Source organism: Lathamus discolor, chromosome 2, assembly GCF_037157495.1.
Source record: "Lathamus discolor isolate bLatDis1 chromosome 2, bLatDis1.hap1, whole genome shotgun sequence".
NCBI classification, from domain to species: Eukaryota; Metazoa; Chordata; class Aves; order Psittaciformes; family Psittacidae; genus Lathamus; species Lathamus discolor.
In genome coordinates this window covers 122,057,470-122,192,482 of record NC_088885.1, presented here as the reverse complement: position 1 = coordinate 122,192,482, position 135,013 = coordinate 122,057,470, and the positions used below count along the sequence as shown (strand labels likewise).

Sequence of the window (135,013 nt, the reverse complement as noted above, 5' to 3'; positions counted from 1 at the left end):
TTTTGTGTTGGGGGCCCCAGAGCTGAGCACAGTACTGCAGGTGGGGACTCATGAGAGCACACTTACTGGCTGGAGTGGCTGGAATTCCTTAGTGCTGTCCTTCAGGTTCTCTCCTGCTGACCTGTGATCTCTCTCCAGCCTTTGGGCATCTAATGCTGTCACTGGCATCAAGCTGTTAGAAGAGGGATGGATTGAGGTTTTCCTCCCTGCCTCTGAAGGACAGTAATATTTATTGATTCTCCAGAAGACCTGATTTATAAGCAGGAGTAGCAGATGCAATAAGTATACTACTGACACTGGAGAAGAAAAACTGAAAAACAGTCTGTTGGCAAAAGGCTACAACTGAACAGCAGAAGACATGTTCCCAGCAGAACAGTAATGAGGGGTTAAGAATTTTGCTTTCCTGCTTCAAACAGTTTGCTCATATGGTCTAACTTAGCAGCTGCCTCTGATCTTTCTTTGTCCTTGTGCTTGGGGTATTGTCACCCTAGTATTTGGCAGCCCTTGTTAAGTAATATTCTTTTATTTGAACCATGCAAAATGACTACTGGAACATGCCAGGACGAGAAGGTAGGCTTAGGGTACACATGCTGGATAGGCATGCAATCAGACAGCCCCAGCTCCCTGAGCTGCCCTCTGCAATAAGAGGGGTCACAAAATATACTTCTTGTGCACTGAAAACCAGATGAAAGGTTTGCAGTGAAGGTTGCTGAGAAGGTGAAGACCTTTCTTAGCACAGTCATGTGGGGCCTGTTAACTCCACTTCTAGCCTTTGCAATACACCTGTATGCCGTATGAGCGCCAGCTGGGCAGGTAGTACTGGTGGTGGTGGGTTCTGTAGTTTAAGCCTTTTCTTCCAAGTCAAAAGCTGTTGGGCTTTTAAAGCCTTCACTCTGATTTCCAGAAAAGAGAAAGAGCCATTTGCTCTTGGTGATAGATCATGAGCTAGAATCATAGTAAAAAAGTGTACTGAAGCTGCTGTGTATGTTCCTGGCTTCTGGGTGGCCAAAATTTGGTGGGAACTCAATGGGGAGACTAACTTAAAAAAAAGCAACTCCACAAACTATATAGCTCTCTCTTTTAGTTTTATCTCTAAGGAAGAGTAAATGCAACAAAATTAATGTACTAAGGTTTGTGCCACAGTTGAAACTCAGGCACTGTAAAAAAGAAAGTACTACATTACAGTACCATGATCACAAAGAAACTCTCCTGTCTTTTCTTGCTTGTGTCCTACCCTGCAGGATACTGTGTTTATGTTGGCTAATCTACCATTAAAAATTCTTTTGTGATGGATTAAGTACTATCTTCCTGCTTGGAAGGGTAATGCACTTGCACTGCTTTTCAATGTTATGTGTTATTAGCATACAGGAAAAGATTTCAGTTAAGTCTCCTTCCTCCTTTGCTGCTTGTTGAGGACCTGTTCAGGTAATTCTTAGCCTCCTGCTGCCTCTGTTTCCCCTTCAGTGCACCAGGGACACCTGCCTGCTACTGCTATGCAAGCAGCATAGTGTGCACACGAGGTAGTGTGTTGGCTGAAAGCTAGGTTACCCAAGCAAGTCTACAAGACTTGGAGCCAAGTTGGAGTCACCCAGTACAGTAATAAAGATTAAACTGGAACTTCACCAGCTCAAGGGAATATAATCTCCAATACCAGCAAATTGAGTTCTGGTTAAGTGCGCTGAACGAGTCAAGGCACCTTTTTGATGCTCATGTTATATGAGACCAAGTTTATAATGTTGATCTGTATCAAATCAGGATGTGTGACCTCTTTTGTGTGATGTGGGCTCTCAACTATAATGTATACCTTCATTATCTCAAGTGCAGGATAACTGTAACCCATGTTTGCTGTCAAGTCACAACTAAAAACTACTGTGAACTGAAGGTGACTTGAAATGCAGCCATGCAATTATTTAGTAACGTGTCATGCAAGGAGCACAGTGCATTACACCAATTGCTTTGGGAGTGCACTTATCACCAGCAAGAACAAAGGTGAAATTCATATCCTCTGTTTTGACCTCTGTCTCCTGAAGTGGCCCAGGACGAACCTACCTGAAGGGATATTTATTTCTCTGTGCTGTGTGCTACAGTTGTGATTACAAGTACTGGAGTTGGGGGCCAGCTTAAGTTTGAATAGGTTTGAGATGTGGACTATGTATATAAGCACCTGTCACTTCTGCATTTTTTTTCCAAGAGGCTGTTCTTTGTAAGCAGAGGAAGGAGTATTATCATGATTCATACATTTAAGCAGGGTACATGATTATATTAATCTCGTTTGACTTTCTGCACAGCAGTGTTCCCTCTACATTTCCCTGTAATTCCAGCGTGATGAACGTACGTACACATGTATGGGATCAGACCAGAATACATGTTTTGCAGTCCCACCCAACCTCAAAGTAAGAACTTCAAGTGATTTGGAATTTACTGCGTCCTCTGATAAGCTGTTCAAATCATCACTTTTTACCCTGGATGGGTTTGTTTTGTCAATGCTTTATGGGCAGGTATGTTGCCTGCTCCAAAATTTCTTTTAAAATTTGATTGTTATTAATATTTGTGAAGCATACAGGATTTTATAAAAAGAGAACTTCACTCAGCTACCAGAACTAGATGAACAGAATATTTGAGATAGTATTTTTAAGCAGTTTTGTGGGTACAATTTGATTATTGTGACTGGGTTTTCTTTCATACTTCTGTGGCCTTAATTCTTTCCTAAGCTATTGTAAGTATTTCAGTCACTTTGTGTAATGAAGTTAAATTATGGAAAAACTCATTGTATAGCTTAAATATTCATAAAATATCGTGTAAGGAAACTGTTGCTATTACTCCTGAAATGAATCGGAAATAAAAATTGTGCTCCTTTAGAGCATTAAAAAGTACTCCACTAGGTGGAGAACTTGCATTAGGTATGCCACTAAAAATGTTAGCACTAACTGAAATCATTGTCTCTGCTGCAAAAATTAAACTCCTAATAATGGAATAGGTTTTGTATCATACTTTCCTCTTATCATTTCTGGTGAAGAGCACTTTTATATTTGTAGCGTAGAAATTCTGGGAGGTCGTAGAACACGATATTAATTTATGTTTAAAAATTAATAAAAGGATTAACATATTTCTTGATACATTAGCTGAAGAAGTTTATTTCAGTAGTTATCAACTTTTCTGTGAAATGTACTCATTTAGAACATTTTTCTTCACCATCCAGCTCATTCTAATGAGGTGCTGACAATGCAGACTGTCTACGGGTAGAAGCAGAGACAAATCTTTGCCAAAAAGAGAAATTTATTTTTAAAAAATCCTATTTAACTGGATCCCAGTTAATCGCAAGCTAAGGAAATGTTATATTTCATTACTTTTGCTGGTTCTGTCAACATGGCCAATATTAGGTTACCAAGTTCCTCAGAACTAGCAAGAGGATAAGTGCTGACAAAAGGGAATAGTTTAATATGGCTTTTTTCTGTTGTCATAGGTCTCAGTCATTAAGTAGAATTAGGACTGGGCTTAACTTTGGAGCTTCTGCAGATTCAGAATTCTGTAGCATTGCAGTATTCTAGAGGTCCCATATAGGTGGGAGGAGAATAAAGAAAATGGGGCCAGTTTTTCTTAATCTGCTGGGATTAATCTGTAGAGACAAATCTGCCAGCAATGTGCAGTCTGCACGTGTGGCTGCTGGAAATAATTAAGAAGTGGTATGTGGTTTGTGTAAGAGTCAGTGTAAAGCTTCTAGGACCCACATGTCCAGAAGGGGACAGTTCAGAAAGGGCCACTGCTTGTTTGGGTGTGCTAACTTGAAGCTTCAAGGTACATTTTGAGTTGGGGAGTGAAGAATGAGGAAGACGACAGAAAGGGGTAAATGCTCTGTATCTGTCTTTACCATGTACATGCGTTTCATTAATGCACGTTTTATAACTGGGATTTGGGAATTCAAGTCTTCCAGGTGTTTGTTCGTGTCTTTATTATGGTAGTCTGGCAGAGTTAGGAAGAGGGCGGGTGATGACAGGGTAGAAGGTTGGCTGCACTCTTTTATTATGCTCTTAACTCTGTGAATAATTGAAGTCAAACATAGGGTTTGGAACTGCGTTTCCAAGACTCCAGTTTATAATGTATTCTTCATGGTTTGCAGAGTTCAAAAGACAAGATAACAGGTGTTGGTAAAAGCAAATGCTATGTATTGTTCGGGTGCATACCAGGTTACAGCTAAGATTAGGGCTAGTGGTGGGCTACATACTAAGTTAAGGCTCTAAATTGCTTTAAATTTAGGACTTAGGTTTGGTTTCATGTTAAGAGGCATCCTGTCCTATCAACACATTCCTTCCTAAGAGCCCAGATCTTTGCTATAGATTGTATTATCACTAAAGTGTTGGAAGTGGGCAGGTTTTGGAAAGGATCAGCTTTCTGTGTTGTCATATAGAAGCTAGATGTATACAGCTGTACTGGCTATGGTTAGTGTTAGGAATTGTGAATCTAAAGTTTACTGTTCCGAGTTTACGGGTGGTTTCCCTAGGGGCTAGGGAAGTGCAAAGATGATGTGTTTCTCTATAGGAATATGCTTTTCTTTCACCTTTATTACAGTGCTCACTGCTGGTGTTGATGTTGATATTAGGATTGGAACTAAGGTTAAAGTTTTGGGCTTAATGCTTAAAGGAACATCTTTATTTTTTTTTGCATTCTAGACGGTCTATTTAACAAATAGAGAAAACAGTTGTTTGGGCAAATGTTTTATGTTCTCATTTACTTCTGGGCTTCCTTCAATTCATTCATATAATTAAATTTTGCATCAGGCTTTGCACTCTGTATAATTTACAAAGATGGAAAGAATTAATATTTATTAATATTTATTTATAGTAATCATTACTGTGAAATAATAGCTTTCAGAAATTATTTAATAACACAGGGAAGAACACTAGAAAGGATTCCTGCTAATAATTAAGTTTAGGTTCAGGGTTGGAAGTAAATTTATAGCTTAGAAATCTGGTGCTTCATAACTACAGCATATTCTCCTCTTATGTAAGGTCCACCCATGTTTAGAAAGGGCAATTTCTTAAAGATATTACTGGAACTGGGGGCCATATCTAATGAAACATAAGACTGAATTTAAGGCCGGAGTTATCATTTAGAAGCCCAGTATTTGAAGGGACAGGTTTGTTATGGTACTTTGTAGGGCCTTTTGGGGTAGAAAAAGGGAACTGATCATTTAAGGGCAGCATATTATTTTCTTCCCTGCCGTGAATTAAAGTCAGGGAATTATTTCACCCAAAGGTACATCCAGGTCCAGTTGGTAATTTCCTGGGATCCACGGGAGACTGCAGTTTTCTTTAGTCCAGAGAACACTGAGCTGGCTATCACAAAGCCTGGGCACAAGAAGGTCTCTCTGCAAGGTACTGAAGGCAAGCAGAGTTTTTAATAAACTTTTTAAAAATTATATTGTGTCTGGTTGAATCACTTTGAGTTTCCTGGGTATAAACCCAAAGGATTCTGTTTTCTAAGGAAAACTGACTTATTTGAGTTTTAAAGTCTTTTTGGTCTTCTTTGTGGGCGTTAATCAGTTCAGGAAAAAGACCTAGTTCAGCCTATCCCAAGATCTGGTAAATGCAGATTGCTTCTCAGAAACCTAGATCACAGCTTCTGACTTCTGCATTGTACCAGTTTTGCACCTTCTGGTTTGGTGATAACGAAATACAGTGTTTCAGCCTTTCCTTTTAGCTTTTTGAGAAAACATATCCTGTTTGTTTTCATAAGTGCTTAGAAGTGTTTAAATGAGGCACATGTCAGTGTACCAAATTAACATGGTAGGCATAAGGAGTGCTATTGTATTTATATCTTGCAAATCACCTCCACCTCCTTATCTGCTTTTCAAAAGAATAGTCTGTCTAGAATTATCATTTAATGAAACAGTAGCTAACAACTGCTGGTGTGGTTTTGGTTTTGTTTTGTTTTTTTTTTTTTTATGGTACAGCCTTGAAAAGGATTAATGGATCAGGAAAGCAAAACAGCCTCTAATTTCAACACAGGTACAAAGGGTTTATTAGTGTCTTTGCCATGTTGAGAGTTGTTCGGTTCATTTTCTAGCTCTGTGTTCCCTGTGTGAGAGTATTCTTGACTATTCTTCACTGCAGGTTTTGCTCTGCCAGCTCTTGTGACCATTGTAACAGCCTATGTGTTCCAGTACAGGTAATGCTACAAGAGGCTGACATACTCTCAAACGTTATGTGATGGGAAGAGAACAGAAAATAATTTTCTTTTGGTTGTGCTTCAAAGCAAGAGAAGTGAGAGCCAGCCTGAAAAACTGCTCCTGTTTTCAGATCCCTGTATGGAAACATTCCAGATAGCTGGCTACTCTGGGTAATTGTTTTCCATTTAACTGAGGTAGAAACAAGAGATCTGTGGCCAAGATGTCCACAGTCAGAGATAAAATCATGGGACACAAAGTGCAGGTGTAATGACCGAGATCTTTGTTTTAAAGTGTGACATCTGTGGAACAAGTGAAAATTCAGAAAGAGGAAGGTTGTGCACTCCTTCCTCTTGCCACAAAGCAGAGGTGTAAAAAGTGACCTCAACAACACCAATGCACAACACAATGAAATGTATAAGAAAAATCACTGTCGTTTGGAAGGTGAAAGCTGTGGTTTATGTTCAGCAGACAGCAGATGCAAGCATCTTTTACCTTAACTTGTAAATTTGAACACATTTTCAAGCTGGCATTCTTTGCTTATTTTGAAATTGGTTAAGAGTCTGCATGACTTACTCTTTGTAAGGGAAATACTGATTTTTAGTCCAGAAGTGCTTCAGCAGCTCCATCTTTTAATGAATACAAGAATATTTCTGCAAGTCCCAGAAGTATTGCTTCTCCAGGAAAATATTTTAACATTCCAGTTTCACACTGGTGTTATTAAATCCCATTTGATCAGTCAGATTAGTAATTCAGAATAAAGAGTGAGAGGAAGAAATTCTATTTCCTCTTATTCTCTGTTCATGCATCCATTGTCAGTTAAAGATTTTTCAGGGATCTTTTCCATGTGGAGGAATGAACAGTTAAGCAATCATACTGTGTATAGGGTCAGGTGTGCAAGAGTAAGGTTTATGGGAGCCACTCATCAGCACACGGTGATAACAAGAAATCCCATGAGCATAGGCCTCATTCCTTAAAAAACTAAAGCTCTCTCTGTCCTGAAATAAGATGCCCTTTCTCAGAATTCCCTAAAGCAGGAGAGAAGCAGGTCCAGTACAACTCATTCACTGTTGTGAAACACTCACTGCCGTATACAGACTTGTTCCTCAGTCTTTGGAGGTGGCAGTGCAGGGAGAGTTGAGTGTGGGGGTTTTATAATTTCTCCTGGTGAAACTTTTGTGCACTGTATGAAGTAATTGAGTGGACTTAGACTGTTCAGATCTCTCCAGTCTTTGAACTCCTCTTGAATCACTATATGCAGAGTAGAGACAGTTTAAGACAAGTAATTGAGAGAATTTCACTCTAGTTCATTTGAGACAGTGATAATATATTCCCTTGGGAAGTGGGCAATGTAGTTTAAGTCAACCTGAGATTTAACCTTGAGTGTTATATGTCCTGGAGAAGTGATACAACCTCTGATTTTTTAATAACTGATGAAGACATTGAAAGGTAAGGACAAAAGATGCAGTAATTTTTTTCTTATTTTTGTAGAAGAAACAGCTTTTTTTTTTTACTATTATTATTTTTGTCTAGGAGCACCAGACACACATGGCCTCACAAGGAGAAAGGCAGTGGTACTCCCATCGTTTAGGAATTGCCTTTAAGGACATAAATAATTTTGGGTGTGCCTTAGACATTTTATTGGCAAAGATTAGATATCTGGAAACTTCAGGTCTTTCAAGGAGCTGCTGGGAGAAGGCTTTAGGTAGGTGACTTTTGCGTTCAGTGTGAAAATCCTTTACTCTAATCTTTGTATGAATCTAGCTTTATATTCCTGTCCTTGCTCTCATGCTTCTGATTGCTAAGTGAGAAAAGCCCTAAAGACTGAGAACACTCTCTTTCCATAATCGCAGGGTGAAATCCCAGGCAAATGGCAAGGCACCAGTTGACTTCAGTGATGCCAGGAATTCACATATGGTTAAAAGATAACTGGTTTTGTTCTTATTGTGCGTCTTTCCCCTTTGTTCATGAGCACTGGCAGTGAAACTAACATAATGAGACTTACAGAGCTTCCCTGGACAATATTATTAAAAAAAGAAAAAGGAAGCTGTCTAATATATCTAATAATAACTGAATGATAGCAAACTAGTCACATGGTTGTCTTTGTCAGCAGGGAATGTATGTAGTGACTAAAGGGTGGGTAGCTTCCCATCTTATATTCCTATGAAATATGCAAAGTACTGCACAGCAAATGATGGCAGAAAATATGCATGTCCATGTCAACAAGATAAGTAACCTTTCATTAGTATAATTCTGAAATAGTTAACTACAATTCCAAGTTAATACTTGAGAAGCAGTTAATGAAAGATTTCTTTTCTAGCCATTACCGGTCTGTATTTACACACAAAACCCCCTCATTTTATGGGAAAACCCGTATATCAGATGGTTTTATAACCTAATAATATTGTATTTAGTCCAATTCAGTCTAAACGTTTTCCCAGACTTTTATCTGCAAAAAAATTCGTGTTCTTCAACCAGAAAAAAATGTTTGTGCCACTACTCACTTTTGCTCTCACTCCTTCAGCTATCTTGGAATTAAGCATTGCGACTGCTATGACTAATACTTCATGTTTTCTACTTGTTCTTTTTCAGATGATAGTGCCAGGATTTGCTGCTCTCATTTGTTATTACGTCTCTTACACTACCCCCTTGTTTGGTTCCTAATTAAAACGTAACTGCTATGACCAAATTATTCTGGCCAGTTAGAACACAGAGCATATAGTAAAAATTTTAGCATCTACGTATCTTATGGGATATTTTAAACTACAGTTTTACTTCAAATTAGCTGATTATAAATTAACTCAATGTATTTATTAGTTTTGTGAAATTGTTCTACATATGGCATGCATATTTGTTTGGCTACAGGCACTTCTCTGCTATTAAACCCAAATTGGTTGTTGTTTTGGGCAAATGCTTGTGTAATGTCCAAAGTGTTCTTCACACCAGAGTTAACAAGTAAGTAATTGATTTACAAATTACCCTAAAATCTGTCTACTTTGGATAGTTCTCTCAGTTTATATTGCAGAATAGCTCAAATGTGGCCCTTTATTAGAGAATGCATTGGCTGTTGTGTTGGACTCTGTGTTGCCTTCTTTTTCTTTTGTTTCCTTACTCCCTCACTTAGTAATGCACTTTACAGGAGATACTCATGAAAAAGGCATTTGAATCTGTGCTGTCACAATGATCAAGATTTTGATGCTGGATTTGGTTAAATTCACAGTTGCCATCCTTATAAAAAAGCTACACTTGCTTAGAAAATTTAATTAAAAACATCTTTGCCCTTTGCTATTTTTTTCAGTGAACACAGCATCTGCTTACATCTTCAACAACACTGATAAATTCTAATTGCATCCCTTCTACTGTTTTTACTTGAATGGTCACCCCTCTCTAGTTTTGCTGTGTAATACTTTTTCAACATTGAATTGCACTTACATGTACATTGTATTTGCAGTCAACATTTCCCTTTTCTCTGTAATTTCATATATTTCAGTTAGAAATGTTAGAATACCCATCCATTGCAAAACACTCCATTTTATCTATGTGACAGTATCTCTTGCAGGCACTGCTATTGAGATCCTGTGTGTTGTCCTTCCCTGGTGTCATTTCTCTCCAGCAATGAGCAGGGCTTTCCTGAGGTCAGGAGAGGAAACGGGTGTGCCTTTAAAGACCCTTTTTGTCTTCCTGTAGAGGTCACCTCCTGCAAGGTGATAAGAGCTTGTGGTTGTTGCTATTGTTATACAGGACAGCTCTGATTCTGAGCAGAAAAGTGTCTAGTCAAGATATAGAATTCAAGGGCCTTTGTGCTGCTCCTCCCCCTGCCTCGAGGCACTGTGTGCCAAAGTCTGTTCTCAGCACAGACTGGAATCTTTTACACAGATCCAATTATATGTAAATGTGTGGGCCTCAGTTTCATAAATGGGATTCCAAACTGCTGCTAAAACCTTGCATGCTGAAATGTTAATATTTCATAATTAAGAATATTACACAGAAATTATGTTGTTATGTTATGTGTAATTTTTCCCATTCATCAAATTTTAGATTGTGTTCTGCATTATTGTTTGGATGCATTTAAGTGTTTTTCATCCAACTTTGTTGAATAATTACTTATCTGTCATCTGTTAACATCTGCTTGATAGCTAAACAGCCAAGTCCTGGCATCATAGCTAGGGATATTTACTAGTATGCTGCTGTTGCTTTCACATTCATTGTTTGTTCTGTAATGGCCCTTAAACATTTCCCATGCATATTTGGGTTAGAATGATTCTTTACGTAATGCCTTAGAGGAAAACAAGGTTCTTCTAATAGCAATTAAAATTAGCAATGATATTAGGCTAAGAATTTAAAATCATATCTCACTCCTGTGCAAATTCCCTTTTATCATTAAAAAAAAAAATCAATTTCCAACAATGTTGTACACCTCATGCATAATGCAGAGCTTCAGTGATTTACTTCTTGTTTTGGCACAGGCACACTTGAATGATATAAGAGCTAATTTTGTTTTTCTGCTTTAATAGCTTGTATTGTCTGCATAATGAACCCTGTCTGAGCTTCATCAGGAGAGTTACACTGTTCATAGACTTCTGTTAGTGAAAAATTTTCTGCTGGTGTTCCAAGAAGTTTATCTTGTCTGCAGTCTGAAAGAAGACAATTGCTCACACAAGTATGCAAGTATAGGGAAGAGACAAATGTAAAGTTGGGTTTTCTTGTTAAGGTGGTTGCTACCAAGTGGATGCAGGTAACAGAGGTGTGGAACAAAGTTGTGGAATCGCTAATGGCATTGAAAGATGTTCCCAGCCATGCTACACATCTTCATGAATGACATTGTGATGTTTCCATTGGATCAGAGGAGGAATGATGCTATATTTGGAGATATGCTCAAAGAAGAAGAGTTTTTTTGTAGCCACAAGTAGAATTATAGAATAGTTTGGGTTGGAAAGGACCTTAAGATCATCTAGTTCCAACCCCCTTCCATGGGCAAGGAAACCTCCCACTAAACCATATCACCCAAGGCTCTGTCCAACCTGGACTTGAACACTGCCAGGGATGGAGCACTTACCACTTCTTTGGGCAACCGATTCCAGTGCCTTACCACCCTAACAGGAAAGAACTTCCTCCCTATATCCAATCTAAACTTCCCCAGTTTAAGTTTTAACCCGTTACCCCTTGTCCTGTCACTACAATCCCTGATGAAGAGTCCTTCCCCAGCATCCTTATAGGCCCACTTCAAGTACTGGAAGGCTGCTATGAGGTCTCCACGCAGCCTTCTCTTCTCCAGGCTGAACAGCCCCAACTTTCTCAGACTATCTTCATACGGGAGGTGCTCCAGTCCCCTGATCATCCTCGTGGCCCTCCTCTGGACTTGTTCCAGCAGTTCCATGTCCTTTTTATGCTGAGGACACCAGAACTGCACACAATACTCCAGGTGAGGTCTCACAAGAGCAGAGTAGAGGGGCAGGATCACCTCCTTCGACCTGCTGGTCATGCTGCTTTTGATGCAGCCCAGGATATGGTTGGCTTTCTGGGCTGTGAGCGCACACTGAAGCCGGCATCGACCAGCACCCCCAAGTCCTTCTCTGCAGGGCCGCTCTGAATCTCTTCTCTGCCTAACCTGTAGCTGTGCCTGGGATTGCTCCGACCCAGGTGTAGGACCTTGCACTTGTCATGGTTGAACTTGATAAGGTTGGCATTGGCCCACCTCACAAGCGTGTCAAGGTCCCTCTGGATGGCATCCCTTCCCTCCAGCGTATCAACCGGACCACACAGCTTGATGTCATCTGCAAATTTGCTGAGGGCGCACTCAATCCCACTGTCCATGTCAGCGATGAAGATGTTAAACAAGACCGGTCCCAACACCGATCCCTGAGGGACACCACTCGTTACTGGTCTCCAGCTGGACACTGAGCCATTGACCACAACTCTTTGTGTGCGGCCATCCAGCCAGCTCTTTATCCACCAAGTGGTCCACCTATCAAATTGATGTCTCTCCAATTTAGAGACAAAGATGTCGTGTGGGACAGTGTCAAACGCTTTGCACAAGTCCAGGTAGAGGACATCAACTGCTCTACCCCTGTCCATCAGTTCTGTAGCCCCATCATAGAAGGCCACCAAATTGGTCAGGCAGGATTTCCCCTTAGTGAAGCCATGCTGGCTGTCACCAAGCACCTTGTTGTTTTTCATGTGCCTTAGCATGCCTTCCAGGAGAATCTGCTCCAAGATTTTACCAGGCACAGAGGTGGGACTGACTGCTCTGTAATTCCCCAGGTCATCCATTTTCCCCTTCTTGAAAATGGGGGTTATATTTCCCTTTTTCCAGTCATCGGGAACTTCACCTGACTGCCATGAGTTTTCAAATACGATGGCCAGTGGCTTAGCAACTTCATTCGCCAGCTCCTTCAGGACCCGAGGATGGATTGTATCAGGTCCCACGGACTTGTGTACGTTCAGGTAAAGTAGAACATTTTAGTTTCTTCTTTCTTTTAATTTTAGCAAACGATGGCAAAGAAATACCAGATAGGTCAAGACTTTGAGGTATCTGGACTTTTGCCATGTTTGACCATTTGGAAGTATTCCAGAAACTGAGATCCTTTAAATTTCCTCTACAAAGAAACAGTTCAAATCAAGAAATTAATGAGGAAGCTAGAAGTTTGTATATCCTTCCCTCTCACTGTTCATCATAAAGTAAATAAGGCAAATGAGGGTAAAGCAAGACTTATTAATATAGGCAAAGGAATAGTAAAGATCCTAGAAGAAAGAATGAAAACGAGTAAGTCACAGCTGAAAATCAATAGGGCGACTGGAAGGCAGCTGAAGTAGAAGGCTGTTGAGGAAGAGGCACTAGGCAGTGAGGAAAGATGGAAGTGCTCGTGTATTCATGCAGTCCAACATAAATTCACGAGAGGGAGGCTAGTATGTTTTTGTTTGCCAGTTATCTTCAGCTAGGTAAGATTTATAAGCATCTATGATAAATCATTATATGTTCAACATATAAAATCTAGCATAAAATAAATATCCTTTACATAGAAATCCTTTGTAAGATTAGCAAGTGGATCAGGGTCTAGGAAAATTATTTTTGTAGTAAGAAAAAATGGGTAAGTAAGTTCATACCTCTGCCTGCCTGGATTCAAACTGGGTGTTTAAATCCTAAATTTACAGTGAAACAGAGTTACAGAAAATAAAAGTCAGTGTTGAACACACATGCTTTGCTTCACACAGTTGTGTTTCCATAAAACAGAGGTTTTTCAGCTGGGCTACGCAGGTAGAAAAACAAGTTAAAACTCTCTGTGTAGTCATTTCACTCTTAGAGATGGGATTCCTAGAAGCTAAATTGTAGTGAATACCAGAAAAGAAAGTGTTCTCCAGGGACTCACAGACACTCAAATACAGCTTGCAAAAGCTGAAGGGCATCTTGAGTGGTGAGGTAAAGCTAAGCTTCTACCCTTTCTGAAAAATGACAAGGGAACTGATATAGATGAAGTGATGCCAAACAGTGTTGAGGTGTTTTCTGTAAATCTCTAACAACTGTATCTAGCTAAGCAGGTTTCAGCTATGAGACTTGGGAAAACAAAACAACATGAAGAGAAAGGAAAATTGGCCAATGATATTCCTGCTGTTCATGCACTTCTGGTTAGAGTCATTCATGGGTCTCCATCCCAAGCACTCGGTATGAATAAACACCAATCAGATGCACTTTGGAGAATTTTTGTAGGAACTGAGAGTGATGGTATTGCTTTGTGCAGAGACATCTTGATGAGGCCTCTGTCAGAGACTAGATGAAATACACTGGGCTAAGTTCCAGCATGACAATTCCAGTACTTTAAGCCTGTATTCTTTCTACTACTGGTAGGTAGTTGTTTCTGTTTAAAATAGCACTGTTTGTCTTACAGATTCTGGAGATAGGTAGCAAAAAATGGAGCAGTTCAAGTTAAGAGGACAAAGACTTGTTCCTTTGCTTTTATTCAGGCAAAGTCTGGATAAGACAGAGGGATTTTGCTTGCATGAAAAGTACTTTTTGCATTAAGCTAAAGTTAGAAAAGCAATGAACAGCAATAGGGTACAAATAAATAATGCAAGTAAGTAATATTAAGGTAAAATATATCTTCCTTTACAGTTTGCATATTTCTTAGCCTGGTGAGGAATAGAAATATCAGAGAACTCCAATTATTCAGGTGACCTGGACAATCAAAACAAACATCACCCTAAAGAAACGGCCTGAAGAAATAAGAGCTTTTTGCTTTCTCAGCAGTCAGGGCACTGTACATCAGTGCCCATTGGTGGAAGAACTGAAATTGCAGCTATACTTACGTGAATTCTGGGACTGGAGGAAAATGTTTTTCATGCACCCTTAACTTTAGAAATTGCTCCTGGCCTTAATCCCAGATTATTTTTCCCCTCAGGGCATGCTGGAAAGCTTCTCTCCTATTTTACTCCTTTTTGGGAATTGGAGGAAGGGATGGAAAGCAGGAATGAAGTATGGGTTGGTCTTTGTGTGATGATTACTGGCCATGAGATGAAGGGGATGTCGAAGAATGTGTCGTTTAGGATATCTAAAATGATAGACTTTGTTAATATTAATTTCTAGAAACAAGAACAAAAAATATATTTGAAAGAGATATCTTAAAGGAAATTACGCTACTTTGAGGATATATTCCCTTGACTAATCTTTCAGTGAAGTTATGGCAGATGATACTGCCTCACCCTGAAGTGCAGTGTGGAAATGGTTTCAATGTAGAAACACAATAGCAAAAAAAATCTCTTTTCCCAGATCTTGCCAACATCACACAGAAACCGTACACTTTTCTCTGCTTTAGCAAAACAGAGCTTGTTTGTTATAGTGTGTGAGCCTTTGATATACATTAGCTAAAGAAAGTACAGCAACTAAAACACGAGTCACAGCAGGCTGTGGTAATAAAGTCACGTTATCCCTTGGTGATGTGGAAGAGAAGTGGTGCAACTGGCACTCAGGGGATTCAGTTTACTATTTACTATGTCTTTGTTGGCATGCAAAGGCAGTAGGTCATAAAACAAGCTGGCACTCTTCGATAGAAGGAGAATTAAGTTCTAATATAGAGTTACTTGTCCAGGCTTGCAAAACCCCCAAGTATCCTGTAAAATTTGTTGAATATATATTTTGGATATGTTCTGTTCTTCTTCATAATAGCATCACTGTCATGCCTCTTGGTATGACTTAAGAAGTGTGCTCATGATGTACATGGTTTAATAAATAGTCTCAGAAAACATTCCCATAAATATTCCTGTTCAGTTAGTGAAGACATAAATGAACAACATAAAAAAATATATGTCAAATATTATATTAAATATTATATATACTTCTAAAAGTTCAATGTAAGGAACTGTAATAAACCTAGGACCACCTTCAAACAGCTTAACCTCCAATTATGTTTTTGAGCATCAGTACTCTCTATTAACAAGGTGTCTCTGAAGGTCTCGGGTTGGCCAATAGGAGACAACAGGCCTAAGGATTTGGGTAAAATTAAGGTCAAATCAACAAATCTATAAAGCATATTTCAGAAAATGTTTTAAAAAGTAAATCCAATTGCGGTGCAGCTACAGCTCAGCAGATTATGTGCCCTGTGCTTCACTATGAGAAAGTCATCTGAAGAGCAAACATTTTTGTTCAGAGGAGAAGGTAAGCAAAAGGAAATATATATATTCTAAGGCTTTTGGGAAGCCTGTCTTGAATATCTCCTTTTTTTTTAAAGATCAAAATACTGTTTTAAGATTTTGGGCTAAGACTTTTTTATTACCTCATTAAAATAAGAAAAAAAATAGTAGTTAAAAGATAAGTCAGATGTTTGGTTTAAAAGCTATCATAACAAAATATTTAGACCTTTCAAAATAAGGAATTTCATTAAAAAGTATAATATGAAAGTAAAATATTGTGACCTTTTTATTCTCCCCAGTCAGTCCCTGTTTCTGGTTGAATTTATTAGCTGATTTTATCCAAAGTTCTATAGTTCCAGTCCCCCCATAGTTCATTTACTTTACACAAAAGCTTACTTGCCCAGCTCTGAGGCCAGCCTTAAATCTCACCTCTTTTGTAACTGCTCCTTGGAAACAGACCAAATTTCTAAAGCTTGCAAGACTCACAGAGGCTGGTTTGGTAAAAGAATTTGTTCTCAAGACTCGTATTTTTCTTTTTCTTTCAGAGAAAAAATATTGGTGCTGTAATTCCCAGTCAGTGGTGTACAGACGGTGATAGCTGGGGGTACAGTTACTATGTTATAATAACATAACATTTAATATCCTGGCCTTTGTTGGAGGAGTTTCTGAAACATTTTGTTCAATATCAATTTGTGTTTTGCACCAGCAAAATGAAGAGAGAGATTTTGTGGAATAGGATTAGGTTTTCCAAAGACACTAATTATCTTTTGGGTGTGGTAGTGAAAACATAATGCATGAAAGGGGGCCTACATTTTTTGGCTCTTTCAGAAAGTGAGAAGATGTCTGTTCGAAGTGTTTGTGGAGAGTAGTGATGAGCGGTGTTCCCTAGGGGTTGGTATGGGGTTAGTATGGAGCTGTTTAACATGTCGCTGACATGGACAGTGGGATTGAGTGCGCCCTCAGCAAGTTTGCCGATGACACCAAGCTGTGTGGTCCGGTTGATATGCTGGAGGGAAGGGATGCCATCCAGAGGGACCTTGACACGCTTGTGAGGTGGGCCAATGCCAACCTTATGAAGTTCAACCATGACAAGTGCAAGGTCCTACACCTGGGTCGGCGCAATCCCATGCACAAATACAGGCTGATTAGAGAATGGATTGAGAGCATCCCTGCGGAGAAGGACTTGGGGGTGCTGGTCGATGAGAAAATGAACATGGGCCGGCTTCAGTGTGTGCTCGCAGCCCAGAAAGCCAACCGTATCCTGGGCTGCATCAAAAGGAGTGTGACCAGCAGGTCGAAGGAGCTGATCCTGCCCCTCTACTCTGCTCTTGTGAGACCCCACCTGCAGTACTGTGTTCAGCTCACCAGCACAAGAGGGACATGGACCTGTTAAAGCAAGTCCAGAGGAGGGCAGCGAAGATGCTCAGAAGGCTGGGGCACCTCTCCTCTAAAGAGGCTGAGAGGGTTCATATTGTTCAGCCTGAAGAAGAGAAGGCTCAGAGGAGATGGTACAGCAGCTTCCAGTACCTAAAGTGGCCCTGCAGAAAAGTTGGAGATGGCATGTAGTGATAGGAGAAATGACAATGGCTTTAAGCTGAAAGAAGGTAGATTTAGATTAGATATTAAGAAGTTCTTTACGGTGAGGGTGGTGAGGCACTAGAACAGGTTGCCCTGATAAGTGTGCTTCTGTGTTAGCGAGATCTTGGCTCAGTTTCCCTGTATATACTTGGGCATCAGTTTCCCTGTATATACTTGGGCATTTCCATGCAGCCAGTACATAGAAGTGAAAGCAGGTGATCTTATTGCCATTCTTTTATCTGGATTCTCCAAAACACAGAGAGGAGGCAAAGCAAAACAATGCTATAGAAGTTTTCAGGGATATGTTCAATCAGTGCATCCCTAAGATGCTTTCGAGTCTCCCCCTCCTCTCTGCTATCAGTCAAAGTAGCTGGATTATGTGAGCTATTTTGGCTGTATGTGCAGAACTATGGGATGCTTTACATTTGATTAGATTATTAGAAAAAGTCTTCTACCATCTTTTTCAGACTGATACAAATAACGTTTGATTCTAAACTAACTGAAAGTGAGTTAGTGGCAGGGGTACTATGCTGAAATGTCACTGCAGCAATCCTCACAGAAGTATGAATTAAAAGCCTTTCAAACACTAGGATCCAAGTCCCAGAGCTACATCATTTAAAAGCTGTTCCTCCTGAAGCCCACTATGAAGTACTTAAAACATAGAAACTGAATGGTAGTTGAACTAAGCACTGACAGTCCGAAGTAAATGAAAATAATCAAAAGAAGCAGTATGGTGTACAGTACAGTTTATAGAAAGTCAGAGAAAAATAGGTGAGGATTCAATGTATATGCTAAATATATACATTGGTGACTATTTAACATCTCGTGTCTGTCATGTATTTCCTTTATTTACTGTGAAAGCTAGAAAGGAAAATGATCATAAAATATTTAAGAGTCAGTGTAAATGGAAGAAATGTTTTCCCAAGATAATGGACTCCTCCGGCTATTAGGCAATGAAGCAAAGTAGAAACATTTATTTTCCAGGCAGAAGGCACTGCTTCTGAGATAAATTTCTATGATAATGAACACAGAGCAAGCATACAATATAATTAATCCAAAGGTATCTGATTCTGCATGGAACGAGCAGTGATGGCTGTTCCTTGTGGCCCGATTCTGCCCAGCCTGCTGTTGTGCTCAAGCCCAGCTTCTCATGCAGAGCCTGCCAGGGCTATGTATGCTCCCACAGAGGTACCGTGTTCAGCAGCGGATTAACTCCTGGAGACCGATGCTGCCTGAAAACTTGCATTTCCTTTCTAACAGAAGTGATGTTTGTTGCATGGGGGTGGGGGCAGGCTTTGACTTACAGCTTTTTACTGCAGAAGAGTCTATGTTTCCTTTAAATAAAAGCCTTTGCAATGAAGAAATGTCTAACCCCTCTTTTCCAATGATTTTTATAGGTGACATTGCTTTTCCCCACAGATGTATATCTATGCAACAGCTGTCTACCTGCCCGTTTGCCTTAGATGTTTCTTCCTTCAAACACAACTGCAGGCAGGTTTTAAAACCCAATCCTTATGCACCTCTTGTGCTTTATTCTGGGCACAAATTAGCACTTTGCTTTCCTGCTGACTTCTCCCAGCTTGGGTCTCAGCACGTTGTGGTCTCAGGTTTAACTTATTTTTGATGGTGCAGACCATTTGAAAATCTCCCTGACTTCCCTACCTTTACTTAAGGATACATCCTCAAACGCATTAGGTTATAAGGCACAAAGAGAAGAAGTGCTCAACTCAGTAAACTAATGAGGTTACTCAAGAAAGAAGCCTGGTGTAGAGCAAGCAGTGTCATGTTCCTCTGCAGTATTACCTCATGTTCTTTCTGGGAGCTTACGAAAAAGAACCTGTAGATCCAGAACCTGACAGATCAACATCCAGTGTAAGTAAGTACTGCAATTTAACTAAGTTGTCTCGAAATTAAGGTACAATCCATATGCCCAGACACTCTCATTTCAGAATTGAAAGTGCATCTTAACATTGTTCTAGCAAAGCATATAGTTAAGTAAATCTGTGGAAACAAGAACGTGGAAACTTAAGCCTTTTCCATTAATCTTTACATTAATATTTAACAATAGAGTGAAAATAAAATAACAGACTTCTCGGTGCTTCCTCTTTCTTTAGTATTTGTTCAACGTTTTGAACATTCCTGTTATGAACTATCGTATTTAAATGTCATCTCTGGCTAGCTGGCTTTTTGTTTGTTTGTTTCAACATCCGAACATGTATTTCTTTATCAATTTCTTTATCAATACCGCCTTGGCAGTAATTCACTTCTATTCTTTCAGGAAATCACTAGAAAGTATCCAAAGTCAAATAAAAAAGTAAATACAACCTGGTGATACTTGTAAAATCATTCAGGATAAACTTCAGGAACTCAGAATTAAATAAAAGTCTTTTTTACCCTGGGCACTAGCTCCTTTGCTTGGGCAGATCAGGCTCAGTGTTCCAAAGTTCCCCTTGTGATTTGAAATACATATACTTGATGCTTGGACTATTTGATCTTAAAATGTCACTGAGGCTATTTGTGCTGGGTCATGTAACTTTAAACAAAGCATTTTAAACTCTTCTCCATTCTTTCTTCTTATCTGGGAGGTGGATTGCTTTGCCACTGCTTACTGTAAAACCAACATCACTACTTTCTTAAATTGATACTATTTTCCACTTAAAAACAATTGATATTGTGGATATGTATGTAGTAATAGTAGTAATAAACACTGCTAGACTGCCCAGAAGTGCCTTTAGCGCTTAACATTTTCATCACCATTGCTCTGTCTTATGGCCACAGTTAGTAAATACAGAAATAATGGGGGACTCCACTACATCTTTGTGTTCCACTTTTGCGTTTCACAGCTATCATTCAGTTTATGTTAAAACATTTCATGACAATAACAAGACTCTGGCATTAGCTTATGCAGCTTCAGGAGTCAACTTTTCAGTATTTTATAGCCAGGTTTGTTTATCTTACTGGCTATACTGATTCAATCTTACTGGCAATGTGAAGATTTGTAAGAGTACTCATATGGCAGATGCAGATACATGACCAGGCTTTGCTGCCAGCTGGAAGTATTGGGTAGCAGTGCTGGAGAAAGAGCTGGGGTAGCTGCATGCAAGCCACATCAAGACTTGAAGAAGTGTGTGATAAATTCCATTTACAGGTACTGGATGAGAAATCTGTACCACACTGCTATTCATAGCATGGGTTTACTACCTTCGGTCTTGCTGAAGTTGGGGTGAGAGTGCTGTTATGCAATTGCATTTGGCACAGAGATTGAAACATTCAGGGGCATAAAGCCAAAACAAAAATATCCCTGTCTAGCTGAGGGCAACAAAAACAGTTTGGGAAAAGACAAACATTCTGGGAAACCAATGGAGTCTAATGTAAGGCATGTTGCAATGGTAAAGCGCATGCTGTGCTTTCCTTAAAAATCAGGTATTTATATTTGATTGTCCAATTTGGACTTTTTACTTAAATTTGAACCTGTGTTTTGAGTACTTTCCCATCATTTACAACTTATCCCTTTTAAACACAATAATGTGTCTCAGCCCTAGGTGAAACCAACTTTCTGAGACAACTTGGCTGAAAATCAGAGGTGTATGAAAACACGTATTTGGTTAGATTATGATTACTATCTGTACAACTGAGAACTCAGTGAATTAAAGATCATTACATAAGTAAGGGGAAAGAAAAGGTTGCCATGTGTATTTTATATACATTTAAGAAAATGAAATCTAAACTACACGTGAGGCCACTGGAGGTGAACCTTGTGATCTGAACTAATTTACAGGAAGCTCAGGAAAAGAAATGGAGTCACTCTATTGGAGTTACCCTATTGGAGTCACTCCTACCTGTTGTTTCAAAATTTCTACATATTTAGATAGGAAAAAAAAAACCCAAGGAAAAATTAGTATCAATTCAGTTCTTGCAAATGTATTATTTTAATGAACTACACTGTATTTCAAAAGTGTGTACTGTGCAGGCTGGTAACATCTGCACAAGGAAGAACAGAAGTTTTAAACATCCATTACAGTGCCAGGATAGAGCTTCCTTTCCTGAGGGGCACATAGGATGGCCAGCAAAGGTCCCTCCAGACAACTGAAGAAACGCTGCTCTGCAGTTCCTTATGATTCCGTGTAATTTCTTCTGTATTACTATGGTTAATGATTATCATTTCCATGGTGCCCGGGAGGCCTAAGCAAGGATGAGAACCCTATTCTGTACCTTCAAATAGACATTTGGAAAGACAACTCATGTTCCAGAGAACTTGACAAAAGGAGATTGTTTGAAAGATGGCTAAGGTTGTTTTCAATACTGGTGGGTGAACATACTCAAATATGCCCTCATAAACACACAATTATTCAACTCAAACAGGTGTTTTCCAGGCAAATAAAGAAACATGTATATTCATATCAATATAGGGAGCCATGGTCTGTCTCCTGCTTCTGAAAATTTGGCTTTTTGTACATGGAAGTAGAAAACAACAGCTGTGAAGGAGGGAATTTGGAGTACAAATGAACACCAGACCCAGCTGTAGATTTGCATTCCCTGACATCTGGTGCTGAGGAGACACTGGGGGATTCTATGACAGCATGAGATTTTATGCATCTGTCCGCTAAATCTAGCATTTCTCTTTGGGGCATTCGCATGGATGAGGTTGATCTCAGAATGATGTTTAAAGCCAGAACAAAATAAAAGCAGAGGATTGTATCTGATTTGGACTCTCAGTTTGTATGCAGAGCTGGCAGGTTGCATGATGCTTGCCTCGAATTGGGATCGCACATCTGTTCTGCAACAATTTGCAAGGTAGCTTCCACAGAACACCAGCATGTTTGTTTTCAGAAGTACTGTGGCTTGGGGTTCCACTGAAGCCTTTTGGCTCATAACATAACAGGATAAGAGTGTATGTGCATGTGTGTATGTGGGGAATTCAATTAAAAGAGAAAGAGCACTAGTTTTAAAAAGGGATTTTCAATACTTAACACAAGTTTATTGGAATATCACAGTAAACACTGATACTCAAGGAAAAGAAGGGTTGTGCCCATATGACACAGTCTTTTGAACTAAAATAATTCTGCCCTTACCTTTGTAATTTTACCTCATTCCAGTACAGCTGATTTTTGAGATGAGAAATTCTTGTGCCTTATGCCAAGACAGTTTGTATCATCATAGTTAACATGCAAAGAGAGGAACAAGAGTTTGAGTACCAAAGATATTATCTTTATACATTGTAAATCCTCATGTGCTCTCTTAGGATTATCACTGTGTATTGCTGAACACTATACATTGTAAAACATCATTGCCAAATGAGATCAGATCACCAATTCAGGTAATTTTATTTTAACCTGCACAGTAACAACGTCATTTTAAAGAAGGGAGCTACTTAATTTGATTTTAACTGAATTCTTCTTTCTATGCCACCAGGATGAACAGAGACACATGAAAGCATGTAACCTCTCTTCCTCGTAACCCTGGATAATCAAGGGTGGGTGTAGGCTGAGGCCGGATGAGATGCTGTGAAGTCTGTGGCTGTGACCTTTCCACCTCAGACATCTGAGAGCACACACTGTGCAGCAGGCAGTGCTCATGAAGACTGCCCTTGCCTGATGAACTCATGCTTCACAGTCCCTGCTATGGTATGTTGCATAATCCAGGATGATGTAAAAATGATTGGCAGTGCAGAAGATGAAATAACCTTTCCTCCTTCCTTCCTCTTCCTCTCAGGCTCCTTGAATTGCTTTTGGTTTAGGATGACCTTTTTCCAAGTGATTCCTTCACCAAGAGGAATGCAAAGAGCCTTTTACAGCTGCTAGTTGTAGACTACGTATCTGGGCTCCTGAGATATCCACCAACTGGACCGTTTTTATGGTGTTGGCCAGTCCCTATTATCTGCATACACTAATCAGATTTTAGCCATTTTCAGATACAGTGATTTAACAAGGTTTTGTGTTAGATTTTTTTTTTAAATTAAAATTGCTATCACGCTTTTGACATGAATACATGGAGAAGTACCCCGAATGGCTTTGGCCGCCAGTTGTCTCTTTGCAAAGTCATCTTTGTGCTACACCTGGTGGCAAATGTCTCTGTAATACGGATCCCAAGTCCTTTGATTACAAATTATTAGCCCAGGAAGGATAAAAAGCAACTAAAGCTCTTAAATGTAACTTATTAGTGACAGCTATAAATGTACATATTACTTACTAGTACATATTACTTTAGCAGGAAGACACAGGTGGAATTTTAGCAGAAGGAAGCAGGCTTGGTTGACAACTTGTGGCTGAAAAGTGGTAAAACCCAATATAATGAAAAATTCTCTGTTGGTTATAAATCAGGCATGGGAGAAACATGCTCCCTTGAGATGAACTGCCAAGTTTTTGCCCTGGATATAGATGCAGTTTCTTAAGGACAGAATGTATTTACAGCTTGTAACATAGCTAGTATTATTAATAATGCCTCTCAACAAGGAAATAATAGATATTTTTGTTTATATTAGAAAGTGTTGGTATGTCTGTGTGTTGTGTGTGTGTAGCCATGCACGTGAACGTAGCCCTTGCATGTAACACACAAGCTGAATGTAACCATGGTAGGTGGTATTCAAGTCATGTAATTATTTAAGTCCAGGCTCACACCAACATGCAAGCCACAGGGAGTGCACCCATCAACCTTTCTAAAACTGGAGCAGTAGATTACAACACTGACATGCCTAAGCAAGGGACCGACACGAACCTTGTGCTAGATTTAAATCATTCCACGCAGTCTGTTTTGAATTTCCAAATGTGCTGTATTGTTCTAATGAGTTAATTCCTTTGGTGTCCGCTTCCTCCTGTCAGCTGCTTTTGAAAAATAAATCATGCACTGTTATCTAGCCTTGTCCATCCTGTTAACAGTTTAGGAAATGCAGCTAAGGATTATCTGGAGTTTTCTATGGCAGAGGTTGACCTGCACCAATGGGCCAATGATCAATCACATCTGGAACGAGTTACAAACTGTAAGCTGCTTATTCATTTTATTTACTGTCTGCAGGGTACTATTTAAAAATGTTTTCCACCATTCATGCAGAGGGTTAAAAACAAAAGTGTGATCTCAAGAATCTTCTAAAAAATGTCCATTTTGGTGCATAAATGTAATCCGTCCAACAAACGTGGATATACCAATATGCTACAAATCCCACATTTACCAGCAGCACATTAGAAGTCTTCTCTACTCCCTTCGAGTTTGTTTGTAGCAATTAAATTGACAATACCACGATGATTTGCATGTGTTTTCACAGTGCTGGTGCTAGGGTAGGTGTGGAGGAGGGATGGATGTAGTGCTTCCACCCCACAGCGTCTGCCAGCGCTGAACTCACGAAAGAGCATTGTCCAGAAGGAGCCTGGGTTACCCAGGTTACACTGCCCTTGCTCGGCTCCACAGCCCAGACTTCACCTTCAATTTGCCAAGACCTGTCCCCTGCTTCCCAATATGATGTTAAAGATGGCAGTACCTGTATCCTCTAATTCACACTGGTGAGAGGCACTGCTGTTCACTGGTCCTGCCTGAGTTCAGGAAACAGAGCTAGCTTGGGTGCCTCCGATTCCTGCTTATGAGCTGGAAAACCTCCCATGAGCAACAGCTCCTGTCTATTGATCTATTACCTGGCAGCAGTAGCCTTCCTGGCTCTTTCCAATCTCTCCATCACTTCCAGAAACTCCTATTTTTTTCTTTATACATCTTCCTCAGTTTCCTATCAAGAATCCCAAATCTGCTATCCTGTGGTTATTCCAGCAACTAATTTTTAGAGAAGCCTCGATGTTTTTGATTCCTGTTGTTCTGGTTGTGTTGCCTGTGTCAGCTGTTTGCACCACGCTGTGTGCTAACCCCTCTGTGGCACACAGTATGGTGTTAATCGTGCCCATACTCTCCCTTCTCTCTAACCACAATTAGATCATCTCAAAATATCTGTACTGCTCAGAAGCTCTAGATCTGACGTGAGGGTTCATAGATTAATTTAGCACAACTAGTTTACCTTGGGATTTAAACAAGCTACCAATTTAACAGCCCTGAATCTTTCTGGCTGTCCCTGTGCTGAAGTCCTATGCTTCCCATAGGATTTGCGGGAATAAAGAGTATAAAAAAAGAAAAAGCAGCATGAAATTCTTAGCCTTTCAGCCCTTCATTTCCCTGTGACTTTCAGACAGTTCTGACTTGCACGCTGGAGAGATTCAGAGTTATTTTCTTTAATGAGAAACAGATTGGATGCCCAGGTTTTCACTGATCTCAGTGCAGCGGAAGTTCACCTCTCTGAAGAGTCCCCAAAGAGTCTAACGCACAGTGCCAGGCATAGTCAGGACCTTGTACTTGAGTCTGCTTTCTCCTGCATACCTCAGCAGGTGGTGGAAAGACCTCTTCATTTTTCCTTGTTATGCTTTTAAGTGTTGCAAATGGTTTTGACCCTACTTTAACTTAAACCACAGAAGTGGAGCCCTGAGATGCCCTTTAATCCTGAACTGAGAGCTGAGTGGGAGGACGGGCTGCTTACATGAGAGTGGGGAAATCCGTTCTCCGAGAAGGAATTCTCCACAGCCACATGTGGCATTGCCTGAACACACTCCTCAGCAGCTCTGCGGTAACACACAAGCCCGAGCTGGGCCAAACAACTTGCACCCTGAGCACATCTGAATTTCCACTTTTCCAAAGTGTTCTGCAGTGAGTGTAAAAACCGCTTCCTTAGAGGTGCTGCTGACTCTCGGATGGCCCCGTGTGCCTTGGGTGGGCTGCATGTGCTGGTGTCCACGGGTAGCTCATGTTTTCCTTGGTGTTGAAGAGCTGCAGCTGCACAACTGCAAGTTACTCCAGGGGGAAATGGGCCACAGTTTGATTGTTGTAAATAGCCTCCCAAACCCAAGACTTATGAAAGAAACTGTTGTCAATGCTTTTCCTTTAATTCTATCCTTAATTTTACAACTTAGTTAAGTTTTAACAAAAGCAGCAAAATGTCCTCTGTTCTCTGTTACATAAACTGGTGCAGTCCCACTGAAGTCTGTGCAATTGCATCCAATACACTGCCAGAGAAATGGGCCCATGAAAGGAAGTGAAGCCTTGATAAAGCTCTACTTTCAACATGAACATTCATTTTCCTTATTGCCTGTACCGAAGATCATTTTCTCTAGTCAGAACTCCAACTGTAATTTTTACTATCAAGAATATTGCTTTTAAATAGAAAAATAAAAAGTAAACTATGATAATTTTCAATAAGTATACCACTATAGCCTTAATTTTCAAAGAAAAACATTGCCAAACTCAATTTCAGATAACATTCTATTATGTGCAAACCACTGTTGATATAATAACTTCTATTTTAGGTTGCTAGCAAAAAGAAGAACAATGTGACCCATTTAAAAACTGGCTCACAGAAAAATACTAGCAAGCCATTTGCCATTTATATTTAATTTTGCTGATAAACACCATTTGATAGAAACATTTATTTGGTACAAAACTAACAGTAGCATAGGACATTTTACCATGACATACGCCCTTTGCAATGGTACTGAGGAATGGACTTTCAGTTTATTGCCAATTGTTTGGAAAAGCAATGAAAAAGGGAAAATGCTCACCTTTGAATTCATCAGTGATGGAGCCTGCATTCCTTGAAATCTCCAATTAATGAACAAATCACACTTATGCAACTGGGGTGCTGCAATGGCTGGATACAATGGGAAGGACAGGATGGGACAGTGAAGAGAGGAGGTTGCCATATATTTGAGAGAGAAGTAGGGATGCATGGAGCTCTGCCGTGAGCCAACTGAGAGCTTATGGGGAGCAGGGGAGGCTCCTGAGGACTGGAAGAAAGCAAATGTCACTCCTTTCTTCAAGAAGGAACTACAGGCTGGTCAGCCTCACCTCATTCCCTGGGGAAGGAATGGAACAAGTAATCATGGATACCATTGCAAACACATGAAGTACAAGAGGTGATGAGGAGTGTCAGCATAGATCTAGGAAGGACAAGTCATTCTTGACCAACCTGGTAGCCTTCTAATACAAAGTGACTAGTCTGGTGCAGGAGGGGAGAGCAGTGGATATTGTTTATCTAGAATTTAGCAAGGTTTTTGGTACTGTTTGCCACAACATCCTCACTGGCAAATTGATGAAGTACAGGTTAGATGAGAGGACAGTGAGTTGGGCTGAAAACTGCCTCAGCTGTGGGGCTGAAAGGACTGTGATCAGCAACACAATGTCCATTTGGAGACTGCTCATCAGAGGTGTACAGTGGGGATTGATACAGGGGCCAGCATGCTCTAACATCTTCATAAATTACCTGGACAGTGGGACAGAGTGCACCCTCGGCAGATTTGCAGATGATACAAAACTGGGAGGAGTGGCTACTTCACCAAATATGGCTGGAGAAATGGGCTGACAGCAACCTCACGAAGTTCAAAAAAGTGAAATCCCAAGTCATGGCACTAGAAGGGAACAGCTCCAGGTACAGTGGAAGCTGTGGGGTCAACCAGCTGGAAAGCAGCTTTAATAAAAATGATTGTTCACAAAGCTGAACATGCGCCAGGATGCTGTGTCTTGTTCTGGGCTCCCCAGTCCAAGAGAGCTGTAGAGCTACCGGAGAAAGTCCAACACAGGGCCATGAAGATGATTCAGGGATTGGAGCACCTCTCCTGTAAGAAAAGTCTGAGAGAGCTGGGACTGCTCAGCCTGAAGAAGATCAGGTTCAGGGGGATGTCATCAACGTGTACAAATACCTAATGGAGGTGAGTAAAGAAGATGGAGCCACGTTCTTTTCTGTGGTGTGCAATGACAGGACCAGAGACAATGGGGCAAATGAGATACAGGAAATGACACTTAAACATAAGAAAAGATGTTTCTTACTCCGGCGGTGAAACACTGGCACAGGTTGCCCAGAGAGGTGGTGGAGTCTGCATCCTTGGAGATATTTAAAACCCAACGGGGAACTGCCTTGAGCAACCTCCTTTAGCTGACCCTGCATTTGGAAAAGATGATCTCTAGAGCTGCCTTCCAACCTCAGCCATCCTGTGAAATCATTGTTTATATAATAAAACAAGAAGTGCTGTCTCTATAAGAAGCTCCATGTTATCGACATGGATTCAATTGTGCTTTTTTTTGTTGTTAGTAAGTTCTATTAGAAAGAATTAACATATCAACCTGCGGGGTGTAGGTGCACACAGGATCCTGACATCCAGAGAGACAGCAGGGACCTTTGGATACCTGATTCTTGTGTGGATGGGGGAATGCTTTGCTGCTCCTCACCAGCTGCAGTCCATAGAGGCTGGGCTGTCCCATCCCCAGGTAAGGAGCACAGTGAGCATCACGACCTTGGTCCATCCACTATGCTGGAGAGGAGGAGTGAGCTGCTGGTGGGGAGCAGCTGACTGTGCTGGCACAGTGGCAGCTGGGAAGCCCTTCTCTCAAGGACAGCCTGCATCCTACTTTCCAGACCTTTCGTGCTGATCCTGCAAAGCACAAAGGGAATAGAGCAGGGCTGGGAATAAGTGTGAAAAAATATCTCCCCCGTCCTCTTAGGTTCTGAACAGAAGGAATATGTAACAGCGTGACTTTTGCACCAATTCCACACAGATAAAAATGCTTCTGAAAGCAGTTTTTTGGTTGTTCAGGAAAACTCATTTTCTTCCCAGGTTTGAATTAGACAGGGTCATTTTATTTTTTCCTGCAGCTCCCTATTAATGTGATGGTTATTATCATCAATGAATTATTTTGAACACCAAGCATATGGAACAAACTATACTTTTTTTACCTCTTTTTTTTTAACATCATCCTTTTAATAGTAAGTTTTGGCCTGCATTTTTTAATAATTGAGGAACCACCGCTTACTCTATTTAGGATTAATGCATTCATGAGTCTTATTTTCAGTGGCTGTGAGGGAAAAAACCCCAGCATTTTAAAGCAAATCTAGGTAGTTGATATCTTCTCTAATGCATTTTTAATGTCTGAGCCATGGCAGGGACCAGAAAAGCATTCTGTGCTCTGTAATATCTTTTGACAACAAAAATAATTTAAAGAACGTAAGATAAAAACGGAATATATGGAAGAGGGAAAGGTACAGCCATGCCATCAGTCTCCAGTTAGCTAATTTTATCGGTATTTCCAGCATACGATAAATGAATATGGTAATTGGTGGGGGGATGAGCATGTTGTGATATTAATAAGAATGTAATTCCATAAGAAACTGTCTTGTGATTTATAGCTAATAACGTTACTGAAATGAGGCTAATGAAGGCAATCAATCCTATATAATATTTTTTGGTAAATCTGATTCTCAAAGCATTTCTGATAGAAAAAGGGCAGATTTGTCCCAGCAATCCCTGCTGACATGAGAAGTCCCACTGAAATCAGTCAGCAAGCAGTCTGGGGAGTAGATAAAGCTCTGTGGATGCACTTTTGTTCTGCCTTGCTTCTGTAGTTACTCTCTCAAGACAAAGTCCTTAGAGCCACGTTTTCTGTAAGAAAACTGCTACAGTGGATCTGGAGTGCAGTTACAGATCTTACCGGTGTACTAATAAACCCCAGCTGCTATCAAAGTTACCTGAGGTCTTGCTGACATGGGTACTGATTGCTAAAGCTTTTGTTGTGCTCTCCAAGTCTTCGCAGACCTGTGGGTGTTTGTGCAATTAGCTGGTCTGCACTGCATCCCACACTGCTGGGTTTCACTGGTATTAGTGCTGGAGTAAACTAAGTTAAGACAGGCTTCATAGTACTTTCCTATTCTGTAGGAACACAATGGACTGGAATTTATCTCCACTTCTTACTGTCATCTTTTCCCAGTCCAGCCTACCGTCATCTAAGTAACCAAAATCCAGCTTCAGTGAGATTTGGCAGATCCCTGAAAACCTCAAGATGGACACTTTTTCCCTTTTTTGTTTTCCTTGCCTGTTTTATTACCTATTTGCCTGGGAAGGGACAATGTTATTTAGAATATGTATCTTCATAGCATTTGGAAGAGCACCTATTTCTTCAGAGAAACGGACATTTAAGAAATACTGGAAGTACTTTTACTTTGCTTTGCTTCATGCACAGAGCTCACAGTTCTCCTAATGAAGGAATGTCTATAATGAAATTACTGATCTTGTGAATAATTCTGTGGATGTTAATGTGCATACCCCCATTCTTTCTTGGTAGACTGTGAAGAGAAGCTCCCCTACATATTTAGCTCCTCAAGCCCAACACCTTCCTCTCGGGGATTCTGGAAATGGGCATTCTAGCAGAAGTCGTTGTCTCTGGCACCAAGCACATTCAAGTCAATGGCAACGACCTTTTGATGTTAGTGAGGCAGGATAAGATCTTTTGAAAACCAGCCAGTGCTCACATTGTATCTCAAGAACCTCGTATCTGATTTAACACTTTATACATCCACCTCAACCAAATACACGAATAGGGACAGATACGGTACAGCAAAGGAGTTATGACAGTGAACAAAACGATGTGACTATAAAATCGGATTAAAGGTATGGTGCAATGAACAAGATCATACCATTTTCCTGGATCTCTGTTCCAAGCAGCTGCTGAGTGTAGCAGCATGAAGCACAGGAGGTTGTGGGCAAAATGTATTTGAAGTATCAGATGTTAGGAATAGCTGAGCTTTTATCTCAGCTTGGTTAAACAGTCTGAGATATGACAGACTGGAGAAACAACAGCAAACAAGGGAATGGCTACTGGTTTCAAAAGAACAACTGTTGATTATGTTTTGTCAGAAAACAAAAGATTTTAGCTAGAATCCTGACTGATTGTTTCTGTTTGAGGTTACTTATGAAAACCACTTACCACAGAGCAGATTAAATCCTAGCACTGTTATGTTGTCATCACTATAAATTCATTAATGTTTCAGTAACTGTTCTAATACCATTAGACTGCCCCACATCACATGTGTTGTGTCTGTGAATGCTCCCTTTGTCTCCCTGCTTAGAATGGAAGGTGAAAGGCACTGGAATTGAACTGATTTTTCAAGCCAAGAATCTTTGCAATCATAAATAAAGTAAGTCCCTTCAGCTTAACATTCATTGCCGCCTTTTTCTTTCAGAAACAGATGTCAGCACAAGGAGAAAGCAGGTACAGAGCACCTCTTTCAGCTGCTTTTGAAGGAAAACAGGAAGTGAATAAGTCGCAGGGAGATGTGTTGTATGTATCCTTAGAAAAGCATTTATAATTTCTTGGTACATTTCTGCTAATGAGGGTGTGAGATGCCAGCTCCCTGGAAGTTACAGCAGGCATTGCTGCACTCTCACCAACTCTGATGGATGTGTTTTGCATGGGAATATAATTTAAACATGAGAATGTGAGGAATGATTTATTAAATTACCAGAGAAACTACTTAGGAAACAAAGCCTAATACCAGATAAAATGTCTGCCTCAGTTGAGTGCTATTAGAACTACCAAAGTTCTTATAAACTGGAAACCCCAAATGGATGCTGTCTGTACACTGCAGCACTGTCTGAATCTCTGTATAAATACCCTAAAGTAGTTGTAAAATATTATCATTTCTGACAAAGTGTCCTAACTCCTGAACGTAATGAAGGCTGCAATCTTCTTGATGCCAATCAAATTACTGCTGTTAAAGTGAACAACAATATAATCTGGGAGCATGTTATGTTTGGGGGTGTAGTGAGAATGTGAATACTGCCATTTTCCCCCCAGGCAATCCAACTGTCACACAAAGCATTGCCATTTTAGAATGGGGGAAGATCAGACCCAATATGATCCATAGTCTCTACAAGATGTTAGGTTGAGGTGAGTAGAAAGGAATGAACAGTGCCATAGCCTCTCTCCCCTTTCTTTCTACATCTATCAAGCAAAGCTTGTTTGATGTGGGTGGAAACAGCTATTCTTTGTAAAGAGCTGGCACAATTTGCCCTCATTAGCAGAGCATGTCCACTTTAATTTGCCAGTCTTGTAGCACCTCATTTTAAACACCATGCTGCAGGGGTTTTGTAGAGTGTTAGGGATTTTAACTATGAAAGAAGTTTTTCTTGTAAACTCCTGCAGCTTCCTGGCCTTGATGCACTGCATTGCCTGGCATAGGTTTCACTTTCCCCAGGACACTGAAAAAGCACTAACCCTCTTGTCACAGGACAATTTGCTTCCATGCCCTACACTAGCAAAGAAGCTCTGCGATAAACAAGCTTTTAATTTTGTATTTCCGCACACTTTTAGTTTGTAATTTGCAACTTGACAAAGCTGTGTGTCAGTGACTGTGCCAAAGGCTCAGCCCCGATCAGAGACACTAAAAGAAGTGTGAGGGTAGAGGATAAAGCGCTCACTGGAAGCTAACAGAAGAATTGTACTTCTAGAAGCTTTGTAGATGCTTTCATTTAGTGCCATCAGTCTTATTGCTGCAGGCCTTCTACTTACTGCTAATGTAGACAGTCCAGGAAAAGTCCCAAGAACCTACAAATGATGCCTTTCAACCCAAAAAGTATCTTCTGCCTCCCTGAGTTCCAAGAAGGGGTCTGCCAAAGTGAGAAACGTGCAGGGACTCACGAGGAGCAAACCCTTTCATATGACAAGGTCTCTCTGGAATGAATTGTGGCTTAATCAAAGTATATATGTAGCCAAATCTCATGGAGCATCAGATTTTCAGCAAAAAGCCCTGCTGGCTCCTTCAGTGTGATGCCAGCCCAAGCGTGCCAGGTAGAATAGCTGGAGCTGGGCCATCTTCTTGCATGAGGGGAATACGTGGTGCTTGAATGACAGCTTTTCAGTGCCAAAATGAGACTTTAAGTGCTAAGCAGGAGTAATAATAATAGAATGAAGCAGAGTTTCAGTTCACTATGAGAAATACTGACCCACAGCTGGGAGCCAAACCCAAGCAATTTCAGAGGAAGTGCTCACAGGCAGTTGAGCAGTTTGGGAAGCAGCACAGCAACATAGATAGCAGAGGACTGTTTCTGCTTACCTGACAGTTGTCTTATTCCCCGAAACCTTTACAATAATCCCTAAGTACTGCACTGTCTCCTGGAGCTCTTCCTCTGCCTGTTTTCCAGATGAAGAGAGGCTGAGCTTATCTGCTTTGCTAATGCAGATACAACAGAGCACACTATGCTACTGACTCCCTTCCTGTGGAACAAACATTAGGAAGCAGCTGAAGAGATATTTAAGACTCCCATGTTTCAGTGTAAACCAGAAAATGCCTGTTCTCAAGACTCTTAAACAGGAGGGTGGAGATTGTGAAATACAAAATCTATAGGAAAAAAAAACCCACAAAAAAAGTCATCAAAGTCATCTTTTCAGTGAAGAAGTCTTCTCTGATGCCTTCTTTCCCTACTTCTTTAAATAAATCTGCTGTATATGGATATGTTGTGAGACACTGATAAAATATTACAGCCACTGGCTAACTTACTGCATGGTGATCTGGGGCACTTGGGGCAAAGATTTCATATTCGGTCTGTGAAAGGGTTTTTATTTTTAATGGCAGCTGTTTGAAGTTGTTCAGTGGCTTGGAAGCTTACCAGTCCCTTTGCACTTCTGAGTCTGAATATTTCTGTGCCCATGTAAAATCTCAGGTTTAGAGACTGTGGGTACAAAGCTAAACTCCTTTAGTGATTCTTTTTACAACACGCCTAATCTAAGGCAGGTATTACTACATTATTGTTGATGATATTATCACCCTGGAAGAATACTAACTCGAGAAATCAGTGTTCCATGTTCCTACCCCAAACATTTTAATTTGTAATTAATTTTTTTAAAATTTAAAGTTTAAAGATGCAATCAGTTCCATCTTCCTAGTTATATACACTGAAGCATGATTAATGAATGGTAAAATCGAAATCCAAATGGAGACATCTCCTGTTCCTACGTTTCAATTGAATAATTTTGAATTGCAAAAGGATGTGAGCTGAGTCCTTCTAGCAGCATTACAGTCTTATCTTACACTGCCCTCTATGATTTAATGCCTGGTCTCCCTGTAAATACTTGCTCCTTCCTAATTATCTGCAGCTGACCACTGGACTTCGAAACTGCAAACTGCTTCCTATATCTTTTGCTTCCTGCTGTATACACTTTGAAATCATATAGTTTGTTTTCTATTGCTAAGATTACAAGTGACATGACTTAAGAGGGAAAACGCAGAAAAAAATGGAATGAAAATAGGGAGCTCTTTAATGGCTATAAAATGTGACAAAAAGTGTCACAAACCTGCAACTGAAAAAGAAAGAGCAGCTGTACTTAAAATCTAGTGCTGATTCAGGGTGAATAGAAAAAGTAATTGCAGATTAAACTTGTAATATGTGGATAAAGGAGTAAACAAACATTGATATGAAGTAGAAATTTTGGACTATAAAAATATTGATGAACACTTCAGGGAAAAATCATTAACTGGGTTTCCCACAAATAAGTAACAACTTTTAAACTACACGAGTAATAAAGAAACCCACTGTCAATTACTGGCCATGACTGTGCATTTGCTAATGATGATAAAGAAAAAAATATTAATAAATATTTTGAGGTTTCCATGTTTGGAGAGGAGTCTCATCTGCTTACATCATTTCTGGGTAAAGCATTTGGCAGTTTATTAATATATAAACGCCATTGCACAATATCACAAAACTTAGAATTTTAAAATCTGTTTTATACCTATGTACTCACACCCTTGAGTTCTATGAGAATTGGCTGAACAGATCTTCAGTCTCTTCTGTAAATTTTTAACAGAAAATCCAGGATTTAAAGATCTTTAACATTATGTAAATATTAAAGAAAAAAAAGAGAGAAAGGAGATGATCTAGGTAATTGCATCTGGTTAGCCTGAAAACAGTTCCAGGAAAAATACTGATATGGGATTACAGTCATAAAAGCTTGATGGAGAGGAATATAATTAATGCTAGTGTCAATAGTTTTACTGAAAGTATATCTTGTCAAACAAACATATATAATTAGATTACAGATTTTTATGAGGCAGACGATTTACTGATGTACAAATTCTGGTTAAAATTGAACACTAGAACTCACTGAAATGAATGGCATTTGAAGTCAACTAAATGTAAGACGATAATGCAGGCTGTGTCCACATTCTGTAGACTGGCTCCTGGATACCCTGACTCAGAAAGAAGATTTAATGTTTGTACTAAACCACAGCAGAACAAGAGCCCCAATGTCTGATTCAGTAGCAAAAAAAGACTAACGGGAATTGTCTGTGTGCAGATAAAAAAGAAATGAGTGAGAACACAGAGGTGAAAATGAGCTACACAGCTGGTGTCTGTATTTTGAATGTGGAAAATGGAAAAATGTGCAGAAAAAAGCTAAAAACAAGATAACCTGGTCTTTACCCTCTAGTAAGCGTTAATGAGCTTCTCTTCTTTAGACCACAGAGATGACCAGACTAAAGTGAGTGATTACATTAGAGAGAAAAGACAAAACAATAAAGGCTCCTGTGTCATGGCAAACAGGCATAATGTGAACCAGTGGCTGGAAGTTAAAGCCAGATAAATTCAAATTAGAATTGGGAACCCATTAGTTAACACTGAAGGGGATTAACCACTGGAACAAACTGTCAAAATAATGATCCTTCATTTCTTGATGCCTTCAGGTCATGCATTTCTGGAAAATGAGCTGTGGAGAAACACAAGTTTTTATTTATTGACAGTGAAATAATTAACACATGAGTAAAATCATAGAATAGTTAGGCTTGGAAAGTACCTTAAGATCATCTAGTTCCAACCCCCCCGCCATGGGTAGGGACGCCTCACACTAGACCATGTTGCCTGAGGCTCTGTCCAACATCTACCACTTCTTCGGGCAACCTATTCCAGTGCCTCATCACCCTTACAGGAAAGAACTTCCTCCTTATATCCAATCTAAACTTCCCCTGTTTAAGTTTTAACCCATTATCCCTTGTCCTGTCACTACAGTCCCTAATGAAGAGTCCCTCCCCAGCATCCTTATAGGCCCACTTCAAGTACTGGAAGGCTGCTATGAGGTCTCCACGCAGCCTTCTCTTCTCCAGGCTGAACAGCCCCAACTTCCTCAGCCTATCTTCATACGGGAGGTGCTCCAGTCCCCTGATCATCCTCGTGGCCCTCCTCTGGACTTGTTCCAACAGTTCCATGTCCTTTCTATGTTGAGGAGACCAGAACTGCACACAATACTCCAGGTGAGGTCTCACAAGAGCAGAGTGAGGGGCAGGATCACCTCTTTCGACCTACTGGTCACGCTCCTTTTGATGCAGCCCAGGATATGGTTGGCTTTCTGGGCTGCGAGCGCACACTGAAGCCAGCTCATGTTCATTTTCTCATTGACCAACACCCCCAGGTCTTTCTTCACAGGAGTAACTGTGTGAAATATAATAGCTTGTGGTATAGGAAGCCAGACTGCACTCTGAACGTGTGATTTTATAGCTTTATGAGCACGGGGCACGTGAGCGCTTGGTGGATGTTTACATACTGATAAGGAAAACTTAGTAGAATGAATAAAGAACTGGCTGTCCTTTCACCACCATTTTACAGACTCAAATGTGTTGTTATTCCCTTGCCACTGATCTGTGCTTCCCATTTATCAAGAGCTTCCCAGATGAAAAGCCAACACCTGCTTGTGGTCTTCTAGCGAAAAACTGCTGAGGCTCATTATTTAGCTCATTCTCACCTTTTATGTTAAACAGTAGAAGACATTACGTCTTTCCCAGTTTCAGTGCTTCTTTCTTAAGCATTTAATTTGCAAGAAGTGGATTTAACATCTATCAGTTCCACTGACAGCCACTTAATTTCAACAGGTATTACATGAAACTCAATCCTTCAAATGTTAAAGATCTGAAATTATTACGGCTAGGTAAATAAATATCATCTCCTTATTGCAGATTTTTCTCTGAGCTTCCCATCTTCTTCCTTGAATTTGGGTCTGGGTGTATCTTTAGTTCTGCTTCCTGCCTAAAAAATTAAAGAAATATTTACATAGGATTTTTGCCATGTCAGGGCTCTTGATTATCACTTGCATTCTGTGTTTCAGAGACAACCTATTTCATCCTTTATCTCTCTTTTCCTTTTAGCTTACTAGGGGAAAAGAATGTCACTTCCCTTCTACTCTTCTATTGTCTGCAGGATTTCACTTTACTTTTGTACTTACTTTACTTCATCAGCAATTCCTGTTGCCTTTGCTACTTTTTTATAGTTCTTCAGAGATTTTTTTCCCAGTGCTAGTACTTGTTAAGGCAAAGAAAAGCTCCAGGAGACTACACAAGATTATTCTTCAATTTTCACTGGACTATTCTCTATTTTTTTAGTGTGCCCTTAGTTACACTGCATTTTTTATTAATGAACCACTTCCCTTTTGACTGTGGTATTTTTGTCCTTAGACATGGCTTTCCATTTCTTGGGTTTTCTTTAAAGAACTTCAAGCTATCCTGTTGTAGTGTCCTCTAGCTGTATGTGTGAATTCTTGTGGGCACCCATAATAGTGCTGGTTTACATACTTGAACACTGGAAGAATACATGCCAATATGCCCATCAGCTTAGAAATGTTAGCATGGTCCCCCTTTTTTTCCCCTTCATCTCTTGTGCACTCTTACAGATGCAATTTTGCACTTAAGAGTTCTGTATCTACTGTAGAAAAACTTGTGCTCACACTTTCAGATCAATGTGTCGATCTTTTAATTCCTCCCCCAAATATATATATTGTAAAGTGAAGCATGTGAAGTGTGAACCTGCTCTCCTATTTGTGCAAGAAGCACAAATTTACACTTGCAGACCATAAACCACACAAGGCCACTGAAACCACCGTTTAGTATGGATGTAAAGGGAAATTGGGATCCAGCTGACATATTTTGCAGTGTTTGCAGGATGGCATTTACCAATGTAAACCTCACTTGCAAACATACGGCCCTCTTAACTGTAAATGGTTTCTCTCTACTATAAATGGCCCCTTTACTGAAACTGGTCTCTCTTTACCATCTCATTTTGGACTATTTATACTCTCAACCATGCATTTCCTTTTTGTAACACATTACTTCAGCTGCAGAAAAAAAAAAAGATAGGCAAATAATGTTATTCCAGGAATACTGGAATATTATTCCTTGTAAAGAACTAGTTCATTTTAAAATGTGCAGAAAGATTCTCAATTTTGTTACTTAGAAGCTTGTGTTTTAATGGCCTAATTCAGAAACTTCCTGCTTACACTTCTAAATCTGGAAAAGAATCAAACTTATTTGAGAGAGTAACCTGCCAAGAAATAAAGACAGAAACTGGACCACGTGCGAGATGATTGCTGGCCAACCTTAGTCCAACACAGGAAGCAAAATAGAAAGCCCTCTTCGCTGGGAAAGCTAGATGCTCCTGATCCTTTCAGTTGCCTATGTTGCTATATGGACATTGCCTTTTCTTCCAGGACACCTTGGCAAGACCTTAGATCTGGTTTAGAGAAGCATAAATGGATTCTAAATTGCCCCAAATAGAATACTCTAATACCCCACAGATTATTTCTCTCCTTTTCATAATAAGTCCTGCATGCCTTTAACTACTCTGTGCTAGCAGGAAGGTAATCAAGTGAGTAAGAAAGAAAATACGATCATCTCACAGTCTGCATTTCTCATCCCTCTAAGAAATAACTCTTAGTTCTGTGGCCTGCAAAGAGTCCTGCAGGTCAAAACGTATAGTTTGTAATTCTTGTAATCCTTCTTTTCTTTTTCCTACAGATATCTTAGCAACCTGTACAGTTGCCTGCATTGGAATCTTCCTTCCAGATTGGTAAAAGCAATAAATACAGTCATTGAAATGTAACCTCTTAAAAAGAAGTTGCTAGTCATTAATGACAACTTACATATGCAAATTTCAGAGTGTCTGGATGCAGAATTTTGGTTCAGGCCAGTATACACATTTTAAGGTATTTAGGGAAGGTATAATGTCTTTTGAAAAAAAATCAGTAACTGTATCAAAAATATTAATAATTACATCTAGACATAGGAAATACAAGAATAGTTGTTTGCAATCTCACCAGGATTAATATTATACCAAACATGCTTCAAAAAGCCATTTCTCATTTGACAAAAGGGAATATCAGAGTCTCTGCTGCCTCTGAACTACACCTCCTCTGAGTTCAAAGAGGAACTGTTAAACTTTGGATCTGTGCCTGGACTTTTTTTCCTGGTATCATGAAAGGATGTGACTACTAATCCCAATTAAACAAGAAGTCAGCATGTTCCACAGAATTAAAGGCTGAACTGCGATTGAGGAGACAGGTGATCTGCTCCTGCTTTTACTCGTGAGGTGCCATGCCACTTACAAAGGTCATGTTGGCTGGGCTTCTCCTACTTTTCACCCATCAATCTGATAATAGCTTTTTCAGTATAATGATAATTTTTCAGTATTAATTAATGATAATTTTTCAGTATATTGAGCCAAGGTAGCAAACACCACAAGCAATGCATTTTTACAGAATAAAGAGTGTATTTACATGTACTATAGTTATGTATTTAATATCTTTTCATAATAAAGCCAACTACTGGGAGCTCCTACACAAACATAAACTTTAGATGTCTGGTATTAAAGTTGCTAAAGATTGATATAAAGTCAGTTTAAGAGAGAGATGGAACACAGAATGGCTGGCATAAACCATGTGATCCCCCTGAAGACCACACTTAATTAAAGAAGAAAGGACTGTAAAATGGATGTGGATGCCTTGGGACAACTGTATCAGGTAACATAATGCTGCAACAGTGAGTGTTTCTCGGTAACTGCACAGTACATCAGTATGTGTCAAAGGGCAGTGCATAGGGCACTGTCAGTCTACTACACATAGGAAGAAGACCAGCCTGACGCAGTACAACACTTTCAAGAGTACCTACATCATTAAAGGAGACAAAATCCCACTGATCTTAAACAAGCCTTAGATCATGCCACGGTCTCCATCTGATTGTCTCAATCCTTTTACTTGAAGCTGGGTCCATAAATGAATGAGTTGGTTTGTATAGAGATTGGTCAGGTCAATATCCACATTTGCTGTTGGAGTTAAATGTGAGGGCTCTGTCCTGTGCTCCATTTCATTGTGAAGACATACCCTTGAACTCCTTTGTTACTTACACACTTCACCATTAAAGGTGTAGGAATCTTCAGTGGAATATAATCTGCTGATTAGATCATACTATGCCTGACAGAAGCGATGGAAAAAAATAGGATATTTGCACAGAAAACAACTCAGCAGACATATGGGAATAAAGAAATGGCAGCCATTCATCAAGACTTTACCTGCTATGCCTAATTTTGCAGAGAGGTATGGAAAGAATTGAAAGGTTAAAAGGAAGGGCAACAAGTATAAGTAGCTTAGTTCTTCAGTTCAGTAATGAATGGAAGCTATGAAAATTATGGAAAGATGTGAAAAGTATTTATTGCAAAACAGGAACTCGCAGGTCTGATAATGTTGCCCCTCATAAGGATGAAATTCTAGAACAGATGTCCCACAGGAAAGCTACTGCAGGAAAGGACTTAATAGAGGGCATGAATGAAGTACTATGCTTCAAGGAGTACAGGAATGAACCCAGCCTCCTAGGACTGTTGTTTTTCAAAATGTGACACTCTGTTTGAAGATGAAAATTAATTTCCAGTCAGATGGACCAGAATCAGTTATGATTTAGGGGAATGTTTGTTTTTTCCCCATGTGGTTGAGCAATGATTCAAACGGACTGACATTAATAGAAACAACTAGTGTGTATTTAAGAAGCAATTAGAGGACAGAACTTAACCAATAAACCCAGTTTGGTATGGGAGACGGGTATGCATATGCAACATGATATCTCATGTGACTAAAATTCATGTTCAAAAATATGACTTTTCTGTTTGTACTGATGTCAGGTGATCATTATATGAGGAAATATGCCTATTTGCTTTTTTGCCTCAATAAGCTGCACCACTGTTATAGTTTGTTTGGGTAGTGCATATTCCTTTCAGTCATCAGTTGCGAAGATCATAAGTAATGGTCCTGCAGAAGGAAACCTGTTACTGTTCTGATCTTAAAAAAAAACAACCCCGTACATTCTACTTCTTTTGTCCTATTTTCTTTTCACCTTGCACACAGCTCATGAGCCAGTACTCTCCTGTTCCATTAATGATGTTCCAGCTAAGTCCTTCCTCTCCTTCTGTCTCACTTTCACAGTGGTAGTAATTTCTGCTCCCATGTCAACACTACATCTTGTGTATTCTGCAGGAGAAGCTGAAGCCACACTCCTGGACATGGCCTAAATGAAGGGGTCACAGTAAAAACTGTGGAGGCCATAACTCTTCTTCAGAACAGAAGCGACAGAGCTGAACTCCCTCGCTTACTTAGTGGGTCCCTTATCCTCACTGAGGGCCTCCATCCCTCTATAGAAGGGGCAGAGTTCTAAGGCGTGACGAGGAACCTCAGAACTGCAGAATGGCTGAGATTGGAAGGTATGTCTGGAGATCACCTTGTTCAAATCCCCTGCTCACGCAGGGCCACCCAGAGCAAGTTCCCCAGGACCGTGTTTAGGTGAGTGTCTCCTGGTCTGGAGACTCTACCACATCCTGGGGCAACCAGTGCCAGTGCTCAGAGGGAACTTCCCATGTTTCAGCTTGTGCTGTCACTGGGCGCACAGAAAAAGACCTGGCTCCATCCTCTTTACATCTTCCCTTCAGGTATTTGTACACATTGATATGATCCCACTGAACCTGCTCTTCTCCAGGCTGAACAGTCCCAGCTTTCTCAGCCTTTCCTTGCAGGAGAGGTGCTCCAGTCCTTTAACCATCTTCATGGCCTTGTGCTGGACTCTCTCCAGTACCTCTACAGCTCTCTTGTACTGGACAGCCCGGAACTGGACAGAGCACCCCAGGTGTGGCCTCACCAGTGCTGAGCAGAGCGGCAGGATCACCTCTCTCCATCTGCTGTCATCGCTTTGCTTAATGCAGCCCGATACCATTCACCTTCTTTACAGCAAGGGCATGGCTGGCTCATGGTCAATTTAGTGCCCACCAGGTCCCACAGGCCCTTCCCTGCCAAGCTGCTTCCCAGCTGGTGGCTCCCACCCTGTACCTGTGCCTGGGCTGCTCCTCCCTAAGGGCACAGTTTTGTCCTTCCCCTCGCTTGAAGTTGCCCCCACCGGGTGTCCCCGCGGGTACAGCCCGCCCGTGCCCAGCCCGAGGGGCAGCGGGAGCTGCGGAAGTCCTCACCCGGGCGAGGGGAGCAGCCTGCAGGGGAGGCGAGGAAGACGCCGGGCGGACCGGGGAGCAGCGGCCACGGGGGACATCAGCCTGGGCTGCGGCTCCCGCGGCAGCCCGGTGCCCCCTCTACCATCCACCACCTTTACCCCTCGCCTCGCCTCGCCTCACCTCGCCGCGCCGTTGGGACAGCGACCGGCTCCCGGGGCCCGCCCGGCGCTCCTGCCCCGCCACACGACGACAGCCGCCGGCGGGGGGAGGGCCGAGGCACGGCGCGGAGCGGCGGCAGCCCGCCTCGCCCCTCGCACACACACACACGCACACACGCACACAGGGCTGCTGCAGGGCGCCTGCCCATGGCTGACAGGAGCCTGATCGAGGGCGACGAGCCCTTCCAGCGCCGGGAGGAGGCTCCGGAGTGGGGATACGAGGAAGGTGAGGAGCGGGCGGCGGCGGCGCTGCTGGGGACAAACTTTGGCCGTGGCCGCTGAAGGGGAGGAGGAGGTGGCCGTGACAGGACTTGGGTAGCGGAGCAGAGGGAGATCGGCCTCCGGCCGCCCCGAGCGGGGAAACGCCGGCCCGCAGCGGGCGGCGGGCCCGTGGCCGCCGGCGGGAGGGCAGCGCGGGGCGGCGGAGGCGCAGCGCTGGCTCCGGTGGGCAGCAGCGGGGCGGGCGGTAGGGTCCGTCTGTGCCGGAAGCCGCCGGGTGTCCCCGTTAACATCTTTCCCTTGTGCCTCAGGCGTGGAGTGGGGGCTGATTTTTCCCGATGCTAACGGGGAGTACCAGTCGCCTATTAACCTGAACTCGAGAGAAGCTAAATACGACCCCTCGCTCCTGGAAGTGCGCCTGTCACCAAACTACGTAGTATGTCGTGACTGTGAAGTGATCAACGATGGGCATTCGATTCAGATTGCCCTGAAGTCAAAATCAGGTACTGTGAAACACGGCCTTTGCTTTCCCCCTAAAGCTTGGGTTGCCTGCGCTTGTGTCCCGGAGCATGGGAACAGCAACTGCTCCCAGCAGCTCGCTCTCCATGGGCTGTGCTGGTAAGAGTGTTGCTGTTGACTTCAGTAGGAAAAGGAGCAAGCTTTGCAATGGGAGATGCAAGTTTCAGTGCCAAACTCTGGATGATGGTCAGCCAGATTGCTTCAGAGCATGCCTAGAATTTCCTCTTATAGTGGTGTCATCTAACTCACTGGCACTAACAGCTGTCTGCAGTCAGAAGCAGTCCAGACTACTGCTAAGACAGTGTGATGCCAAACTATTGTACAGCTGGAAAAATTTGGCCTTGGTCCGAAGACTGTGCAAGTTAAAAGAACTTTTTCCATCGATGTGAGTGGGTTCTGAGTACTAACTACAGAACTGGGCAGCTTAAGCTAGATACTCCAGTATTGGTGAAGAGCAAGTAGCAAAGCAGTCCTCATTCCTTAAAGGGTGTTTTTTGGCATCATTCATTGAATAAGAATCAGAAGCAAATAATAAAAGAAACAATTTATGCTTAAGTGAAATTGCAGTGTCTCATTGAGATCTTTCATCTGGGTAAACTGTTCTGTGTGAAGGAGACAGCTGTCAAGAAATTAGGGAGAAAAAAAGTCCGTTGTGCTTTCCAGCACTGTGGTAGTTCTTACCATGTGTTTGGAAGAGCATCCAACTTATTCTAACCAATCATAGCTAGTAACAGCCTTCTGGGGGCATTTAAACAGCTGAACATTGTCAAACCATGAGGCATTTGAACTTTTGTTTCCTTTGGAGATCCCAGTAGTCCTTGGAGCTACAGCTGTGCTGAGAGTGAGGGAGTCAGTTCAGTGTTACAATGAATTTTTGAAAAAGGAAGGGTTTGTTATTTTAATGGTGGTGATGCTTTATTTTACGTTTTCCTTTCTATGACAAATTCCATGTATTATTCTGCCACAGAATATTTCTTTCCATAAAATTGTACGCATTTGCAATAGGACAGAAATTTTGTTCTTCCAGTCAGTTTTGCTGCCTTCATCAGAGCTCTTTTCCCAGAGAGTAAGGTTCTCTCTGCAGGATCAGGAAGGTTCTTAAATTCTCCTGTGGAGGAAGTGAGAGTGACTGCAAACAACATGGTCATTTGCATGCCACAATGCAACTCCTTGAACCCTACCTTCCCAAGGGCAGTTTGTAACTTAGTGGGACCAACACACCAAAATGCATGTGGAAAACCATTGGAGACTTAGGAGAAGGAAGTGCTTCTTTTAAAACTTGAATGCAGTGTGATGCCAGACTGATGAGTCCTCAAATATAAGAAAATGTGAGATAGAATAAAAGTTTACGACTGAGGCATGGAATTACGATTTAGGAAATCTTGTTTTAATTTCAGCTTTTCCTTAGATTCTGTGTTCTGTAATGTCTCATTCTCCATTTGTAAACTGGGGATAGTTTTTTCATTTATTTGAGGGGGAAGACAACTTTTGTTATCCCGACCAAGAAGAGAAAAGAGTTAATAAGCTGTGTTTGACTTAGTATTGTGGCCAGTTTTCAGGGATTGCGGAAACTCCTGCAGCTTCTTTTCCTCACAGGGGATCTCTGATGACAAATCCATTTAGCCAGATTATTTTAAAGGGAACTGTTGAGCACTAAATGCTTTTGAAACTCTGTCCAATTAATGTGCAAGAGAGCCTCATCTATTGTAATGCTAACAGTCAACGAAAAACTTCTTTGTGGAAAAAATAAACTGATTAAGATACATATTAAAAACTAATTTGTCATTACTAGTGATTGATTTTATCCTTTAATTTGGGACACACAGTCCATCTGGAATTCCCAAATCCTTCTTATTATTTAATTGCAAACATTTTTGCAGGCTGCCTCTAGTTTGATCATTGTACATGTGTTATGCATTAGGTGGAAGAAGCATGACCAACTGTGTAATGGAATTGTGTACTGAAAAATAATTTAGAGAATATCCTGCTAACAAAGAACTTCCTCCTAAGCCAGCAGTGGATTGCACAGTGGATGATGGTTTCAGAACAATTTTCTACTGAGGATCAAAAATTGCTGAAAGGCAAAGTGAAGTTAAACATGTTTCAGGCATTGACAGAGATCAGGATTGGAGGAGAGGCAAAGGAGAGATAAACATGCTTCATGCGTTGACATACATTTATCGTGGGATCAGTATTATAACTTAAAACTCAGAAATAAACTGTTTGAAGCTCCTGGAGTTCCAGAACTGCATCATATAGAGAACATTTATTCTGGTTGCACCATCTCTAAGAACAGTATTTTAAAACAGAGAAAATGCTCCGTTGTCCTAAGAAATAACACTAATGAATGTCATGTTTCCTTTTATTTGTTCAGATTTCCCTAAATACTTCAGTTTGTTGTTTCCCTCAATGTTCACCAGATCTGTAGGTTTTCCCTATGGGATATAGGTACCAACAGAATACAGATGTAGCAAGTTTAATCTGGATCTATAACTACATTCATAGCTGGTTAAATTAGTTATGAAGAATTATTAAAGGAGGATTAATTGAAATATTTTACTTGTTTCTCCAATGTAGTTGCTTATGAAACCTGTAACTGATCAATTTTCTTTTAGATTTTTTATAGTTCTGTACATTTGTTTTTGTGTTTGTACAGTTGCAATATGTTTTCATTGTTAAATTATGTTTTAGTTGTATACTATGCCTTGTGCTCTAAACTAAGGCTGTTTAGTTTGTGTGTCAAAAGAACTTTATATTATGGAACTTTAATTCCCTAAAGCTGTAGGTTATGCAATTAACTAATCTGTATCACTCATCCGAGATTGTAAAAGATTCATTCAAAGTCTATGAAATGTAAGCTATAATTTAATGGATTCTGGGGAAGACTGTGACTGTTCTCAAGTAAAATCCACCCTTGACTAGAAGCCAGTATTCAGTGATTTCAGGGGGAAGTTCCCTACAGCTTGTGGAATAATATTTGGTCTGAAGCAGATTCAGAAATGCCAGGGCAAAAGGTTCCATTGATTAATTCCAGAGTAGATTTGGCCTCACAAGGTACAGTTGCTTGCTTTTACTGCTTATGGTGGAAGTCTCTATTAAAGCAAAAGTATCAAGCTACTAAATATTTTTTTGTGTGTGTATGTGTAGCAATTGTGGGCAGATGTTTTTTAAGAAATACCAGATGTTTAAAAAACTGAAGTAATAAAAACCCCAAACAAACCAAACCATGGCTGCATAGAAGCTGTTTTTAAGTAAATGAGCAATGTTGTTGCTACTGTGTGTAGGTTGATTATATTTGGATATGGAAGCATTCTGTATTTCAGAAGCTTGATAGGTGGTATATGACTGAGAACCGTTACCTACCAAAATACTGGCAGTCAGAAGTTTTCTACCAGTTTCTGTGACTGACAGCAAATACAGGTGATGGAGATTAAGCATTTGGACAAGTTGAAGGTAGTTGCCAGTTCAGTTTAGAACCTCTGCCATCTGTTTAGAGCACACAGGTACTATCTTGATAAGAGCAATAAACATATTCACTGTTCTGACTGATAAAGGTACAATGTTTTGTATTTTGTGTTATGACCAGCTGTTCTACCTCATAAAGAGTGCAGCATGACAGCAATTACACTGTTGGTTGCAACTGCCTGAATTCAGGTTCTCTACTGGCACGGTATTTTAAAAGTGAAGATACCAACCCTGTCAACTTTACTCTTCCCTTCTCTAGTACTGCTGATAATAAAGAAGCTTGCAGCAATTTCCGCATTGTATTTGGAGAATATATTCAGTGGCTTCTCTGCTTTGAAAACCAAGTTCCTTACCATTTGTTTTCTTTCCCAGTGTTAATAGGGGGACCATTACCTCGAGGACATGAGTTTGAGCTACATGATGTTCGATTTCACTGGGGGAGAGAAAATCAGCGTGGTTCGGAGCACACAGTTAATTTTAAGGCATTTCCCATGGAGGTAAGAGTGACACTGCATTGCAATACAACAGCTAAATGCAAAAGATTTTTCATTCATAACCTGAATTCCTGGTAGTTGAAAAGAGTTTCTTTTAGCTCCCCATTTTATTGCTTTGTATTTCCACAACAAAGCTATCATGCTGAGGTGTGCAGGTAAATTAGGACATGCATCTGGAATAGAATGCCTCCAGCACTCATCAGATTGTATGATTAATTGGTCATAAAGTTAACTTGCAGAATTATTAACTTCTGTCTTAATAATATTAGTGTTCTAACAAGATCTGCCGTTTCAACACTTCTGTGTCACCTTGACTAATAGCTATAGATGGGGAGAACTAGCCACTGGAAATATTTCCATGGTGAATAATAACAACCTAGGTAAATTTGGAGTAAGTGTAGAGCAATTTGTTCATGAAATAGCATTACATACCTGAAATTTGAAGATTATGGGATATTCTTGGGTATGTGTGCAGTTCTGGTGTCCTCAACATAAAAAGGACATGGAACTGTTGGAACAAGTCCAGAGGAGGGCCACGAGGATGATCAGGGGACTGGAGCACCTCCCGTATGAAGATAGGCTGAGGAAGTTGGGGCTGTTCAGCCTGGAGAAGAGAAGGCTGCGTGGAGACCTCATAGCAGCCTTCCAGTACTTGAAGTGGGCCTATAAGGATGCTGGGGAGGGACTCTTCATTAGGGACTGTAGTGACAGGACAAGGGGTAACGGGTTAAAACTTAACCAGGGGAAGTTTAGATTGGATATAGGGAGGAAATTCTTTCCTGTTAGGGTGGTGAGGCACTGGAATCGGTTGCCCAAAGAAATGGTAAGTGCTCCATCCCTGGCAGTGTTCAAGGCCAGGTTGGATGAAGCCTTGGGTGGGATGGTTTAGTGTGAGGTGTCCCTGCCCATGGCAGGGGGGTTGGAAGTAGATGATCTTGAGGTCCTTTCCAACCCTAACTATTCTATGATTCTATGTTCCATTATAACTCAATGAATTACAAAATTAGGAACATAAGCAAAGTGATAATGCAGTCTGAAAAAATTAGTCTGGTCATGAGGTGTTTGGCTCCTGGGCAATCCAGGTACCTATTTCTCCTGCCTTCCAGCAGCCATCTGTCATATTACATCACATCCCACTATCCCATTGCTTGCATTTGTCATGGAGTGGCTCGGAGTATCCCTTAGACTCTGGGCTGCGAGATCTGATACCAGCCACATTGTTTGGTGACTTTAGCTTTGCATCTTTTATTTCATTTGTTGTGCACTATTGGTTTTAAAGAAACTCAAGATTTTTTTCAGAGTTCTATGAATTATCTTTGCTTTATTTATCTGTCATAATCCCCCAGGAGCCTGAAACTCTGTTTACTTTTTCTCTGTGGTGTTCAGTGCTAGAAATTTGTTACTGTAGCATTATATTCACAGGTGCCAGACTGGAATAAAACTGCTATATGGAAAAGGATATAAAAAGTATTATAGCAGCTATTGCAGAGCTAAGTGTAAAAAGCCTGTGGACTTACACCATCAACTTAATTCTTAGGGTTGTTCAGGTGCTTTCTTTAAGAGTTGTGGGTCAGAGCCTGGTCTCTGCTGTTTGCTATTTTGCACTGATCCATCAAACCCCCCTTATATAAAATCACTCACAGGGGCTTTGCAGGTTGAATTGAGGCAGATCATGGAATCATAGGATCATTTAGGTTGGAAAACACCATTAAGATTATCAAGTCCAACTGTTAACCTAGCACTGCTAAGTCCACCACAAAACCGATGTCCACATCTGCATGTGGATCCGCTTTGCATGTTGATTTCAGCACATCATAGTAATGCAGGAGAATTACTTGAATGGGGAAGACTCATCAACAGAAGAGAAAGCAGAAGATTCATCTCTTCATCTTGGTTATCTGGCATATTATATACAACATGATTTTTATGGGCAGTAAGACCTTCAGGATACTGCAGTGTTCTCCTGAGGCAGGAAGTAGTTTGCTCATTATGAAACAGCTCTGCATAGTGCTTTTCCTCAAGGCTGATCCAGCATGTGGCGATCAAGAAGTGCTGACATAAACTGAGATCTGTACTTGGGAGTCTGTTAGGGACTCCTGTATCCTTGTTTATTAAGGATCACTTCTCAAACAGCCTTGGTGGTGTGTGGGAAGAGTCTGTTGATAATCTGTGGAAACCCCAGAACTCTACTCCAAATCAGTCCAGAGAAAAGTATACTTGACCCAGAGATGTAAAACAACAAACTTAATCAGTCATGAAGGGATTTCATTTTTCACCTACCGCAAAAGCAGCACGTCAGCTGCACAAACAGGATTCTGGCAGAGTTGAAGAACATCACCTGGCAGTGAGCAAGCTGGTGTTATCCCATCTCTTGTATCAAAGCAGCTCTCAGCTAGATTGATCTCCCAGAAGTAATTACTGAGGTAAAAATTCTGTAGCAGAAAAAACCCTGACTCATAATATCCTTTGAATACAGTGTGAATGTTTAATTTTGCAAACAGATCCTTATGCAGATTAATTCTTCTGGCAGAAAATGACAACATAGCATGCCATATCCAAGGTCAGTTGCACACAGGTGTACTGGCTGAGCCAGTTCATCGCCTTCTGGCCTGTGCTGCAAGGAAGTGCAGGGAGTTTGTTTGACAGATGAGCTGCAGTTCCTTCTGCTGTATGCACAAAGAGCTGCTATATTAAATTGTCCAAATCAAATATTATACTTGAGCAATAATAAAGCAGGTGCTTGTGACCACTGTAAATGTTTATGAAGTCTGAGACTCCAGAATGGAAGATTTTCTGTTTCCATTCCAGAGATTTCCCCATCTAGTTTTTTATTATTAGTTTTTTTTGGTGAAGAGCAATCATTTTGAGCAAGGGACCAGGAAATCTTACTTTCGTAACTTCTAAGGTTAGCATTGATTTATACATTTGTTGGAAAGCACCATATTCTGAACACATATTGGGTTTGATTTTCACTGGGTTTGTTAGTTACTGAACACAGTGATGAGTGCCTATTTTGGCTATATACAAGCAGTCTGTTGTAGTCTATGCTTTTGTCCAGTAGTAAATAAAAAATAAACTGGCAGTTGTTTGTGCACAGGTGTATGCTTAGAAATATGTTGAGCATCAAGTGCGTAAGTTTGGATCTTCTGCCAGTGGAGTAAATCTAGTAGGTTGTTTTCCTAAAAAACTAGAAATTATTTACAAAGCAAATGATAAGGATTTTCAATTCTCCTCTCTTTGTGGGAGGAACACAAGTCAAAGGCATAAGCAATATCTTGAAAACGTAAGTGCTTGGTTTAAGTGGGTACATTAACAACACAACAAACTAGGCCCAGATTGTATACTCCATTATGCTGTTAAAAACCTGGGCAGTTCTGCGTAATCCAACTTTGAGTTTGAAGAGATCTATGTGAGGTGAGTACCTAAGAATATTTATTGACTGGAGCAGCAGTCTGGTTTTTTTAGGACTGAAGACTGTAAAGCTTAATTTTATTGTATTGGACCAAACAGTTGTGGAACAGCTTCAGATTATCAGAGAATGATCTTCGTAAAGGATGAATAAAAAAAAGTGTTATTTTTCAAAGTTTGGAAGCTCACTCTTCAATTACTTCCTTAGTCTCTTCATCTTTGATACCATAACTACTTTTTGAGAAATTAGGCAATATCCTGTATTAGTTGGGTAATATCCTGTGTCTTTTAGTGCAATAATCTGTTATTTCTTTCTAGACAGCTGGGGCCTTTGCATGTGGTTAGTATATATAGGTTCATGGTGAAATGTGTTAGACTATTAAGCTTATGTAACCTCTGGAACAGCTCCTTGAAATAAGTCACACTGTCAAAAAATGTTGTTCATGTGGCTTGGAGGTTGAGTTTATTGTTATTTTTATTATTATAAGTTCAGCAAAGATGTGCTTCCACCTTCCTTGACTGAAGAAACCAGAGTGTTGACAGTAATAAGCTGGTGTTATCATTTTCACCAAAACATCTGCATTTGCAGTCATTCAGGAGGACAGGCCAAAACAATAAATAGTTATCAAAGGTAAATACTATAACATATCTTTTTAAACAAAGGAAAGCAGAGAGCTGTGCATATTGATACAATACTCCTCTTTCTCTGTTCCATTAAAACAAGAGCATGAAGGCCATTCTTGCCTTTTGGCAAGAAACTGGAAGGAGACATTTGTGCAAATTTCTCCCAAAACCTTCCTTACCAAGTACTTCTACTGTAGATAAGCAGTTTTACTTTGCCTTTTGGCATTGCTTGTGCCAAAGATTTAGCAATGGTCTTAACACTGAGAGACTCTTTCTTGCCAACAAATGGAAGAGGGTACCAAAGATTAGATTGTGCTTTACAGCACACATTTTCACAGAGAAGTAAAATCCACAGTCATACATGTGATTTACCTGAACGTGTTCTAGGTGTAAGAAAGATACGAATTGTTTGACATCAGGAAGGGGAAAATGGATTACCCAGGGAACTACAGACCAGTCAGTCCCATGTCTGTGCCTGGCAAAATCTTGGAGCAGATTCTCCTGGAAGGCATGCTAAGGCACATGAAAAACAAGGTGCCTGGTGACAGCCAGCATGGCTTCACTAAGGGGAAATCCTGCCTGACCAATTTGGTGGCCTTCTATGATGGGGCTACAGAACTGATGGACAGGGGTAGTGCAGTTGATGTCATCTACCTGGACTTGTGCAAAGCGTTTGACACTGTCCCACACGACATCCTTGTCTCTAAATTGGAGAGATATCAATTTGATGGATGGACCACTCGGTGGATAAAGAACTGTCTGGATGGCCGCACGGTAAGAGTTGTGGTCAATGGCTCAATGTCTGGCTGGAGACCAGTAACGAATGGTGTCCCTCAGGGATGGGTGTTGGGACTGATCCTGTTCAACATCTTTGTCGCTGACATGGACAGTGGGATTGAGTGTGCCCTAAACAAGTCTGCCAATGACACCAAGCTGTGTGGTTCCGTTGATAGGCTGGAGGGAAGGGATGCCACCCAGAGGGACCTTGACACGTTTGTGAGGTGGGCTGATGCCAACCTTATGAAGTTCAACCATGCCAAATGCAAGGTTCTACACCTGGGTCGGAACAATCCCAGGCACAGCTACAGGTTGGGTAGAGAAGAGATTCAGAGCAGCCCTGCAGAGAAGGACTTGGGGGTGTTGGTCGATGAGAAAATGAACATGAGCTGGCTTCAGTGTGCACTCGCAGCCCAGAAAACTAACCGTATCCTGGGCTGCATCAAAAGGAGTGTGACCAGCAGGTCGAAGGAGGTGATCCTGCCCCTCTACTCTGCTCTCGTGAGACTTCACTTGGAGTATTGTGTGCAGTTCTGGTGTCCTCAACATGAAAAGGACATGGAACTGCTGGAACAAGTCCAGAGGAGGGCCACGAGGATGATCAGGGGACTGGAGCACCTCCCGTATGAAGATAGGCTGAGGAAGTTGGGGCTGTTCAGCCTGGAGAAGAGAAGGCTGTGTGAAGGCCTCATAGCAGCCTTCCAGTATCTGAAGGGGGCCTACAAGGATGCTGGGAAGGTATTCTTCATTAGGGACTGTAGTGACAGGACAAGGAATAATGGGTTAAAACTTAAACTGGGGAAGTTTAGATTGGATATACGGAAGAAGTTCTTTCCTGTAAGGGTGGTGAGGCACTGGAGTGGGTTGCCCAGGGAAGTTGAGAATAGTCCATCCCTGGCAGTGTTCAAGGCCAGGTTGGATGAAGCCTTGGGTGGGATGGTTTAGTGTGAGGTGTCCCTGCCCATGGCAGGGGGGTTGGAACTAGATGATCTTAAGGTCCTTTCCAATCCTAGCTCTTCTATGATTCTATGATCTTTATTCTTCTCGTTCATGCCAGGATCATGGACTGGAGAAGAAGGAAGAACAAATAAATAGCTAATGAAACGCTGACTCTCTCCCTTAGCTTTAATGTATAATGGAGATAGAAGGGAATAAAATAGCAAATTACTGCTAGTAATTTTTATTGTTAACAAAGTTAAAGCAGGGGCAGCTAAAAACAGGGTCCTGCTGTACTCAATCTCTGCACAAGCACAGCATACTGTAGAGCAAGGCCAAATCATTTTACAGTCAAAAAGGAAAGACAGCAGGAGAAAGTGAACCATATGATGACATCAAGGCTGTTTTATGGAAAAAACCCCAAATGAAACCAAAAAGGTTTTCACTGCTTCTGAAGTGAAGGGAAGCAGGGAAAATTATGCCTTAAAGGCGTCTCTTCCTCTTACTTACTCAAGTGGTGGTGTGACCAAAGGCACAATCTGACTATAAGGGAACAGTCTGACCATAAGGGCCACTGCTCTGAAATAAAACTATCTGAGAAAGTAAAAAGGTTCCTTTCACTGCTTGCACTATAAGCAGGAGGATAATTCTGTGTAATCCATCCTCTTTAAAATGTAGGATTATATTAGCTGTGAACCATGTGAAAGCTCTCAGTAGAAGAGGATTGGCAGTAAATCATTCTAGTTTCCAAGATATGTAGGAACATTAAAAACTGTGTTGTTGTCTGTCCTATAGTTTTTGAGTAGAACAGGAGAAAATCTAGTTTCCTGAGGGACCAGAATCAGTTCTGTACAGTAGAAAAAGATGTTCCTTTCAGTTGTGTAATGAACAGCAGACTAATTGATTCTGTAGACTGTTTCAGAGCTACTGAAATACCTGCTGCAATGAAGTTAAATAGAATGCAACAAACATATCCTACCCTCAGTCTGATTTAAACCATTAAGTTTTCCTTTGTTCACATGAAATGGTGCCTGCCTAAGGATCTCATCTAACAGAGTTACAGCTTTAGGGCTTCAGGTTAGACTGTTAACATTACGCTTATCTACCCAAGTCTTTACAGTATTTGGTTTGGAGTTTTCTCTGAGCCTGACTCTGAAATCAGGTATCTGCACACTGTGCATCCCCTCTCTGGTCTTTCTTGTGAGGAGGTGTCACGCTTTCAACATGGAAATTTATTCTTTGCCAACTTCTAGTATTCTTTGCCAACATTGCTTAATCTTGCAGTCCGTTTTAATCAGTTCCTTATTAGTTTGTTAGAAAATTATTTGGGTTAAAAGCATAAAACGGAGTATTTGTAATTGTGATAGAAGGCCTGGGAGATTGTGTGCATGCAAACATGTCTCTGTCTTTATGAAGAGACTTCAAAACTGCAATGTGGCTGGGTAGGTGTGAATGGCAAGTAGGATTTAACCTGTAATAACAGTAATTTCTAATATATGAGCTCAGTTCTGATATCTATGGACTTTTGCCAGTAGCTTTAATGGGACTATGATACTAGTTATAAACCCTAAAAGAGAAGGTTTTAAACCAAGGGGTTTAAATCTTGTTGCCTTAGCTGATTGCACAGATTACCTGCTTGTGAAAAAAAAAAACCAACTCATTCCACTCTAGCAGCACGAGAGCTATGAATGGAGAATCTTGCTTAGGAATTTATTTTTGCATTAATTTAACAGGAGGCAAAAAGAACAGATTCCAGAAGGGTTTAAATAGCTGAGGTCTGGAATTATGCTCAGAAATTATCCAGGTTTTCTAGTGGAAAGTTAACTTGCTATTCCAAGGCTCAGACAATTTTCTAAATTTTGGGATCGTTGCAGATCAATACTGTGAGCTGTGATTGAAACAGTGTGTCTTATAAGGAAATGTCATTCATGTAATAGCTATATCCTTGACAGGTTATGAACAACAGATTAATAATAGTTTAAAGTAGGTATGTCCAGTGGACATTATCTAATTTTTGAGGACATAATTGTGGAAAACCACAGGAAAATCAGGCCAAAGTCTAAGCAGATGTTTTCAGTTTTATTTTCCAAATCTACAGTGATTTATGTAAGAATTTTTTGCACATTATGTAGATGCCATTTATGAATGTAACAATAATACTTAGCTTTACGCAGCACTGCATGGGGAACATTGGTCCAAGCACCAATCCCAGGTCTGTCAGTGAATTGTATTATGTAGGATAGTAGCCCCATATGTTCAGGTGTTTAAGAATTTTTCTTCATTTTTCTATGTACTGTACACTCTGGTCCCCAAATTGATGTGACTTCTGTTTGCTTTTCTTTGTAGTGGTCCAAAGCTAGGAGGTCTCCATCCCCTCCCAGTATACAGAGAAACAAAAAACCAGCAACAAACAAAAATTACATCATTGTAAAAGCACACATGAGGAGCATATGACTCTTGACACTGCTAGTTGCTAAGCTCTTTCAGTATATTTTTATTGTGGCTGAGGGTTAATTTGACCTAAAGAGGCACATGCAGTCTCTGAAGTGTACCTTGTTTCTAGGTAATTTGTCAGTATGAGCTTGGATTGGCCCTTGTTTTGCTCAGTCACATACAGTTTGAATTTTTTAGGGAATACATTCTATGTGTTTTGCATTATGGATTTGTGAAAGAAGGTGCAAAAATAGGCTGATGTGCTAGCACAGACATGCTTTTATCATGGCTGTCACCTGAGAAACGCTCAGTTAAGCCCTGTGGAAGAACTGTACACATCCTCAGAGGTACCAAATGAGAATTCCCTTCTGTGCAATATCTGCAATTTATTTGTTGGATCATAAAGGATGTACAAGCTGTGGGACACCAAGTTGGAGAAGAGTGGCATTAACAGTCTGTACTGAAGCTTCTTTATCCTTTTGTCTCCCTTTTATGAGTTATCTTATTAACAGTGAGTTGTGTGTGTAAAAGCTCCATGGCTCATGTGCACCTAAAACTCTTCTGAGGTGGCAGCTGCAGCAGTCTGTAACTTCTACCAGTATAGAGAATTTCAGTATTCTTTTAAGAAATAAATGGTCCAAACTACAGATGACTGAGCAGAGTTCTTCTAAGGAGAAATGTCACTGGTGGAGAGAAGTTGTGTGAAGGAAATGCAAATGAAAAGAAAATGAAGAGTGTCTCGAGGAAAGCCCTTCTCTGGGTTCCCTGTTCTATCTTACTTCAGCTCATTGGTTTAGTTCTGCCATAAGCTGCAGGCAGTTTTTGTGCTTCCCATGTAATAGACATTTTGCACAAAATTATGTTGCAGTTTTGCTGGGCTAAGACGCAATGTTCAGTCGCAGCCTGTAGTAACAGGTCTGGTGGTGAGGCAGGCAAGTGACTGAACAAAATAGGTTGTAGCAACCCCTGTCTGAGGTGGAAATAATATAGCCCTTGATACTTTTTAAAAAGATGTGAATCTTTTCAAGTCCTTGAGCAAAATTACAGCATTGCCTTCTTCTTTACTTTCTCATGCAAGTGTCTTGGTGACAGTGCTTGTACTTTTGGATATAGAGGCTGCTATCATGGCACCCCTTATTGTGAGCCCCATTCTAAACTAATATGGCTGTGTACGTTTTCTCTCTGCTGTAAGAGAAGAGCTTGTGTAATCACTTAGGAGATGGCGCTTCTGAAGAGAACCGAAACCCAGGTTTTAGTACAAGAAGATGGCTGCTCTTGTCTCTTCCTTGTGATTTTTCTTGCTGTGTGCCTTTGACACAATTTGCTTCATTTGTCCATGATTTTCTAATTTCTGCCATGATCGCTGGTGGCACTCTGCTCCTATCTTACTGAAGTTTCCTCGTGCCTTGGTTTTCCTGTTTGGTTTTTCTTAGCACTTTGCCCTAACCACTAGGCCTGACTGCTTTTCTCTCTAAGACCTGTCACTTGTGGAAGAAGCTGAGAAAGGAGATGATACCTTGTTTTCCTGTTTTCCACACTTTGTGCTTGAGTCAGGACCAGTTCCTAGGTTGGCCCTGGTGCACGAGTGAATACCCTGAGTTATAATAGCTTTCTAATGCTAAACCCAAAATTTTATGTTATTTGCTCTAATGGTGCACTCATGGCTCTTAAGAAGTAAAGGATGAATCTTGTAGATCATTTAAGAGCTGAAAACCTTTGAAGGTTTACATAAGCTTTTGCTGTCATGCCTGAGTCCTTCACAAGCACAAATAATTTAATCCTTAAAACATCAGTACAAGGGAGACAAGTTCTGTTGCAAACAAGCTGGTAGAAAACAAGTTCAAAGGGATTAAGTTGTTTAGCCATGGTCACACATGATGCCTTCTTCAGAACTGACAGAGAACTGACTCATGATTCCTAGCTGCTTGAATTCTAAGGCTTTCAGACACCGTAGTACTGAAATACCTAACTTAGGCTGTAAATCCCAGTGCAGCAATTTAACCATGAGGCTGTCTGATGCCCTAGTCTGCAGACTACAGTGTTGGTAATGAGAGGGTCTCACTGGTCGTGCCTGCCTTTTTGCTGTGCCAGCATCAAACGACATAATGAACTGAACTGGGGATCAGTTGAAGTTTGATAAAATTTAGCGAGTTTATGGAACTGTGGGGGAGGAGAAAAGTGTAACACCATTATGCAATGTGCATCCTAGCAGTTCAAGAGAAAACTGTTGGAGGTGTATAATGAAGTTTATTATTTCAATGGAAGCTTAGCCAATATTACAGGAAAAAGCCTGACAGAGTTTCCTAGAGGAGTGTAGTACGGAAGAGCAGCTGCTCACTGGAGAGCAGTCAAGATTATGGCTAAGAAGATAAAATGCAGCTGCAGATTCTCATCTTTTTAGTGACCCTTAGCTTTGAAACACAGAGGGATTCAAAACAGTTGCTAATAAAACTTAGTAAATCAGCAGTGGAGTGCTTTTTATTCTGCCTTCATTAGAGGATCTATTGTTGAAAATTAAATCAGTGATTTAAATCCTTCTACATACGGTCTGGGTTTAAATCCAAGACAACAGATTGCCGCCAACACTTTGTGGAATTGGACATGCTTATATTAAATGCTTAGTCATATAAATAACACTTCCAGAATTAAATGCTTAACCGATAGCACTTTGTGTTTTCTGTCTTCCTGATGTAATATCGCCAGCTATTTGTCAAGGGCCAGTACTTTATCCAAGCTTCACGCTTTCTAACTGTAGAGCTATAAAGGAGCTTTATATAAAAGCACAGGGAGACACACACCCACACCCACTCAGGCAGGCAAGAATCCAGAGTAAAAGCAGGCTGGAGAGTCCTGCGCTGAAGTACTTGCATTTTCCTTCCTGGCCTTCATAGTTCAAGGGAAGGAAAAAGAAAAGCTTAAATGTGTATTTGTTCCTGTCAGCAAAGGTAAGGGCATACCCAGGGCACCTCAGCCTACATGTTTGCTGGGGCCAGATGTAGTATCAGGGAACAATAACCTGCTCTGTGTGCTCCTTGCTTCATGCACTGAGCAGACACTTGGCACAGTGAAGAGTCTGACCTATGAATTTGACAGTAACAACTGTGTAGCTTTTCATTTTCTTATTGATTAGGTTATTAGCAAAAGAGACAGAAACAAGGGTATTTTGTCTTTTTCATTCCTTTTCTTAGCCTGCATACTTTTGTTACAGTTGGAAAAATGTTAAGTTTTGATTAATTCCTGTTTTCATCTCCTGTGCCTGCCGGTAGGAATAATCAGTGCCTGTGCTTTCAAATGGGAAGAAAAAATAAATACACACAAATTATGAATTACAGCATCCTCAGATTCCCCTGCACCTTTCAATGTGTTGCCAGTGGTTTTACTAAGAAACAGGCAAGCTGATGTTGCATGTCAGCAATAGGCAATCAAGGAGATATTTTGATCTTCTATTCAAGGCCTGAACAAAAAAGGTCTACAGGGGGTTTGCAAAGTTTCTGGAGACTGGTGTCCTTTATAGAAACTTAAGATAGGTAAAGACATTGGCATGGTTGTGTTACCATGAAGATAGTTTTTGCCTCCCTGTGAGTGCTGAGAACTGCTGTGGTGTTCAACTTTGTGTCATCCTTCATGTGTCCCCTTCCTGTTTCCTAGCCTTGTATATGGCTGAAATGAAGCCCCTCCCTGAAGAGTTAGTCCATCTCTGGTTAGACTAGGGACACAGGATTTGACTTGGTTTTCCTTTTTAAATTGTGTTTCAATTATTATTTTTTATTTTGTTTAAGAGCCTTTTGGCATCTTTTTCCAGAACAGAAAGAATACCACTCGAGTGGATTTTTTATGGTTCCCATAGCTTTTCTTTCTAGCTTACTATTCATAGCTGCAGCCTTCTGAGTCCTTCCATATATGTCAGTGCTTCCTGCTGCTACTTTCATTTTTTCAGTGGGCCTGTGGTTCTTTGTCTTATATGAAATGAGGCTACCGCATGTGATTAGACTGTTCAAAGGGAACACAGATTCCTACTTACTATTAGATGTTGCAATGCTTTTATTATTCTTTTCCAGTATAGCTTACCAACATAGGTGCTTCTTTAGAACAAGCAATTTGCCACAGCAGCTGTGAGAGTGTTGCCTGAGATGCTGCAAATAATTCAGTAGTTGCCCTGTTCCTTGTCTTTTCAGTGGCACACCTGAAGGTATGCCACACAATTGCCTAGGCTACTTCTGCTGTTGCTTGGCTGGCTTTTTGGAAAGAGAATAGATTTTGGAAGATGTGCATACCTTCCTTTTATGATCCAATTAAAAGAATTTATTTACTGTCAAGTTACAGTTCTGCCCTCTTTCAAAGATATTTGTGAAGAGAACACCAGTCAGCAAGTGTTCTGGACTATGATGTCCTAGTCAAGTATCTGTTCTGCATGTTTTAGGTGTGAATTTAGTTTTTGAGCTGAGACATATAGTATCGCACTGTGACTGCAAAATTGTTTAAACAGTGTCTCCAGGATACCTTGGACTCTGCTCCAACTTGATTTGTTTGTTCCTAATTTCTCTGATTTTAGATTACAGACTTCTTTGTTCAGGGAATGTCATCTTGTTCTATACAAACTTAGAGCCTCATGGTCAACCCACAGACTAGACCTGCCAGATCTTTTAACACTTTCAGTAAACTGTATCAGGCAGAAGTTCAGCAGAAGCTGGGCTTTCCCTTCTCCCACATTGCATTGATCAGCAGGTTTTTAACGCTAATGGTGTTGTCATCCGTGTTTCTTGGTGCTGCATTCAGTTGTCTCAGTGCTGAACTTAGCGCTGTGTTTAAAGATAGGCAGTTCTCCTTTTTTATTTTTTTTTTAATGGCAAAGATCTATGTATGAAATTTTGAAGGCTTAATTTCTGCTGAGATTTGGTGATATTTTGCCATCTATTCACAACAGAAGCCTTGAAAAATTCAAGTCTACAGGCATAAACCAAGTCCACTGATTAAGAGCCTAACTCCGTTGGCTGCTTCTTCATCCTTTTCTTGATTTTGCCCAGAGTTCATGATCAAGTAATTTTCTTTTATTTGCTTTTGCATTTTCAAAGGAAGCATATTGACCTTGACTGAACTGTAATGTTTAACCATGAAGGCTTTGTTAAGGTTTTATGGGGTTTTGTTTGTTTTTTTTTTTGTGGCATGGTGTATGTACACGTACTCCTGCTTCTCCTAAGACGTTTTCAAACAGCCTCTGTATCAATTCCATTAACTTTAATTTCCTAAACCTTTCCTCCAGGCTGTTAATAACTAACCTTCTTTTTTGTTAATCACTTTTCTTGAAGCTTGTGCCCTGGTCATATTCTTGGTTTGGTCCCCTTGTGAGATTTGGAACTTAATTACTGTATGTTATGGTCACTGCCAACAGCTTAGTCAATTGCTTCCTGAAACAATTCAGTGCCAAGTCAAGTATCAAGTCATAAATTCTTGTGTGCATATATAATAGCAAGACACAATTTTTCCACATTTTGTCCTCCTGTGATGTTTTTTATGAAATATTTGTGATGTTGAAATTACACATCACTATTGTACAAGTAGGCTGTGTTGCCTTCCATTATTACCAGCTGAAATCTTCAGCTTTATTTCATCCTCTCAACCCAGGAAAAAGACTTTATGCTGGCCCTAGTTAGGTAGCCAGAGTTTCCCACTTGTACTGTTCCCTTCTCAGCTTTTATGGCATATTGTGAATGAAACTGGAATATACTGATCTCTAACAAACTTGGGTGAGTTCAGGACAACAGTTCTTAGACCTACAGTCTTCAGCAAAGCAGCTCTAAAGCTGTTTTAATTTACCTTAGGGATACAGATTCATCCCTGAGATGGTGTTTATGTGGAATCAAAACAGAATTTCAGCTCCACTGTCTTTCTCAGCAGTGAGAGAAATATGGCAAAAAGAAATATGCTCAGAATTTCCAGACTTAGATGTTTTAGATGCAACTCTGGTTAAGATATGGTAATGCAATATTTCCTTATTAGTCTTCTGAAATACAGCCTATGTGAATTGAAATAAGACTTGGAATACATGAGAGCACTAACATATGTTTCATCCTTAGCTCTCTTCTTATCCCGTAATATTACTAGACTAGGCAGACTTTTCTGGAGCTTGTAATTGCTGGTTGCACAGCTAACAAGAAATAGCTGCATAACCTAGTCCTGACCAAGGAACAGAGCTTTCCAGAAGATTATTTTACACATGATGCAGAATGCATTGAAGAAAGAAGCTTTTGTAATAATTAGCTCCTTAGTAAAGAGTAAGAATATAGACAGTAGAAAAAGTACAATGGGTGATTGCGACAACAGCATAGATTCAAGCAAGCCTGATGATGATAGTATCTCAATCTGATGTACTGATAGGTTAATGTGCAGGTCTGAAGAGGAATTATTTAAAAATTACCATCTTCTATTGTGTGTAGAGCATAAACAGGAGCCAACTTAACAAAAGGATCCGCTATGTCACAACCTCTTGCAATATGGGCTATAGTTACAAATGAAGTTGAGGCAGGACCTGCACCCAGGCTGGGCAGGTGTTCCATGTGGCCTCCTTCTGCCTCAGCTGTGGGTGATTTTATCCCACAGGAGTCCCCTGTAGGGGCTGTGTTTGGTGCCAGGGAGGTCAGGAGAGGTTTTGTTGATACATTTCCCCTTGACTCCCAACTTTCTTCCCAACTGCCTGGCATAGCCAGTGGAAACACTATATATTGAACAGTGTTTTATAGGGATCCCAGTAACAAATTAGGGTTTCAGTAGTTTAGCAGCAAACATTCATAAAGAAAGCAGTAATTCTATGTGGGCTCCTTTTTATGGTACTAAGTCATTCCAGATTGTGCAGATTTATGGCAAATTTGTAACATTAAGATTATATGAGTGCATTATGGCAAATTTGTAACATTAAGATTATATAAGAGTGCAGAAACATTGGACTACAGTCCTCCTTCTCGTTTTACCATTAATCAGATATGTCATAACAAAAGATGAGCTGTGACATATTTCAGAGTGTATTTTCCTATATGGGATGAGCCTGTCTCATGTTTGCTCTGGCACTTGTGTTGACAGATGTACACTAGCATGTTGCAGTAAGGAAGAGAGCTAGCAGCAACTATCCTGACATTGAAAGAGTCAGGTAAGCATACGTGAAAGTAAGCTTAGAGGTGAAACATGGCCATTCACATATGTAGATGACTGAGAAGGTCTGAGAAAGAGGGGTCATTCAGCAGTCAATCAAGAGGCATCACTTTGGTAGTCGTGGGCAATTCATGCCTGGGCTCCTGAACAGAGTCTCCTGGGAGTGTGAAAGGGCAAAAGGCGAGGGACATAGATTGCAGCAAGAGAGATTCCTATTAGGTACAAGGAGGAAAAAACCCTTTATGATGGGGGAGCTTAGACATAGAACAGGTTACCCAGAAAAGTTGTAGAATCCCCATTGCTGGAGATGAGCAAACTTAGTCAGACAAGGCTCTGAGCAACCTGATCTCATGTTGCTTTGATCAAAGCGTGATCTCATGATGACTTTGAATTAGCAGCTAACTTTGAAGTTGGTGCTGCTGTGAATGGGGGAAGGAGGCAGTTGAACTTCAGAGGCCACTTCCAAATAAATTATCCGATCATTGTATGTTTTTATGTGTGAGCTGGGAAAAAAGTAAGATCAGCAATAGAGCTTGAAGGATCATTTTCTTCTCTTGGTGAGCTTAAGACCCTGCAGATTTCCACACAGCAAGCAATGTGGAAATAATGTACGTGTTTTTGCAACTTTTTTATTAGAGAGAAACTGGCTTTCAGAACAGCTAAATGTGCTAGGTCATATACAGTAACTGTGATTCCTGCCAGAATCTGTCATTCCAGGGACTGATTCTGTGTAAAAATCTACCATCCCAGTCCTTTTCTTTTTCACAAACATAAAAGAGATTTGTGTAGTAGAGAAAGGAATGGATTCAAGTGTAGGGTTTTCATTTGTTTATTGATTTTAAAGCCAGAATCTTAAGTCCTTACTCAGTTTTGAGAGTGTTGCTTTGAGATGGGCCCCTTATTCATGTCAGTGTCAGCTTTTCCTAAGCAAGGACATTAGGACTGGGATCAGTAGTCTTTTGGTTGAGTGGGGACTGGATGAAAATTGGAAAGATTCTCAGAATATGTTCAATGCAGAATAATCCTTCTGTGGGGTTTCATCTACTACCTGAAATAATTTCTTAATCTTTCCTGTGAAGGAGAGTCCCTCCAGCTCCCTTCACAGAACAGATCTACGTTATCAGCACTTTATTATTATTTGTCTTCATGAGTTTACAGTTTACCTGATTTTAAGGAAGTCACTGCTACAATTCTTTGATTTACAGCTAGAATATTAAAAGTCTTCAAATTATTAATTTGCCTAAGAGAAAAATTTTTTTTTTTGAATGCTCAAAGCCATTTCTCAGAGTTTTCTGATTATTTATTGTAGAAATATACTGTCTGGCATGCTGAGCCAGATATCGATAATCAGTGACAGTGTAGCTGACTCATTTTGTTTGTGTAGAACCATCATGACTACTGAGTATCAAAACATTAGCTAACAAGTTGAGCAGAGCCTCTCCTGCTCTACTGACATGTGCAGCTTGTTTGTGCTCTGAATGAAAACCACACAATGGTAAGCTGCCAACACACTGCAGCTGATTATTTAAAAACCCCCACATGGTTATGTTCATATCAGAGACTGGCACCCCTTGTGAGTATGCACTTTTTATGTAGCTGTCTCAAATCAACGTGAAACTGAAGGTTACCAGAAATATGGAGCACTAATCTAATAAGCCTCTCTTGCTACTGCTACTTGTAAGATACAGATGCATGGGTACGAAGTTGTAAATGTGCATGGCCATTATATTACATTGACAGTTTAAAGATTTGTAAAAGCACTTGAGTCTTTCTTCTGTGCACATCTGATTCCCATAAAATATTAACAAGAGTTACAGGCCATGTTGTTTGTGGACTGTACTCTCTAGAGTTCAAATTTTGTAATGTTTGTGGACTTTTTGCTCTCTTCTTTTTTAAACTGTTATCTGATGTCTTCATCTGATGTCATATTACAAACAAAACCAGAGCTAACAAAAGGCAGAACAGCTCCAGAGAACCACACAAATACACAGGATAAACTACAACCTGAAAGCAACACTTTGCTACACTCAGGCCTTACCACTTCCTTGCTAATATTTCCCTTTCTGAATCACTTTTTTGTGGTTCACCCAGCCCCCATCTGAGCTATATTTTTCCTGCTCTGTAGAAGAATTAATTTGTTTTGACTTCCATTTATTTAAGTGCACATTGACAACCATTTATTTATTTCAGTGTTCATGCATGGACTTATCAGAGAGCAAACGATGTGGAGCCTGTTAGCATGTTGTTAGGAAATATTATGGTATTAATTATTATTTTTCATTAGGTTGCTTGTCTGATTTCAGTTTGTAAATCCCTAATGACAGAACCTTTTCTTTGAATAGCTATTCCAAATACCACCTTGCTTCAGAACATGGGAATGTAATAAATCTGCTGCTGGATCAGGTCAGTGGGCCATCTGGTATGCTATCTTTAGCAGTGTTACGGATGCTGTACAGGGAGAGGGCATGAGCCTGACAACTTTTTGTTGTACTCCCTAGTCATCTACCATCATAGGACTAGGAGTGCTAGAGGCAGCACCTCTGCTGTTCTCTCTAGTGTCTGTTGTTGGACTTGTCCATAACTTGTCTAATGCTGATACTGTTTGGGACCACAGTGCTTATGGCAGCAAATTTACAATCTGCTGTGTAAAAAACAGATCACTAGTCCACTGTAATTATTGCCACCTCCAAGGAAGTAGCAAAGCATCATCTTAAACACAGACCAGAAGTCTGTTCTACCTTGGGCTTTAGCAACCCAGTACAAAATGGTGATACTTGTACCCCGGAGCCTACTATATATTTTAAGCATCCTTGAGCAGAACCTCAAAGTTACAGAAACCATTGGACCAGAAAGTGCTGCCTATTTCAGTACCTTTTTTCAGTATTTTTTTTTTATGTTGCTACATTTAGTAATACTGGTTACTAAACCTGAAATTAGTTTAGGGGAGTAGCCTTAAATACATCCCTTTTCTGTCTGTGTGGTGCTGGGTTTTTTTAGTAGACCATCCTGACCTCTGTTGAGCTGATAGAAGGGAAGGAGGCCTGGAGGGGATTCAGAGCCCTAAATATACTCTTAAAATGCATAGCTAATACTTAACTTACTCTCCCCATGTCTACTGGAGATGTGGGAGGAAGTGCTGGCCAGTAGGTATGTTCCTTGGAAAGCAGTTCCAGCCAGGGGGCTTTTTGCACTGTGCCCCCACCCCCCCCCTTTAAGCGGCAGCTCAGTATATTTTGCAGCATGTCTTCCTTTCAGGCTACTTATGCTGCTGCACAGACTAATTCTAGACCTCTTCGTGTTTTATAGTATTACACAGAGGTTTTGGTATCATTTTTCTAGCTGCTATATGGCCTTGTCATAGGAAAGTCTGTCCTCATGAGCCTGCTGCCTAGGACAGGACAGCAGTCTGTTTCTGGATGAACTGTAGTCATTGCTGGTATGGTCAGAAGCTGTTACTCATTTTCCTCTTGCTGGGGCTCAGCAGTTTGCTTTAAAAGCTTCAGGAAAAAAACCCAGTGTTGTCAGAATGACAGACATCAGATTAGACTTCACCTGCAAAGGAGTGTAACACGCTGAAAGCCACGGCAGCTTTAGCCAAGACCCGCCTGTTGACACAGTCAAAGTCATGGTCTCTTTACATTTGGCGCTCGCCCTCAGCGCTATTGTTCCAGCTACCAAAGGACAAGCTTGCTTTGACATGTCCAACCAACCGCGTCCCAGTGCCATGCTGTGCTGTTCTCGCTGCACCAAGGGCATTGCCATCCCGACTGCGAGTCTCCCTAGCTTTTCGTGTTTGCTTCTTAACGGTAAGGTTTAGGTGAGAACTGTGGGGCTCCGTGAGCCCCCTCTAGTGGATAGCTGATGGAAACGCCAGGCTAGTCTTGGGAAAATGCAGTGCTCCGGCTCTGTCTGCTCGGGGGTGGTAGTTCTGCGTTTGCTAATGTGAGCCTGGGAGGCAGAAGCCTCATTATTTGATCCTGCGATTTTGTTCCTTTAAAAGCTAAAGGCAAATCAAATGTGTAGCAAAGCTCTTTATAGCTGATAAAGTACACGACACCAAGTGAATCCATGGGCAATAGATAGCTTAGTTCTAACGGAGCATTTGTATGTCTAGAAGTTTTGTAGCTGTGGGCAAGTACATTTGTATTAGTGTTCTCATGTGCAAAGGGATTATGATATTTCTTAAGAAAAATGTTTCATGTGTTTAGCACAGCAGATACCTTTGATCAGCAGGAATGGAATTATTTGTGTGATAATTTGGAATTGAATTTGATTTACAGTATGTTAATTTAAAATTTTGTATTGACTTTTGAAATTTGAAATTGACAGTCATCAAGAGGAGTGCCCAAAATTCTCATCAGAGATTAAATAAAGAGAGAGTGATTGCTTGAGGAACTGGTCAGGCTGAGGTGCCTGACTAAACTCCTGTTGTCTGAGGGTGAATAAGCATTTCAGAGAGGCTGTAACTGTGCAGAAATGAAACACAAAATAGGAAGGCACACTATCTGTTTTAAAAACTAATTTTGCTGAAGGTGGAAAAAATGTTAGATAACAGCGTGCCATTTTAACTTCTTAGACACATGACCAAGCAAAGCACTGATCATGATTTTATAAGAGGAATTAAATCTAAGAGTTTGTATTTTTTAGCTGTTCTATCTATCTGAAACGTGCAAAAGTTGTTGGCAGATAAACTTCAAAGCAGCTGTGCTCAGGATGTTGAAGCTTTGCAATGTTATCAGACACAGCCACAGAGATTGCATTTTAGCATTAGCGCTGGAAAAACTCGTATTTGAAATGCATATTACCTCTCTGTACAGTAGATACTGCTCTCCCTCTCTCCCTCCTTCCCTCCCTCTCTCCCTCCTTCCCTCCCTCCCTCCCTCCCTTCCTTCTTTCTGCCTGCCTTAGTTTCTGCCTCTCTTCTTTTCAATGTCTCTTTCCAATTGTTCTGTCTTCCAGCGCTATTCTCAAACACCACTTCCCAAATCATGTTGTGACATCTCACCAGAAGAGACTGTGTTTACTCTCCAGTGTCTGTTGCTTGACTTGCATTTATGCATTGCCTCCTACAGGCCCTGCTACCGTGTGGGAGAAGGCAGTTGAGGGCTCATATTTTACTCTTTGGCATCCCTTTCACTGCTGTCTCTAGGGCGGTCCTCCAGCCATTTTTCTCTGCTTGACTTTCTGTATGTTTAACCTTTCCTGAAATCACTTCTCCTACTCTTACTACTGACATTTGGATGACTCATCTTGGGAGGTGATAATGTGAGACAAGTACACAGTCAAATGTGTGTTTGGACAGCCTATGTCCATAATCATACTCCTGCCTTGGAAGAGTGCTGGCTGGCTGAGAGGTAAAATCGGTGGGTTTCATCAGCTGACATCATTTCAGTACTCAAAGTGAGGAACTTGGTAAATCACCATTAACATCATTAGCATAGTTAGACTTTTGTTGTAGACATTTGGTAACACCACTTTTTCTGCAGCTGACCTTTTTTTCCCTTGGGATTCCTGATGTTTATAGTAGGAATCCAGTTATATATACATGCACAGCCATAGGCATACATATACATATACTCAAGCGTGCACACACACACGCAGAGCCTTTGGTAATTGTTAACTGCTGATGGTTTTTTTATTACAAAATATATTTCTCTATCAGTCTGTTTGCACTGCTTTGTTTTAGCTTCACCTAATGCACTGGAACTCCACACTGTACAGCAGCATTGATGAGGCAGTAGGGAAGAAGCATGGCATAGCTATTATTGCTTTGTTTGTGCAGGTAAGTTTCCTGTGTTGCGCTATTGTTTGTCTGAAGAGAATGAATTCCTTTCCATTTTATTTCATTTTTAATGATTTAATAAAATAAAACAATGTATGACTGCTGATATTTGAATGTTTGAAATATACTTCTCAGTCATGTCTTCTGTGTATGTGTATTGAAATTCCATTGTGAATTAAACAAGTAATCCTTGTTTAAATGGGATGTTTGGAGTATGTTAGTTAAGGAAGGGATGATGCATAATTGGCCATCTCTCTGTGACTCTGGCTGTAAGCAGATATCCAGTCTCCATTCCTCTGAGGACAGAATGAGGTTGTCAAGAGCCACAGATGCTTCAGTATATCTGTGATATGTTGTTCTCCATTCCTGGCCAGGCCTGCTGTTTGGGGATTGAGGAACTATACAGAGGAGGCAAGGAAAGAGGAAGAAAAAGCCTAACCCATTGGCACAGCTGAAAACCGATAGTAGTATTGTGCTTTTCCGAGCACAGGGACAAGTATGTTTCTTTACACAGAATGCATGTGAGGTGGGATGACATCACTTCTTCAGAGATGCAAGGATGATAATGTAGCAAGACTTGCCACAGACCCCAAGAAAAAGCCTGTGACAAAGGAGGCTTAGAGCTTCCTGGGGAGAAGGTGTACTGCAAGCTGGGAAGTTAGCCCCATTATCTATTTGTTATTGAAGGTGTTTCAAGGGATGTACACTATAAAGATTTTCAGTTTTAGTCTCAGACACCATCCTCCTCATAGGAAATGGCAAACGTTTTTATTTAAATGGGTTTGGAAGAAGAGGTTTAGAGTTCATGCTTAGATCAAATGGATTTTCTTTCACAGTCATATTATTAATTTGTTGTATTTCATAATGAGTTTATGAGTGCCTTTGAGCTTTACCTCTGTTTGAATTTAAAGGTACGTTGGTTACAGCTCCAACACTCAGAACTGCTAAAAATGGAAGTTAGAAAGTCTTCAGTTTTGTATCTGGAGGGCTGTGTAATAATTGCTTGTGTAAGTCACTTTCTAATTCCAGCAGAGGTAACCTTCGAATTAGTTAGAAAGTTATATATAAGTTCTTAAATAAATCTGAAACTTCAATGATACATTTTCCATTTCTGGTCTCTCACCTTCATCAGAGTTTGTAAGTATTCCAAAGGGCTTTTTCATTAGCCAAGAAAGGCATCATATAATTACAACTGACCAAGAAATAGCAGCATGTATGCTGCTTATTAAAGGAGTAGGGAGAGGAAATTCGGTGAACATTTCTTCTGTTTCAAAGGCATGGAAATGTTGTGGTTTTGCATCACAGTTCTCAAAGACATAATTTTAAGTTCAGTGAAAATGTTTTCACTGATTTAGGTGTCATTTAAGTGTAACCCTTGGTGATTCTTAATTTAGAAACAGCGTCTTTGAAGTGATTTCTGTATCTTTTATCCACGTTGAAGGTTTAAAATTGCAATTTCATTCTGAAACAAAAGAAAATCTTCTTACATTCCAAGAAAAAACAAAGTACCTTTTGTTTGACATTCGTAGTTCCCTTCCAGTGACTACTGTGCCGTTCTATTCCAAAAGAAACAAAAAATAAACAAAATTTTCAGGGTCTAGCTTTCCTACTCTCACTCTTTCCCACTTCATTCCTCACCTCAAATATGTATGTGTTGGCAAAGAAATCAAGTGGAAGGCTGTCCTCTGTCTTCCTATTTCAGCAATGTTGTTCTGAGTGTAAAAGCCAGGATCCTAGAATGGGCAATTTAGAAGCATCTGAAATCCCTGTGCAGAGTGAACAACATACATGGAAAATGAGAATCTCTTGTTTCGACAATGGGTTTCTTTTGAAAGCCCCATCTTCTGTGCGTTTGGTAAAGGCAGTGGTGTAGGCTGCCGGGATCACTGGCAGGATCCCAGAGATGCCATGAGGGAGATGGTCTGCCACACTGCACTCTGCAGGCAGGAAAAAACTCTTACAAGCTTCACCTTGGGCCAGATTTGCAACGCTGTGGGGACAAATTTGAAAAGTGTCTGTCATGTTCACTCTGTTCCTTTCTGTGTACTTCTCTGACAAAAACTGGTAAGGACAAACTGTATCCTTGGCATTTATATGCCATAATGCTGCATGATTTTGACTGCACATGGAGTATATGCTGCAAAACAGGGTTAGTCAAAACTTGCCAGTCTTAACTGTGACTTTGTCTCTTGTTCTGTGAGTTTCTGTTTCTGCTTTAGAATCATAGAATAAAGTTATTTACCTAATTTCCTTTTGACTGGTGGCTTTACAGTGCTTTAACTGCAGTTGCCATGTATCAGTGTGTTTGGTTAACGCAATGCTGTGTAGTTTGACTGAAACCAACTACAGAAGTTACTGTTCTGTCTGACCTCTGTCTTGCATTAGAGTTTCTGAAACAGCAAAATACTGCAACTCATCTCTGCTTGCTGCATTTCAGATAGGAAAAGAGCATGCAGGCCTAAAGGCTGTGACTGAAATTCTCCAGGACATCCAGTACAAGGTAAGGAATTGTCTGAAGAAATGCTTCCTTCACTGACCAGGTAGAGAGAAAGTGTGTGTGAAGCTAAGAGATGGGTTTCAAATGTGTTTGTAGTAAAGCCATGTGTGAAAAACATAATTTGGTGGCCTGCATCAGAACCTCAGCGTTTTACAGTATTCAGATAATATGCAGTCTTTGTAGTTGCTTCCTTTTCTGGTGGCCAGAAAATTTGATCTCCTATACCAGTAACTGATTGCAAATAGTACCTTTTCAGTGATTTTCATGGAGTCAGTGTGAATGTAAACACTGCAACATGCTTAGCGGACACCAGCAGCAGAATCTCCAAACCTATCTGGTTTTAATTTGTAGAGGAATAGAATAGATGAACTGAGCACCCATATTAACTTGCAGTGGGAAATCAGCAAACACAATGCCGTCTTGTCAGGTGGAGTATGTGTGGGGCTCCTGAAGGACAGATAATAAACCTAGTAGGACTGAGGAGATATGAGTGCTTTCCAGAATGTTGATGCTATCTTAAATGACCTTGGGCAAGTTACTTCCATCTCTCTGCTTCATGTCTCTGTCTGTGACATAGAAATAATCATTCTTACCTTTGATTTTAAAGGACTTTGAGATGTATTAATGAGATGTTCTGTATTGGTCTGGAGATATTAGCCATTCACCTCAGTGGATGCTGAAGTGTAGAAAAATTAGAAGCTGTTATTAGAATGGAATTGAAAATCTGTCAGTCAAATAATATATGGTAAACTTTAGTCATGATGCTTAAGATTACAAACTCATTGCTTATGAAGGTGTCAGGGAAAACAGTTAGTGTTTAGAACTCCATAGTTTCATTACTGAAATGTCAGCCAAGTAGAGGAAGGTCATGAAAGGCCTCGTCATTGTGAGTGTGTTACAATAACAATTTTCAGAGGGTCAGCATCAAATGTACTTTAGGCATACATAAAATTTTCTTGCATTAAATATGTGGAACCAGCTTTATCTTGTTAAGTGTCATCCACATCAGTCAAGGCAAAGCTCACTTTGGCCCTTGGATTTTAAACTCAGTTTGTATGGGACCCTTGATTTTCATGTAGCGAATTTCAAGTCTGGGACCTGGAAGGAGCTCAGGTGCTAAAGGCAGAAAGTTAACAAATTGTTGGGATAACCTTAGTAGTAAAGAATAAAATAGAATAAAAAACGTGTGTGTAGCTGCAAGGACAAATGCAGTGATGGTTGAATGTGGGCTAGTAATGAGGTTACTTTGCACAGGAATTCAAATCTTTTAATGTTGTAAGAGCACGCAGTGTGTTTTACCTCTCAGTTCATCATTTTAATAGAAACTAGATATGAGATTTATTTGTATTCACTTTTTCAGGGAAAGTCCAAAACAATACCCTGTTTTAATCCCAACTCTTTATTGCCAGGTAGGTGTCTTTGCTTACTTTTGTGTATGTGGATTAGTAGCTAGTTGCAGAGGCTGAGACAATCTTGAGCTAAAGCACAGTCTAACTGCAAGCCTGGGAGTGTGTCCCATAAGGTGGTAATGCATTTTGCACCTAGTGGTGCTAACAGGCATAGGGATGAAATCCCTTTGGAATTTATGATACATCTGCACCTGTGAGTAGGATGTGATACTGTAGTCCATGCGCTGCTGGCAATACTGCAGCTAATTTTCTTGATGATTTCTCATCCCATCTAAAGGGGGAGCTGTGTGTATTGCTTTCTCTAGTTTGGCACAGAATAGGAAGCATAATGTTACCCACTTACCAAGGTAGCCTTTTGGCAGCATCAAAAGGCAGTGCATAATGCAGTGACAGTTGTGTAGCATACAAGGAGTAGTGACAATGGGAGGCAAATTCAAATTCGTGTAGCTAGAAGTAGAAGAGTAATAGTAAGAAACAACCACTAGCTCTACTATTTGTCTACTACTACTGTGCTACCTTGTCTTGAAAAAAACATGACTTTGAAAAAACCCAACATTTCTACAAGATGAATGTTTCTGCAGGGAAACTTTGTGAGCTAAATTCTGCACCATAGTAGCAGGATCTTTAATTTTCAAAGTACTCCAGGTCTATATGAAACTGTATCAATTATATATATATATCAAAAGAATGCTATTTAGTTTTGCAAAGTCAAGTGCTCAGCAGTTAGGAATTGCAGGAATTAAGGCTGCCTGTGCCCCTTTGTGCATATACATTGTAAAACATAATTGCATGACCATAAGTTATTTTTTACAGGACCCCTGCCTCACGGTTCCTGTTTGATGCTGATTGAGTCACATAAACCAAAATTTTCAGAAGTCATCTCTAACTATGTGTTCCTCATTTTCTAGGTGCCCGACTTGAGATCATGGGGTCTGATTTGCAGAACTGCTGAGTGCTTACGCCTCCAACTGAAGTCAATGGGAGCAGTGCTCTGACTGTATTAAGTGCTATAGAAAGTTTATTACTCTTGAGAAATCAGGTTCTAAGCATCTCATACTGAACACCTCAAATTAATAGATGCATTTGACGTTAGCTTCTCTGTACTCAGTTCCCCATCTTTAAAGTGTGGGGGTAATCTGTCTTTCTTCACACCGTGGGGTGTTGGAAGGATAAATGAAGTCACGTTTGGGAAGCACTCAGACTCTGAAGAAATGAGTGCATTAGAAATACGAAAAATGACAAAATAAGATCCTTCTAACAAGCAGGATTTGAATAGCATGGGAAAAAGAAGACTAAGGACCGCATATTGTGCTGAGAAATCCAAATGTTATTAGAGGGTTTTCAAAACAAAATAATCCATCTTTGCGAGTAAATGGTGAAAGGTTCTCTTGAAAAGACATACGTGATCATGTAACAAGACGGTGTTACAGTGCATGCACAGGATGGGCTGAATTAATTCTTGCAGTTCTTAACTCCTGAGTGTTTGATAATGCAACTTGCTTTCAATGGATTTGCTATGTAATTCCCTAACTGAGAAAAAAATTACTCCAACAAACCAAAATCCATTCACTGACAATTGCTGGCTTCATTAGCAAGATTTAGTTCTACTGATACTCCTCTGAGCTAGTAGTGAAATGGCAGTAACAGGTTAGAACATCCAAGCAAGTCTCTGTTTTCAGTCTCACATTCTGTACTTGTCAAGCCAGTGACAATCTTCCCCCTAGCTCTCCATGGCATGATTAACCAGTTTCCAGTTCCTCTCTAGGTTTGTTTCTTGTCCCTTCTTTTACAGTCAGAGAGTTTCCTCTCCATACGTCTTAAGCTGTGTCAGGGAGTGATTTGTGAGTATGGCCTACAGCAGCAGAGGAAAGCACTGTGTAGTCTTGCAAAGTGCAGTGTGACTGAAATCTTTGAGGAATTAAGGTTAAAATAATTAACATCAAACTGTTGTATGTTGTTGTTGTCTTTAGAGTTAAAACTCTGCTTGGGCAAACCATTGCACATTTTCTTGAGAGACAACAGTTCTTTATAAACCTATTAATAAGCTTATAAACTTATTAAAATCAATTTATTCTTAAAGAAACCTCGATTTTTCTCCCCTATGAAATTCAACTCACTTTTCCGAAGCTAGGAGGCTCCAGTGCATCTTGAAAAATGTCACCAGTATTGTGAACTGAAAAGTTCAGCTTGAGCTGTTTTCACTGAATTTTTATAAAAAATGAAATAAAATCATCCTTGAGACATGTCCTAAATGTGGAAGTCAGTGAAAATTCGATCACCACAGCCCCTCTGCCTTCAAAATGAGATGTGTCTTGTAGCTTTGTCACTAAGAGGAGTTCTTTATCGCCGCATTATTTATTTGCTGTGCTAGTTTAATGAATCGTGCATGTTATTTTTCACATCTCTAAAGTGGCATTTTCATCTTTAAAATGCTCATCTGCAAGGGAAGGTTACTTCAATATAATGACCATAAGACATGAGCTAAGTAGCGGACAGTGCTTGGCAGGTTATAAATTCACACTGTAGCTTACTGTGTACTAACTTCATCATACGAGCAAGCTCGTGGCTGTCATAAGGTGTCATAATTGAAAAACAGAGAGATGTTCCTTAATGTCATTAAAATTCCACATTTCTTTTAATTTCAGATCCTCTTCTGCGTGACTACTGGGTGTATGAGGGCTCTCTAACCATTCCACCCTGCAGTGAAGGTGTCACCTGGATATTATTCCGCTATCCTTTGACTGTGTCCCAAGTGCAGGTAACAGCTGTGCTTAAAGTGACCTTGGAATACGGTTATGAGCTAAAGGTTATAGCGTGCAAATATATATATCAGGACATTATATCTGTTCTCCTTGAAGATCCCATTAGATCAGTACATGGCTTTTCAAATAAAGGTTAAGCCTTTTGAGTCACTGAAAGCAATGCAAAGGTCAGAGATGAAAAACCTTATCATTTATCATCTGCATTTAAAATAATTCTTTAAGTGAAAGAAAAAGAAGGAAGTCAATGGGCAAGAGAAATTCAATTCTTTGTAATTGTAAGCTTTCAAATATCACTGCTTTTTGATGTTAGAAGAACAAAAAGTCACAGGGCGACACTATGTCCTGGAGAATGAAAAATGTTAACGCAGTACAGGCTAGCTATATTGCACTGAACTATATTTAACTTGTCTTGCTTTTTTAATTCTGTTTTGTAATATATGTCAAGTGGAAACTGCTTATTTAAGCTTGATTTTACATGTATGTATGTTAAAGTTGGGTTTTTTTATAAATTTTATCTAACAGTCATGTTAGGCTTTCTATAGAAAATGTTTCAAAACTGTCTGTAAATAATCCCGGTAAAAACAATGAAAACTCATGATTCTCCCACATTCTGTGAATCCCCATTGGAGAAATGTGGGTTTAATTTAAGTGAAACTGTTGAGAATCCCTGAAGGTGAATGTCTTAATTTTCGTTGCATGCTCTGAAGCATGTGCAAACAGAAAGGAAAAAGTATTAAAGGTGATGAATTCAGATTTACATTATTTCATCTTTAATACTCTTTTTTTTTTTTTTTCTAGTAATCCCAGCACAATATTTTCACAATTTGGCAGTGTTTCCTTTCAATGAAAACTGAATCCTAGTTCTAATCATATGATAAAAGCAGTAGCTCCCCGTAAGCTTGTTTGTGTGGTAGCTGCAACTTAAATGTATCCCATCATGAATCTGGTATTTATTTGCTTGTGAAAGGGTAAGTCTTATGGCCTCTTACTACTGAGTAAAGAGGAAACAGAACTCTGTTGTCATTATTAGATTCAGAATAACTTTAAAAGACACTGCATTTTGTAACTTGGCAACTAATTGTCCAGTTATTATATGGATAACTAAGAGTATTTAACCAGAATTGTAAAGACCATAGCTGTTACACTGAGACATTGTATGATATTTGATTTCATGCTACTTGCAGATTTTGTAGTCTCTATTCCCTTTTAATCCAGTCGATGCACAGAGGAGGGCACAGTTCAAGCCATCCACATATGATGGGAGATGGAAGGCCAAGTTGAAAAGAGCCTTGGGCGACATGGTCTAGGGTGAGGTGTTCCTGCCATTGGCAGGGGGGTTGGAGATGGTCTTAAGGTCCTTTCCAGTCCAAACCATTCTATGATTCTATGATTCTGTGATTCTATGGTGAGGGTGAATAAAAGAGGAATTAAGCAGAGAAATGCTAGTTTAGTTAACATTATTATGTACTCATTTACAACAAGGAAACAAGGTGTTGGAGCATAGTGTGAAGGGGCTGAGTCTCCAGAAGATAATATTATGCTTGGGGAAAAGATTGTGACTCATAACCATGGCGTTCTTTAGATGAGGTGTGGCTGTTTTGTGTTTTACTGCCTTAAATTGTTATAAACCAAATCCAGCAAAAGCATTGCAGTGATTAAAAGTGCACAGTCTGGGGGGCTTTTTCCCTGCCACAGGCAGGTATGTATTCAGGTGAGATGTGGCACTGGAGCAGAATGAGAGACTGGAATGGACTTATGCCAGTGTGATCCACAGTGCTTTGAACTTGTTGTAGATCAGCATCATTTAGGAAGAAAAAATCCTCATTGATAATTATGAATGCAGCAGCATTAAAATTAAGCTTGTGCAGAGATGACTTAGTAAGCACATGAAGGACTTTTGCCAAGATGGGATAAAAATTTTACTTGTATCAGATACCGCTTTCAAGATGTCAATTGAAAATAAATATGTGAACAAATAAGTGAGAGGTGGTGATTCTGGGATTCGGAAAAGGGACTGAGAGTTCTCCATGATGTCCAAAATATGATTATTAAGGTGCCAGGATAGTTTGCTATAGCCTAGACATCCAAGATTTTAACTTGTAATTAGCATTTTGGCTGCAGTTAAGTATTGGGCCTCTTTTTTGCATGTGGGCAAGAGTGCCTATGAGAGATTCAGTTTAAGGAGAGATGGGAAATGTAAGGGCTTTTGTCTATGGAAAATGAGAGATGTAGTATGGCATACAACATTCTGAATCATCCATGGCAGGCTAGTAAAGGCATTTAATTTTATTAATCCTGCTTGTAGTGTTAAAGCATAGATTTCAGCACAAATGCATTTCTAATGGATTTAAATATGCTATTTTACATGCGTTGTTAACTTATAGAACTTTCTTCTGTGAGATATTAATGAACACAGCTTATGAAACTTCAAGCCATTTATATAAATACTAGTAGCATCTGTGGTTATAGCCGATAAGTGACAAATTCGAGGCTTTCTACTTTCATTTTCCAGGCCGTAAAATAATCAACTTCTGAGTGTCAATAACAAGAAACAGTAAAGAGCAACACAGCCTGATATGCAATACATTTTATTGCCTTCCTCTGATGAAGCTTGTTAATATATTGGAGACAAGATACTCATTCATATTCTCTTTTTCTGTAATTAACACAGTAATATTGGTTAGCTTAGCAAACTAGGTCATAAGGGAAAAAAAGAAGAAAATTGCAATTCTGGTTCATGGTCACATCTGTATATTTCCACATTTGCTTATTTTGAAACAATGAAGAAGTAACTATTTTAGCATAGGCATAATAGGCTGCCCATTGCACAGTAGAGAACCTTTTTCTGTTTCTTCTGAAGACATTTATAGATACTAAAGTTCAACTGACGAGCTGATTTGCTACTGATCCAAGTCAATGTTAAGTGAAAGGAGATTCATCTCTACGTGCACCTCACTTCAGCAGCTGGCATCTGAGTGTGTTCATTATATGAACAGCAAAAGAGCAATCCAGGACTACAGTTCGGATGTACTTTGCTGGAGTCCAGTGCTGTCTCCTCATTGGAAGTCACTGGCTTCGCTCCATCAGAGAGCTGTTTCCTTCACGGGTCTTTCTGTGAGGACTGAATAAAGTGTGCAAGCAACTCTTTTCCTTTGGAGAATAAGGGCTTTGCAAATCTGGTTCTGGGAGTTTATTACTGATCTCAGTGGAAAGGAGCTTGTCTGGGAAGCTGCACCCTGCAGTGCTCTTTTAGCATATTCCTGCTCACCTTTTGTGTTATTTTTCATCATCCTCACATGTCTTACGTTGAAATATACAGCCCAGAAAGAACTGTGTTGACTGCTTTTGTAATGTTACACCTCACCCATGCCTGTACGTTGCTGAAAAGCAATGGGAGAAAATAGAAAACTCACTCCTGTTAGGCCAGTAAGGAGCAGAAAATAATTGAAAAAGACTTGCTCGTGCTTCTCTCCACTGTATTTTTTAAAAAACTGGACATTTGTGAATAATGTGCTTTGTGGTTCATTGAAGCCCAGAACAAGTACATTGTCTAAGCCACTCAGAATAGGGATTTTAAACAATGATGCAGCATGGAGCTGTCATTCTGCTGTACTCATTGTCAGAGCTAACTGGCTTTGTATTGAATGGCAAGGTCTCTAGTCCTTTTGTGTACCTCATTCAAAACCAAGACCTCCTGAAGCACAGAAATAGTAACTAGCATATGGTGCTGGAGTGGGAATTGTGTAAAATTTTTGTAGTCTGTGAAATAAAGTGCTCTGACAGGTTCATGGTATTCAGGCCAAAGGATAATGCTTCTATTCCTCATATAGAAGAAATGGCTGTGGAAAACATGGAAAGTCTTTGTTTTGTGTGTTCTATTCTACAGCAAATATTTAAGGAAGCAAAAAAAAAGTGGTCTTCAAGATCTGAATAAAGGGAAGTGGTAAAAACATTCTTGCAAAATTTTTCAAAATATAAACTGTTAGTGACTGTTCACATTGTGGCTTTACTTCTGCACTGGTTAGAATTTGTTCCTGAATTTCAGTCTGAACAAGCCTAAGTCATCCTCAGTGTTTTCTGGGAATGAGAAAAGGTTTTATAAATGGCTGTTCCTGTTGAAAGTATGTGAATATCCAAGGATGCTTCGCCATATTCCTCTAAAATATATATTTCGTTGGCAGTCCTAGAAGGTGTACTTCACAGCGTTGACTTGCGAGGGGTTGGGAGGAGAAAGTAAGCGGTTCCGTATGATGTTAAGCAGGATGTGTGCGGCACATGTATTGCCTTCTCATGTGGAAATTTAACAGGGGAAGTAGCATCAGCACAGCTGGTGTCCTTTTCTGACAGAACTACGTCTCAAGAGTGAAGTAGACAACCATGGTGCATAGAAGGTCTCTCTCTGAACCATGATATGAAGGACTAAACAAGGAGGCTGATGATCTCAGAGGCAGTTTCCCTTTGGAGGAGGGCTACAATTCTTTACTTCCCTGAAGACTAAAGAGCAGGCATGGGGATCAGGTCAGTCCTACTTTCCTGACTGAAGAAACTGGAAGCTGCTGTGTGAGGAGTACCTCCAGGAGAATGATTTTACTGTGGGGACTGGGGCAGAGCATTTGTAGCTATAGTGGGAGACAGCTCATAAATACCAGCTTTGCAGAGAGTCTGCTCTTCCTTCTCCTTCATCTGTGTTTGTTTGAAGTTTCATTCTCAATAGATCAGACAAAAGCCACATTCTTGTAAAATGTTCCTTCCTAAGCTGCAAGTATTTCAGATTTTTGAGAGTTGATTCAGACGATGAAAGAGGCTACCTTTACAAAATCCTTTCAGTGATTTACCAGTGCCTGACTCCTGAACACTTTTTCAGTTCCAAGCCCGTAGTGGGTTTGTTTTCAGTTTGCTTTAAACAAACAAACAGAAATCATCCAAAACAGGATTCTGTTCTCAAAGAACCTTCAAAGAGCTTTACAGTTCATTCTGCTTTTCGTCTTTTGAGTCTAAGCTGTTGTCTTATATCTCAGCTGTGGGAAGCTGAGTGTTGATTTTCAAGCACACTGCTTTCTGAGGAAAATAAAGCAGAGCAGAGCTAGCCTCTAAGTCAAGTAAATAAGTCTGTATCAATTCTGCTGTAGAGTCGAAAACAGCAGTGAAGGCAGTTGTCTTCCAGGTTGCAATGAGAAAGAATTCTCTGCAGGCAGTAAAAGAATAAAAATGCCATTAACTGCTATTTAGTACCTCATTTCTTTTAATCCTGGAATCACACTTGCATCCTCTCTGTAATCCTTCATTGGGTGTTTTTCGTGGAGACATTAACTCTTAATAATCTCTTAGATGATAAAATGATTAAATGCTTCAGGCTTCATTTTGCCTTCTGTGTAGCTTGTTTCAAGTCACAGCTGAGCTGCATAGTGAGGCATCACAGGGTCAGTACAGGTCCAAAGGCTCAGGCTGGGGGAGTGAGCCTTCAAATAGGTTTGCTGTATCCAGCTAATATATCTTGTCAATATGCCAAAGCAAAACCAACCACAATTTCTTAGTAGTTGTAACTGCTTATTTAAAATGCAGTTCTTTTAAATAAAACGGCAGTGTTGAACAATAAGGTGTAATATTGCTGAGATATGCATTGATTTTCTTAGTTTTTTGTCACACAGAGCTTGATGCTGATATCAGGGATGGAGATGAGAGCTGCTCACATTCTTCCCTACACATTTAGAAAAATTAAAGCGGAAACTTATTTTTTTTAGACCAATAGAAATGTTTTCTATTGATTTTTTGTTTGTATTTGATTTCTAAGTACACTTAGCACCTGACATCTACAGAACCACCAGAAGGGGTATTTCATTTCGATGTGAAAAAACATATTTTTCCATATAAAATTTCAGCAGACTTCCTCTAAAGCTGAGAGTCTGTTCAGAATTCTGGTTTAGAAAATAATTTTTACTTAAATGAAGCAAGAGTTTCAGGCAATAAATAAATCACTGGAAGAAATTCAGAACCATTTATAGTCAGCCAAGTTATTTAATGAAATGCACTTCTTTGAAGAAGACCAGAATGATTACTGTTATATCACAACTGTGAAGTTGATTCATAGCGTGTAATACACAATGGCTAGGAAGGTTATAGATCCCAAAAGAAGCTGTGATTAAGTTTATGCACATGGCCAAACTATATGCATAAAAGTTCTTACTTTTCTCTGTTAAATGCTTTGACAGTGCTGACAACTATTTTTAAATGTTATTAATGATGTATGTTGACCTCAGTATGTGGTACCCGAGCACTCAAAGTATCAAAGCTGCAGAAGTAGCTGATTTTGATCGTTGGTCATTAGTGAAGAATGTATCTCAGCTTTTTCATGCCTGTTTTTCTGCCTTTCAGATAGAGGAATTTCGTAGACTGAGGACACATGTTAAAGGTGCTGAGCTTTTAGAGGGCTGTGATGGAATCCTAGGAGATAACTTCAGACCAACTCAGCCACTTAGTGATAGAATCATCAGGGCTGCATTTCAGTAGCAGAAGAGGAAGAATAACAAAAATTAATCTTACTCAGGTAAGTAAAAGCTTAACAGAAAAATCAAAACATTGAAGTAATTTTCGCAGGGGATCTTTAGCTAAAGAAGAAAACACACTGAGTTCATTTCAGCTGATGTTATGATATATTGTCACAATTGTAAATTTTGACACTACTGTTTTGTTCTGTCCTGTGATATAATAGTTTGGTTCTTGGAACAGTTTGATTACTGTTAGGTTCTTTAGTGGCTGGAATCTAATATACAATTTGGTGAATTGAAAAATTTGTAGTGTCTTCAGTAGGCAGTGGATCATTCACAGATCACAGTTACTTCCTGTAGCTTTAAATTTCTCTTACTGCAGTGAGCAACAGCACAGTATATTTAGGTTATGTGGTAGATTTCTGCAGTTACTGAGGTTCTGTAGTTGATTTCTTACCATTTTTTTTTTTTTTTCAGAAGACCAGTCATTGGTGAATATTTCTAGCGTTGCGTGTTAAAAAACAGGGTAGTAATTCTGGAAGGAGGCCTTTACTTCTCAAAGGAGGCTTTTTTTTTTGATCCCTTCTCCCTGCTTTGCAATGCTGTTCTTTCCCAACAAGACTGAATCTTGGGCAAAACCAGTGCAGATGCAAGAGGAAATTAATTAACTTCTGTCATGACTAATATTTCATATTTCATTCATGGAAGTATTTGCTGCTTCTTGTCATCAGGGATGTTTTCAGCCTTCACTGGCTCACAGAGCAAGAATTTAAGGATTACATTGAATTCAAGGCATAAGAGCTAGTACATATGTGAACCCACATCATCCACACTTCAGTTATTAAAACCTCCCATGTCATGTTCCCCTGGCCTCTATCAGTTGCAAGATACATTCCCTCAGTGCTCAACGTTTACGCCTGAACCTCATTATACTTAGTTAACCGATGTTTTACTGAAATGAAAAACCTTGCAATGAGATTTTTAGAGAGTTAAAAGTCCAGGGAAGTGGTTGAGTCTCCATCCCTGGAGGTATTTAAAAGATGTGTAGATGTGGCACTTAGGCACATGGTTTAGTGGTGGACTTGGCAGTGTTAGGTTAATGGTTGGAATCAGTCTAAAAAGTTTTTCCAACCTGACTGTTTCTGTGATTCTAAGACAACTAATTATTTGAAATTATTTGAAAGGACACTAACAATTATAGCTCATTTTGTAATGAAGTGGCTCCACCTTGATATAAATAGTAAGACAGCTGATCTAGGAAGTCTTCAAGAAAAGAATGAATCTATTCACTTGCCTTCTTTAAATTAAAGTTCTACTACTTTTTCAACATAGTATAACTTTTCATCTACTGTCCTACCATAAACTTTATTTAGATAATAAAGACACTGGGTACTCTCCTTTACCCTATTTTACTGATATATTTCCGTATAAAAGTATCAGTTTTTCTATCTGCACATTTCTTCAAAGCTATATGCTCACAAGAGAATTAATTCAGAATTTCACCTAGAAACATGCTGCTGGAAGGTTTTTGATAAACACTTTTGGGTAAGGATATCTCTTTGTACATTAATTTTTTGCCCTATCTGAGTCAATGATGGAGCTCCTTAGTTCATGTGAGACTCTGTTATGGAGTTAATCGTTTTCAGAGCATGCTCTGGGCGCAGCACCGATATCGATATGAAGTTAACAAATGATCGGACAGCTGATAACCCCTAAAAGAGATTGATAATGTAGTGCTTCCAAAAATGGATCCATTAAAACCGAGTGGGAAGATTATCTTTATTCCTGCATGTGACAGGAAATATTAAATAGGCTGGGACAGTGGCCAACAATTTCATGGTCTTTCCATGTAGCATAAGCATTCAATATAGTGTGTCCCTCTAAACATTTTTGAAGTGAGGGTCTGTTTGTATTTTATAACCCTATTTAATATCCACACCCCTGAAGTTTAGCAAAGAAAGCAAAATATTGGTACTTTTATTAGTACTGTTTTCTCATTCTGCTATTTAATTTTGGGCACATCCCTAAGCCCAATTCTCAATTACATGGTTCTCTGCAGTCACCAAATGTCATCACTTTAATCTTGAAATGGATGTTTCAAATTCATCCCGGCTTCTGCATAAAAATTACTTGGGAAAATCATAGCAATATTAAAGTACAATTTTTCTCAGAGAGTGAATAATGCCCTCAGGCCAGTGCAGGTAATTCAAGTCTGTAACAGTGAAATTACTTGACACGCTGAGTTTGAATTTTCAGCATGAAAGAGTTTCCTTTACAATGCTGGAATTGAAATGTAAAAATTTCCCTTTTGCTTTCACGTTTGAAATTTTATTACATTTGCCAGTACTTATAAAGATTTGTTTAAAATAATAAGATTTATCTTGGCCATGCTTCACGTAATCTGCAGTTTTAATTCCCAAATGATGGAATTTTTAATGTAAAGTAATAGTCCTTACTATAAGGCTATGCTAATTATGGACTCTCAAGCACTGAGAAAGAAGTGTGACTTCTGGCATTGTGTAGCCCGCAGAAGAAATGGCATTTGGCTCTCTATAGCTGATTAAATTACTTATCAGAAATTCGTTTGGCCATGTCTTCTTTTTAGTTTTGGATGCATCAGTCCAAATAGCACTGAACCAATCAAAGGTTCACAGTATATCCTTGCTATTGAGCTTGTCTTTGGGGAGCTGGAAGAATGAAGTGTAAAAGAAATTGTGTGGCTTTGATCACCTTTTTTCTGTTCAAACAGAAAGGAAAGAAAACAATTCTACTTAACTTTGTAGTGATTTCCTCACACAGTTCTGTCCACAAGGAAGGTGTTGAGGAACTGTAGCTTCCCACAGAGATCTCAGACATCCTCAGAAGACACCATCCCTCTGCATAGGAATGGATAATGGTCCTTAAGCTGGGACTGCTGACATCAGCTGAATATTGCAATAAGACTCAGTAGCAGATGGGGAAGTGACAGTTTGCAGGGTAGCATCTGCATAGTGATCCAAGAGGAATCATTTCTTTCTTTCAAAGAGATTACCTTTTGTTTTGAAGCTCTTGTATGTCTTGAATATATACAATTACAAACACACTGGTAGACTTCTTTTCTGACATGATGCTCCTCTGCCAAGGCCACTGGAACTCCTGCCAGTAAAGGTTTCAATATTTTCAATTATTCCAAATCGGTCTGGTACAGCCACTTGAAGAACCTTGAGGAACATCAGTTTTCCATGACCTTGTCACTCTGTCAAGGAAAGATGGATACAAATGTGTCCATAAGTGTTATATACACAGGAGTAGAAAGAGGTTGCTTGAAAGGTTTAATTAGTTTTGACTGAATCAGAATGCAGGCTTTATGCATGCCATGCTCACAAATCTTCAGAACATCTGCTCTTCAGCCTTGATTAAACCTTGACAGAACTGAACCCTTTGTGGCTTCTGATGAAATGGCTTATGTTGATCTTTGATGCAATTTGTGTTAGTTTGTCCACATGAAGGCAGAGTTGACACAAACACGATATATCATGGGGTGTTATCTCAGGTAAAGAACTATTTTTTTCCCCCCCTTTGATATGGAAAAGCCCGGATCTAAAAATACCCCTCTTTAGTTCTAGAATAAAGTTTAGCCAGGCTCTAAAGTAAGCCTTCAGGAGCGTAAAACAGGTAGAACATTGTAGCTTCACTGCTCTCTTAAACCCAGTGGGCTTTAAAATAAGTTTGTGGCTGTCAAGTTGGCCTCTTTTGGCTCTGCGTTTCTGCCAAAAATGGATCTCCTGCTTATAGCTCGGGGTTAATATGCCTTTGGACTCCGTTGTGTGAGTGTTTTTGGAATACATCCCTTATATGACATTTTTGCATCCTTTCTCTCCTGCAGTTGCATGGAAGGTGAAAAAATTGAGTTCAGTTTTAGCAGTGAAGAACAATAGAATCACAGAATACCTGTAGTTGGAATAGTTGTAGTTGGCGTTTGGAGATCTACTAGTCTAATCCTCTGCTCGAAGCAGTTGCCAGGCTATGTCCAGCTGGGCTTTGAATATTGTAAGGATAAAGACTTAATAACCTCTTGGAGCACCCTTTTGCTGTGTTTGACCACCCTTGCAAGGAAAAAGATTTTTCTTTATTTTAAATGAGATTTCCTGTATTTCTGTTTGTACCCACTGCCTCTTCTCCTTTCACTGGATGCCACTGGTGCCATCTTCTATACTTGTTTACACGCATTGATAAGATCCCTCTTGAAACACCTCTTTTCTGAGGCTGGCCTCTCAGCCTGTTCTTGTATGAAAGGTGCTCCAATCCCTTGATCATGTTTGTGGCCCATTGATTGTATCACTCCAATATGTCCATGTTTCTTGTGAACTGGGGAACCCAGAACTGGACCCAGTACTCTGCGTGCTTTGTCAGTGCTGAGCAGAAGTGAAGGATCATCTCCCTTCACCTGCTGACAGTGCTCTTCCTAGGGCATCACAGGAGGCTGTTGGCCTTCTTTGTTGTGTGGGTGCATTACTGACTCATGTTTACCTTGCTGTTTACCTGGGCTCCTAGATCCTTTTCTGAAAGAAAAGACAGAAAGGATAACATTGTGACTTCCTCAGTGCTGCCAGTAGCTTTTTTGGTACTTCATACTTGACTCAGAGCCATAAGGTTATTTCTTGACAGCCTCAGGGGATCTTGGAATCAGATTTGTAATTCTTACTGTTTGACAGCAAAGCTTAACAATGGGGACAACAAATGCTACCGCTCTTGGAAATCAAGTGAGAAAAAACTTAAATATTCCCTTTTGTTAAAGGCTGTTTTGGTTTTGGCAGTTTGAGTCCTGGCTCACTGTTTTTAAACATGTGAACTGAGACTATTCCAACAGGCTATTTTATTTTGGGGCTTGCCACCATACCTAATGGATAGGTTCTTTTTCAGTAGCACATTCTTCACTGAATCCAGCATCATTTGTGGTTTCCAATGGATTTATTACCCTCTCTTAAATACTTGTTGCTTTACATGTAGCTGATTTGATAGGCATGCCTTTCTCTTCTATTACATCACTCAGACAGCTTTATCTGTGAATGAGCAAGTTGTCTGATTTCAAACACTTCAATATCAACTTGAATTGATAATGATACCAAATTCATTTTGGCATGCCTATGTGTCTTCATCCCTGTATAAATCAGGTTTTATAAGCATGATTCAGTGCATAGGGTAGTTAAATGTCATTGCTCCCCTTTATTAAGAGGAGATAAAATAAGTGCCTGGTACAGAAGTCATTGAAATCAATGAGATTTTTTAAACAGAGGGCAGTAAGAGCTAGATCTAAAAAATAGCATGCTAAAATAATACTGAAAGAATATTTTTTTTTGAAAGTGATAAAATAAAATTTCCGCTGAGCATAATTACAAAAGAATTTGATCTCCAATGTGTTGTCTCAAAAGTGCACATCCCAGACACAATTTATTTTGTATCCATAAATAAAGTATTGTCCTTCAAGTGTAACAATGGCTTATACCTGCTCCATTTACATACATATATTACTCTGGTTCTCCTGAACAGTTTTTTTTGTGATTGATCCAGAAACTCCTTTTATATTCACAAATGCATGTACACATTCATACATACATATACGTACACGTATTTGGTAGACCTGAGTTTGTAAGTAGCTGCAAATTCATCCTTATAAATTAATATTCCTTTAAATTATGATAGCAGAAATGAGTTTGGATTAAAAGCCATTGTTAATATAATTATTGTTTTCCTAGTTGTACGTTCAAGATTAGAGAAAAGAAAATAAACGACATCATTAAAATACCAAGGTTGTGCTAGGCCTGAGGAACAGGAAGGAATATTTTAGGGTGGGAGGAACACAGGCTTCATGCCTGATACTTCAGAGACTCTCTGCATGATGTTAAGAGGTCTAAGCAGACAAGCAGAAACTGGTTCAGCATTAGTTTCAGAGTAAGGAGAGAGGGCAATGTGGTGACTGTGTCTGCTGTGTTCAATGAGTGGAGAGTGCAAATTACTTGCTTTTGAAGCTTCTGAGCTGCTCTTGTGACAGCAAAACTATGCTGCGCTTTCCATAGGACATTGAAGAGGGCATCAGTGCTGCCAGTGAGAATGAACTAGTACTAAACAGGTAGTGCTGCATTCCCCTTTGCGGCACTTTACATCGTACAGTGACTAGATTATAGAATATGAAGGGACATTCAGATACAGCATGAGCTATGGAGCTGTGCCTTGCCTTTAAGAAATGGAGACGAGTGGCACAATGCTGTGATCCGTATTTTTTTACCTAAGCAGATCTCGGTGAGCTTCACATTTGAATGGAAGTTTACATTACCAATCAATATGTGTCTTAGTCTAGTTTAATAGTAGCCTTTCTAGTTCCTGAAGTTCACAAACACGTTGTTCTGCGGAAGTTCCAACACTTAGGGATTTTATTCTTTCCTGTTGTGTAGATCCAGAGCTGGAGGGAGCTTTCAGCAGCTATGCTTTGTTAGGCTACTGTGACCATTCTTCTCTTTTTCCTGGTTTAAAAAAAACCCAACACCACCACAGATATTATCAACACTAGTTCTTCAGAAATACAAACACCAGTTTCCTAGGTTTGATGAAATAGGAGCTGCTTGCTTTGCAGCAAGGGATTTTTCATTGGTCATCCTTTGTCTCCATGAGTTTAGGGTTTGTGATTAAAAGGTGGTTGGTTTAGTTGTTGAGTTTCAGTCTTTGAAAGAAACCGAACTTCATGTTATCAATAAAATTGACTATTGTTCTCCTGTTTTTAAGATCTTCTGTATAGTGTCTAGCACTCTGCTGTTACTTCAGAGTACTTGAGAATGTTCTTACACGTGAGTGTGTGACTATAGTACAGAGGGCTTTGGGCCACACACCATAATTGGAGAGCTACTTGAAACATACCAAAACTTTTGGACCATTTGGGGACCAGGAGCTTCAGGAATGGCTGAAAGATGGTGCCTTTTCAGGTTGCTTCCCACTGCTTTGTTGTAATAGCAGGGAGTGGAGTGTGCTCTGAGATTGTGAACTCTGTCTTCTTAGCCTAACTTGTTTTCCCACTGCTGAGGATTCAAATTAGTGAATAGCAAAACATACTTGTTTGTGTGACGTACCTCTGTCACAGGAGCCATAATTTACTGATTTGGTAGCCACAGGCAGCCCAAAAGCCACAGACTTGTTCACTACTGTAGTAGGAATTTATGCTGTGTCTAGGCCAGAGCATTAGTATAGGGAGCGATCAAGCCCTAAATGAGAAAAAAAACCATTTTGAGTTGTAGCTGTTTCCAGAATTGGTACCATATTGCAATTGTCCTTGTTTGATCCTCTTCTGAGTTCTTATTAGAAATACACAAATACTGGTGAAGGAATGGGAAACAGTTGAAATCCCTTATGCTGAAGAAGAAGCAAAGAAGAAACAAAATGCTGTGCTTCTTTTTCCAAGCTAAAAATATCACAAGGTAGCCTAGGAATTAGACCCCTGCTTATGCTTTAAGTGAGATACTTCATTCTGCCAAGGGCTCCCAAATTTCGTGACCCGTGACTCTCTGTCAGCATCACACATTCTTTGCTATCCACAATGCACTGTTATCATCAGCATTTTTATGTAAAGTGTTTTGAGAGTAAAATTTCCAGCTGCTTACCATAAACCATGTATAGTTTGTACACTGCTGCTTGGGAAGTGATAATGTAGGCAGGAGTGCCTGTCATAAAAACATCCTCACAGTATATTTATTGGCAATTTCAACGTGAAAGTTAGGATCTGAACACACACTGAAGCTCTGCCATGTTATTTTCAGTTATGAGGAAAATGCTGCAAATTAGTGGTAAGGCAAACTGGTAGGAAGCTTAAATCATCTTTGATAAAAATACACCTGTTTGTTAAGATACAGAGACTCCAGATTAGTACATGTGAAATATAGTAATGTAACAGCTCTCAAATGTCAAGGATATAAGAAGGACAGATGCATGTGTCTAACCACAGACAGAGGGAAAAGCCTGCAATACTCATTCTTCCTTCAGCAATGTAAATTTTAGGCAGTGAGAGTGCACTCTTGTTTTACCTACGTGAAATAACAAAGGGAGTTTAAAGCAGAGTGTTATTACTCCATTGAAACTGAAGATCCAGGTAGTCACAGGTCCTTACTCTTATAGGAATTTGTAATTCTAATTATTTTATGTGGACGAAAACAGTGCAGTGAAGGGATGCAAACAGACTCTTACTAAGCAGATAGTAATGTTTTGAAAATAAATAGCAAACAAAACCAGCCGAGTTATTTTGGTTATTGAAAATGTTTTTGCAACTGATAATTGTCACTCAAGGAAATACCAGCAGTGACTGTTGTCAGCAACGTTTTAAGACTACCACCAGAGCAGTGCTGCACAGCAGAACTTATTGTAACTTTTAAAAGATTTTTAGACATCCCAGAGGTCAAGAGAAACAAAAGTACACTTTAGTTAGCTATATGTTGTTAAATGCCACAGAACTAGATGTAGACTCTTTAGGTTGTGACCTGTTCATGGAAGGAATGCAGAGTGTTTCAGGATAGGTAAGGTGGTCAGTTCTCTTTTCTGTGATACTCCGTATCCATGTCTGGCTGTATTTTCAGGTGCACTTTTTAAGAAGGAATAAGATAATAGTAATGTGTAGCCAGTGTTAAACTGATTTTACCACCCATGTCCTTTGATTTTCTTTAACATGTTAGGCTTTTTGTTTAAACTTAGTGTTAAGGAGGAGAAGGCAAGAAACTTCTAGAAGGAAAAAAGTAGAAATCTTGTGTGAGACAATAATGGTGAGGATTATGGTATTCAAAAGAGGTGGAAAAGCTCTCCAGAAAGCAGATTGACTACTTTTAACTAGCAGAGGAAAGTTTATGATCTTATATAGTGATCTTGACCTAAGGCTGCTACAGTGGGGCATCTTATTTTCTCCCTATCAGATGGAAAGGTATATGATTTTGACCATCCTATTTCATTTCTCTCTAGTCAGTTTATTTGTGCTTTCTCAACAGTTCTGGAAGACTTTGAAAAATAATCCTTTTCACTGAAGCTTTCGTATATCTTCTCTTTTAAATGTGTTCTGTCTATTACTAGGGAAACATTGGAATCTTTGGTTCTTTAAAATATAACAGCTTGGCCCTATCTTTGCTCCTGCTGCTGCTCGTTTCTGAGAGTTTCTGAGAGTCTTGCATTTATCCTGGTTTTATACAAAAAAAATCTATTCTTGGTGAGGAATATAAGTACATAAAGTTATTATATGAAAGAATTAGAAATAAGTATTCTTGGAAACATAGTGATATTTTTACATTCTGAGGATGAGTTCTGAATTTTGGTTGTCCTTGTTATTATTTATTTATTTAAAAACTATGGGTAGTGTAATAATAGTTCTCAGATTTCCCGGGTACATACACTTTATGGCACCTATCCTGGAAGCTTTTCTTTGGGGGTGGTTTTCTGATCTGTAGAGGACTCCACCAGAAGCAGTGGGACTCCATTTAATATATTTAGGACTCAACCCAAGCAAAAGAAATTTCAGAGGCAGAAACATGATCTATAAACAAGCAAGGCATCTAGGCAGTTTTCTGATTGTAATACATATGCCCGTTTTTACAATTTTAGCTCAAATACTACATTTCCAAAAACTTTTCAGAAGAGTAAGGGAAGCAGGTATCTTCATACCTACATAAACCTTTAGCCTGAATAGTGTGTTACTTGACCACTTGTATTGTGGAACAGTGCTATTAATTTAGCATGATAGAAAAATTACTCTTATACAAGAACAAAACGTAGACATGAATAACAACACTATCAGTGTATGCAGTCAGTCTTTTGTCAGATGATATGTTAAGTATTTCTGTAGCAAACAACTGAAATCTTCAGGCTGGCTTGTAATTAGGCCCCTTTCCAAAAGTAATCCATTAATACAATAGCTGCCCAAATCCTGGTTCAACTTAATTTCACTGACTTTGATTTTTGGACTAAAAGCATTAAGCTTGAACTAGTGAAAAATGTACAAAATGTGCATTCAATTAAGGAGTAATTAGATACTCAATCACCCTTACATCACACTAGGGATTATCCAAGAACGAAGAGAGATACTATTCACTGCAGTGTATAAAACAGTTTTCTTAATTAGTTTAGTACTAATTGAGATTGAGAAGGTGTCACTGTGTCACAGCATTAGTTTGCCTGTGCAGAACCTTAAGAACACAGGTTTTGGCTTCTTTTCAGCTTCCTGACTTAGATTTTGCAGTCTGATTTCCTGATCCAGTATCTTCTGTCCATGCAAGATGAAACTTTCTGTTCATTTCAGGGAGGGAATGGGTCCCAGAACACTTGTCTCAGTGGCCCACTGAAAAACGTGTCAAGAGTTTTTCCAGAGATGGAGAATAACTTATGATTATTGCATGTTTTTTTATAAAATTGTACCATAAAAATATTGCATGTTTTTTATGCATGTTTTTTTATGCACAGTTTTTTTAATATTGCATTTTTTTTTATGGTACACTTTTATAAAAAAGCCCTTGAAGAACTGGGAATCTGAGCAGCTGGTTTCCTAAGGTTATGCCAAAGCACATGAATATGTATTTGCATGAAACCAAATATTGATTTATCTCTGCTGCAAATGAATATGAATATTACTGCTATTAGGAGGAACAAATTGAGTGATTGCTTTCTATCTCCTGAGCGCACCTGACTTAGATGAAAACTGCGTACTCAGCACTTCACTTGGTAGGGTCCCTAAAATAGTAACTGGCAAAAATCTCTCTGTGACTAATATATTTTCCTTTCTAGTTTACTGCTATGCTCTCCACATGGGAATCAATTACCTGATTGATTCAGAAAGCCAATTGTAAAGCTTTGTTTCACGTTAATAATTTTACCACTGCATTTAACTTTTCATTTTTACTGCCATTTCCTCCATTGCTAGTAAATCTTCCAGCACTGACTTTACCCTAAAAGAGAAGAATCAGGACCATTATGTCACTGATGTATATACCCTGAAATTGCCCCCACCTGCTGTCATGAAATCCCAGCTTTTAGTTTTCCCTGTCTCCCTGGCTGGACATAAACAGTCTTTCAGACCCACTGTGGAGGAATTTCAGTAACATAATTGTTCCATTCTCTTTTCAGAGAGGGGGAAGACAATGCTCCCACAGTGCCCTCAGATGAGAAATGGAAACTTCTGAGGCTGCTGCTTCAGTTGAACCACAAAGCCTGTATTGTTTCTCTTCATCTAATTCAGCCTTGATAGACAGCTGTGACAGTTGGTCTGTCCACACGGTCCAGTGAAATTCTGGGAAGGGGGCTGTACATTAAAAGAAGAAAACACATTAAATCTTCCAATTCACACTAGTAGCTATTTTTAAATGGTAATTATCATTGCTTATATAGTTTCTTAACCACAGCATTCAGCAGCAGTCTGTGATCCAAACAGTACTAATTTTAAGCTTGGTATGAATGTTAATATGTAGACATACTCATTACTGTTTTAAATGTTAGATTTCATATTTTTCCATATCATCTCTTATGCTGTTAGTAACCAGCTTTTCTGTAGAGGGGAGTTGAATTCTATAAAGCTAATAAAAACATTGTTTGTTCACAGAGAGCATTATACAAATTCAGAATTAATTTCTGGGCAGAAAGGAGCATTTCTCTGCCAAACATATGCACTTAACATGGCTTATCTAAATAAATCTGAATGACATTTGCGTTACTAGGAACCTTACTGAAATAATGGCTGATTCTGAAATAAGGACATTTAACCAATATAACAATAAACAGAATCATCTGGATTGTTTTCTACTTGGTGATTCATGGAACTTTGCAAAGAAATGTTCAATTCAGGCAGAAAATTATCAGCCTTTGTTCTCTTGTGAATTATGTCAGTTCCATTTGTTCTGTACATCACTGAGGATGGTGGTCAGGGGACCTGCTCTGCATGTCCTGAGCTTACTGCACAGCGTGGGGATTGTCATACTGGGCCACACATGACACATTCTGACACAGCAGATAAGGGAACTGTAGTCAAAGCCAGCTAGTCAAGCTCATAGCTTTTGATTCCTGCAAAACACCAAGAGCTGAATGATCTGAAGGAGAGTCAGTAATAATGTGGTGGGCAGTAGCTTTGATCACCATAGCTATCAGCGAGGTCCACTTTACTAGCATGAGGAGGGCAGGTTTATGTAGGGACTTGTGCGAGTAGAAGAACACCAGAAGCACAGATGGCAAGCTGCAGGCCGGGGCACAATGGAAATGCAAACCAAGGGTTCACAAAGGAGAGATTACTCCCTTGGAGCAGATTAGGGAGTCATCAATCACAAAGTCATCACCAGGCCATGGTAAATGCAGTGTCGGAAGGCATGCTTAATCCATCTCATCAAGGGCTATGGAGAGAGCTGCTGCTGAGTAATGAGTTACGAATTCTCTGAGCTGTATTAGGGACAGCAGAAACAATAGGACAAACCCACCCACAACACATGAGCTGGGTGAGGGGGAGTGGATACTACTCACTATTCATGTGTTCGTAACTGTGTGTACTGCAAAAACGTGCTTGCTTTGGAGAGGCACACAGCTGCCCTTGACAGCATGCATTGCAATAAATGCATAGAAAATGGACAGCATGCAGCCCACCATGAAGTCATCTGTGTTTGTTGGGCTTATCAGAATAGCAATTGGCAGATTGCTCCTTGGGCCTACAGAAACTTTTTATGTATGTCTTAGGGTTATGTTTAAGAGAGTCTCCCTCTCCCTTCTGCCCAAATTTAATGAAGTGTAGCCTCATTATCTAGTCAAGAGGTTCAAGATTTCAGTGCTGGCCAAAACCACACGTTCCATCTTCAATGTCCCCACCACTTCTATGATGTCCATGTAGCAGTTTCACTGGCTTCTGCCCCTTTTCCTTCAGCAGTGACTCCCCAGGCCAGATCCCAATCCCAACATTCTGGTCACCAAAGCCTGGCCTCCCACTGGTCCACATCCTGCCATAGGGGATAAAGTCAGCTGCAGTGGCCTGCAATGGCCTGGCTGGACTGTCCATAGTTTTTGACAGGAGCCTGATTATTCGTCCTAGTTGTCAGGTTTCGTACTAAAATCTTGAAAAAACCAACCCCCAAACAAAGCCCCGTGAGATGGAAGTCAGTTGGTTTCTTCTAGTTGAAGACCTATTGCTATCTCTTTGCAACAAGCAATGAAGGAGCCCTCCAAAAGGCAGAGTGAACCATGTTCCAAACCTGGCCATTCCGCGGTTATATGCACAGCTCATTGGAAAGATCTTTTCCTTTTGCACACAGTATATTATTAACTACTGAGTATTAACTGAGAGGAACATTAATATGGCAAATATTGACATTATGATGAAATCTGAACTAGATTTATTCTCTAAATAAACATGTTCCTTATCTTGGAACTGGCTGACATTATTTGGGTTGTGATACAGATACATTGCAAAGCGAGTGATGTAATGTCTCCACCAAAAAGTCCATGGTTTCCCTTTCCTGTGCTCCCTTCCTGTGTTTGCTGTTCTTTCCTGCATTGCCTTGTACAGTGAACTTCTGGTCATATAAATATTACTACTGAGGAACTGAGGTTAGTAAATTTGTCTCAACGCTTGTCAGACTTTCTTTTTCTATGCTTGGCTTTGAAAGAGGAAAAAAAACCCAGCAGTAAAAATACTTACAACTGTATTTTGTCTTAAGAACTAGATCTAATTATAACAACAGATTCATTCACAAAACACACCCATTCTAATTACAGATTGGTCAAACCACATTGGTGGTATGTTGTGAAAAGTTAAATTAGTCTTTCTGGGTTTGGTAGAAGTCTGCAGGGAGGAGTTTCCAGGAAGGGCTTTCTATATTACTTCAGTTATACTGCACCCATGAGAGGTTTTATTGAGTGTGGCAAGGCTCTGCTACTCCCCAGTTAGAGTTCCACATGCTTGCCGTTGTATTAGTATTCTTAAGAAATCATAAACACTGATAAAGGTATTCTGAGGGTAGTGTAATAGTTTCCTTTTCAAGCCTACAGCCGCTAAAATTCTGAATCGGATTGCTATCTTCTGTGAAGATATATGAAGAAATACTTCTTCATATGTATGAAGATATATATATATATAAATATATGAAGAAATACTTCTATGGAAGTATTTTTAAAGGTAAGTATTTATGTGTGTAATGTTCCACATAATTGTACAGATTTGTTAGAAATGTGAATTACAAGTTTCCAAGAGGTGTTGAGTGGTTACACACTTGTTGATCAAGAAATTAGTGGCAATAATACTTCAAAGCAGCTATGTGCTTCATGAAGCAAAAGCTGGACCTGCAGCCTTCTGGTAAGCTGTAGGAAGAAATCCAGCTCTTGGGAGAAGGCAGGTGAGTCGAGGCAGGATGCCTGCTGTTGAACTTCCTCCTGCAGGTGATGTATTCTTTGTGTTCCTCTGTAGTTTTCTGGAGCTCCCCAGAAACCTTAAGATGATTTAAGCTCTTAGGTTGGTGTGATGTGCTTTGCACTCTGGGTTGTGATGATGGGCTCCTTCTTGTTCAGATCAGAGGAGCCTCTTAGAGAGCACCATGGCTCCCTATGGCTGCCTTCTGACCTGGCTTTCACATATGTGTGAAAATCAAGGCATAGGTGGAGCAATAATGAATACTAGGCCTGTACCCCAAATACACCTAGGAAGTGACCAGGCATAAATCAATGTGTGTTAAAGGCTAGGCTTGATCCCAGACATTACAGTGGCAAGTATGTTATGGTAGCTGTGTATAGAAACAGGTGTGAACTAGGACACTGAGGCTGAAAGGAAATAAGAATGGTCCCTGGCTACTGTCTGTCTCCTAAAGGTTGGTTCATTGGTGTTCTTGAATCCCAGAGGGTAATCGAAGCCTACTGTTGCTGAAGAATTGAAAGTACTTAACAACATCGCAACATATGGGGAAAAAAAATATTTTTACTAAGAAATTTCAGTTGAATTTTTGCTGAAACTGCAAAAGCAACGAGGAGGGGGAGATCCATCCATGCACAGGCAGCTTCACAAGGAGTCATGCACATCAGCATTCTCCAGAACCTCCCAGGGGGCAACTGCCATGAGCTCAGACTTGCATTCGTTGTTTGAGTGGTGGGCACAGCATCGGTGCAGTAATAGCCTTGTGTAAATTAATCCTCTCATGGTTGTCACATCAACTGCAATGAGAATGAGGAGAAGCTTCCTTCCTTGTAGAAGTGGGGGATCCTCATGGTAAATGGCGGCTGCAGAGGAAAAGAGGAGAACCCTCTCTTAGGGTTGAGGATTGTGGAAATAGGACAAATTTTGTCCTGTCTTTTCCTCCTTGGCTGAGTTTCATGGTGGCATCATCAGCCATGGAGTTAGCTTTGAGATGTGTTTTTCCTTTAAACATCAGTGCTGTGCAGCTGGAGAATGCATCTGAGGCTGGATCATGCAGGATGTGTTTGTAAGTGTTTATGTGCACATTTCATTATGAAACCCTAACTGTCATTGTAAGCATGCATCTGTGTGTGCGTTCATGTCTTTAGAATACTATATATAGAAAAGCTATTTTTAAACCAAGGACAATTTAAAATGAATTTTAGAACTTCTAATTATAGCTAATAAATTTCAGTATGAAGACCGACTAACATCATCCACCGGTACTGTACATATACTGTTGGTATTTGTATGATGGGATATTTTTCTATTTGCTTAATGAACATGTGTTAAAGTCCTTTTCCCTTCTCTTCCTCCCATTATCCATTATTCAATTCCAGGTCCTTTATACTGAATAAAGGACCTGGATACTGTTTGAGACTTGCTCTGAAGACATTATAATTTTTCTCATGGGACTTTCTCTGTTACAGTATTCCTTTGAATGCTTCAAATGTATTAATAAACTTATCTTTACAACACGCACTTTGCAAATACCTTCTCCCCTGTATCATGTGAGGATTCCTCTGTCATAACAGACTTCTTTTTGATGCCAGGTATAAGAAAAAGACTCAGCAGTCAGACAGTTAGAGACTCTTCATGTTGACCTGCAACACACGTGGTCTTTGTCCAGGAGAACTTGTTATGACCTTATTTGGAAAATTAGAAACCCAGCACTGACTCAGTATGGCATCATAGAATCATAGAACAGTTCGGGTTGGAAGGGACCTTCAAAGGTTACCTGCTCGAATCCCCCTGCAATGAGCAGGGACATATTCAACTAGATCAGGTTGCCCAGAACCACATCCAGCCTTCCTGGAAGGTAGTTGTAAGGTTACGTCATCAGTCTTTTCCCTGATGAATTTGCAATAGATGACTTCTATTGCAAAGGTTAGTTTTTCAGTGCTGGTCACTTTTTGAGGCCCTTCTGCCCAGTATCTTCAAGTCCTTCTCACCAATGTTCTTACCATGCTGTGCACAGAGGCTGTGGCAGCTCTTTATTTCTGCTTGGCCTTCTCCAGAGCATAACCTTATCTTGATCCAGAAGCTCTTAGCCCACAGTATTGGGCAAACAATGAAGATGGAGTATAGTAAGGGGAAATAGTAGATAAACTTGAAAATAACTTGCTCTATAAAGTACACAATGAGCTGTTTAAGCCTTGAATAACAAAGAAAAATGAAAACATAAAGATAGCATGAAGCAAAAACAACATAAAGAAGCTTCCTTAAGTGTTCTTTTCTCTAGCAGGGATGTGGTTAGAAATATTCCTTCTGCATTTCCATCTCAACTTGCTTGTGTTGGAAGTGGTCCATTCTGGGCTGTGAAAATCCAGCTGACTGACTCAAGCCAGTTCCCAAATCAGCAATTAGAAACCATGTATAGCAAGACTTATTCCCCAAGACTGCTGCTCTCCTGCTCCTCTCCCTCCAGTGCCAGGGAATTAGAGGGAATTGGTTGGTTGTCCTTGGGTGCCAATCCTTATCCCAGATCCTGACTATTCACCGCATTCCTTGTTTTGGGTAATCTTCCCTACTCACCCACTGGAAGACAATAAAGAAATAAGGTCGTAACACAAACTCCATTCTTTTAAAAAGTAAAGCGCTTGAGAAGGCTGGAGCTTCAAGTGCACAAGCAACTCGTGTGCTCATTCTTTAAGGTAATGTTTGTGCCTGTGATGGAGACAAAAACATCTTGATCTTACATAGCCATAAACGCTTTGCCTCCCTTGAGCTTTAATATAAATATACACTATAAACAGTGCTTTGTGAAGAGCCTCCCATGTAAACATCCAACAGCGGTGAGCATGAAAGGGATGAAAGCTATGATAAGTCAGTGAAACACATGCAATGGCATATGACACACCTTGTCAGCAGTATTTTAAATAGCAGATATAAAGCAGTACTAGACACTGTGTGCTTAACCTCACGTTGTGCAGATTTTTTTCTCCTGATGCACTATAGCTCAGTTGAAGTGAATTTCATTATTTTGAATCATCATTAGAAAAAGGTTTGGTCTCTTTATTTGGGTAAACATATGTGTGGCTGAGCAAAAAGAAAAAAAGGATGCAAACCAAAGGTAGTGGAAAGATTTATTTGTGGCTTAGAAACGTGTAGTAATTCACATAGATAAGGAGATGTTTACTCAAGAGACAAATAAAAAACAAACACAAAAAACCCTGAGAGCTGTGTGTTCTTGGCAGGGAAGCCAGTAATGACTACCAAGTGCATGAGTCTCAGTGTGAAATTATAGGCTGTGATTTAGCAGATGTGCTTCAGCATTTTAAACCTTCCTGATTTCTTGGCATTTTATGTTTTGACCACCCTAGTTCCACACAATTTAAAATGAAATCCTAGAAATGCATGAGGCCAGAGCATCTCCAAATACCCGTGAAGAGGGCTGGATGAATGAAAGAAGGACTTGCAGAGAGGCAAACAATCTGTTTCCAGCAGAAGCTGAGGTATCTGACCTTCAGGTGATGAAGTGATGCTGTAAAATTTGTACAGGTGTCCTGTAAAAATATTTAATTGCAGTGTATTATCTAACCACTAGATGTCTGCATGCTATAGAGCTTCAGGCAGGGTTTGCTCCCCAGCATGAAAGGCAAACAAAGAAAATCCATATCTGCAGATGTCTCTCTCTGTATCATAATTTGGCATCTATCTTTTCTGAGCTATGGCCTAGTTCATGGAGGGGTCTGTGGGCAGAGATGCTTTGCAAGAAAAATTACATATATGAAAATTAAGGCTGGTTTTTATTAAACCTGGAAAGAAAACTGTAGATTAAGCCATTTGTTGAGATCACACCTACTCAGATAAAATTCACAAATAAACACTGTAGATTAAATCCAAATTGCCACTACCTAAGCCATCATGAATTCCAATTAAGCAGGTCATGTGGCGCCACGAAGCAGCAGTAACCTGCAACAAAGACAGTGGCAAGTCAGGCTGTGGTAGTGGTGTCCTCAGGAGTAAGGGTGGCTAAAACGTCAGTGCTGTGGCCCCAGCAGGTCCTTGGCACACCCAGGACACTGCTCTCCCAGCGTTGCTGCAGCTGTATCAGAGATCTTCACGGTGTTGGGGCCAGCGGCAACAAGAGGCACCAGTGGCTTTGAAGAGCACCATGAGTCCTGGTGCTGGTTTGTCTCCAGCTCTTGAGGGAGTCCCACTGTTTTTTGCTGCTTCTTATTTGCAAAATGGAGCTCCTCTGTTTGTTTGTTTTGGATGCAATCGGTGCTGTTAGGAAACGCAAACCTGAAAACTGTGGGCACAGTGAGCACAGGTATAGTCCCCAAGAGCTTCCTTCATAATAACTTATTATGTTAAAGCAACACACACAACTTTCCTAAACAATAGGATAGACCAGCCTAAGTGTGTGTTGCATGGGCAGATGTTCACATAACTATTTGGCATAAACAGTTTTCCCACAGGATTTCCCCAAGGCACAATGATCGGGACACCTTCCTATGAGCTCACTGTGCTGAAATTGCAAGAATGGGATCAGGGGAAAAAAATCCTGTGCTTTCAGGGTCTTTGCCGTTATCTGGAAAGCAAGTATTGCTTGAGTTTAGGCACCCAGTTTCAGAAGTCCCTGTTATCTCTGGCCACAGTCTGGGGATAAATGAAGTTTGTGAAGTTTTGTAAAAATTACTGTTTTATGCAAGGCAGTACCTGCAGTGCCATGAATGAGCACCGCTCTACAGGCAGATTAATGGTGCCCTATAACACTTAAACTGGAACTCCGCTTCCTCCCTCCAGGGGCTTTTGACACCTCTATGGTGTTGCTTTTATTTGCTTGTTCCAAGATACAACCTCCCCTTGCTTCTCCTGATCGGATGCCTTATCTTCCTGGCGTGCCTTCTTTCCCAAATGCATTTAATATCAGGTGGCTGCAGAGCACAGCTGCTTTTTGTGTACTGCTTAATATCATAGTATTTACCCTTTCCCAAAAGGATTTAGATGGTGTATTATGTTCAGGCTTTCCCTGCTTCTTTACATCTCTTGGTTAGTTAATCAAGTAACAGTTCTTAAATCCAGTTTCTCGTTAACAAAATTGAATCTAATATTAAGGATTCATTCTCATTTTAGAGTTGATTACCGTAATTGTGGTTAGTGTGCCATCACAATTAACATTGTTTTTAATCACTAAAAGGCTAACAAGCTCATTTCACACCCTCTTCATTTAGTAAATGCAGAAAAGGAAGATCCGACTGGTGTCTTGCAGTTCTGACCTGCAGAAACTTTCTTTTACTGTCCGTAACATTGAGTGTCAAACTCATAAATCTGAGGGGCAGAGTGACAAGGACGAACTAGATGATCTTAAGGTCCTTTCCAACCCTAACTATTCCATGATTCTATGACTTCTGTTTTTAAGAAGTGGAGATGCAACCAATAGGCTGCCCTTGCCACTTCTTTTTGAATTAGAGCAGAATCACAGAATCACAGAATCACAGAATCCCAAGGGTTGGAAGGGACCTCAAAAGATCATCTAGTCCAACCCCCCTGCAAGAGCAGGGTAACCTACAGTACATCACACAGGAACTTGTCCAGGCGGGCCTTGAATATCTCCAGTGTAGGAGACTCCACAACCCCCCTGGGCAACCTGTTCCAGTGCTCTGTCACTCTTACAGTAAAGAAGTTCTTCCTGATGTTAACGTGGAACTTCCTATGTTCCAGTTTACACCCATTGCCCCTTGTCCTATCACTGGATATCACTGAAAAAAGCCTAGCTCCATCATCCTGACACCTACGCTTTACATATTTGTAAACATTGATGAGGTCACCCCTCAGTCTCCTCTTCTCCAAGCTAAAGAGACCCAGCTCCCTCAGCCTCTCCTCATAAGGGAGATGTTCCACTCCCTTAATCATCTTTGTGGCTCTGCGCTGGACTCCTTCAAGCAATTCCCTGTCCTTCTTGAACAGAGGGGCCCAGAACTGGACGCAATATTCCAGATGCGGCCTCACCAAGGCTGAGTAGAGGGGGAGGAGAACCTCTCTTGACCTACTAACCACTCCCTTTCTAATGCACCCTAAGATGCCATTTGCCTTCTTGGCCACAAGAGCACATTGCTGGCTCATGGTCATCCTCCTATCCACCAGGACCCCCAGGTCCCTTTCCCCTTCACTACTTTCCAGCAGGTCAACCCCCAACCTGTACTGGTACATGGGGTTGTTCTTCCCCAGATGCAAGACTCTACACTTGCCCTTGTTAAATTTCATCAAGTTTCTCCCCGCCCAACTCTCCAGCCTGTCCAGGTCTCGCTGAATGGCAGCACAGTCCTCTGGTGTGTCAGCCACTCCTCCCAGTTTTGTGTCATCAGCAAACTTGCTGAGGGTGCACTCAGTTCCCTCATCCAGGTCATTGATGAAAATATTAAACAGCACCGGTCCCAGCACCGACCCCTGAGGAACTCCACTAGTCACAGACCTCCAGCTAGATTCTGCGCCATTGACCACAACTCTCTGCCTTCTTCCTTTCAACCAGTTCTCGATCCACCTCACTACTTGATCGTCAAGCCCACACTTCTTCAGCTTATCTATGAGGATGCTGTGGGAGACAGTATCAAATGCCTTACTGAAATCAAGAAAAACTACATCTACCGCTCTACCATCATCCCTCCACCTAGTCACTTCCTCATAGAAGGCTATAAGGTTGGTCATACATGACTTCCCCCTCATAAAACCATGTTGGCTGTTCTTAATGACCCCCTCATCCTTGATATGCCTAGTGATGGAGTCAAGAATCCTGTTGCTGTTTACATGCATGGTAGATAGACTGTGTCGTTTGTTGCATTTCTGCACAATAACACCTTTATTTTTTAATTCACAACCCCCGTGAAATTATTGTAAGTAGATGATTTGTCTTGAGAGAACAGCACAGGGTTCATAATCTTGGGCTCTCAAAAGTAAGGAGCCAGTGAAGCCCTTGGAAGATGGATCTTTGTTTCAGCTTCAAGGAAAGAAAGTGCCCTTTTGAGCATTTCTAGTACTTTTCTGAACCAGAATTAAATTTTAATTATGTCAGGATCCACTAAATTATGGAGGTTCCAGATTTCAACCAGTTGTATGCCTTTTTTTTAATATCACCTCTTTTCATTTAGCCTCCAGCTCCTTTCTAGACCAACCTGCATGCTACATTTGCTAAGTAATTGTTTTTATTTCTCAAGCAGAAAGAAAAATTAAAACGGCATGCTCTTTGAGAAAGTATCTGGCAGTTGTCCTGTAGATGAAGAGAGTGATAATGCGTGGTTATGTTGCTATCTCTAAATAAGAGAGATTTTGTGGTCTTGAATACACACCTCCTTTTGCAGTACTATGTACAGTTCTGGTGTCCTCAACATAAGGAGGGCATGGAACTGTTGGAGCAAGTCCAGAGGAGGGCCACGAGGATGTTCAGGGGACTGGAGCACCTCCCGTATGAAGACAGGCTGAGAAAGTTGGGGCTGTTCAGCCTGGAGAAGAGAAGGCTGCGTGGGGACCGAATAGCAGCCTTCCAGTACCTGAAGGGGGCCTATAGGGATGCTTGGGAGGGACCCTTTATCAGGGACTGTAGCAATAGGGCAAGATGTAATGGGCTCAGACTTAAAAAGGGGAAGTTCAGGTTAGATATAAGGAAGAAGTTCTATATTGTGAGGGTGGTGAGGCACTGGAATGGGTTGCCCAAAGAAGTGGTAAATGCTCCATCCCTGGCAGTGTTCAAGGCCGGGGTGGACAGAGCCTTGGGTGACATGGTCTAGAGTGAGGCATCCCTGCCCATGGCAAGGGGGTTGGAACGAGATGATCTTAAGGTCCTTTCCAATACAAATCATTCTATGATTCTATGATTCTTGCTACTTAGCCAGTTAGAAAACAGTGGTCTGATATTACTTTAGTAATCTTTTCATATAGAAAGACAATTAGCTATGCATAGATGAGACTGTTTTTGTGTTTTTTTTAATAATGCTGCTTTCCCACCTATTTCTAAGAAGGAATTACTTAAATTTCTAAGAAGGAATTACTTAAATATCTTCAGTTTTGGCAAGCTCATTAGGCAACAAGAAACCAGGTAATGAGGTACCCGTGTTCCCCTCACTTTCCTTGTGCCTGTCCCTTTCTCTAACAGCCAGAAGAAGGAGAGAAAAAATCAAAACATGGTCTCCTTCCCAGTAATGAATTACGTCTGATGTTTTAGCTGCAATGGATGTCTACGTGCAGGGGTGAAACTGTTGTCACCCAAAACAAAGCAGTTGCACCCGTAAGAGGAGTACATTTGGCTAGAGGAAGGAAAAGAGTTAGAAATCTGTCAAGTCTAAATTTGCTCTCAAGAGTTTTCAATTACTAATTTAATGAGATCATGTGGTATTTTTTATCTCCTTAGTCTCTTAAATTGTCTTTCATTAGCTTTTAATGAGATTTTCTTCATCTCCTCCAGATAGAGTCCTCCCATTTTATCTGTGTATTCTTCCTGTTTGTTTCCAGCTGTACAGCCTTACTTTCAGAGCTGTAGTAAAAATACATTGAAGTCCATATGTGCAATCCAGACTGCTTCACCAAAGTGACTTGCAATTACTTATGATCAACCAACATTAAAGCAGAAAGGTTGACTCTATTTGGCCAGGTCTTCATAAAATAGACCACAAATTATCACCCAGTAATTCTTTCATCAGGTTCTGAAGTGTGCATTAACCTTCTGCATAGTTTTGAGGCACCTTTAATCCATATTCTCAATGCTTTAGCTCTGTGTGCAACCATATTTGTATTATATGCCGTTTTGTGTGTGGCTTTCTCATCTTTTGTTTCACATGCTTTTTTTTTCTCTTTTTTTTCCCTTTCTTTCTTTCTCTTTCTAAGTCAGATATCACTCTCTTTCGCTCATCAGCTTTCCTCCAGCTTCTATGCTTTTACTTTCTTCCTAGATTCTTTCCATCACACACCATTTCTGTCAACAGGGTGCACATGGCCTGTGCTTCTGCAGCAGTAAGATCTGTGTGCTCCTGGATCAGCCCGTGGTACAAACCTGATCTGAATGAGGCACAGGCATATTTCTGAAGAATTAGCCAGAGTACAGGGTATGGATATATGCCAGGCTTTATCCCAGCTACGGGTAAACAGATGATGTGTATTCGGCATAAAATCAGAGTGGGCAGGATGAGCTAAAAACTGATCTGTCAAGACAGATTGAAGTTGTACTAAGAACTCAAAATATTTGGAATAAATTTGAACTGACAGACTGAAGTTGTTTTAGTGTTTTGTGTCATATGGCCACGGGGTTTTTGATCTTGTAATAAGCATCTTGAAACAGGTTTACCATCTTGTCTAACTACAGCCTCAGTAGCACCAATGCCAGCAAAGTAATAAATTTTCTGATATGAAGACCAGAAAGAATCCTTAGAGTAAATTTCACCTGATCCCTGAATGGCCCAGACTGTAGAATATCCTTCATTAATCCACATTGTGTTCGAAGCATCCAGCAATACAATGTTGTTTGGCCAATACAGTCAACACATCATTTAGGCAGCATGTGTCTGGAATTTGTACCTCAAGCCACTCTTTCACTCTGAAACTTGGCAAATCAATCATAGAATCATAGAATAGTTAGGGTTGGAAAAGACCTCAAGATCATCTAGTTCCAAACCCCCTGCCATGGGCAGGGACACCTCACACTAAACCATGTCACCCAAGGCTCCGTTCAGCCTGGCCTTGAACACCGCCAGGGATGGAGCACTCACAACCTCCCTGGGCAACCGATTCCAGTGCCTCACCACCCTAACAGGAAAGAATTTCCTCCTTATATCCAATCTAAACTTCCCCTGTTTAAGTTTTAACCCGTTACCCCTTGTCCTGTCACTACAGTCCCTGACAAAGAGTCCCTCCCCAGCATCCCTATAGGCCCCTTTCAGATACTGGAAGGCTGCTATTCGGTCCCCACGCAGCCTTCTCTTCTCCAGGCTGAACAGCCCCAACTTTCTCAGCCTGTCTTCATACAGGAGGTGCTCCAGTCCCCTGATCATCCTCGTGGCCCTCCTCTTGACTTGTTCCAGCAGTTCCATGTCCTTTTTATGTTGAGGACACCAGAACTGCACACAATACTCCAGGTGAGGTCTCACAAGAGCAGAGTAGAGGGGCAGGATCACCTCCTTTGACCTGCTGGTCACGCTCCTTTTGATGCAGCCCAGGATACGGTTGGCTTTCTGGGTTGCGAGCGCACACTGAAGCCGGCTCATGTTCATTTTCTCATCGACCAGCACCCCCAAGTCCTTCTCTGCAGGGCCGCTCTGAATCTCTTCTTTGCCCAATCTGCAGCCGTGCCTGGGATTGCTCTGACCCAGGTGCAGGACCTTGCACTTGTCATGGTTGAACTTCATAAAGTTGGCATCAGCCCACCTCACAAGCGTGTCAAGGTCCCTCTAGATGGCACCCCTTACAAGACTGGTCCCAAGACCGATTCCTGAGGGACACCACTCGTCACTGGTCTCCAGACGGACATTGAGCCATTGATCAGAAGTCTGTGTGCGGCCGTCCAGCCAGTTCTTTATGCACCGAGTGGTCCATCCATCAAATTGATATCTCTCCAATTTAGAGACAAGGATGTTGTGTGGGACAATGTCAAACACTTTGCACAAGTCCAGGTAGATGACATCAACTGCTTAGAAGCATGGCTTAGATGGCTGCTTAGAAACAGCCATCTTTAACCTGCGTCTTGGCACTTCCTGAACCCCCTCCTTTCAGGTGCTACTCAGCCCATCACACTGAACTATGATGTGCTGTAAGGAGAGGCTGGAGACATGCTTGCCGTAGGATGTTGCTCCCAGCTGCCTTTCAGTAGCTACTTGCAACTCACCCCTGGAGCATGGTATGAGAGGGCTTTGCTTATCTTTTCCTTCTGAGAAACTGCTTTCTACAAGACAAAGGTGCGGGCACTCTCCTGTGGACTGAGAAGAAGTCATTCATATTGACCTCATCAGGAGACAGTACTGCCTGTTCTCTTCTGCCAGTGGAGATGGGGCACAGAGCGAGTCTGCTGCTTGGCATGGCTTTGAAGCCCTCTGCTCCCCTGATGCTGGCAGCCTAATAGCAGCCAGCAGAATGGAAAGAGGAGCTTAGGCAAGCACTGGTCTTATCAGGGAGATGCAGACATCAGCCGTTGCCAGCACCTAACCTCTCTGAGAGCTGCTCTGCCATTGACGTGCTACAAGCTGAGCAGTGTGGCTGTCAGCATCAGCCTGTCTGGGAGATGGGGGCTGCCAGTGTTGCCTCCCACATCTGGCCAGTGTATGTAGCTCAGGGTAAGGTACCAGCTGTGGATACAAAATAGCCGTGGATAATGGTTTCCACACTGGGTAACTCCGTTATCTGCTGCTTGCCAGCTGAGATCTGCATTTGGCCATTGGAGGCAGACCACTCTTGCAAGGGGTTAGCAGGCTTGACACATCCAGGTCCTATGCCTCAGCCAGACATAAGACTGAGATGCAGTCTAAGAGAGCAGCACCTGCCCCAGAGGCTGCAAAAAACAGCAACCTAAGGAAAAGCTCCTCCAGCCCTAAGGGGAAAAGCCAGATCTGAGGCTGAACTCTGAACTTTATGAACTAAAAGTTGTCCCCACTCATTTGTGTACCTGCTAAGACTAAGTATACAAGTAGAGGTGCAGTTGAGTGGGAAGATGAGAAGAAAACCAGATAGGACAGAAAACAATCTAAACAAATCCAGAATCTTTCCTGTCACTGCAGTCATGTGGTGGGTCTTGAGGAAAGAGCTGAAAAAGGATGCTGACCACTTCCAACACAGACATATGAATCTCTTTGTGGATCCACCCGGAGTGACAGAAATGTTTCAGTCTTTCTCATTCTTGTTAGTCCTTCAGCATGGGTTGCAGAATAAACGAGTCAGTTCTCTTTTGCTGACTCACAGATCTCCAGGACCTGTGTTTTTAAACAAGAAATATCTCTTTATTTCCTGTTTTTCAAGTACTGGAGAATCAGTAGGGATAGTCCAAACACTTAACTTCAAACTCTTTTCAGGATCTGTCGACTTACGTATCACCTCAGGCAAATCATCTCTGAGCAGTAAGACATGGCCTAGAAGCTATTTGTCTGCTTATCACGCTATGTACTTGAACACATTTTGCTCTTGCCAGATCTGTGGTAAGTCATGCTAATACCCAGAGAATCTAATAGTTTGCTCTTCTAATAATGCAGTTAAATACTTAAATGCTCAAATAAATAATTGAATATTAAGGCTGCAAGCAATAATTATTGATTGTTCACGACAAATCCCTAAAAAAAGGGCACTGGTTCTGGCTAGCTATATGGTCAGTCTCTTGAAACAAGGATTGCTGGTATGGCTGGAAATAGATGGGCTCAATGGTACCTGCAGTCAGATCACCTCTGCTTTGGGAGAGAAAGGCAGAGCCACCCCAATGGCCCTAGTGGGCCTTTTGGAGGTTTGAAATTTCCAGGTACTCAAGTCTTGAGCTGGAAGGACTTAATGAAAGTGCTTGATAATTCCTAGGTCACTGAAGGAAGGTTTCAAAGTGATAACCAAAATAATGCTTCATCCTCCCTCCTATGGGCCTTCTGCGGGTGAAGTCCAGTGTGGCACCTTCAAGCAGGCTTGACAGGAGCATTTGCTCCATGAGAAGAAACCCTCTTGCCTTATATGAGCTTATTGCTGCTGTAAAAGCACAGGAATTTTGAGCTGCACTGTCTAGTCTATCCCAGCATTGAGGCAAGGTGGCTTGTGTGTATTTGTATAACTTGCTTTAGAAAGCTTCCCATGTGAACCTTCCCTGTCTCAGAAAACTTTTCCTCCGTGTTAACTACACTCAACTTCAGTGACCACATCCTCTCCTCTTGCCTCCATCCCTCTTGGGTCCCTCAGGGCATGGATGTGATAGTGCAGCAGGACACCATGAGAAGTGGGGGGCTCCCTGCAGGGCAGCACATAGCACCCTGTCCTGTCCCACCACCTCAGCTAGGAGCAGCCAGGGACAGTGAGGCAGCCTCTGTCCTGTGGCACCTCCCTGGGGACAGGGACAGGCCTAACAGTGCCCTCAGGCAGAGACACAGATACTGGTCCTGATCCTAAGAGCCTGTTACCCCCTCAAGGCTGTGATCTCATCTCTGTGGTACAGGGAACCCACCATACCACCTGAAGACTGTGGTGCAAGTGATGACCGGATGGTGCTGATGCCACCTGACACCACCTCCCTGTGGTTCCTGATGCCCCTCTTTCTTGCCCTTTCTTTCTCTTTCATAGGGCTCACCCTGGAGGACAGAAATTCACCCTCAGCACAACCCACTCTCCAGGACTGAGAAATCTGCTTGTGTTAATTTCATGAGCCTCATCAGAGTGTCTTGGGAATAAAGAAGATGATTAAGCAGTAACTAATCCTTCATTGTTGAACTGAAAAGTCGTAGAATAAAACATTTGTATGTTGCCCATCTCCTGAAGTTAAAAGGATAAAAAAGAAGAAAAGCAATTAACTATGTTTTGAGTAAAACAAGACCTTCTGATCAGAAAAGGAGCTATTTACACATGCTCTTCAGGCAATCACATGCTAGCCAATTATAAATTAATATAATTTCATATCTATTTCATACATCTTTCTTTGCTCTTTGCGCACGTTATTAATGTTATTAATCTATAAGTGGCACTGTCCTGCTCCCTGGGGGAGGACCAGTGCCTGGGCTGCCTGGGAAGAAGCAAGGAGAGGTGAGGGGACTTCATGATCCTGGTTCCCAACAGCCAGGCTGCCAACCTCTGCTCAGTCAGGCTCATCCATCCTAGCGGAAAACTGCTTCGGTAATATTTAGTTTGTCCTAAATACAGAGAGCCAGGAGTGTGTTCTCATGTCCCTCCCCGGCATAGGGTTTTTCCACCTGTGCCTGAGTAGCAGCGCTTCAATAAGTCTACTGCAATTTCCCTCAACCTTAAGAAACTCTGGGGAAACGAACCACAACCAAGAATTACACAACTTCTCTGGTGTTCTGTAAAAACATAATAGTTTGAGGTGGCAGGATGGCATGGAGGGGTGCAGATGGAGAGCTGTGGTATTACCATCAGCCTTCTGAGCCTAAGTGGTGGACAGCCCTGTGGCTGGCAGGTCATCCCAGCACAGCTAATCCTGGGAGGAAGGTGATCCTCTGTTCCCCAATGACTCATTGTGGACACTTGCCCACCAGGTCTCCTTTGCTTAAGCAGGGAAAAGAAACATGAAGACAAAACGTGGTTGGTTTGTTCTTTGCACACACAACTGATGTTTCCAAGTACTGCCACCAGAGGATGTACCAAGCACATTTTTGCTGGATCAACACAAACAGATTAAAATAGCTGGATTTACCAGCAGAGGTAGCATAACTTCTGTATAGACACAGGAAATTTCAGTGTAAACAACAGTTCATGAAAAAGGGAATGCAGAAAGAAAGTCAAGGAAGTTACTCACTGTATTTTTGGATGCATTTATCCCGTCAGCTCTTGAATCATAAACATATTAAATGGTGTATGTATTTCTGATTTCTTTAATACATCACTAATACTGAGAATACGCTACACCACTTCTAGTTTTTAGTGCAGTTTCAGCAAAGACAGCAGCCATTTTGATGATTGAATATTTTTCATTGAAGTCATTCAGCTTCTTCATCTGGTGTAGTCAGCAATTTAGGCACTGGGCAGAATAAAGAGTGTTCAAAGGGGCAGTGGCTACTGGACTGAGGCACAGACTCAAAAGCTGTTTGGAAAAAGGCTGCTATAAAATGGAATGTTATCAAGTGTAGATAACAAGACAGCATTTAAAACTGGTGTTTTAGAGAGAGATCTGTAATCTTCTCAAAGAGAAATGTCAAAGATTTCTTATTGGTTACATCCTTTGCCAACAAAAAAGTTTATACTTTTAACTGAAAGAACTAATTCATCTCCTCCCAGCATTTTTTTCGCTCATCACAGGCACTGAATATTTCAAGGGCGCCACAGGTATACTTCAAAATATACATTCTGAAAATGTATAATGCAGCAAAATGTTCAGGAATATGCATTCTGCATCCAAACTTCATTAATAGTCTGACCCTGATGAGTCAGTATCTAGTTCAGTGGCAAACCACCCCATTCAGTGGAACAGGATTAAGCCTTTAAAACTGTGTTTTAAAACTAATCCTTTTTGCACCCTTCAATGAAAATGACTTTTTACAGGAGTTTTATTTTCGTGGATAAACTGAGCTATGTAATTGTGATCACTTCCTAGAGCTGACTGTAACTGGTTAACTCGTTTATGTCTCTGTGTTTGTTTAGGCAAAAAGTCCCATTCAGTAACTCAGCAGTTATTAACTTTCTAAAACAACTTCTTTATTCAGCCTGTGACCTCTCTGTATTATGATAAACAAACATGAAATCAGATGGATTAAGGAAAGATTCACTGGTCTATGCTGAAGTCAGCTAAGAAGAGTTATTCTGGATAGATGGAAAATTGCAGTTGTTGTTTATTTGAATGGGTTTGCCAGTGTAAAAATTAGCAGAATAATTTTCCTTCAGTTACAGTGCTCACAACATCTGCAATTGCTGTAGTAGAAAGAAGTGGATGAACAGATTCATCTTCCATATTGTAAATACAATCAGGTTCTTTCAGCTGGTGGTGTACTAAGGTTCATTTTTTAACCAATCATACACTTTTTCAGTTATTGGTACTATCACTAGCTACCTAATCCTGTCAGTTTGAACTCAGCATGCAAGTGGTAAGAAGCTTAAATGTTGCAGTAGATTTGTTTATCAAGCAGCCAGTTATAAAACAAGTATTTCTCCATTTCTTCATCATCGTAAAAGAGGAAATCCTGAGTACTTTTTCACACTCCTGTCTTCTCGTGGCCAGTGTTAAGTATATGTCTGGTACTTACTTGAAATGCGGAAATTAGCTCTAAGAAGCTAGGATATAACATCCCTATTCTTGACTGCCTTTCAATCTTCTCTGTTTCCTTTATTTGAATGATACAAAAGGAAATCAAACACATCATGGAAGTCTCATGCATACATATACACAACTGTGCAAACAAAACCCAATCAACATTTAAGGCATAGTGGAAGAGCATAGTTCAGATACTAGCATTTTCTCTTGTTAGAGGCTGACTGTATCTCTCCTCTCAGAAGCCCATTCATCACAGATCCCAGCATGTTGGTGTGAGGGGAAGTATCCTCTGGATACAGGACCTGTGCCCAGCTGTATGCCAGACAGCTCCGTCACAGCCAGGAACACTACGTAAGCAGACACAAGAGGCTTCACAGGACAGCTTGATGAAGAGGCTGATTCTGAGATCCCAGGCACATCTAGTCTAGTCCAGTTATTCCCTGTGATAAAGTCATTGCTGTTTGCTGCTAGCATGGATCCAGTCCCAAACCTGTCGACTCTCTTCCTTAAAGCAGCACAACCTCCAGAGGAGACTTCAAGCAGGGCTTGGAAAGCCTGCAACCCTCTTTTCCCTCCTGCTGAACCATACTATACTAAAACCAGGATCCAGTTCACTGTCCCCAGGAGCACCTGGTGAACATCTCCTTTGCCCTTTCATGGTTAGCACAGAGTCTTCAACAAGGTATTGTCACTTGTGCAACTGAAGAGTTGAAATCCTGCACAGGATACAAAAGGTAAGACAATGTGTAAGAAAATCTAATACTCAGGTAAACTGCCAGACAGAGCTAGTTAGAGCAGCCTTTCATCCTGGCATCACTTCTAGCTCTAGGGTTTACATACATGCCCCTAAAACTGATTTTCTCCAAAGTGTTTTCAGTTAGCTTGTTGTGGGAGATCTTAGTTGTACTTCATGTGGTCTTCTCCATTGTGATGTCAGGAGCCAATTTCTGCTGTGTAGCTTCATCCAAAACCTCACTGTAATCACTAGACCTTCTGAGGCTTGTCAGATGAGTGGCTGACAGGAAGCTGCCTGGTTACATGAGTTTTAACACATCTTTCTGCTAAGTCTGAGACCCAAATGCAAGATCTGCTAGAATACGTAAGGACAGCATGTGGATTTATATTTGCTTGAGGACTTCAGCCATAAACCAATGAATGGATTACAATGGGATAAATACCATATTTTCTTCTGCTAAATGCAATCCTGTCCTGATACTTTTCATTGCATTATTTAATTGAAAGCAGGTCCCATATTGCTCAACCTACCAATTTGAAAGTTTAAAAGATAAGCCACATTTCTTTGTTGGAATATACTTTCAAATGCATTTGAAAATAAAATGCTCAATCATGATAATGTTAAGTCTGCTCCTTATGTTTGCGGGTTTAAAATGTTAAACCTAATAATACTCCGTTTTTGAAACTGGGCCAATCCTGCTTCACTTGAAGTCAATGGGACTTTTGCCAATGACTTAAATGAGAGCAAGATTGAGGCCTATATATTAGCTTCAAGCTTTAGGTCTCCACAGCAGCACAGAACTTCCACTTTCTGGAAATTAAATATTTCCAACTGCACTGAACTGTCTGATTGATTGCAAATTGCTGCCACGTCTTCCAAAAAAGCACTAAAACGAACCCTGACAAAAAGAGTGAAATATGTTTTCAGCATTGCTGCCAGATTCTGAAGTTTTAAAGCAACAGTGATAAACTGGAGATATACCTTTTATTTCTTTTCCTGGAACAGTTGCATTTCTCAAAGGCATGAGATGCAGTGCCAATCCTGCAAGTAAGTACACACAAGGAGAATTGCAAAGCACAGGTACTGTCTGTGCCCAGCCTCAGAGCCCGCCTACACAGAGTAATTGTGTAGCAGTAGCTGCTATACCTGCTTCAAAGAGTTTTATAAAGAACATTATCTTTTAACAGATTATTAAAATATTATGGGCACATTTTTGCAGTACCGATCTTTTATATTTTGACAGAATGGCTCAAAAGAATGGCTAAGGAAGTTTTGAACACTTTTTTTTGCTAATTCTAATAAAATTAGTTAATAAACTCTTTTTCAGCTAATATGAAATCCTAATAAACTCAGTAGTCAGATGAAAGATGGACCAGATAAGCGTAACCTGACGTAAAGAATGAATAGTTCTTTCAGCAGTCAGTTCTTTCGGATGAATGGTCAACAAAGCTCACGGAAAATAATTCCTGCATTTGGACCAGCGCTCTATGAAACCCCAAGCTATTTCAGCCCGTGCTTTGGTTGTTGCCTGAGAATGCATGCAAACATGAAGGAAAGCAAGAAGGAGATAGACCAAACCCACTACCTTATTTATTCATCAAACATAAGATGTCAGTCTCCTCAGTTGCCAAATTAATCCAAATTTGGAGAGGCTTCCTCCCTTTCTTCATTTAGTGAACAGAGATCTCAAAGACAAGTACTGCAGCTCAGGTACAACTCAGGTGCCCCAGTGATGCAGTGTTACTGTTGGTGCATGCCTGGTTTCCTAAAGGTGACACACCTACAAGTCTCAGGCTGAGGGTTCGGAAAAATCGTGAAGATACTTCAGAAATTGTGAAATCACAGAAGGGTTTGTGTTGGGAGGGGCCTTTAAAGACCATCTAGCTCACACTCCTCCACCCTACCCCCGCGCCATGGATTGGTACATGTAATAAAGATATTATATTTTACCCATGTTTTATTTTTTTGGTACATTATGTCTAGGAAGTAGCCTACCCATCCCTTGAAGCATCCCCAGCATTTTACAGGTAATCGAATAATTCTGCACCTTTTGTGAGCAAACTTACAGAACTCATCCTCTCCTTTCCTTCCCTGATATCAAAGGAAGTGGGCCCTGATTCAGACTCAGAATATCTACAGATTCAACAGGCTCTGAATGCTTTTGAACAGCAATACCTCCTGAAAACCAATATGAAATATCTGTTTGGATATCTTTCCACAGCAGGATGTGCGTGTGCAAGTTCAATTTGAAGCATATTAAAAATGTGTTATGTCTTTCCATGAATTATAAGTATGAGATAATAATTCCGTCTTGCTTTGGATGCATAATGACGGGTTTGTTCTATTCATCTGGGAAATATGTAGTTTGGGGTACAGTGTAGTGGTTAAATAATTGCCAAGTCACCATAAAGACATTACTCTATCTAATGTGCACAATCGTACATTCAGTCAACTGACGATACAGCCCAAGCAGAACTAATCAAAACATTGAAGGTAGTTGCTTGCTGCCAGCATCTCTCCCGTGTTTACCAGACAAGCTATTTACAAACCTAGAATGTGAGCTACTTAACTGTGAGTGAATTGAGTTTTAAAAATAAAATGTAGCTAAAATAAAATAAAAAATGCTCACTAAGAAGAGTTAGGGAGTTACAGGCTGGCTGAAGATTGGATTTTCAGTAGTTGTATCATTCACCAGTGATAATAGCTTCACTTTAGACTCTTCACTGCCCTTCTGAAGCGCACATATCCATTGTTACAGAGAAATGGGTGTTTTCACTCAATTCCCAAAAATCTCAGAAAACACAGCAGAAAATAACCTCCAGAGACCATCTGCTCACCTCCTCAACAGGATCAGCTGTACGTAAACTTTTGCTAAGATGACACTGCTGGGTCATGTTGAGCTTCTTGTCAACCATAACCCCAAGCCTTTCTCCTCAAGGCTGCTCTCAATCCATTCTCTTCCCAGCCTGTATTTGTGCTTGGGATTACCCCAACCCATGTGCACTTGGCCTTGTTGAGCTTCATGAGGTTTTCACAGGCCCACCTCTCAAGACTATCAAGGACCTTTTGGATGGCATCCCTTCCCTCCACACCATGCAGCTTGGTATCATTGGCGAACTTGCTGATTGTGCATTGAATCCCACTGTCCATGTCACTGACAAAGATGTTGAACAGTGCTGGTCCACCAACCTCTGAGGAGCACCACTTGTCACTGATATCTACTTAGACATCGAGCTGCTGACTGCAACATCTTCAGTGTGACCAGCCAGCCAGTTCCTTATCCAATGAGTGGTCCGTCGGTCAGATCCATGCCTCTCCAATTTAGAGACAAGGATGTCGTGCAGGACAGTGTCAAATCTTATGCACAATTTCAGGTAGATGACATCAGTGGCTCTTCCTTATCCACCAATGCCATACCCCTGTCGTAGAAGGCCACCAAATTTGTCAGGCATGATTTGAGCTTAGAGAAGCCATGTTGTCTGTCAAAGATCACCCCCTTTTCATCCATGAGCCGTAGCATAGTTTTCAGGAGGATCTGCTCCAAGGTCTTGCCAGGCACAGAGGTAAGATTGACTGGTCTGTAGTTCCCTGGGTCTTCCTTTTTACCCTTTTTAAAGATTAGGGTTACGTTGCCCCTTTTCCAGTCAGTGGGAACTTCACCAGACTGCCACAACTTCTCAAATATGGTGGATAGTGGTTTAGCCAATTTTCCACCAGTTCTCTCAGGACCCATGGATGCATCCCATCCCATCCTCCCACACATGTGACAGCTAGTGTAAATAGGAAAATAAAGAGAAACTTGTGGGTTTTCTTGTATTATCTTTGCTGCCAGAAAAGTTTCCTGCAAAAAGTAAATAGAAAAATTTGATATAAAATTCTTCCCAACAAATTAAAGCAAACCATTCCTCTCTACAAACTAATTAATAATTCCCTTCAAGTGAATAGATTTCAAAATATATTTCCAATTTTGTCTTAATTACTTTAATAGTACCTAACTGGTGTCACAAGAGATAATTTGCTTATTCATAAGACCTATAAGTTTATACAGTAAGCTTATACATTCTTCTTACGTGTTCCCTTTTCACTTTAATAGTAGTCTCATGGTTTGGCTTAGAATCATAGAATCATAGAATAGTTAGGGTTGGAAAGGACCTCAAGATCATCTAGTTCCAACCCCCCTGCCATGGGCAGGGACACCTCACACTAAACCATCCCACCCAAGGCTTCATCCAACCTGGCCTTGAACGCCGCCAGGGATGGAGCATTCACAGCCTCCCTGGGCAACCCATTCCAGTGCCTCACCACCCTAACAGGAAAGAATTTCCTCCCTATATCCAATTTAACCTTCCCCTGTTTAAGTTTTAACCCGTTACCCCTTGTCCTGTCACTACAGTCCCTGACAAAGAGCCCCTCCCCAGCATCCCTATAGGCCCCCTTCAGATACTGGAAGGCTGCTATGAGGTCTCCATGCAGCCTTCTCTTCTCCAGGCTGAACAGCCCCAACTTTCTCAGCCTATCTTCATACAGGAGGTGCTCCAGTCCCCTGATCATCCTCGTGGCCCTCCTCTGGACTTGTTCCAACAGTTCCATGTCCTTTTTATGTTGAGGACACCAGAACTGCACACAATGTTCCAAGTGAAGTCACAGGAGAGCAGGGTAGAGGGGCAGGATCACCTCCTTAGACCTGCTGGTCACGCTCCTTTTGATGCAGCCCAGGATACGATTGGCTTTCTGGGCTGCGAGCGCACACTGAAGCCAGCTCATGTTCATTTTCTCATCGACCAGCACCCCCAAGTCCTTCTCTGCAGGGCTGCTCTGAGTCTCTTCTTTGCCCAATCTGTAGCTGTGCCTGGGATTGCTCTGACCCAGGTGCAGGACCTTGCACTTGTCATGGTTGAACTTCATAAGGTTGGCATCAGTCCACCTCACAAGCGTGTCAAGGTCCCTCTGGATGGTATCCCTTCCCTCCAGCGTATCAACCGATCCACACAGGTTGGTGTCATCGGCAAACTTGCTTAGGGGTTATTGAGTAATCACAATCAGTTCATCAGTTTTATTTCATATTCAGTGGGATAGATACTTCACTAATGACACATCACATTTTCCTCTGAAGACTCCTATCGTTCTGTTCATGCATAGAAGCTGAGCTAGCATGTTTAGAATCCCCTTACTCTCAATTTATAGCCATATTTCTCTAGAGTATAACAAAAATGGCTTCTCAGAGCGAGAGCTAATTAATGTTTTGCATATACCTATGGGTTGAGCTTGGCTGGCCGCCAGGTGCCAACCAAGCTGCTCAATCACTTCCCCTTGCTCAGCTTTCTCACCGAGTTATCACATTATCAAAGAGTTACCACATTATCTGAAGCTCTCACTTTTGAGCAGTGGTGGGTCCATTTTGGAACTGGTTGGAACTGATGCACTCTATCACAGGGTTAGCTCCTGATGTCTTCTCATGGAAGCCACTGCTGTAGCTCCCCCACTACCAAAACCTTGCCACATAAAATACCCCGCCATTTAACTACAAAGTGGCAACTTGTCATCTTTTTTACAGTTGCTGCACATTGAATCAAGAAGTTAAATATCAGTTAGCATTCTGTTTTTCTTTATTATTTTAATCTTTTTTTTTTTTTTTTTTTTTTTTTTGTCTCACCCAGTCATGTTTTCTGCATCCTTTCTGCATTGAATCAGCCTGGAATCTTTCACTTTCCATTCTTTGTGCAGTTTAACACAGGCGTTGGTTTAGCTTTTTTTGTAAGACGTAATCACCAGTCAGTGGTGCTGTCCTTGTTTAGCTGTTGGAAATGCCCACCTCTTCATTCTGAGCTACTCAGTGACATTCTGCTGCTGTTTTGTAGCCATGTTTGGAGTAGGTATGCCATAGCTGAGCTACCATAGCAGCAGTTCCTCTGTGAACCTCTCATAGAATCATAGAATAGTTAGGGTTGGAAAGGACCTTAGGATCATCTAGTTCCAACCCCCCAGCCATGGGCAGGGACACCTCACACTAAACCATGTCACCCAAGGCTCTGTCCAGCCTGGCCTTGAACACCGCCAGGGATGGAGCATTCACAGCCTCCCTGGGCAACCCATTCCAGTGCCTCGCCACCCTAACAGGAAAGAATTTCCTCCTTATATCCAATCTAAACTTCCCCTGTTTAAGTTTTAACCCGTTACCCCTTGTCCTGTCACTACAGTCCCTAATGAAGAGTCCATCCCCAGCATCCCTATAGCCGCCCTTCCAGAACAACTACTTTTTTATAACAAATGCTGTATAGAGTTGAAACAAGGATACCTTTGACTTTGTGGAGTATACTATACTAGTAAATCCTGAGTCTTACTGTAAGCTAAGCTTAAGTGTGCACATAGTTTACGTATGTTAACCTTATAGTTGTTTGTGCCCTTTTCTGCGCAGGTATGGAGACACTAACTTTTCCCTAAGAAACTTTAGCAAGTATTAGATCATTTTTTAGCCTCTTCAAAGATATGTTTCAAAGAACTTATGGAGAAAAACCTTCATGATAGATCCAATTACATTTTTTATACTAAGTAAAAATTTTGACCACACTAAAATAATATTGCACCATGTTCTTTATACCATTGTAGTACTTAAAGCTGCATGTAAGAGGGGGATGAATAAAATAGTGCAAGATGTAACATGCCTACTAAAGGACTTTAGTTCTGAAATATCCCTGAAAATATCAGTTGCAATCTTTATGAAAATATGGTTGTTCTCTGTAACAAACTAATTTGGAATCTTCAAATTTTGTTAGATAGCAGGACAGATATTTTTTTGCTTATAATGTGTGTGTGCAACATGCACATTAAAAACAATGTTTTTAAATTGAATATGGTGTACTTAAGTGGTCAGTTGTAATTACTGGACTTGGGACCACTACCTAAGCAGCAATTTTCATTTCAGGATTTTCTAATTCCTGAGTGTTTAAATATGGATTTAGTATTCTGTTGTCTTATTTTTATCCAGAAATCTCTCTCTCTAGTAGCAGCCAATATTTAAGTATGCCTTTGGTGCTGTTACAAAAAAGGATGTATGTATCTGAAAAAAATGTCAAGGAAAGAGGTGGTGGGAAGGAAATACAGCGATGTTCTAATATCACCACATACATAGGCTTTATAGAGATGCTAACAATTTATGTATACGTCTTGACATTTGGTTTCATTATTTGTTTGCTGTTTATTTATATTCCTCAGCAGGCTTATGGATATTCTCTAGTGTATAGTTTCATCAGCTATCTTTCTTCTTAATCTGTAAAAAGCTCATTTTGATTCTCCTAGACAAAGCATCTTCATCTGATATCAGCCTTCTCATAGCAGTAATTCTATTTCCTTCTGTCGAAGGTCTGATGATCTGGCTGCCTGGTAGCTACCATGATTATCTGACACATGCTATATCTATACTACTTCTTCATTGCTTTCCACTGTTAAACAGAGGGGAAAGTGATGTCAGGAGACAAGAGCATAAGAGAATTATTTATTTTGCATTAATAAACCTCACAGTCATGACTGACTGATAAGGAACTAAGTGGTGATAGCAGAAGTAGTATCAGTCTCTGGATGGATAGAAGAGTGGAAGTATGTCTAAAAATCATTACAGCAACTGCAGTTTGCCTTAATCAGGCATATCAGTACATGACGAGTGATGAATCAAAATGGTCAACAGGTGCATTTCATTACTTGGCTACACACAAGTGAGAAAGACCGGCATCGAAGACCCTGTCCATCTCTTCAGTTAGGATATTGGTATCTCCTTAACCAGAAACTAAGCTGAAAAATAACATGAAAACCAATTAATTAATTTAATTTTACTGGAATGAATAGCCAAACATTGGTAACACGAGAGAAAGAAACACAGGATTCCACAGGTTTCTGGTAGACAAGAGTTCTTGGCTGACTGCTGCTGGTTTTCGCATTATAACCAGAAATGTGCTTCATAAAATAGGAACTTTGACCTCACTGGCTATGTCTTGTAATGATGATTGGGGGTGTGACATTCCTATGGTCTGTGTCTAAGCTGGGGAAATCAGGACTGTTTTCAGGCTCATAGACAAGTGTGTGAACCTAGGCTGTGTCCTAAATTCAGCTAAGTCAGCAAAGATGGAGACAAGGGCACATGGATTGCCAGCAACCCATACTCTGGTTAGGTCCCCAGGCTAGAAGGCTGAAACCCACCTGCATGTGTGCCCTTCTGACTTCTGCCAGATACAGCCACTGAGGGGAATCCATCAATAATTATGATGTTATTCAGATTTAAAAGTTAAGTAATTCTGGCCGTATGAAAAAAAACAAAAATTCCTTATGGTAGTACATGAGCTTTCTGTAACTTTAATTTGTAACAAGAGTTTAAAACAATACCCACAATACTTTCCAATCTAATCCCCTGCAGACTTATATTATACCCTCTACTCAATTAATTTCTGTTTCTTTAGAGCTAGCACTAAGTATTGCATTACTTACAGGATGACATGTAATGAATACTGAACTGGTGATTTGAGCAGTCTCTGCTGAGATTCTTGGTGAAAGAAGAGAAATTCTCACCAGGAAAGAACATAAAGTCATGAATAAGTATTTACCTAAGAATAATATCTAGCATGTAGAAGTTTTTAGGTGAGAAAAGCAAAGAAGGATTCCAAAATATGTTGTCAGAATAAATCTATTCTCCTCATCTGCTCCTGGTTTAGCATTTTCACTTGACAGATTAACAGAGATGTGTAGCATATGGATGCTCTGCAGTGAATTATTGCATGTGTTATTCAGGCCTAAAGAACGTAACTCTTTTAAAATGATCTACAATGGAAAATTGTTAATAAATTTTTCCTGCTCAGGTCAATGCTAGTGTTAGTGACAGGAAAATAAATTTAAGATTCAGCTAAACCCAAAGTTTCTTGAAATTCATAAGTATATGGATAATTTTATTCATTTCATTCTTCTGTTTTCTCATTTCTAGTGTTCCTGGTTTCAGCTCACAGCAAAACCAAAAAAAGTACAAAAAGCCGTAGAACCCATCCCCCAGTCTTCCAAGAAAGGCTTTTCACATGCTGTTTATGGCTAAAACTGCAATGAAATGTATTTTCAATTAGACACAGATGCACACTGACAACACTATGATGACAGTTCAATTACCATAATACATTCAACACAGAGTGCACTTGTGAATTTGCGACATGTTGGTTGTTTTTTTTTTTTTTTTAAATGACCCTATTGAGAGGTTCCATAATTTTAAGCAATGTTTACTAAGGTCCTGCATAGATTTTGCTTGTGGTTTTAGACACAAGGACTAAAACTGGGGCCTTGTGAAGTAATTGCATCTCTTACTGTATAGGTAGTGGACCCAATAGCTGCATATTCAAGTTACCAGGCATCTGCTGGAAATGCAGTTCAGAGGAGAGGATATAGTCCTGGATGTTCTTGGAGCATGTGGAAGTTAACTTCCTGACAGAGGTGATGAGGGAGCCAACTAAGGAAGGCGCATCACTGGACCTGTTGTTTCTGAAAAGAGGACTTGTGTGTGATATGATGGTTAGAGGCTGTCTTGGGCACAGCAATCATGAACTGATAGAGTTTGAGGGTCTCTTCATCAGGGACTGTAGTGACAGGACAAGGGGTAACGGGTTAAAACTTAAACAGGGGAAGTTTAGATTGGATATAAGGAGGAAATTCTTTCTTGTTAGGGTGGTGAGGCACTGGAATCGGTTGCCCAAGGGGGTGCTCCATCCCTGGCAGTGTTCAAGGCCAGGTTGGATGAAGCCTTGGGTGGGATGGTTTAGTGTGAGGTGTCCCTGCCTATGGCAGGGGGGTTGGAACTAGATGATCTTGAGGTCCTTTCCAACCCTAACTATTCTATGATTCTATGATTCTCAGAGAAGTAAGGTGGGTTTAGCTGAACTGCTGCCTTGTACTTCTGGGAGGCTGACTTTGGCCTGTTTAGGAGCCTGGTTGACAGAGGCCCTTGGGAGGCAAGGTCTGAAGGGCCAATGAGTCCAGGAAGGCTGGTCATTCTTCGAGAAAGAAATCTTACAGGCCCAGGAGCAGGCCGTCCCTGTGTGCCAAAAGATGAGCCGGTGGGAAAGAAGACCAGCGTGGCTGAATGGAGTTTTGATTGGAACTCAGGAAAAAGAGGACAGTTTATGACCTTTGGAAGAAGGGGCAGGCAACTCAGGAGGACTACAAAGATGTCATGAGGTTATGCAGGGAGAACATTAGAAGGGCCAAAGCCCAATTAGAACTTCATCTGGCTACTGCCATAAAAGCCAAAAAAAAAGTGTTTCTATGAATATGTTAGCCACAAAAGGAGGGCTAAGGAGAATCTCCATCCTTTATTGGATATGGCGGAAACATAGGGACAGAGGACGAGGAAAAGGCTGAGGTACTTAATGCCTTCTTTGACTCAGTCTTTAATACTAAGACCAGGTGTTCTCTGGGTGCCCATCCCTCTAAACTGGAAGAAGGGATGAGAAGCAGAATGAAGCCCCCATAATCCAAGGGGAAATGGTCAGTAATCTGCTACACCACTTAGACACGCAAGTCTCTGGAGCCAGATGGAGTCCACCCAAGTGTAATGAGGAAGCTGGCAGAAGTGTTTGACAAGCCACTTTCCATCTCTTATCAGCAATCCTGGCTAACTGGGGAGACACAGTCCAGAGAGTCTTTCATGCACTTACTGGTATTTTAGTTCTTCGTCTCAAAAATCTGATTACCAAGGCTGTGGTCTTGTGTGCCATATCATACTATCTTTAATCACTGCAGACAGATTAGGTTAGAACTTTATTCACGCTCTCAGGGGCATCTTGTCTTTCAGCATCACCCTTTCATTTTACTAATTTCTGAATTGTATTTTGCTATGTTTATTTTAAGCTGAAAACTAAAAACAAATAAAAACTATTGAGTGGGTGGTCGGAGCTGTGTTACAAGAATTTTCCAAGCAAAACCTATATTTGAAACAACGTATCTGTAATTCAGTTGAAAAGAATGAATTTCACAGCTTTGAAAAAAAATCCCTTCTTGATGACTCATGACCATGATGGCAGTTACAGTAATTAGATGTGCTTGCAACAGATATGGGTATAAACCTAAAATCACTGTCAGTTTAATTTGCTGAAGACATTTATAATAATAACTAATAGTTGTGAAAAATACCAGCCTTCCTGTGTGCTTCTGTGGGTTTTTAACCCAAATACATGAAAATGCTATTATGTTGATATAGACCACACTTTAAAACATGTTTAAATACCAGAGCAAATCTGAAAGTGTATATTGCTGTACCACGTAATTTTTGACCTGAGCTGTCCAGATTGGCCTATTTTCAGACGTGGAATCTATAAAAACTCATGCATATAAGGCATCTGACTATTGAAAAGAATATGGTCTTAATGAAGAAGTGAACTCTGTAACAGCTATTTCTGAGTATCCAAGCCAGAGGAAAGAGAACACAAGGATAAATGCATAGATTTCTAGTTGAATACAGATTGAAAATGCACCTAGAATGCTTTTACAAAGCCTCATATAAATTAATACTTCTATCCAACTTAAGGTGAGTCTGTTATGTGAATGAGAATTGTTTAAACAGTAAAAAATTTGCATGGTTAAATTCACATGCTAGCAGTTCTGGCATTTTATTCATTTGGTACTTTCTCATAAACATTAAGTTTAACATCTGTCTCAAGCATAATATCTTTCTTAAAAAAATGCATTTTGGAGTATACAACAAAAACAAATTAGCTCAAGTCAACACTAGTTATTTGAAGTGCTGCTTGAATTTGAATATCACATGCCAAAATCTTGTTCACCTATTCCATCTGAAGTGTATTACAAACTTCGGAAATCACATCTCCTCAACCATACAAAGCATTCACTTTTCCTTCCCCAAGATAAAAAACGTGGCTCAAGTAGCTTCTTTTAGTCATGTGTTTCTTCCTTAAGGAAGGGAAATTTGATGTTTTTCTTACCAGTGCTCATATTTGCCATCTATGTATACAATTTTGCCTGGCTTTTTACAAATTCTTTTCACGGGCCTCATTGCTCTTCTATGGATAGACATATTGCCCATTTCTGACATCAACAGATGCAGTGCTTTCAGACTCTACAGAAAGTAATGGTGCCTGACATTTCTAGGGTGAAAGCCTCTTTTTGGTTTTAGTGCTAATGGAAACAGACTTTTCGTCTTCTTGAAAATCCAAAGCCAGAATGTAAATGGCTATGTAGTAAACAGAGCAGATTCTTTTCTAAACCCCCAAAATAAAGAAAAAACTAAAACTTTCCTCTTACTGCAAAGCTATAGCAAAGCTTTGAAAATAACTTTCTCTCCAGAGCTTGCTTTCTTTAATATCTATTAGGTACACATTCATACTGAACAACCACCAATATTTATACATAAGGGAATTTGACAATAGCTTGTATTAAATCAGTGGCAAAGTATTTGCGAATGAGAACAAATCTCAGACAGATTTGCTAGTGATTCACAGGACCATTTTATGTGAGGATGGTGTGTTCAGATGGCTTATACTAAACAAAAATCTCAGTTACTTTGAATTAGTCCTACAACATTTCCGAAGACTAGATTCTCTACTTAGTGAAAAAGATCTGATAAATAGCATTTTATTTCTGTTCATGGAAGCTAAGGACCCATTGCAAAGAATTCTCTGTGGTCCAAAGCAGGGAAAAAAAAGAAGTATTTTAGAGGATAGTTTGAAGGTAGGTTTCATAACGGATAGTTTCTTAACAATGGTAGAAGCCTGTGCAGGCTTAGCATCTGAAAAGGGATATTTCTTGAAAAATAAGTACTGAACAATGATCCTTTGATATAATCTAATTCCTATAATAACATATTTTCAGTGTATAGGATAGCTTCTTTTGAATTCTTGCTTCAGGCCTGATAATCTATGATATTCTCAGTGTTTGATTGCCATCATATCTACATTACACTGGCTGGAAAAGTGCTGTTACTCAAGGCACTAAAGCCTTAACATCCAAACATGCATATTGGGTCTGTTGTATCTGTGTACTGCATATGCAACTGAATGTAATGGGAGGTATCCATACTTGATGTTAACTGCATACTTCACTCTTTCTCAGTGGCTTTAGCCCATAAAAGTCGTAGATGGCCAAAATTTCAAGGTGACTAGAAAATCTCAAGTTTTGCAGAGGTACTAGGGTTTGGATGATGCACTCAGCATTATGTCATATATTGCCCATCTTTGTAAGCTCTGTCATACTGACTTTTGGAAGAAATTGTTCTACAGATACCAGTCCTGAAACAATTCTCAATGGGATTCAAAAACATAAAATCTAATTGAAATATCCCTATGGAACGTATTAATTTACAAATCTTGCATGTTCCATCATTTAAAAAACCAAAGTGCAGGTCTGCTTGAAACCTTATTTCAGGTAATATGCAAGATACTTCCTTTCAGGTTCTGAGCTCCCAAGAAAACATGTACTGACATCTTAAATCAGAATGCCACTGAGTTCAGTGGAATATTTAGATATATCAGCAGCTGTTCAGAGATATGATTTTATAGACATAAAAGAAGCAGGCTCAGAGTAATTAGTTTCTGGTTGGATGTGCTCTCCTTGAAGTTCCATAACCACATGACATCATTAGGTGTTCTTTTGAGAGCTAGGATTCAAACAACTTCCTTTATTTTTTCACTTATTTTTTCTCTCCTTGTTTCCTTTAGCCTGTTCCATCCTGGCCTCCATGGTTTCAAGTCTCCTATATAAATACCAAACAAGTTCATGATCATTTAGGTATCTTTGTCCTGTTTAATGAGTCTTTTAAATTCTGTATCTCTCAGATGTTAATGCAATGCCTATTACTATTCAAAGGCATTTTTTTGAAGAACATAATCCAGCTGTCTAGATATTGAAAGAATTGCCCCAGCTGTTAGACCAGCTGCATAGCCTCTCTCCTGCCTTTGCCTCTCCCATTCACTTGGCTGTAGGAGCCAATTTTTTCAATCAACCAACCTTGATTGTGTCAACAAAGCAAGGAGCTAAGCTCAGCTAAGTAACTTCCTATGTGGATATGCACACACATGAAGCATGCAGTAGAACAAGAATAGGAAAGTTATACACATAGAAAATCCTGAGCACATTAATTCATTAATTAGAATGTTGTCACCCACAAAATCTTGGTTTTGATCTGAGTTAATATCAGTCATTTCAGCTCTTAGTCTTTTTAGACTGACGTGACAGTTTATTGGTTTCCACTGACTTGGAAAGTTTGTATTTGAGAGTTTTGCATATTTGGTATAAAATGAAGATTCAAAGACAAATGAAAGGTTGCAACTTAGAGAAGAACTCATGATGTAAAAATGGGGTATGTACACTGACACATATGTATTCCTCAAATAGTTACATCACCTTCATGCAACCTGGATTGTTGGAAGTTCAAATGTCAATGCAAACTTAGGTTTTATGTGAAAAGAATGTCTCTAACACTTGTCAAGATTTTCATTTGTATGAAATGACATTCAGTGGTACCAGAGTACTAAATACTCAAACATTTCAATACCTTTAGGGGAACATAAAGACAATCAGTGTCTTTACTCTGTCAAAGTACTGCAACATATAATGGCTAGGAATTAAAACAGTTAAAATGAAATTAGAAGCAGGGCAATCATTTTTAACAGTGCGATAATTAATTTCTGATACAGATTACCAAAAGAAATATGAAGAATTTGAAAGATTTTGTTCCCTTCCAAGCAAGACTTAGTACTTGCCTCTAGGTACTGAAGTCAAATATAGGGATGTGGAAAGAATCCAGTGCTTGATTCAGAAGCCAAACCAGGAGTGCCTATTGCCATCTGAGGTGCTATAAAAGATGTGATCTGGTCTACAGGTGTTGTGCAAATACAGGTCTCTCTTGACAGTGGTGTCACAGCTAGTTTTGCTGGGTATATGTCTTACACCTTGGAGTGTCCAAACTGGCACTACATGTTTATGCCTGAGCACCTTGTACAATAGGAGATGAAACTGATCTGTTAATAGCTGGTCCTCCTATATTGATTCTGACCATTTTCAGAAGAAATGAAAAAGACATTGCCATTTCTTTTTTCTGCTCTGTAATATCAAAATGGCCGGTAATCTTCTCAAAATCTGTAGGGAAGCATGTGGGTTTGTTCACTTTCTCAGAAACATTTCTAATGGGTTTAGTCTGTGCAGTCTCATCAGAAAGGTAGGCTCATGTCAACAGCAAGCAGTCACTTAAAGCTTTGCAGAATCAATACTCTCATAAACGTAAAATCGACATACATATGAAACTGCTTGAATCTAGCCTTCATTTTCCTCTTCCAGGCCAGATCAAAAATCCTTAACTAACTAGATATCTAATGAATAACTAACTGACTAAAGATCAAGCAATGTACACTCTATTTTCCTGTTGCAATTTTTATCTGGCTTTTTATTCCTTTCTTAGTAATGCTATTCATCCGGGAGAGCTCTATGAAAGTGTAAGTACTACTTATTGTGAACCAGGAACAAAGAGGGAAGCAGTGGATTCAAGGCTTTTTGGCTATAACGTGCTGCTTTCTAGATAATGGGCTCTCTCGGCATTATAATGAAAAGCAAACATATCATTAGGAAAGAGTTCCATAAAAACTGCCTGTCATATATCTTAAGCTTCATTAGTTTAGGTTAATGATTTACTTGATATACATGACAATAGGTGAAGCAAATCTTTGTTTATTTACTGACAATTCAATGCAACTGTGACACCATAAAGAGGCTTCCTCCTGATTAATTCCATGTTTTAAAGTAACTTTGTGTTGTAAAACTTGCTAACTACAGTATCATTTTATTGAACCCTGCTCTGTGAATGATGTGATCTACACTGAAAGGCATCAATATTGCAGCCATTCCTGGCAGGCATTGGAGCATTATGTACACAGATTGGAGTAGATAACTTATTGTACAAATCCACAGACCCAGAAAATGTCCAGTTACTGAGACTGCATAGAGAGGACAATGTTTTATTCATAGGATCTGCAGTGCAAGGTCAGAGAATGAAACCTGAACTAAGTGTAAGGTTCAGATTAGTTTCACGGTTTTGCAGAGGACCTCCCAGAAAGTTAGGACTGTGAAAGCACCAATCCTTTCTCAGAGTTCTCTGGCAAGGGTTCTTAGCACACAGCATAGGACTCATATGAATAAGTAGTTGAGGAGTGATTTCCAGTGTGAAGCTCCTGTAAAGCTCAGTGAGGGGGAGAAAGAGAGTGTGGTAAAAAGGAAGTTTTATGAGCCTTTTGTAACAACAATTTTTTTTTAGAAAGTGCTTGTGGAGCGATGGTACAGAGATGTTGAATTTTGACATGTTTTATGCTTGACTGAAATAATTTATATTTAGATTCAGTTACAGCTTGGAAGCTGTAATCCCATAACACCATTGACATCCTGTGGTTCTCCCTTATTAATGCTCCTGAAAAAACATAGCTAGAAATGGATTTCTTGAACAGTAGCAATTTTAGGCAGAACTGATAGTGTTGTCTCTTAATATGCCAGTTTCACACTTTCCATTATAAAAACCTGTTTTCACTGACTTCTAAATTTGCCACCTTATCTGGGCTGACACTTTACATATTGAATGTTGACTTCAGGTTGCAATTCTTGGAAAAAGCTAACCTAATAGTTTAAATGAGCTGGTATAAGGATCAAAGGCCAAGGTCAAAGAAGCGGTCAAAAAAGGGAGGAATGGGAGAAAGAATCTTTGCCCAATATGCACAGTGCAGGGTGAACACAAGTGTCCTAAGTCTTACTATTGTTCTGCTGCTGGTAAAAATGACAATGCAGTGGCAAACTCTTATCTCAGGGCTCCATAGCTGACCTGCAAGAACTACATTGCTGCTATCTGATCTCTGCTAAAATCTCCAAAGTTCTTTTCCAGATCTGTCATTCATTGCTACAGGACAGGATTTCTTCCAATTTTTTTTCTTTTTTTTTTTTTTAGCAAACCCAAGAGGTTTGTTGAAAAAACCTGCAGGAAAGCTAATAAGATAATGAAATTAAAACAATTTTTTCATAGAATCATAGAATAGTTTGGGTTGAAAAGGACCTTAAGACCATCTAGTTCCAACCCCCTGCCATGGGCAGGGATGCCTCCCACTAGACCATGTCACTCAAGGCTCTGTCCAGCTTGGCCTTGAACACTGCCTGGAATGGAACATTCATAACTTCTCTGGGCAACCCACTCCAGTGCCTCACCACCCTTACAGTAAAGAACTTCTTCCTTATATCTAACCTGAACTTCTCCTGTTTAAGTTTAAACCCATTACTCCTTGTCCTATTACTATAGTCCCTGATGAAGTCCCTCCTTCTTCTCCTACAATGGGAACAAAAAGCTTTCAAGAAAATATGTGAGTCTAATAGCTGACCAAGCTGCAAAAGGCACATTCACTAAGGTGTTCCTATTGGAGAAAAATAAAATCTCAAAATTAATTCTTTGTGTCAACATTTATTGCATACGAGGCCAGAGAGATTCCTACTTCAGAGCTGTTTTTTCCAGAGGATAATCCCACAGTATTGTTTCCCTTAGGAATTCTTAAGCAACTGAAATAAGCAACTGCTTAAATGTTAACTGTGAATAATAATCTGTAGTTTAAACGAGTTGTGCTACTTGAAGAATGGAAAGTGGTGCTATGGTTTAACTCCAGCTGGCAACTAAGCCCCACACAGCCACTCTCTCACTCTACCCCAGCTGTATGAGGGAGAGAATTGGAAGAGTGAAAGTGGGAAATAAAGACAGTTTAACAGGTAAAGCAAAAGCCGTGCATGCAAGCAAAGCAAACCAAGGAATTCATTCACTGCTTCCCATCGGCAGGCAGGTGTTCAGCTATTTCTAGGAAAAAAGGGCTCCATCACATGTAACAGTTACTTGGAAAGACAAACACTCTCACTCCGGATGTCCCCTCTTTCCTGCCCAGCTTTATATCCTGATCATGATGACGTATGGTGTGGGATATCCCTTGGAACAGTTGGTGTCAGCAGTCCCAGCTCTGTCCCTTCCTTAGTTCTTGTGCCTACTCACTGATAGGGTGGCGTGAGGAGCAGAAAACACCTTGACTCTGTGCAAGCACTGCTCAGCAATAACAAAAATATCCCTGTGTTATCAACACAGTTTTCAACACAAATCCATAACATAGTCTCATACTAGCTGCTGTGGAGAAAATTAACTCTAAATGAGTCAAAAATCAGAACAGACAAACATGGCACAATTTTATAAGGTTTTCTAAAGTAACTCAGATGATTACAGACTGATAAATTATATTTATATAAGAACAAATTTGTAGGAAGATTACATTCTGTATGAACAAACTGAGTAATAAAAGAAAAATATGGTATATTAGGGAAAAGCCAATGTAGCCTTTGCACAGAGAAGTCATGACTCACGTATCAGTCAGACATCTTTACAGGAGACACTCACTAAGCATATGGTTCAGGTGAAAGCATAAGAAACAGATGGTAGGAGTGGGTAGCTGATTTTCAGAAAGAAGGGAGCTCAAACATATTCTACATATGTAAAATGTGCCATCCAACACGTTCATTAATGGATATCGCCTGAATGATAAGGAGACAAAATCTGAAAATGATACAGAATTATTTGCGATAATCTAAAGCTGATTGTGAGAAATTGTCAAGGAAATCAAACTTCTAAGTAGGTGACAAAAAGGTAGGAGAAATTAAATGTTAATAATTGGAATATAAAGCCTAGGTAAAGAAGTAACCCACAAGTATTGATATATGATGGCCAACAGTTTAGTTGCCACCATCCAGGAAAGAGAACTTGAAGCTACAGCAAACTGTTCTTCAGAATAACAGTTTAGAGTTCAGCAATGTCTATAAATGTAACTAGAATTTGAAGAATATGTAGGAAAATAATGAGGAGCTTAAAAGAATGCAGAATTATGTCCCAGTGTATATTAATAATCTATTAATATTTCAAGATTTCATTATTCTAAATCTAAGAAATGAAGCTTGTGGTCCTGGGTATGCCATAGCAAAAGAAAAAGGTCTAATAGAATGGCCAAAGATCAAGGCAAAGACAACAAAAATAAACAGAGTTGTGGATTGTCTTTCATACATCTATAGGACAAATTAGAAAAAAATAATCAGAATTTGGAAAAAAAGGTGAAAGAAGAAAGATTTGTAGCTAAATAGCAAACAGCTCTTCTCACAGCACAAGTAATGCCATCAAATGAAACTGTCACTGTAGACTCTGAAAGACACAAAAACTATACTTTTCATGCACAAAAGGTATACTTTTCTAAACAAGTTTAAAAGGGGGATCAGAAAAATTCATATTGGCTAGCTCCACTGCTGGCTAATAGACATGACGAGCTATTTTCTAGAATGAGGTCAGCTATTCCTGGAGGTTGGATCACTCAGCGCACACTGTCCAATGGAGACATGCGGCTAGGCTCACCTTTAGTGTCTCCTTTTCTGCTCCCTGTTAGTGGGCTCCCTTTCTTAGAGGTACTTAACTCCAGACCCTTTGGACAAATTTAGAGCCCCAACCAAGATGACAGACAGTCATAAAATGGCAAGAAGTTACATCAAATTGGAGTTTTCACAGCTCATCACTAATTTTTACTGCAGTGCCAGAGAATCTGATTGAGATAAATACTAGAACTTGTAACTTCAACTCAAATAAATAAGATTATGTAAGCCCCTATATGACGCTAAGTGCTCTGAGGAGTCTAATTTTCCTTTGTCTCAAATTCTGTTGGCTAATCAGTGGAAATATTTGTTTCAACCTATGTGTTCAGGCACTCTGGCTATAAAAAATATTCATGCTGCTTTTCAGCTTATAAAGATGTTGTGAAAATTAACTACTATTTATGTGTCAGTTAAAGAAGTGATGAGTGTCACTGAAAAGAAAAAAATATTTTTCCTTCTTTACATCTATATTTCAGTAAAAAATATGGCCCAAGGTTGCAGGCTGCGAAGGAAAAACCAGAATATTGATTAGATTATTCTAATGCATGCTGAATGAGTTCGGTGGTGTGTGAGGAATTATTTTGTAATTTTATAATTAAAGACAACAGAAGAATTTGCACACAACCCTACACTGGCAACCTTAATTCTAACACTTCCTGACTACTTGCTTTGAAAGCTTGCTTTTTGAACATGATGTGTGTGTAATATAAACCATGAGGTTTATATCAACATTGATTGCTAGAAATCTTATATATATATCTCAATCCCCCATTTCTACTGTAACCTTTTCATATAATTTGAAAATAAACATATTCTAAGGCAATTTTAGAAATACTCACATTTCATCTTTTAGCTAGTCCAGAGTAGTGCTAGATTTCTGCCTAATAATGTCATCACATTCAAAGGAAATATAGAATTTGTTGGTGGATGGGTTATTGCAGATCAGTGAAAACAGAAAGATTGGTTTTCCCGTTGATATAAGGTCGATATTTATTAGAGTGTGACCATGCCATCACACTATGTAGAAAAAATTATAAAAACACGGTTTTACAACCAGGCTACTTATCTATCTATCTAGCTTATATTACTATTATGCCAAAGTGGTAAGAATAATGTTGTCTAGGGCTTTTTAATACTTCTAAACTATACTTCCATTTCCATTCTGTTGGGCAACAAGGGCACATACTCAACTGTTAAAGTCTGAATAATATTACTTCCAATTTTAAAAAAGCAAGCAACAGGTACTTAAACAATCACAACCGCCCAGAGCAGAAACCACAAAATTTGCTTATAATTCACCATTCTCCACAATAAATCTGGTGCAAAGTTTCAAGAACAGATTAAGACAGGAAGACTGAGAAAAATTTTTCATCTCCAAAATGCAATGCGAAAAGTGTTCATCTGATTTGGCAGATTTACTGTTTTCATGTCATGCTGATCTGATGGAACTTGGGTTCTTAACACTTCTAAAGTTTCTCAGGTAGTATAGAGAAAAATAAATATCCATATTCTTCTGTCCTTCAGACAGCAGTCCTGGAGGAAATTGGCTTATGCCTGTAAGAGATTGTTCATGAACTTGATGGAGAGGCAGTGAACACAAATTTTTATGTGTTGTGTAGGGTTTTTTGCTGAAATTAATAAGTGCAATTTATCCTTTCTTTCTCTAGCCACCTTTTATATGGTCGCTAGCTATTTTGTATCACAAGCATCTGGAAGATAAATGTTCAGAGCATAAAATATTACCTTCATCCCCTACCCATGCCACAGATCATACATCCAGGTTAATGTTAGCAAGATAATCTGTAGATAGGATCAGAGAAGCAATCAGAAGGAACTGCTTACAGGTCAGGAACTGATACGTGCAATTTTCCTTGAAATTTTTGTATGGTGAAGTGCTTCAGTTGTGCAGGATGGGCACAGAGGCTTGGGCACAGGTTTCTTGGCTCTTCTGAATCATAGCGATTACTGCCCAAATCTGATGTGATGTACTCTTTGCCATACAGCTGTCCTTCTTTGAGGCCAAATCAGAATCAAGCCTCTAGTACTGTCTTCAGGACATACGAGCACCAGTAGGAAGGCACACAGCTTCCCATATGGTAGAAGCGCAGTGTCCTTGTCCAGAGGAAAACAACTCTTTCGAGCTCCAGCAGTTACAAATTTGCTGATCTCGGAAGCAGTTAAGGTTTATATCCCTTTCTAACTTACAACAAATCCTGTTTAACTGAATTTAAAGCACACTTACTGCCAGTATAAATGTATGATCCTCTTCAAATCCTACTAAATCACTGGTCTCAGTGATTTCCCTAGCATGGAAAGAGCCAAGGGAAGCTTATTGCAGATTAGGATGTGAATCCCTGATGGTGAGAGAATGATCTCAGGGACCAGGTAACTGAGACAGGAGGGTGTTAAAAGGTCCAGCTCCTCTCCTTATTTTGTTTGGGAATGCGCCTGTGCTGAGTGGCACACAGAAAGAGATTTCAATATAGCTAGATGTATAAGACTTATCTATAGACAGATATTTTTTTGCTCTACATGGACCAATTCCAGACAAGTAAACCAACTTCCCTACAACTCAATAACACCACATGAAAAGACATCCTGAATAACCTTTACTCTAAAAAGGAAGGTAAGTTTGAAAAGCTCAACCATACAGTGGTGTAGGTGAAAGCTAAAACTTTGTAAAGCCAGATCTTCACTGGTTTAAATCAGCATGGCATCAATGCCTTTAAAAAAACAATGTCAATTTACGTTGGATGAGGATTCAGTATCTAGTGATATACTGAAATGAAGTGAGTTCTTACTTTTTTATTCCATCACTCAGGTGTCTAAATTAGCTACAAAACTGGAACAAGGGAAACTCTTCCTCTTACAGGGTGACTCTAAGTCTGAACTTGGCCTTGCTGCGCCAAGCTGCTGCCTGAGGAAACTGTCCTCATCTCTTTGTCAG

The 135,013-nt window shown here is 40.3% G+C and overlaps 1 protein-coding gene and 1 long non-coding RNA gene across 4 annotated transcripts; both read left to right on the top strand.

The window, feature by feature from the left end:
* The first annotated feature begins 22,511 nt into the window (after positions 1-22,511).
* Positions 22,512-39,556, top strand: LOC136008699 (uncharacterized). The gene is made up of 4 exons (XR_010610198.1): positions 22,512-22,986; positions 24,238-24,338; positions 31,392-31,489; positions 38,982-39,556. It is a non-coding gene; the product is annotated as an uncharacterized LOC136008699 (long non-coding RNA).
* A 2,829-nt stretch (positions 39,557-42,385) lies between these two features.
* CA8 (carbonic anhydrase 8) lies at positions 42,386-109,563 on the top strand. Of its 3 annotated transcripts, none has more exons than XM_065668330.1 (9): positions 42,397-42,888; positions 43,193-43,384; positions 47,238-47,362; positions 68,367-68,462; positions 70,900-70,962; positions 72,320-72,368; positions 75,014-75,126; positions 81,503-81,674; positions 109,250-109,563. In XM_065668330.1, the coding sequence occupies exons 1-8, from the start codon at positions 42,810-42,812 to the stop codon at positions 81,635-81,637; spliced, it is 852 nt and encodes a 283-aa protein (XP_065524402.1). In that variant the 5' UTR covers positions 42,397-42,809; the 3' UTR covers positions 81,638-81,674; positions 109,250-109,563. The 3 variants fall into 3 exon arrangements, with proteins under 3 accessions (XP_065524403.1, XP_065524402.1, XP_065524401.1); XM_065668329.1 differs by lacking the exon at positions 109,250-109,563 and adding an exon at positions 92,734-93,204 and having other exon boundaries at positions 42,399-42,888; XM_065668331.1 differs by lacking the exons at positions 81,503-81,674; positions 109,250-109,563 and adding an exon at positions 92,734-93,458 and having other exon boundaries at positions 42,386-42,888.
* The last annotated feature ends 25,450 nt before the right edge of the window (positions 109,564-135,013 follow it).

What these genes read in the sequence shown, in the direction of transcription:
- CA8 (XM_065668330.1), top strand. Translation starts at nt 42,810, where the DNA reads ATGGCTGACAGGAGCCTGATCGAGGGCGACGAGCCCTTCCAGCGCCGG. An exon ending in TCCAGGACATCCAGTACAAG is followed by an intron (nt 70,963 to 72,319) that starts GTAAGGAATTGT and finishes TCACTTTTTCAG; the next exon opens with GGAAAGTCCAAAACAATACC. An exon ending in TGACTGTGTCCCAAGTGCAG is followed by an intron (nt 75,127 to 81,502) that starts GTAACAGCTGTG and finishes TCTGCCTTTCAG; the next exon opens with ATAGAGGAATTTCGTAGACT.